The sequence below is a fragment of the Microtus pennsylvanicus genome, chromosome 7, assembly GCF_037038515.1.
Source record: "Microtus pennsylvanicus isolate mMicPen1 chromosome 7, mMicPen1.hap1, whole genome shotgun sequence".
NCBI lineage: Eukaryota > Metazoa > Chordata > Mammalia > Rodentia > Cricetidae > Microtus > Microtus pennsylvanicus.
The window spans coordinates 5,388,582-5,510,225 of record NC_134585.1 but is presented as its reverse complement, the minus strand read 5'-3'; the positions used below and the strand labels follow the sequence as shown (position 1 = coordinate 5,510,225).

The window sequence follows — 121,644 nt, the reverse complement described above, 5'->3', positions numbered from 1 at the left end:
TTGTAGACTAGGTTTAATTTTTTTTGTTTATTTGCCATGTGTATACAGTACCTACAAAGACCAGAAGAGGGTATTGAGTTGCCTGAAGGCAGAGTTACAGCTGGTTGTGGGCCACCTGGAAATGGTGCTGAGAATGAACCCAGGTCCTCCAGCAGAGTAGTATGTGCTCTTTTTTAAAAAAAAAAAAAGTAAGAAAAAAAAGAAGGGGCTGGAGAGATGGCTCAGAGGTTAAGAGCATTGCCTGCTCTTCCAAAGGTCCTGAGTTCAATTCCCAGCAACCACATGGTGGCTCACGACCGTCTGTAATGGGGTCTGGTGCCCTTTTCTGGCCTGCAGGCATACACATAGACAGAAAATTGTATAAATAATAAATAAATATTAAAAAAAGAAAATAACTATTACATTTATTTATTAGCTTATAGCTGTTCTTTTTTAAATATTTTTTATTGATATTTATTGAACTCTACATATTTCTCTGCTCCCCTCCCTGCCTCTCCCCTCCCCCTTCAATCCTCCCCCAAGGTCCCTATGCTCCCAATTTACTCAGGAGATCTTGTCTTTTTCTACTTTCTACTTCCCATGTAGATTAGATCTATGTGAGTCTCTCTTAGTGTCCGCATTGTTGTCTAAGTTCTCTGGGATTGTGGTTTGTAGGCTGGCTTTCTTTGATTTATGTCTAAAAACCACCTATGAGTGAGTACATGTGATAACTGTCTTTCTGTGTCTGGGTTACCTCACTCAAAATAATGTTTTCTAGCTCCATCCATTTTCCTGCAAAATTCAAGCTGTCATTATTTTTTTCTGCTGTGTAGTACTCCATTGTGTAAATGTACCACATTTTCCTTATCCATTCTTTGGTTGAGGGGCATTTAGGTTGTTTCCAGGTTCTAGCTATGACAGACAAAGCTGCTATGAACATAGTTGAGCACATGTCCTTGTGACACGATTGAGCATCCTTTGGATATATACCCAAAAGTGGTATTACTGGGTCTTGAGGAAGGTTGTTTCCTAATTTTCTGAGAAATCACCACACTGACATCCAAAGGGGCTGTACCAGCTTGCATTCCCACCAGCAATGCAGGAACGTTCCCTTCACCCCACAACCTCTCCAGCATAAGTTGTCATCAGTGTTTTTGATCTTGGTCATTCTTACAGGTGTTAGATGGAATCTCAGAGTTGTTTTGATTTGCATTTCTCTGATGACTAAGGATGTTGAACATTTCCTTAAGTGTCTTTCAGCCATTTTAGATTCCTCTGTTGAGAGTTCTCTGATTAGGTCTGTACTCCATTTTTTTTTATTGGATTATGTGATCTTTTGGTGTCCAATTTCTTGAGTTCTTTGTATATTTTGGAGAATCACTACACCATCACACACCAACCTCTGATCCTGGTCTGTTATGGAAGAACAGAGTCAGCTGACAGTTGCTTCTGTGGGTGGGGCACCAGCGCCATGGGCTATGGTGCTCGTCCTTATGTACTTTCAGCTGGTGAGGCAATCACTTGCCAGCCTGACGAGGAAGCTGGTGACCGCTGCGGAATGACTTGGGACCGCACAGAAAGATGAAGAAAGAGCAGGGATGAGGTTAGAAACTGAAGGAAGGGGAGATGATAAGTGGTGGCCAATGGAGATGAGGGTGAGTCCTTCTTAGGGGACGAGGGTGAGTCCTTCTTAGGGGATGAGGAATTGAGTTTAGGGCATCTTGCTTAGCAGCAGGCAACTTATTTATTTTTTGATCCATCTCGCAGGCCCTTGTTCTTGTATTATTATTACTACTACTATTATTATTATTGTTATCATTTTTGAAGGCAGGTGACCTGAGGCTGGTCCCACGAGGGTCAGTGGCAGGACACCTGAGGCCTTGGTGCGTGGGAGACTGAGACCAGGGTGGATGAGAGACAGACAGATATGCCATGCAGAGAGAACTGGGATATAGAGTTTATTTAGTGGGTTATAGAGGGGGAAGGGAAGAAGGGAGAGGGAGAAGAGAGAGAAGCAGAAGTTGCCTCTCCAAAAGAAGGGCAGAGAGAGAGAGAGAGAGAACTGGAGAGGAGGCAAAAGGGGGAGGTTGGGAGTGGGCAGGACTTGTCTCTTAAAGGGACAGGGCACCCAGATGACAGACCAGGCCAGCAGATTATAACATTCCCATCTTTTTTTTGGGGGGGGGGGTCGAGAGAGGGTTTCTCTGTAGCTTTGGAGCCTGTCCTGCAACTAGCTCTTGTAGACCAGGCTGGTCTCGAACTCACAGAGATCCGCCTGCCTCTGCCTCCCGAGTCTTTTTTTTTAAAGATATATTTATTTATTATGTACACAGTGTTCAGCCTCCATGTATGCCTGCAGGCCAGAAGAGAGCACCAGACCTCATTACAGATGGTTGTGAGCCACCATGTGGTTGCTGGGAATTGAACTCAGGACCTCTGGAAGAGCAGTCAGTGCTCTCAACCTCTGAGCCATCTCTCCAGCCCTGAAATCTTTTTCTTATAAGACAAAGGTGGGGAGTTCGGCACAGCAGATTCTCAGGACTGCTTCCTGCTTGTTTGTGGGCAGAAGTCTCTCTTGGGGGCTTGAAATAACTGGGTGTTGGTCACATCCTGGGGTAGCTGGTCACTTTACTCCTATCCAGGATTTGTGGTGTGGAGCTGTCTGATGTCTCTTGGATCTGGCAAGGTGTTGGCAGAGCAGAGAACAAAGTTAAGTTGAGGAAGGAAAATGTTTTTCACAATCAGGGAATTGAGAGGGTATATCTGACCTGTTAAGGTGAATCCTTCAATTCGGCTCCCTGGAACTCACATATAGTTTTTGAGTTTGTTAGACACATACATTGTATAAATAGCTGCATATTTATACCAGAATGACTGTGACAGATGTTTTTGCACAATGAAAAGTGTCTTTAAGAGTATGAAAGGCAGCATGAGAGAGAAGTTTGATAGCTTGCATTTGTCCTCACACATTTATAACTTGCAGGTACATGCCTTAATAACTTGTATTTGTATATCTTAAAACATCCTTTATTTAGAAAATGTTAAGAAGTTATACTGAAATTTGTTTGATGAGGCTGCCTTTTAAACCGACAAAACCTCTCAGCTGTCAAACTTCATCTTTGACAAGGATAAAATTTTGCTTGAGTTATTGATTTAAAGATGACAGAGGACTTGGTCCACTGGCTACCTAGAGCCACTCCTTAGGGTCCTCCGTGGTTGTCGATGGCAAGGGCATCAGGACGGATGTGCCTCCTGCTGTTTAGGGCAGAGCCTGCCAGGTTTCGGAAGATCCCGTGGGTTAGGAAATCTGTAGGAAGACAAGCCTGCCTTGACCTAAGCAGCTAGGCTGTCGATTCCAGCGATTCTGTCCACATCTGGAGATCTTCAGTTTAAACGAAAGGCAGTTCTGGCCAGTGGTTAGCGCTTTCATTTGATGAAGCAAATGGCGAATGGATATTGTTCTTTGCCCACATGTCTTCTGTCTTCTTTGGAAGAAATAGAGTGCTGCTGCTAGAAGCTAACCTGTTTCTCTGTTATGAAAAGGCTTTTAATAGTTAAACATTTAAATGCCATATTCCCCATATCTCTGAGCAGTTGAGGGCTGTCTATCAGGCACAGATGAGTTATAACTACAGCACAGAATCTGCCTGGAGAACTGGGTCCAAGCTTGACTGTACTAGTTTTTAACGTAAGAGGCGAGACTTATACTTGTGAAAGAAAGACAAAGAAGAAAAAAGCTGTTTGCAATAGAAGCTTAACGGTAGAACTGACAAGTGGAGAACAGCTTAGCATATTTAAAGCAGGGTTGGATCGCATATGCAGTATTTTCGTAAGAGAGTTAAAAATACATATCAATTTAAAATATGAGACTCATTTCTTTTTTAGTCTGGAATGAGACACAAAGAACAGAACATTTAACAGTAAGAACATGTACATTTGCACACACTTGAATTTAAGTTCTGCATGAAGTTAAATGGAAAATGAGTAAGAGAAAGCCGGCTTTTTTTTTTTTTTTACTAGGGAAGGTAGAGTGGTTGTGGGGAAGGAGAGGCACTGCAGGTGGGCTCTGCGTTTAATGAGCTCCTCAGGGATGGATTAAAGGCAGCTGGTGACAGGTCAGGTTGCTGGGGGCAGCCAAGCCACTGCCTGTTAGCAGGCTGCTTGTACTGTCCAGCTAGGGGCGGGACCTCATGTGGAGAACCTGCTGCCTGCACTCTTTGTTAATCTCAAAGAAGATGGCAGCAGCCATGGTTGTCCACGTGGGGTAACTCTTTACATTTTACCGTGAAGTTAGAAATGTCAGCCTGTTTCCCACAGGCAAGGCAGAAAAACAAATGACTGGCTCCAGCCATTATCCATTTGCCCACAAGACAAGGGGGCAGTCGCCTGAGAAGCACTAGGCCGAAAGCGAACAGTATCCCAAAAAGGATTCACAGATCCGAGGGGCCCTGAGCCCCAAAAAAACGAATGCACTGCTCAGCGAGTGCAGTGCTAAGGCAGAGCCCAAAACCTTGCTTGTGGGAAGTGTCAGAGGTGATCTTAACGACGGTCCCAGCGGACTGATGGAAAAGTTGGGAAGTAGGCTGGTAGAAGGTCCAGGTTCAGGGTTTTCCCCCACAGTAAAGCAGTGGCAGAAACAGGGTTCCGTGACTGGAAGAAAGAAAGATTCTGCCGCTGTGGTGGGTGACCTTTATGCTGCCAAGCCTGGAGCCAGAGCCGAACCCATGAGACGGAGTGGGGCCTGCAGCAGCAATACAGTTCAGCACGTATGTGATTATATACCTGGAATGAAAAGCAAATAGAAAAACACAGAAAAAGTAGTTTGCATTTCCAACTATCACTGGAAGAATGTAAGCTGATGATAGACAGCTATGTAGCTTGATATCTGAGGAGGGAGTTGGCACAGTCTCCATGAGTAAGGCAAGAAGATCCAGGGGAGACCAAACTTCAGCGTCCCGGAAGTTCAGCATAGACTGTGGCACAAGCTGGCTTTGGGTTGTCACTCACAAAGTCCAGGAGCCATGAGAACGGGTGGGCACAAACTGAACCCCTATGTCATCACGTGAAGTTGGGGGCCCAAGTGAGGGACTTTAAGCCTGATGGGCAAGTGGTTGACCAGTACTAGGCCTTTTTTACACCAGGAACCACTGCCAAGTGACTGCACACTCATGGAGGTATGGCCAAAATGTGTGGAGGGAACCTATCATTTGATGTTGGGTGTAGAATTCTAGTGATTTTAAGTTGTGAAAGCAAACGTATAGAAGAAGAGTTAGAAGTTTAGAGGATCCTGAGTAGTCCTCAGCTGTAAGGGATAGACATCCGAGTCATGGCATCAATGTTATCATTCATAACACTGATGACCTAAGGCTGGTCCCACAATGGGCGGCAGCTGGTCACCCAAGGCCTTGGCGGGTCCCCTGGCAGGTGGCCTGAGGCCTTGGCAGGAGGCACACAACAGATACACCATGCAGAGAGAGCTTAGGTATAGAGTTTATTTAGTGGGTTATGGAGGGGTATGGGAAGAGGGAAGAGAAGGGGAGAAAGTGGGAAGAAGAGAGAGAGAGAGAGGCAGAGGCTGCCTCTCTAAAAGAAGGGCAGAGAGAGAGATCTGGAGAGGAGGCAGGATATCTTGCCAGAAGGTGGGGAGAGGTTGGGAGTGGGCGGGGCTTGTCTCTTGAAGGGACAGGGCACCCAGGTAACAGACCAGGCCAGGACATTACAACAATTATTATTTTGGTTTTTCAAAACAGGTTTTCGCCAGGCAGTGGTGGCACATGCCTTTAATCCCAGCACTTGGGAGACAGAGGCAGGTGGATCTCTGTGAGTTCGAGACCAGCCTGGTCTACGAGAGCTAGTTCCAGGATAGGCACCAAAGATACAGAGAAACCTTGTCTCAAACAAACAAACCAAAAACCACACCAAACCAAACAAAAACCAAACCAAAAAAACCAAATAGGGCTTCTATGTGTGGTCTTGGCTAATCCTAACTTGCTCTGTAGATCAGGCTGGCCTAGTATTATTTTGAGACAAGGTCTTACTATGTAGCCTAGGCTTGCCTCAAATTTATAAAGATCTGTTGGAGGAGGCCATTTGTTGGTTCCCTGCTGCTGAGCCCCGAAATAATCACACAGAAACTGTATTAATTAAATCACTGCTTGGCCCATTAGCCCTAGTTTTTTTATTGGCTAACTCTTACATATTAATTTAACCATCTCCAGTAATCTGTGTATTACCACATGGCAGTGGTTTACTGGCAAAGTTTCAGCATGTCTGACTCTGGCAATGGCTCCATGGCTTCTCCTCTCTCTACTTTCTCCCAGCATTCAGCCTAGCTTTCCCTGCCTACCTAAGTTCTGTCTTGCTATAGGTCCAAAACAGTTCCTTTACTAATCAATGGTACAAAGAGAAATCCCACATCAGAGATCCACCAACCTCTGCCTCCCAAATGCCATTATTGAAGGGGTGAGCTGCCATGCCAGCAGTTTTATTTATTATTTATTGATCTCGTTTTTTCAAGACAGGGTTTCTCTCTAGCTTTGGAGCCTGTCCTGGAACTAGCTGTTGTAGCCCAGGTTGGCCTCGAACTCACAGAGATCCGCCTGCTTCTGCCTTCTGAGTGCTGGAATTAAAGGTGAGCGCCACCACCACCCGGCTTAGAGGTTTTATGTGTGATGTCTTGCCTGCATGTATGTCTATGTATCATGTGTGTGCCTGGTGCCCTTAGATGTCAGAAGGGTCATGGATCGGGCTGGAGAGATGGCTCAGAGGTTAAGAGCATTGGCTGCTGTTCCAGAGGTCCTGAGTTCAATCCCCAGCAACCACATGGTGGCTCACAACCATCTGTAATGAGATCTGGTGCCATCTTCTGACCTAGGCATACATGTGGACAGAACACTGTATACATAATAAATAAAAAAAAAAAGAAGGGTCATGGATCTCCCAGGGCTGAAGGTACAGAAGTCACAGACCATTGTGAGTTGCTATGTGGGTTCTGGGACTCGAACCTGGGTTTTCTGGGAAGAGCAACCTGAGCCATCCATCTCTTCTCTTCAGCCCTGTTTTTGTTTTTAGACTAAGGAAACTTGGCTTTGAAGATGACACAGTCAAGCCTTTTTCATACTATGAAGGAAACGTCTGGGCCTTCACGCTTGAAGAAAACCAAATCCTATGGTCTCATCAGTTAGGAAAGGGTGAATGGGAACACTTACCACCAAATGCTCAGGGAATGACTAACAGGAGGAACATTCTTCTCTTGCTCCCAGAGGACCCCTTGGCAGGGAGGCTGGGACCTTGGGTCACTCACAATTGTTTCCAGGAGTTTAGAACTTTCCAATCAAGATCAGTGTGCTCAATTCTCAGGGCATGAACTAGCAGCACCTGTAAGGGAAGATCCGTGCACAACGGAGAGGTCTAACGTGTGAGAGCTCACCTGATCCCAGGCCAAGCACATTCATTCTTTGCAATCATGAAAATTAGGTAGGGCCAAGGGCTCCAACAGACTATGGCTACAATGATCGGAAGTCAGGGAGGGTGGAGAAAACTCTGATTAAATTTCAGAGAACTACGGACACCCTCACATGAGTTCACGCCAACTGTTAAAATCCCAGGCAGGCTAGTTGATTGCGTTGGCTTGGTTGATAAAGAGCCAAAGTCAATTTCCGGGTGTTGAGACGGTGTCTTATGTAAGACATTTGAGGGAAGCTGGGTGGGTGCTGGCCTTTACGGAACTTCAGCATTTTCATTTTGTAACTTCTGGTGAGTCTATAATTATTTCAAAAGGAAAAAAAAAGCAAAAAACAAAACAGAGGCGAACTAGCCCAGCCCAAGCCACCTCGGAGCACGCCCCACACAGCACTCCTCCATCCTCCCTAAACCTCCTGGGCTGGGCGCAGCCGGGTGAGGGGTGAAGAGGTGGGCGGGGCGCCAGTGCGCACGCGCAGTCCCGCTGCACGGGGAACGCCGCCGGCGGATGGCGCATGCGCAGTCTCTGCCGCGGCGGCCCCTCGCCACAGACCGAGGGGTACCGGGGAGCCTCGGCCCCTTCGCGCTGCCGTTTGTTCGGGCAGTTGGGGTTCTTCCCGTGGTCCTCTACCGTCGCGGCTCGGCGGCCGCGCTCCCTCGGAGTCCCCGGCGCGTCGCCGTCGCTCTCGGGCCGCCCGCACGTCGCGTCTGCGCCGTGGCCGCCGGCCCCGCGCCCCCCTCCCCCCGGGTCTGGTGAGTGTCTGGCGGCGGTCGCCTCAGGCTCGCCGCCTCGTCCGTCCGTCAGCTTCTAGGCACTCAGGGGCTCCCCTCTCCCGCCGCGGGCCGGGTTCCCCGCGTCCTCCCGGCCTCCTCAGCCTCTTGTCAGCGTCCTCTCTGCTGTTCCCCGAGCCCCCTGGTCCGTCTTCCTCCCTTCCACTCCCGGTCCCCACTCGGCGTGCAGCCGGGACGGGCAGCCGCTCCCTCTTTCTTCCCTGGTCGCCAGCTTTGTGTGCCGGCTGCCCCCAGCCCGTTCCCTTTGGGACCTCGGTCAGCACCACTCTTCACCTTGGCCTCCTCCTGGGGTGCAAGGACCCGAAGGTGTCCGAAGTTCGAGAGTCCCCCTTGGTAGGTGTGGGACCTCGAAGGCGGTCCCCTAGTTTGCGGTTAGTTTTGGAGTACCCGTCCCCTGAAGATCACCGCATTGGCCTGAAGAACTGTGGACAGGAACCCGAGCTGGAAGACAGGAAAAAGTGGCTAAGGAATCAGAGGATAAGTGTGTCAGAAAGCGCGAAAGGCTGCCAGCGGCGCCCTGCAGGGGACCCACAGACAGGGGACCCACAGACACGGGGCAGTCTTGTTTCTTGGCGTGAATAGGAAGGTCAGGGTGAGGTGGACCCGCTGTTTCCTCCTTCAGCTCACCTTGGCCGTGAATTAGCCAGGACAAGCGGTTTCCCTAAACAGAAAACCACCAGCCAGCAGGAACAGCTCCCCGCCCCACCCCAAACATCAGATACCAGCTTCCTCATAACATTACAGGAGAGCTCCGTCCTCCACCCTGCTGATCACCACCTCGTCCTGCCACAGCCAGCTCTCCATCACACGTTCCCCACTCCCACGAGTGGCCGCCACAAACGGAGCTGCTTATGTTTTGAGACAGGGTCTCACTGTGTAGCTCTGGCTGGCCTGGGATTTGCTGGTGCAGACCAAGGTGGCCTCGAATTCACAGAGATCCACCTGCCTCTGCTTCCCTAGTGCTGAGATTAAAGGCGTGCGCCCCCACACCCTGCTCCACAGGCAAACGTTAGAAGGTTCTAGGTGCCCAGCACAGTTTGGGGGAGATATTAAACACATACACCTGTGTTTGCTTATCCACAGCAGGAGAGCTCCCACTCGTGACTCTAGGGAATAGTCTTGGCCCCTGCTTGAATTGTTCAATGAAAGATCTTTTGACCCGGCGGTGGTGTCGCACGCCTTTAATCCCATCACTCGGGAGGCAGGGGCAGGCTGATCTCTGTGAGTTCGAGGCCAGCCTGGTCTACAGAGTGAGTTCATTTGGTCACAAAGAAATAAATTATTGGTGAAATGGTGTTTGTAGAGATGACAGACCATTGTAGTCAGCCAGCTAGGCATAACTCTATAGTTCATAAAACAGTGGTTCTCATTTGACCTCATGAGTTCACAGTCCTTAATACTGCATTTTATGAGAGGAGTGTATGGTTTGTTAATTAAAAAACAATAACCTCAGACCTTCTTGTCTACTGTTCCCTTCTTTGCTGAGCTGAAGGAGAATGAACCAATAGGACAGGAACTGCTGTAGCTTGTGGGTCAGGGCAGGAGCTAGAACTATGGAAAGCAGGAGGGGAAGGAAACCCTGCCTCTTAGGAAGCTCTTGGTTGACCCAGTAAATCCATGAAGTGCCATTGGGCAATATTAATCGTATCTTTTGATTAAAGGTTATTAGAATTAGGCTACACCTTTTATGAGTGAAGGAAGAGAGAAGGGTTTGTTTGAACAAAGGTTAAAGGGACAGGGTGTGGTGGTGTCCACAATCACTGGGGAGGTAGAGGCAGGCTGAGCTCACGGCCCCCTTGGTCTACATAGTGAGCTCAAAGGGGGAAGAAGGTTAATGTAGTCCTTACCATTGCATTAGATCCTGAGTGGAAAATAGATTTTTGTTGGCCTAATGTATTTGTCATCTTTGAATGTACGTGATATCCTATTGGCCTGTTCCCTTTATTTTTTATTTTTTGAGATAGAGTCTCACTATGTACCTTTGCTGTTGTGGAACTCACTCTGCAGGCTGGCATCAAACTCAAAGATCTGCCTGCCTCAGCCTCCCAAGTGCAGGGACTAAAGGCGTGCGCCATTACACTCAGCTTCCTGTGGAACATTTTAGTCATTATTTATTTGTTAGTTGTTTTGTTTGTTTTTTGAAACAGGGTTTCTGTTTAGCAGTGACTGTCCTCGAACTCACTCTGTAGACCAGCTGCCATTGAACTCAGAGATCTGCCTGCCTCTGCCTCCTCCCCGAGTGCTTAGATTAAAGGCCTGGCCACAAGCCGGGCGGTGGTGGCTCACACCTTTAATCCCAGCACTTGGGAGGCAGAGGCAGGCGGGTCTACAAGAGCTAGTTCCAGGACAGGCACCAAAAACTACAGAGAAACACTGTCTTAAAAATCCAAAAAATAAAAAAAAATAAGCCTGGCCACTACTGTCACCGTTGACCTTGCCCAGTTCTTTATACACCAACCAATCTGTTAATGTTCTCTCCCTTCCTGCATTTGTGTTGACAACTAAAAAACGATTAGCTTACTCACCTACTAATTATTCATTGTGTGAAAGGCATTGTCTGCCTCTGCCTGCAGGTGTATCTGCTTTCTAAAACTGAGCTGTATATTTTAGTTGTTAAAATGTAACACCTGAGGGCCCAGAGGTGGTGGCCCGTGGCTTTAATCCCAAAATTTAGGAGGCAGAGGCAGGTGGATCTCTATGAGTTCTGGTCTACAGAACGAGTTCCAGGACAGCCAAGACTAACACAGAAAAACCCTGTCTGGAAAAACCAAAACTAAAATAGAAAAATGTAACTGCCTTTATGGCTGGGTGTGTAGCTCATGCTTAGAATCCTAGCACTTGAGAAGCTGAAGCAGGAGAATTGCCATGAGTTCAAGGCCAGCCTGGTTTACCAAGTGAAACTTGTCTCCTACTTCCTACATACACACACACACAGTTTGTGTAGATTTGCGCACACACACACACAGTTTGTGTAGATTTGCGCGCACACACACACACAAGCACACACAACTGTAGACTCTCCAGAAAATTTTAGACAACTCTCACTTAGCTCATTTTTAACTTTACTTTACGTGTGCACGGGATGGAGTGGATAGAGGCTTGGGGTGGTTTCCTGTGGTGAGTGTGTGGAGGTCAGAGGACAACTTGTGGGAGTGGACTCTCTCCAGTGACCATGTGGGTCCCAGGCACTGAACTCATATCTTCATGGTTGGTGGCAAGCACTTCTACCTGATGCCATTTTGCTGCCCTGGTTCTAAGTGTTCTATCCAGCTACACTTTGAGTGCATGTGGTTTTGATTGTGGGTGGAGGGTGTACAGGCTGACAAATAAGAAACCACACCCAAGCTTCATAAACCAGTTTTTTTTTTTTTTTTTTTTTTTTTTTTTTTTTTTTTTTTTTTTTGCTTTTTCGAGACAGGGTTTCTCTGTGGCTTTGGAGCCTGTCCTGGAACTAGCTCTTGTAGACCAGGCTGGCCTCGAACTCACAGAGATCCGCCTGCCTCTGCCTCCCGAGTGCTGGGATTAAAGGCGTGCGCCACCACCGCCCGGCTCTACCTCTGTTTTAAAAGCAGAATGTTTAGGTATTGGTAGGAACTTCCCTTTTTTTTTAAAAAAAAATGATATTTTCTGGAAGTAGTTTTCAGTACTTCACTGTTTTGGATTTGTGAATATATTTGCTGTCATGGATCAAAATGTTTGACACTAAAATGGTACCTTGATTTTGAATCTCTGCTCTGAATGCATTGTTGTTTATACAGTTTTTGCCTGAATATCTTTAAAAGAAACAAAAACAAAAACCTACTGCCATTAACCCAGCACTCAGAAGACTGAGGCAGGTAGGTGGATCACTATGAGGCCAACCAGATATGTATACTTAGTGAGTTCCAGGCCAGCCAGGGCTGCACAGTGAGACTCTGTCTCAAAAAAAACAAAAACAAAACACAACCAGCTACTAATGTTAAATTAAGCCTTTTTTTCCCTCTTAGTAATAACAAGTGTCTTTACATTCTTTGCAAACCTTAATTTAATACACAAAATGAACAATCTAGAGAGCTGGGAAGGATCAATGGAGGACCTCTAAATGTTGTTTTCATTAAAGATGCTGTCTTTGAAAGTGCCTTACTACTACTCGTGAGTTTTGCTCAGCTTCTGTCGGGGGTAAAGGACAGAGTCAGATCACCAGGCATGGTGGTGCACATCTGTAATCCCAGCTTCTGGGTGAAGGAGAGTGAGTTCCCGGCCAGCCTTGGTGACACAGTCATGCCCTATCAGAGAAATCCAGACGACAGAGGAAGGTGGAAGAAGGAAGTAACTTAGCTGTACAAACTCAAACGCGGCTCAGGGTAAATGGTGGAGTGCTGCCACCCGTCCTGGAGCCTTTCAGTTTGTCTGACATCTGGCCAGGTGTGGTAATAGAGGTTAGTTTGGTGGAAAGTGAGTTTTTAAATTTCAAGGGAAAAGCATTTAGACCTGAAGGGTTTCGTTTTGTTTTTAACTGTAAAATGAGGAAGTTGGGGGTCTCTGATTTTTAAGGTATCTTTGAGCACTAGAATTGTTTTTCAGTTTTCTCTGTCATCCTACCCACTCTAAGACAGGATTTCCCCTGTATAGGCCTGGCTGTCCTGGAACTCACTCTGTAGAGCAGGCTGGCCTCGAACTCAGAGTTCCATCTGCCCCTGCCTCCTCAGTGCTGGGATTAAAGATGTGTGCCACCACGGCACATCCTTTTCCTAAAGTTTTCTTCTTTGTAATAGCGTTTTTTAAAGTTGTTTAAGCTTATAAAATGAAGCAGTAAACATTTATCAAATACCTTAAGGTAAGTCAGACACATAAGTACCTATAGATGAGCGTTTCAGCCATAGAGATTCTTCTCATTGTAGAAATTGAAAATCTAAATACATTCTAGATTAAAATTATATTCTCACTGGGTGGTGGTGGTGCATATTTTTAATCCCAGCACTTGGGAGGCAGAGGCAGGCTAATCTCTGAGAGTTTGAGGCCAGCCTGGTCTACAGAGTGTGTTCCAGGACAGCCAAAGCTTCACAGAGAAACCCTGGCTCAAAAACCAAAAAAAAATTATATTCTAATTTCCCATAGTTAGAATACTAATAACACTGACACTAACCAGTGGGTGCTGGGAATGTTTGAACATGGGTCGTCTGGAAAGGCAGTCAGTGCTCTTAACCACAGAGCCATCTCGCCAGTCCCCTTGTTTTTTGTTTTTTGAGACAGAATTTCTCTTTGTAGACCTGGCTGTCCAGGAACTCACTCTGTAGACCAAGCAGCTGGCCTTCAACTCAGAGATCCCCCTGCCTCTGCCTCCCGAGTGCTGGGATTAAAGATGTGTGCGCCGCCACTATCTGGCAGGGTTGTTCATACTCTCAGTCACATGTTTATTATGGTGTTTCTAATTTTCTTTTGTCATTAGAATGTTTCTTTGGCCAGGTGACGGTGGTGGCACACATCTTTAATCCCAGCACTTGGGAGGCAGAGGCAGGCGGATCTCCGTGAGCTCGAGGCCAGCCTGTTCCAGGACAGCCAGAGGTACACAGAAAAACCTTGTTTCAAAAACCAAAATAAATAAATAAATATATATATTTCATTGAAGCTAGGTGTTGGTGTACATGCCTTAGTCCTAGAACTTGGTAGGCAGAGGTAGGTTCAGAGGTAGGTTGTTCTCTGAGTTGAGGGATGCCTAGTCTACAGAGTGAGTACCAGGACAGCCAGGGCTACACACAGATACCCTGCCTCAGAAAAGCAAAAGGAAAAGAACTTTTTATCAAACCAGCTTAGAGGAATCTTTTTTTTTCTTTTTTTAAATGTTTGAATCTTTATGAATGATTTTTTTCAAGATAGTTTCCTAGTTGGCAGAGAATGGAATGGTGTATAATTGTGTGTACTTCCACTCTTTGTTTGCTTGAGATAGGGTGTCTGCTGGTTGTTTTGTTATTTTCAACTTGATACACGCTAGAATCATCTGAGAAGAGGGAACTTGAGTTGAACATGCTCCTATTAGAATGGCCTATGGGCAAACCAGTGGGACATTCTTGAATGATAAATGATGATTGGTGGAGAACCCAGCTCGCTGTAGGCAGTGTGCCATTCCTGGGCAGTGGTTCTGGGTATATGAGAAAGCAGACTAAGTAAGCTGTAGAGAGCCAGCCAGGAAGCAGCACTCCTCCATGGTGTCTGCGTGAGGTCTTGCCGTAGCTTCCTTCAGTGGTGACTTGGGCTGTGTTAGCCAAATCATTCCTTTATTTCCAAGTTGCTTCTGTTCATGGTCTTTATCAGAGCAGCAGAAAGCTAACTCAAGACAGGGTGTCATGCCAGTGCCTCCTGAGCACTGGAATTACAGGCATGTGACACCGTACCTGGTGATTTGATTTTGTCTGCTGCTGTGAGAAAACTTCAGCTTGAAGGAGAAAGGGTGTGTTTGGCTCACAGTCCCGGTTACAGTCCATCACTGTGGACATCAAGCAGGAACTTGAAGCAGCTGTTCCTGTATACCCACAGCTGTCTGCTAGTATTCAGCTTCCATTTTTATCTTTTTTTTTTTGGTTTTTCGAGACAGGGTTTCTCTGTGGTTTTGGAGCCTGTCCTGGAACTAGCTCTTGTAGACCAGGCTGGTCTCGAACCCATTTTTATCTTTAAAAATTATGTGTTTGTATGTGGAGTGGATATGTGTATATGCACCCCAGGTATAGAGCTGAAGAGGGTGTCAGATCCCTAGAGCTGGAGCCGTGGTGGTTTTGAGTTGTCTAACGGGAGTGTTGGGCACCGAATTCTGGTCCTTTGCTAGAGCAAGTTCTCAACTGCTGAGCCATGCTCCAGCTGTCTGGTGCCACGCACAGTGGGTAGCACAATCCAGCAAACTCCCCACAGACATGTCTCAGGCTAGACAGTCTCATTGAGATTCCCTTTCCTGATGCTTCTGTATTGTCTGGGGTACTAACCACGCCTGTCTTGTTTGCCCGATGCGTTTCATATTATGTTCGTCCTCCAGAAGGATTGTGCTGGCTTATATTCTACCAGGGGACAGGGGAGTGCTTAATTGTTGAATTCCAGCTGGAAGATACATAGTAATCTCTGTTTTCTTCCAGCAGCCATGGCAATGACCGGTTCAACACCATGCTCATCCATGAGTAATCACACAAAGGAAAGGGTGACAATGACCAAAGTGACACTGGAGAACTTCTATAGCAACCTCATCGCTCAGCACGAGGAACGGGAAATGAGGTAAAGAATACTGCTTGAAAGCCTTGTGTTGGGGAGCTGGGCATGCTGCTCGTGGTAGAGTGCCTACCCATCATATATACAAGGCAAAACCAAAACAGACAAGAAAGAAGAACTTGCGGTTATGTGTTGTAGCATGTGTTGTTACACACAGGGAGAGCAGGGTAGCAGCAGCCGTGTTACAGCCCATGTGCTGCAGTGGAGCGATAGTGTGACAGATTTCCAGATCCTTTCTAGTAAAGCTGTGTCTACTGGTCAGTGATTCAGGAGTCTTGCTCTTTAAAAAGAAAGAGTTGGTCACATCACTAATGGTCATTATTAAAGCAGTGTGATCTAGTCTGGTGGCTCCTTGAGGGTTTGCATCCTGTCTCTTGAGGAGCAGCTGTTCCTGAAGGTCTTTCTGCTTGTCAGCTCCCTCATCTTGAAGGACTGCTATAACATGGAAGCACTTGCCTTAGTTAATGACAATGGTGATAACTTTTATTTTAGATAGCAAACACCTCAAAACCTATTAGGTCTTACTGTGTAGCCCTGGCTGTCCTGAAACTTGCTTTGTAGACCAGGCTGGTCTTTAACTCACAAAAATCCACCTGTCTCTGCCTTCCAAGTGCTGAGATTAAAGGCCTGTGCCACCACTGCCCGGCCCAATTTAAAATACTGTCTTGACTTTTTATTACTGAGTTTCAGGAGTTCATTTTAGTTTTTGAGACAGCATTTCTCTGAGTAGCCCTGGCTGTCCTAGAACTCACTCTGTAGACCACGCTGGCCTCCAACCCGGAGATCCACCTGCCTTTGCCTCCCAAGTGCTGGGATTAAAGGTGTGTGCCATCTCTGCCTGGACCTTGTTTTCAAGTCATAGAGACATTCTCTGTTCTGTAATTTTTGTAGGCTTAGCCTCTCAGATTTAGTTCCATGACTCTAATAAGTGAATGTGTGGCTAGGGGTGTGTGCATGCTGTGGCACATGGGTGGAGCTCAGAGGACGGCTTTCAGGACTCAGGGTTCTTTCCATCCTCCTTTCAGGCTGTCCAGCTTGTACAGCAAAGCCTCTGCCCTCTGAGCTAGCTCGTCCTCTGAGAGTGCATTTCGTTAGGTAATTTTTCCTTTTGGGGTTACAGTTATTTTCCCTCTAAGATTGATTTTGGATATTGTAAGTTATTCACAGTTTCTTATAGATTTAGTTAGCTTGTTAGCAAATATAGAAAATCCAGTAGTTATAAATTGGAATTATGTTGAATCTGTAGATCAGTTTGGAATGATTGATGCTGTAACAATGCTGAAGATTCTGATACTTTGACATCATATATTGCTTTACTTTATAAGTCTCACTTAGAGGCTACACAGATGGCCAAAGGTTTAAGAGCATGGTTGCTCTTCAGAGAACCCATGTTTGCTTCTCAGCTCCAATATGGTGGCTAATAACCATCTGTAACTTCCCTTTTAAAGGATCTAGCTCCCTCTTCAGGCCTTCATGGGCACTGCATGCACACAGTATACTGACATTCAGGTAGGCAAAACACTCCTGAGCATCACATAAATCTTTTTTTTTTTTATTTAAAAAAATTTTTTTTTTAAAGACAAGGTCTCTATGTAGTACTGGCTGTCTCTCAAGTGTTAAGATTAAAGGTGTGCACTACCACACCAAAAATAAATGTAAAAAGACTTTTTTTAAGTCTCCCTTTTTTATTTTATTTTTTATCAGTGTACAGTGTATAGTTCCCATATACTGGTTCCTTTCTATGTCTAGTCTTTTTATGCAGTTGTAAATATTTAGAATTTTTTTGTCCAGTTATTTGCTGCTGCTGTTTTTTTGTCTGTTTTGTTTTTGTTTTTTGAGACAAGGTTTCTTTGTAGCTTTGGAGCCTGTCCTGGCACTCGCTCTGTAGACCAGGCTGGCCTCAAACTCACAGAGATCCACCTGCCTCTGCCTCCCGGGTGCTGAGATTAAAGGTGTGCGCCACCACCTGGTTTATTTTATTTTTTGATTGGGTCTCACACGTAGCCTTGTCTGGCCTTTTTCCAATCCTTTGTCAGCTTCCGGAGTGCTGATGTTATAGGCATGCACCATCACATCCAGCTAAGGTTTTATTGTAAACAAGAGACTTACTGCATGGGGAGGGAGATGTGTCGAAACTCTGGAGATAAAAGAAAAAAATAAAACTCATTTAGGAATTGCTTCTTGTTTACAAAATAGGAGAAATTGTTTAGTGTGTGTAAGACTTGGAGTTCAGTCCTCAGGACTGAAAGAGAAGAAGATGAAGAAAGAAGAGGTGGAAGAAGGAAGGAGGACTAAGAGGAAAAGTGGGAGGAGAACAGCAACTGTTCTCTTAGGTCTTAGGGGTTTTGTTTAGAGACAGGGTTTGCTGTCCTAGAATTCATTCCGTAGACCAGGCTGGCCCGAACTCACAGAGATCCGCCTGCCTCTGCCTCCCTAGTGCTGGGATTAAAGGTGTGCGCCACTACCGCCTGGTAGTTTTTCTTAGTTTTTCTTAACTCTGCAGCGTTTCATATGATCAGAAATTCAGTAGAATATCGATGATGATTAGTGATCCAGGATCAATTTATTTAAGACCGAGGATAGGGAAATGCAGCCCTTCTAATGGTCTCCCCTGAGTAGGTGTTAATCAAACCAGAGGATAGGACGGAAGGACTAATATGTTGAATTTTTCAACAGTTGTGTAATATTAACTTTTAGGGTTTCTCTTCGGCATTTCTCAATGTTAATCATGGAGATACAGTCATGTTATTTCTATACTGTTTTTATTGCTTTTATCTGTCTCATCAACAGAAATTATATTATTAATGTACAAATACATTATTTGTTTAGCTCTTGTGGAGTTGACCAGCCCTCTTATATTTTGGTGACCTTTGAATGAGGCTATGCAAGGAAGGGAGCCTAGATAGCTATTAAGGGAGCAAGTTATAGGTAGTAGTCATGAATGTATCCACATACTTGTATGTTTGAGCTCTTTAAGAAGTACCCTAGAGGCCGGGTAGTGGTAGCAGTGGTGGCGCACGCCTTTAATCCCAGCATTCGGGAGGCAGAGGCAGGCAGATCTCTGATTTGAGGCCAACCTGGTCTATAGAGTGAGTGCCAGGACAGCCAGAACTGTTACACAGAGAGACCCTGTCTCGAAAAACAAAACAAAAAGAAGTACCCTAGAGGTGTTGGAGAGGTGGCACTTACTACTCTTTCAGAGGACCTGGGTTTGGTTTGGTTCTTAGCATGCACATAGTGGTTCATAGCCGTCTGTAACAACCCCAGGGGATCTGATGCTCTCCTTTGACCTCTGTAGGCACCAGGCATATATGTGGTGCACAAACCACTAACACTTATAGACATAAAATAAATCTAAAAATTTTAATAATACCTTAAAGATATTTTCTGTGTATAAAGTACTATTTATATTGGAGATGGGGCTTCAAATGTGCTCCCTCCCCTTCAAGAAGCTTCCAGTCTCCTTCAGGAGTGAGCACCCATGTAAACAGCTGGGATGCTCAGGAGGGGGCCTCTGCCTGGGAAAGTGGCCCTGTCTCTGCCTGGTTCTGATTGGAACATTTCAGTTGAGGGAAGAATGCTCACAGAAAGGGTGAGGAAATTTACTGACCTGGCACTGCTACATATTAGTCCTTGACTCAGGACTCTGGACTCTCCATTGCCTTGAGAAAAACAGCCAGCTTCTGGCGAGCAGACCTGCTTTTCGTCCTGCCTGGCTCCTGCGGTTTTACACCCGAAATAACAACACACAAATTGTATTCATTTAAACACTGCCTGGCCCATTAGCTCTAGCCTCTTGCTGGCTAACTCTTACATCTTGATTAACCCATATTTAGTAATCTGTGTATCACCACGGGGTCGTGGCTTACTGGCATGAGTCTAACCACTACCCATCTTGGGTAGGAGAAGCATGGCGTCTGCCTGACTCTGCTTTCTTCCTCACAGAATTCTGTTCTGTCTACTCCACCCACCTAAGGGCTGGCCTGTCAAAAGACCAGGCAGTTTCTTTATTAACCAATGAAAGTTACACATAGACAGATGACCCTCCTACACCACGCTTCCATGTGATGTGCCGCATCAGCTACTGTGGACTGTATGCTCACATACATTTAAAAAATATTTTTTTAAAAAATATTTATTTATTTATTATGTATACAATAGTCTTTCTGTGTGTATACCTGCTGGCCAGAAGAGGGCACTAGACCCCATTACAGATGGTTGTGAGCCACCATGTGGTTGCTGGGAATTGAACTCAGGACCTTTGGTAGAGCAGGCAATGCTCTTAACCTCTGAGCCATCTCTCCAGCCCTTAAAAAATATTTTAATTTAATGCATATGGCTCTTTTGTCTGCATGTATGTCTGTGTACCACTTATCCGTCGGGTGCCTGCAAAGGCCAGAAGAGTACATCATACCCCAGAAATTCGAGTCACAGACAGCTGTGAACTGCTGGAAATTGAACCTGGGTCTCCTACAAATAAGAGCAGTCAGTGCTCTTATTCCCTGGGCCCTATTCCAGCCATACTCTCTGCTTTCCTTATCTATGCACGTGGTCTGCTTGTTTGGATTGTTGGGTTGATGGGGAGATTCCAGCCAGTGTACTTCCCTTCCTCTTGCTGATGAATGGAGGTTCTGTAGAGTTGGTTATAAGGAATTTTTACTTGGTTATTTCAGTTTTGTCAAATCACCATGAGGCTGTAATTACCCTCTCTCTTTTTTGTTTTTTAAATTTGAGATTTAAGTCTCTAAGATCAGGCTTCTCTTGAACTTACTGTGAGTAAGTCTGAACTCTTGATCCTTTTGCTCTCACCTCCTAAGTGCTGGTGTTACAGGTGTGTACTACCCTGCCTGGCTTCTTTGTTACTTTACTATCTTATGCAGTCTTTATTTATTCATTCTTATGCAGTCTTTTTAAAATGTAGTTTTACAGGGCAGTGGTGGCGCACACCTTTAATCCCAGCACTCAGGAAGCAGAGGCAGGCAGACATCTGTGAGTTTGAGACCAGCCTGGCCCACAGATCGAGTTTCAGGATAGCCAGGGCTGTTACACAGAGAAACCCTGCCTTGAAAAATCAACCTCCCCCCACAAAAAAAAAAAAAACCCAAAAAGGTAAAATATGTCTCATGATTTTTTACTTAACTGAAGACTTTCTTTTCCTAAATGAATACTTGCAAGTGGCTAGCAATCATGTTCATATAGGCTTGTCAGAATAGAATGCTATTTATATATATATATATAATTTTTTTTTGTTTATTTTAGACAAAAGAAGTTAGAAAAGGTGATGGAAGAAGAAGGCCTAAAAGATGAAGAGGTGATTGATGTGGTTATTTTTTCCTTGGGCCCTGGTATGAAAGGTTGTGTTTTCTCTATCAAGTTAGCTTTGGTGCCAGAGAAGTGTTTGGCTCAGTGACAGGAGTATGAGAGCTGACATTGCTTTGCGGCTCAGTTACTCATGCAGAGGAAGAAATTAATGAAATACTCAGGAGAGAGAGGTATCCCTAGTCACAGTTAGGATAATTAATTAATGTTATAATTCTAAGAAAAGAAAAGATGAAAAAGGCTCCATAGCCGTAAGGAACATCTCTGATGTCATTATCAAAGAAAGTATTGTTTCAAATCAGCCTTTCTGTACACTGCCCACATATGTGTGGTGAAAAAACAACCAACACGGGATGGTGCGGCTTACCAGACAGCCCCGGACAGAGGAGAAAGGGAGTTCAGGCTTGGTGATGAAAGGTCGTGTGTGCTGGTCCTGGAGTTCAAGAAAAACACACTTAACCTAAGAAGGAGCTCAGGGAAAACAGACTGTCTCTCTTCGTTAGACATGTCTGAACAGTGGATTGTTAAGGCTGTTCAGTCGGGGCTCTCACATCTCCTCCAGTGGGGCTTGTTTGTTGTATCTGATGGCCAGGGCAGGAAGAAGGGACCGCTGAAGGATGCTTGTGTGACACGCCGTGTGTGAGAAGATTATGTGTAGACTCGTGTGGCCCTGCTCCCAGCTGCACAAGGCAGATAGGACTTGGTTTCAGAGTTTCAATTTTTCTCCTCTTCCTTTCTTTGAATATTAGAAACGACTCAGGAGGTCAGCCCACGCTCGGAAGGAAACAGAGTTTCTTCGATTAAAGAGAACAAGGCTTGGACTGGAAGATTTTGAGTCTTTAAAGGTTATAGGTCGAGGAGCATTTGGGGAGGTAAAAAATATCCCAGAATACCATAGCTTCTAACGTACCAGGAGCTCCCAATTGTGTTATACAGCTTGAAATGTACAAGACATGGGGTTCCGTGGCATGCGCAGTTACCCCTCACCTCATTGTTTCCTCTTGTTTCCCCAATCATCGTCTCAAATCATGTCTCTGTCCTGTCAGAGATGACGGTGGTTAGCTCTTTCTTATTTTTAGGATTTGTAATTTTTTTTTTTTTAATTTTTAGGATTTTTTTTTTGAGGCAGGGTTTCTCTGGCCTTGAGCTCAGCTCACCGAGATCCACCTGTTTCTGCCTCCTGAGAAGGCAAGTGCCACCAATATCCAGCTGGAACTTCCTTTTTTGGGACAGTCACACTATGTAGCCCAAGTTTGCATCAACCATATGATCCCCTGCCTCAGCCCTCAGAATGTTGGAGTTTCAGGCATGTACCATTGTGCTTAGACACTGGTGTCAGGATACTTTGCAGCTATCAGTGCATCAACAGGTCTCATGTAATCAAGACAGGGACCCACTTTAGAGGTGGTGTCTACAAATTAAGACTCTGAAGATGTGCACTGTCACACAGCTGTTGACCTCTGACACCAGGGCTGGACCGGAGTCTTCCATTTTAAAGCTCTTGTTCTCCCAGTACCACGGTGCTATCACATAGAGACCCTGTCTCTTTTTTTGTCATGGTTTTTGTTTTTCTTTGAGTCAGGGTTTACCTGTGTAGCCCTTGCTGTTCTGGAACTCGCTCTGTAGACCAGGCTGGCCTCGGACTCACAAATACTTGCCTGCCTCTGCCTCCTGTGCTGGGATTAAAGGCGTGGGCTACCACCACCAGGCAGGTTTTTGTTGTTGTTGTTTGTTTTTTAACCTTTCGACATTTTTTTCCATGGAAAAGCTTTTGCTTTCATGGTTTGTTGTTGTTTTTTGACAAAGGATCACACCATAGTCCAGGCTAGCTTCACACTGGTAGCATCTCTGCCTCAGCCTCTTGAATACTGAGATTACTGTACTCAAGTACAAGTAGACCTGATGTGTTATTTTCATTTTATATGCTGTGATTATTACTTCAGCTTTCCAAGCTGACTGACTAATTTTTGTCATGGGTTTAACTAGACCTTAAATTTGAAACTGAAGGCTTTTAAGTTAGTTTGGTCAACTGGGAGCCAAAGTGTTCGGATGCAAAGATGGTTGAAGATCTTCCCAGCATTGATATGGCTCCAAAATACATTCAAATATAACATTAAAAAGTATTGTCTGTTTCTTTGCTAGTTATTGCTTATGTTTGAATTATAATGCTTTTCTAGTGTAAATAGTGTTTGTGAAGTCCCAGGTTTGATCCCCAGAGCTGGAAATGCAAATCCTCAGCTTGGCAGTGTGGACTCGACCCAGCATTGCTTTTGTAACCTGCAGGTGCGGCTCGTGCAGAAGAAGGACACGGGGCATGTGTATGCGATGAAAATCCTGCGCAAAGCAGACATGCTCGAGAAGGAGCAGGTAACGTGAACAGTGCTTTACTGTGGAGGCTGTGAAGGAAGCGCTGGGTCTACAGCTACACTACCAGGAGTGACCTCTCTTGAGGTCACACTTGGTGTGATGGGAGTTTCTTACCTATTCTGAGAAATAACAAGTGTTTTGTTCTTGGGTGGGGAGGTAGAGCTCAGATTTGTTGGAGCACATTGTGCTCCTTGTACCTAGACCAAAGATGGGGTCTTCTGTTAGGTGTCTCGTCAGTGCCTGAAGAGGCCACTTGCCAATGCTGGATTAAATTGGAGAAATGCAAACGGCAGCGCAATGGCGTTTCCTTTAATGGTTAGGAACACTTTCTAGTGGTGCGTGCTTGCCTGTGATGTGCACAGCCCTGGGTTCCATCCCTAGTAACATCCCACCCTACCAAATAAGGATTGGAGCTCACGTTGAAAAGAGGTCTGAGATGGATACTTAGTGCAGATTCCATAAGATTTAAATGTTTGGTAGCTTTCTGTTTTAAAAGGAAGAATATAGACCTTATGTGGATCTGGTTTAGTTTTGCTGGTTGCCCAGAAACGAGTAGCAGTGGGTGATGCTGTTGAATTCCAGTATAAGGTCAGAGATCTTGTGCCAGGCAGAGCCCTCTGGAGCCCAACAGCAAGGATAGAGACCGTAACCTGAGAGGAGTATAGTTATAGAGTCATTTCTGCCTACGTTCAAGTGCCACCTCAAAATTTAGTAGTTTGGGGGTTGGAGAGGTGACTCAGTGGTTAAAAGCAGTGACTCCTCTTTCAGAGGATCTGGATTTAATTCCTAGCACCCTCATGGTTGTTCACAGTCTAAGTCTAGTCCCAGGGAATCTGACACCCTCCACTGGCCGCTTGGGGCACTGCATGCACATTATACTCAGACTAAATATGTAGGCATGACAGCCATATACATGATTATTTAGTCCTTTTCTTTTAAAAGGATTTATTTATATATTTATTTATTTACATGTTAATTTATTTATTTATGCACCATTCTACCTGCATGTTAGAAGAGGGCACCAGATTTCATTGCAGATGGTTGTGAGTCACCATGTGGGTGCTGGGAATTGAACTCATGACCTCTGGAAGAGCAGCCAGTGCTCTTATCTTCTGAGCCTTTTATTTTTGTTTCCATGTTTTACTCAGAAGCCTTAGAATCTTGATTCCGGTTGGAAGCAGGTGTTAGCAGCTCTTCAGGTATTACTGCAGTCTGAGCAAACACCAACTTGATGCAGAGTACTGTGTAGCTCTGCTTGTTACCCAGAGGACAGTGTGCTATAGCTGTGCCGCACTCACAGGAGCACCAGTTAATCTCATGAAGGACACAGTGTCAGTGTTGGCTAGTCAGGATAGTTGTAGATCACGAGCACGTTTTCCAGTATGCATTTCCCATCATTTTAACCACACCCAGAACCGGTGTCAGCTCGTCAGCAGTCACAAGAGTTACAGAGTGGGGCTGGCTAGAGGCCCGGAGCCGTCAGGTGCTGCCAGTGAGCCTGATGGCCTGCGCTTGTGACTGGGACCCGCAGAGTGCGAGGGGAGAAGCAGCTCCTGGAGCTGTCCTCTGACCTCTAGACATGTGGACACACGTGCATACAAAAGAAAACACTTCAAATGTTAGAAAAAAGGAGCATGCTGGCACATGCCTTTACTTTCAGCTTTGAGGAGGCAGAGGCAGGAGGATCTCTATGAGTTCAAGGCCAGCCTGGTCTGGTCTACATAATGGGTTCTAGGATAGCTGAGACTGTGTAGAGAGACTTTGTCTTGAGAAAGGAAAAGGCCCATCATGACAGGAATCTCCACATAGCAGGTGATGTACACAGAAGTTATAAGCTCTTTTCTTTCTTCACGGTTAATAGCTACGATTTTCTAAATGAAAGTAAATATCAATTAGAATTAGAATTTTTAAATACTGCATTAACATAGGCATTAAATGGAACACTAAATTATTCAGGTCACCTTAGTTGGTGGACTCAGTTCTGCTCTTTGATCTCAGTACATGGCCAGCTAAGTCCTGAGAGAGCGTTGGGTGCTTACGCTAGGTGAGTGAGAAGTGGGCCAGCACAGCTCCGCCCTGTTCTTGGGTAGAGACTGAGAATCTGAGTTGTCGTGTTGTTGGTGCTGTTCACATTTCCGGACTGAGCAGGGTTTATAGCTGTCTTTGAAGAGCTCAGGTTGTTACTCTGCCCACAAAGGGGATGCCTCTGGTACCAGGAAACACGTAAAAGACAAGACGAGCATCAGCTGGTGCCAGATGGTTCTCTTTCAGTGTGGGCAGTGCGATGGCACCGCTGTAAGAACGAGGCTGGCTGGTGTGCCAGCTTCCTCAGTGCCTTGGGTGTACGGGCAGGAAGAGAACCTGCTGTGAGGTGCACCTCTGGTTCTGTGTCTGCTGACTCCACTTACAGATCTTAAGGCTTCTGGCTGCCATGTCAGCCTCCGGAGAGAAGGCTAAGGTGGTTAGCTTTCCTCTCGACAAACAGGAATGTTACAGTCACCATCCTGTCCTCCAAGATGAGTGACAAGTGGTAATACTAGTGCCTTCTTTTTCCCTTGGGTCTTTGTAGTAGGTGGGGGCCCAGGAGAGCAGAGGTCATAGTCTCCTGGCCTCTGTACAGCTGCAGGTCAGCAAGCAGCAGTAAATTTTCGCAAGCTTTTTCTGTTCAAGGAAAATCAAGGTAGATGTTGGACTGGTTCTGTGGTTTCATAGCACCGTTCTTATCCCGTTAACAAAACCTAGGAGTTTTCATATTGAAGCTACTAAAGAGTTCCCCAAGGAACCATGTTAATGGAGACTGAAAACTCATATGTAAATTATTATGCCCTCAACCCCACACGGCTTGGGCTGAATAGGCAGGTTAGATCTAAGTCAGGAGATGAGAGGGTGTGTCACCAGTGAGTCCTGGAAGAGCATGTGGTCCTACTGAAGACATCTCAACAAAAGAAGCAGTGCGTAGACGCTGTTTATGTAGAGCCACAGAAGTGTCAGTTCATGACTCTTCATATAACCGTGACCTCGGAACCTACTGTCAAAACTTAAGATCAAACTTTTATTACAAGCTTGAACTGACTGTGATGAACTTAGACTTGATTCAACCCATCTTTGGATCTTGTGACACTTAAAAAAAGAAAGGAGTAGTGTAATTTGAGAATATGCAGTAATGTTTTTGTTTACTATTACATATTTTAAATAATGTGAATTTGATATAGTCAGCATTTTTGAGACAGAATTTCATGTAGCTATGACTGTCCTCAAATTTGCTATGTAGTGGAGGATGATCACCTTGAACTCCTAATCCTCCTGCCTCTCTCTCAAGTGCTAGATTTGAAGGTATGCATCCCCTGCCCACCAGCTTCACATGGGCTGGGGATCAAACCCAGGGCTTCATGCATGCTATACAAGCTGTTTACCAGCTGAGCCATACCCCTTCTCATAAAGTATTACATTTAACAAAGTGATTTTACCATTTCCCCTAAACTGCCTGTAGCTTGGTCTCTTTTTAGCTAGATTTTGCAGCAAATGTAGAAAACTAGAAATGCCATGATTTTTGAATCTGTAACCCAATAAAAACTTTTTATTTTTTTCATATTTCAGTGTAGTTTACATCAGTAGACTAAGTGCTATGGCATCATAGCATCCTAGAATTGTCTTCCAGAGCTCTGCTACTTTGAGGTCACGGAGGGTGTGTAGCTCAGTACTTCAGGAGCACGAGCACTTTGTAGAGGGCTTCTGTAGCTTGAGCAACGTGAGCACTTGTGTAGAGTGCGTTTGTAGCTTGAGCAAGGCCCTGGGTCCATCTCAGGCAAAATGAAACCAGAACCAGACAAAACAGCCTCAGACAAAATAACTTCTCCTGGATAGTTCAGACTGAGGTGGGGCTGTTTATGCTATGGAATTTTTAGAACTGTGGGTTGGGGACGCTGGTAGAGTACTTGCTTATCTCTGGTTGAGTGTTCTCACTACACAAACGGTGTACATGCCTATAATCTTCAGTTGTCAAGATGGAGGTGAGAGGGTCTGAGTCCATGGGAAACCTTGGCTACATAGTTCAAAGGCAGATATATTTTTATCTGCCTTAAAAAAATTAATAAAGATTAGGACAAATATATAAAAGAATGGTAATTTTAATTAATCATAGGTTTACTGCTACGGTTGCTGTTGCATTGAAGCCATTCATTCATTTTGGCAGGGTTAAAGCCTTTCTTACCAGGTTTCTATTACTGGCTTCCTTCAAGTCAAATGTTAGTTTCAAGTTGGTCAGTTTGTGATAGCAGAACTTTCGCTTGTCACAAGTAAATACTCAGAACAGTATTTAAATTGTTTATACAGATATACAGTTTACAGCAGAGCAAGGCTTGTCATTAATCAAATGCGTATACCTCCAGGTTGGCCACATTCGTGCGGAGCGTGACATTCTAGTGGAGGCAGACAGTTTGTGGGTTGTGAAAATGTTCTATAGTTTTCAGGATAAGCTAAACCTCTACCTAATCATGGAGTTCCTGCCTGGAGGTAATTACTTCACGATGAAGCTCGATTCCCCTTTGTTCTGTGGTTTTCTCTCACATCAACAATTAACCCTCCCTTCTACCTGTACCTCTCACAGAGTTGCTTTCTGGGTCTGCTCTAGGTCTGGAAAAGGAGGTCAGTGCCCGCCCTGGTCAGTGCCTCTCTGAGGTCTTAGCCTGTCATCCACTCCCCATGTCAGATGGACAGGCCTTCCTGTCATTTTCCTCTAAACACATAGAGACAAAGTGGAGAGCTCTGCCTGCTTTCCCCCTTAGGCATTGTTGCCCAGCTGATTGCATTGAAGCCATGGAATTGTTTGCTTCAACCTTTTGGCTTCTTTCTCAGTGATTTATTAGTAAAGAGTGAGTTTTTTCTTCACCTAGATTAATATCTAGAGACCACTTCTCTTTCTGAGATGTCAGGCTTAGACAGCTACAAAATAACGTGGAGCAGAGTGTCCCATCTCTTTGGGGACAGTTTCTTCTGGTGAACCAGTGAATTCTGAACAAACAGAAGACAAATTTTCTCTCTTTTTACATTTATTTGTTTTTACATCCCAACCACAGTTTCCTCTCTCTCCTCCCAGTTCCCATATCTCTTTTTGTTTTTTAACAAAGCAAATGTTATTTATTAGGACATAGTATATTGATTTCGTGACACTCCTTAATTTATTCCCAGGGTCACCAATAATTTTTACAATAGATGCTGGGCGGTGGTGGCAGGTGTCCATTCGTGCCCCCCCCATGCCTTTTTGCCTTAAGCAAACATATATAAATAGTATATATATACTGATTATATTAAATAGTAAGAAACAGCCTGGCCAACAGCTCCTTACCATGTGTCTTTCTAGCCATTACTACACCTCTTCCTTAGCTTTTCATGTCCCTTGGACCCTACCTTTGTACTTGGTGATGCTGGCCAGCATAGCTGTAGACCAGCTGGCCTGAGCTCTCCCACCACGTGGGCAAACGGCACACAAGTGAGGCCATCAACCACTCTCCTTGGTCCTGAGTGACAGCTGCATAGTGACCTCAGAGTTGGCTTCACCCACTGTCCCTGGTCTCTGGGTGTTACCAGGAATGCTGAGGACTCACAATTTTCAAGTCTTGGGTTTTTATTTAATTAATTAATTTTTGTCCAAGGGAAAATTCTTGCTGAGAATACAAAAAAAAGAGTTATTAATGAAGGCAGCATGAGACTCTTAAGGTCAGAGGTTCCTCTTGTCCTTGTTTCCTACTGGAAGTAGCTTTACATGAGATAGAAACTGAACCTTCCTGTTTTTCTTAGCTTTTTATCTACTTTACATATTTTATGTGCTTTTAAGTTTAATTGCTGAATTTTTAGGATATGAATTTTTTTTCTTGCTTTATGATGATGCTATTAAGATTTAAATTCTCACCTTGCAGGAAACTAAGGAGTTTATCATTAGATTAAAGATTTTTTTAAATGTTTATTTATTATGTATACAATATTCTGTCTGTGTGTATGCCTGCGGGCCAGAAGAGGGGGTCCCATTACAGATGGCTGTGAGCCACCATGTGGTTGCTGGGAATTGAACTCAGGACCTTTGGAAGAGCAGGCAATGCTCTTAACCTCTGAGCCATCTCTCCAGCCCCCTAGATTGAAAGTTCTAACGGATAGTGGTGTCCATTTAAATACCTCTAATAAGATGTTAGGTGAAGGCCCTGGTGGTCTTGAATTGCCGATGTGCTCGCCTGTCAGGGACTTAGAGCCCAGTGCAGAGCCGGCTCAGTGTCTGTTGACTGATGCTTGGCTGCCCACAGGCCACTTTCCTGTTAGTTTGCCTCGCTGTGTTTTTAGTCCCCTAAATATCTACGTTTTATTTGGCATTTCATTCCAATGACAGCAACTCAACCTGTGTGGAATTGACATCTGCTCTAGATGCAGACAGCTTTACAGATACTGGAGCAAACATAAAAGTAAAGTAGTCCCAGCACTCAAGAGGCAGAGGCAGAGAGATCTCTGTGAGTTCAAGGCCAGCCTGGTCTACATAGTAAGTTCCAGGACAGCTAAGGCTACACAGAGAAACCCTGTCTCAATAAAAATAAAAAAATACAAAAAAGAAAATGTAAAGTAGGTTTTCCCCCAGTCCAAAATACTGTTGTAAGTAATACACTGTAATCGTGGGAGAAATCTCAGTTCTCTGAAGAGGAAAATTATAGTGTAGTAGTCATCATTACCTGGCGTAGGTGCAAGAAGTGTTTTTCTCTGTGACTGATTTTTACCCTTTAAGTATTAGAAACCTCTTGCTGTTTTCTCCCATGTCAGCACTATGGGTCAGCCTCTGGGACACAGCATAGCTGGGTTTAGTTGGCTTGTATCTGAAATCTGGTTCTTACTCACAGTGTGTGTGTGTGTGTGTGTGCGCGCGCGCGCGCGTGTGTGTGTGCTGTGCATGTGCGCGCGCGTGTGTGTGTACGTGCATTGTGTGTGTATGCTGGTGGCTTTGTATCTTTGTGCTTCCAGGGGACATGATGACCTTATTGATGAAAAAAGATACTCTGACAGAAGAGGAGACTCAGTTTTACATAGCAGAAACAGTGTTAGCCATAGACTCCATTCACCAGCTGGGCTTCATCCATAGAGACATCAAACCAGACAACCTTCTCTTGGACAGCAAGGTATGTGGGGAGCGGGGGCAATGGCACCCTGACCAGTGTGTCCGCTGAGCTAGGCAGCCCTGTAACATTCAGTGATGATATGGCAACTGTGATCCACCTCGTATGTTCTTTTTACAGGTAACTTTGCCTTCACAGCATCACATCCTGTCTCAGCTATGATTTTGTAATTTAATTGAATGTTCATCTCTCTCTCTTTTTTTTTAAAGATTTATTTATTATGTATACAATGTTCTATCTGCATGTGTGCCTGCATGCCAGAAGAGGGCACCGGAATCTCATTACAGTGGTTGTAAACCACCTGTGTTCTTGCTGGGAATTGAACTCAGGACCTCTGGAAGAGCAGCAAGTGCTCTTTACCTCTGAGCCATCTCTACATCCTTTTTTTTTTTTTTTGGGATTTTGAGATGGAGTTTTCTCTGTATAGCCCTGGCCATACTGGAACTTGCTCTGTAGACCAGGCTGGCCTCAAACTTAAAGCTCACCTGCCTCCCAAATGCTGGGATTAAAGGTGTGCGCTGCCACACCCAGCTGGAGTGGTTTTAGTATTTTTTGTTATGTGGATTTCATTGTAGTATGATGGGTGGGGAGCGCTGTGTTACTAGAGAGGTGATGCTTGCTGGAAGGAGCGGAGCGCTTGTACATCCGTCATCGTTCTTTTTCCCCCTCACAGGGCCATGTGAAACTTTCTGACTTTGGCCTTTGCACAGGCCTGAAAAAAGCGCACAGGACAGAATTTTATAGGAACCTGAACCACAGCCTCCCTAGTGATTTCAGTAAGTGTCACAGTGACGTTAATTTTGCCCTGTTCCTTAACCCAGTATGTAAGGGTAATTTCCCTGGGAACTGAATTATGCAGGAATGCCACAAGCCAGGTCTGAATGAGTGTGAAAACTGAACATAAAAAGTGAGGAGGGAGATGAGAAGAAGAATCTGAGTGCATTCCGTGCACGTGGGAGGGGGTGATCACAGAACAGTGACTAGAAAGAGCATGTGGTTGCAGCCCGCTAGGACTGCTTGCCTAGCATGTAGAAGGCCCCGCATGCCTTCAGCAGTACCACAACCAAGACCCCAAAAAGCACATATATGTACAGTTGATACACATTAGAGCTTCTTTCTCCTCAGTTCTGATAAGGCCTGTCTGTCCTCTGGCTACGTGAGCCCCATGAAACTGTTGACAGCTCCCACTGAGACTCTTGGAGCTGCTGTGTCTAGAGCTTCATATTGGGTGATAGAAATGGAGGAAAAACGAGTCACCAGAGCTAATTTCCTTTTGTCTATTTGCTTATTTTGTTTTGTTGCTTTGAGGAAGGAGTCTCCATGTATCCCCGACTAGCCCGGGGCTCACAGAGCTCTGTTTTCCTCTACTCTGCCTGGCTTCACCCAGAGAGTTTAGTGGGTGTATGGTGTGATTAGTAACAGATCCCTGAAAGTACTAAATATTCCCATCTGAAATTTGATTAGAACTTGATTTCTTTACTTTTAGCTTTCCAGAACATGAATTCCAAAAGGAAAGCAGAGACCTGGAAAAGAAACAGACGCCAGTTAGTAAGTACTGAACAGTCTGAGCAAGTTTTAAAATGAATACAAATGGGCTGGGGATGGAGCTCAGTAATAGAGTGTTTGCCTGGCACGTGCAAGGCCCTGGTCCTGTCCCCAGTACCAGCCATCACCAGCAACAACAACAAACCAAACACCCAGGAAAGCTCACATATGCCCAGGTGGTGAGCATTTGAGCATCTCCCTTGTGTTGAGTACTTCAGCAGCAGCGCTGTCCCTGGGCTGATAGCCCCAAGTACCCAAGTAGTTCTCTGAGGGAGGGTAGGTTATTTGGGCAACAGCTGGTAAATTTTTGGGAGGTGACTTCATGCTGGCCTTCCAGTGGGTGACAATACTTTTCTTCCTGTCCTCCTTTCTAAGGTATAAAGGGTTTAATTAGCCAGGCGGTGGTCAGTGGTGGCGCACACTTTTAATCCCAGCACTTGGGAGGCAGAAGCAGGTGGATCTCTGTGAGTTCAAGGCCAATCTGGTCTACAAGAGCTAGTTCCAGGACAGGATCCAAAGCTACAGAGAAACCCTGTCTTGAAAAACCAATTAAACTGGGGATCTCAGGGTGAGACTAAGTGTAAATGTCTGCTTTGAGTATTTAAGGAATTTAAAAATTTTATAAGTGTTTGACTATGCCCACAATTAAAATTGTACCCCAGTAGGGTTGAGAGATGGCTCTCTGGTTAAGAGTACTGGTTGCTCTTCCAGAGGTTCTGAGTTCAGTTTCCAGTACCCACATGACTGCTCACCACCATCTATAATGATCTGATGCTGTCTTCTGGTGTGCAGACATGCATACAGACAAAGCCCTAAATACATACGTAAATAAAATTGTGCCCCATAAGTTTTAGAGTGATCTTACTGCTTTTACCATGATAGTATGTTGTAGATTCACCACTGAAATGTTGCTGTCTAGGGAAACTTCAGTCTTACTTATTTCATGTATGTGTGCATGCATCTGTGTAGGAGCCAGAGGACAGCTTGTAGGACTCTCCTTCCACCATGTGATCCTGGGACACAAACTCAGGTCATTAGTCTTGGTGGCAGGTGCTTTAACCAACTGAGCTACCTTGCTAGGCCAGAACTCATGTGTGTATTTGTGTGTGTGTTTTAACTTTTCATTTTTATTTTATGTATATGGGTGTTTTGCCTGTATATATGTCTGCATATCATGTGTGTATCTCTGGTATTTCAAAGGCCAGAAGAGAGCATAGGACCCTCTGGAAGGAGTTACAGATGGTTGTGAGCCACTATGTGGGTTCTAGAAATTAAACCTGTGTTGTCTGCAAGAACAGCCAGTGCTTTTAGCCACTAGGACATCTCTCCAGCCACACCAACACTTATTCTTTTTGTTGTTGTTTTTGTTTTTCAAGGCAGGGTTTCTCTGTGTATCTTTGGCTGTCCAGGAACTCTCTTTGTAGACCAGACTGGCCTCGAACTCACAGAGATCCACAGGTCTCTGGCTCCTGGGTGCTAGAATTAAAGGTGTGTGATACCATTGACTGACCACCAACCTTTAATCCTTTTTTTTTTTTTAAAATTATTTTTCAAGACAGGGTTTCTCTGTAGCTTTGGAACCTGTCCTATAATTTGCTCTTGTAGACAAGGCTGGCTTCAGACTCGCAGATATCTGCCTGCCTCTGCCTCCCTAATACTGGGATTAAAGGCATGCGCCACTACTGCCCGGCCCCAACATTTATTCTTTTTTTTTTTTTTTTAAAGATTATGGATTTATTATGTTTACAATATTCTGCCTGCATGTATACCTGCACCCCAGAAGAGGGCACCAGATTTCATTATAGATGGTTGTGAGCCACCATGTGGTTGCTGGGAATTGAACTCAGGACCTCTAGAAGAAGGGTCAGTGCTCTTAACCGCTGAGCCAACTCTCCGGCCCCCAACATTTATTCTTAATAGATGATTGATTGATTGTTCCTATCTGAAAGTGAGGTATGTGCTATACTTTGTAACGGCAGTGGTCACGTGTGTATATGTAGAAAGAGCAGCACTTTGCTTGTTACATACTCACTAGTAACTTGGCAGGGTTGTGTTTAAAGCAGATCTCTGAGTAAATGCTGGCTTAGACTTTCTTGCAGTGCTTTACTGACTTGCCTCAACAGGAAGTAGATGTCAGTAGACAGGTAGGCCGGTGGAATAGAGTAGAGGACTCACATAAGATCACAAAACTATACCCACTTAATATTTTGACAAATGAGGCAAAAGCATACATTGAGAAAAAAATAGCCTGGGGCTGGAAATGGCTCAGCAGTGAAGAGCACTGTCTGCTTTTCCAGAGGACCCGGGTTCAGTCTCCAGCACCCACGTGTTACCTTACAACTGTCTGTAGTTACAGTTCCAGGGGACCTGACACCCTTGCACAGGCATACGTACAGACAGAACATCAGTGCACATACAGATAAGTGTTAGAAAGCCTGTTCAACAAATGGTGCAGGATTTTTACCTGCAGTATTATGCTGTACTTTGAAATGAAATTAGATTCTTATTTCCACCCTGTACAAAAATCAATTCAAAATAGACCAAAGGCCTTCGTTTATAACCCAAACGGGCTGGAGAGATGGCTCAGTGGTTAAGAGGACAAACTGCTCTTCCCAGGTTCACTTCCCAGCCCCACATGGCAGCTCACACCTGTCAGTAACGCTAGGTCCAGGACTTCTGGCAAAACACCGTTGAACAAAAACAAAAGCCTGCAACAAGACTGGGCATGTTTGTGGATGTATTTAATCCCAGCACTCAAAAGGCAGAGGCAGGTGGATCTCTTTGAGTTCGAGGCCAGTGTGATCTACATAGCAAGTTCTGAGATATCCAGGAATACGTAGAGAAACCCTTCTCAAACAACAATAAAAATCCCTTGGAGCTTCTAGAAGAAAATACAGGGGAAAATACCCTTCGAGATATTGGGGTAGGCTGGGACTTTTTGAGTAGAGCCTCAGTAGTAGCACAGGGACTAATCCATGTGTCAAGAGGTGGAACCACACGAAAATAAGTTTCTACAGCAAAGGAAGCAATCAGCAGTGAAGGCAGCCCAGAGTGGAGAAAAGTTTTGCCAGATATATTTCAGATAAAGGACTACTATCTAGAACTTGCAAAGAATTACAGGAATTAAATACCAAGAGAGTAAAACTATCAGTCAACAATGGGCAAGTGACCAGAATAGATAGTTTTTAAAGAAACACGAATGGTCAATAACTATTTTTAAACACGGTCAGCTGGGCTTGCTAGTGCACACCTTTAATCCCAGCTCTTGGGAGACAGAGAAAGAAAATCTTTGAGTTCAAGGCCATCCTGCTCTACTTCAGGAGTCCCCGGCCAGCCAAAGCTGTATATGAGACCTGTCACAAAAACAAGCCCCAAAACAAATGTCCAGTCTACCTCCCCATCAGGGAAATGCACATTTAAACTACTTTGGGTATACCTCAGCCCAGTCAGAATGGCGACCATCAGCAGATGTGACAAGGAGTGTGGAGAAGAGGGGCCTGTCCTCATTGTTACTGTTGCGCAAATCTTATAGCTGCTGAGCCATCCCCAGCCCAAATAGCACAGATTATTAAGGCTATCAGTGTCCACTACAGGCCAGCAGATGAGAGTGGAGCTCCTTTTTATTTCAGAGGCTGCCTCACACATGACAGACCCCAAATGGAAGGCTTTGGCTGCACATCCTCCTAGGTTTTGTAGCCTAGTATATATGGGAGTCAAGTACTGGCATTGGGGACTGTTCTTGCTCATCCCAGAGAGAGCCTACATTGTAGGAGACATCTGTAAGCTTCTGGTCACTAACGGGGCTTCCCTTTGTGGCTCTCAGGTTACTTAGTATAATTTGGAAAGTGGGATGATTTGGAGCAGACATTTCATCTCCAAACTGGGCTGTCCCTTCACGGGTTCTTAGACCCTGAGTAATGAGTTTGGATCAGGTTTTATCTGCATCATTGGGCTGGCTCGTTCTTTCTTGCATACATCTCGGCAGAATTAGAAAGGCTCATTCAGGTATAGAGCCTGGTTCTTAGTGGGTGTTTATGGTATGGGCAGTGGGTGTGCTTAGGAGGGGTCTTTTGCCTTATTAACAAAGCTTATTGTTCAATTTGGACAGTGCTGTAGCAGATGAGTTTGTAGTAGGCAGGGGCTGTCCTACTTATGTAATTTGGGTGCCCCTAGTGGGGCTTGAGGCCTGTGGTCTCTGGAATAGCATTCTTAGCTTAGGCACTCACTCCTGGCCTGGCCTCTCTAATGTGTGTGTGTTTCAGGCCTTCTCTACAGTGGGCACTCCTGATTACATTGCTCCTGAGGTGTTCATGCAGACCGGGTACAACAAGCTCTGTGATTGGTGGTCACTCGGGGTGATCATGTATGAGATGCTCATCGGTAAGTTGCATGCAGAAGGGCTTTTCTGTGCACCAGGAAAGACTCCACTGCTGTTACTGTCTCACTTGGGGGAACGAGGTGCTGATGTTCCCTTGATAGACAACTCTGTTGTATTACAGGTTCCCTGACCTCTTGTGCTGCCTGTGCTGGTCATTTATTTACATTTCTTCTGTTCCTTCATTCTCTCCATCTGGCCCGTTGGCCACTCTCACTTATCAAGCACCTATTGTGTACAAAGAGCTTAACTAAGGCTGTGTCTCTCCCTTGGTTTGTGAATTGTGGATTGCTTCCTCTCTCGAGGCTTGTTTGCAGCATGGAACCTTTCTTTCTCCTTGTCTTTGGATGGTGTGTCTCTTTATTTAGGGAACACATCTACAGCATGGCCATATTGCCATGGAGCCCTAGATGAGACTGGATACCAGGGTGGGTTTGGAATCACTTTATCTTGGGGAACATTGGATATGGATGTCCTCCTTGTGGTGGACAGGCTAGCAATACAGGCTAGCAGCAATAGGAAGTGCAAATGTTTGTCCTTTTTGTTTTGTTTTTTCAAAACAGGGTTTCTCTATGTAGCTTTGGAGCATCTCCTGGAACTCTTTGTAGATCAGGCTGGCTTTAAACTCAGAGTTCCACCTGCCTCTGCCTCCCAAGTGCTGGGATTAAAGGTGCACGCCACTGCCCGGAGTGTTTGTCCTCTTGCTTAGACTTCCAGAAAACAACAAATAGGCCATGGTGGTCTCTTTAAAACCCATGCTTTCCCCTTAGCTTGCTGACACTGTCCCCTTATGAGGCGCTCCCTAGAGAGGGCCCTTTTTGTGGTGTTCATCCTGTTACTTCTGGCATGCTAATTCCACACTGCAACTCTGCCTGTCATTTCTTTTCTCACCTTCAACTGTTAGCTGGCTTTCTAGTGTTATCAGAGGTATAACTCCTCACCTCGAGTTGGCAAAAAAATGAAAAATGGGTGTAGATAGCCGGGCAGTGGTGGCGCACGCCTTTAATCCCAGCACTCGGCAGGCAGGGGCAGGTGGAGCTCTGTGAGTTTGAGGCCAGTCTGCTCTTCAGAGTTCCAGGACAGACAGGGCTACACAGAGAAACCCTGTCCAAAAAAACCAAAACAAAAAGGGGGTTTTGACATTTCCTGGGGAGAATGAAAATTGGCGAGTGGTGGAGGAACAAGCATGCAGAGGTGGTAAGTTGATATGGAACCGTGCTGAGAACTAATTGCCTCGGAGTCTGGGTTCTGAGCTGGAAAGCTCACACTTCTGCTTGTTACAGGCTACCCACCTTTCTGCTCCGAGACCCCACAAGAGACTTATAAGAAGGTGATGAACTGGAAGGAAACTTTGACTTTTCCCCCAGAAGTTCCCGTCTCCGAGAAAGCCAAGGGCCTGATTCTGAGGTAGTAGAGCATCTCATCTCCCACACTCAGCCCTGTGACAGGAATGAATCCTGGGTGCTCCTGCTTCCTCCCTCTAGGGATGGGGCTGGGAAAGAGCATGCAGGAGCCTGGCTATTTATGTCCCTGAAGAAACTGTTGGAGTGTGCTGAAAAGCCCATTTTTCCAGGTTCTGCTGTGAATGGGAACATAGAATCGGAGCTTCTGGAGTTGAGGAAATAAAAAGTAATCCTTTTTTTGAAGGCGTTGACTGGGAACATATCAGGTATACACCATATTACAGTTTGCAGTTTACATAACTTCTTATTGGAGGGAAGGATATACATCCCATGGTGTGTGAGTAAAGTTCAGAGGACAGCTTGTGGAGTTTGTTCTTTCCTTTACCTTTGGCATGGACTCTGGGATCAAATCAGGTCACCAGGCTTGTGGAGCAAGCACCTTTACCCATGAGCCATCTCCCTGGCCACAGACTGGGTCCCCTGCAGCCCAGCGTGACCTCCTAGAAGGTATGTAGCAGGTGGTCATGAACTCGATTCTCCTGTCTCTTCCTCCAAGTGCTTGGGGATGATGTACCACCACCCGTAGATTGTGATTTCCTTAGTTCTAGTTTGGGAGGATCATCACTGACTTTCATTTGTGGTAAAAATTGGGAGTCACAGTGCAGTAGACGCAGCAGTGACCATCAGTGAGGGCAGTCTGGGAAGCTGCTGTCTGTGCTCACAGCTAACCTCTGGCTGTTTCTGGGAGCTAGAAGACCATGAGTAGAAGGCAGAAGGGGTGCAGTCCACAGGGCAGGAGCAGGGAGGTGTAGCCTGGGCAGCTAGACTACCTGCTGAAGCGCCTGCTCTGGTTAGCGCCCCAGGATTACTAAGCAGAAAGTGTCTTGCCATTTTATATTATAATTGTGTTCTGATTTCCATCCTTGAATTTTGTTTTTCGAGACAGCACTTCTCTGTGTAACAGCTCTGGTTGTCCTGGAATTCCCTTTGTGGACCAGGCTGGACTCATGAAGCTAGCCTGGGACTCACAGTCTGCTTTCCTTGGCTCTACTGTGGCCAGCCTCATGATGATTTTTATCTTTCCCTTGTTATCAGGGTAGAGCCCAATTCAGGCTGCTTGCTTAGAGGCTTTTTCCTTTCTAGGAGTCCTCCATTAGGGTACAGGGCGTTAACGGCTCTGTCCTTCTGCCTTTCTGATGGAATGTTCTTTTTTTTTCATTTGTTTGGTTTTGTTGTTTTCTGAGACAGCATCTCAGCCAGGTGGTGGTGGTGGCACATACCTTTAATTAAATCCAGCACTTAGGAGGCAGAGGCAGGCAAATCTTTGTGAGTTTGAGGACAGCCTGGTCTACAGAGTGAGTTCCCAGGACAGCCAGGGCTACACAGGGAAATCCTGTCTCAAAAAAACCAACAAAAAGGAGACAGTCTCTGTATAACCCTGGGTATCCTGAAATTAGGCACACCAGGCTGACCTTGAACTCATAAGAGATTCACCTCCCAGGTGCTAGGATTAAAGGCATGTGTTATCAGGCCCAGCTGAATTACCAGTTTTTAATAATTTTGCTTGAATGCCGTCAGTTGGCTTATTTAGCATTCAGAGAAAAAAATGCTGCCTACCAGTGAAAATAGACCTCACATGCCGGGCAGGGGGGTCTTCTCAGAAGGACGTTGCCAGCATCTTCCATGTGAATACTGACTGGTGACTTGTTTGTCTGTTCTTGGCAGGGAGAGACCAGCTGCCATCTCTATCGAAATCAAGAGCATTGATGACACCTCGAACTTTGATGAATTTCCAGACTCTGATATTCTTAAACCCACAGGTAATCCCCAGGCTGTCATCCCCCTCCCTGCGGTTGGGGTGGAGGAACTTCTGATCCTGTGGGAGTATTTACCCATGCTGTCAGGCAGTGGTGTGAGTTCAAATCCTTGTTCAGATTTGAAGCTGGCTAAACAGCTGCAAAACTGCTCCTTTGCTACGTATAGGTTAAAGGTTAGGTAAACAGAAATGACAGGAGCAAGAAAATAAGACTTAAAATAGGAAGTTTAGAGAACACAGGTGAGCAAAATAGAAAATTTGCACAACAAAAAAATACTCCCTTTCCGAATGGGAACTGTGCCTTGTTCTTCAGGGTGTCCTGTCTCTGGGACTGCGCTGTTCCTGAGGTGGAGCAGTGACTCAATCTCACCTGTTTCTTTGCCAGTGACCACAAGTAATCACCCTGAGAGCGACTACAAGAACAAAGACTGGGTCTTCATCAATTACACATACAAGCGCTTCGAGGGCCTGACAGCCAGGGGGGCCATACCTTCCTACATGAAGGCAGCAAAATAAGGCCTGTGCTGGGACCCTACACTAGGCAGAGATCTCTGTACAGCATTGTGGTTTTCCTCACGCTCTTGAAAGAACTTCCAAGAAGTTTATAGAACCCATTAACACACATAGTCAAGTCTCTGAGATGTGATTTTAAGTGGCTGTTCCTCCATAGTGCACCAGGAAACTGAAAGGACAAAGAAAAGCATTTCTCCACTGGCTATAAGCAGCTGTCTTGCTTCTCTAGAAGCCCCTTGAGCCAGTTCATCGTGCGTTTCAAAGAGAATTTGAATTTCCTAAGTTCATCAGAACAAAGGGGAAAAGAGCCATTATCCACCATTACTGGGAGTATGTACACTTGAGTACCAGCCAATGCCTGCATTGTGGTGATAAGCCACCTGCCAAGCCCACCAAGTATTTTTCTCTTTATAGCTGAAAATTAAATAACGCAATAATGGAAGTCTGTGTGAACAGCCAACAGTATGGCTGAAGGAATGAGCTCTGTCCTGCGGGTGTGGGTGTTTTCTCTCCATACCTCGGCCTGGACGAGTGGCTTCCCACAGCCTTCATTCATGGTGCACTTTACTTATGGTACTAGGGCAAAGGCCCTGACCCACTGACCTAGCTCCCCATCCAAAAGACTCATGCTGCTCTTCTGAGTGTTGGTAGGGGAGGCACTAGTGTGATCCTTTGTGGCTGTTAGAAAGCCCACAAAGCCACTGGGCACTGCCAAGGAGTTAAGGACCATGTGGACAACCCTCACTCTCTTTTACGGCCATATGAGAAGATCTGGAGACACATGCTGCCTACCAGCAATGCCCGAAAGTGCTACAAGGACTGACTTGTTCCTGAGGACACAGCAGAGAACTTGGAGGCTCAGGTGCTGCCATGCAAGATTCCACAGCCTCCTTGGAAGTCAAGGCGGAACCAGCCTACTGATGAGTCCTCAAGCTCATTCCTCAACTCATGGTGCAACCGTGTTTGTCTTGGTATTTCCCTATCCCAACTTTAAGTAGCCATTTTGCCTTGGAATCATGATTACAAATTTTCCCTTTGCAGATGCCTTCCTGGGGGGCACTTGCCCCTGCACCCAAAAGTGTTGCCTGCAGCTTGGGCTGACCTGGCCTCTCCGCTGTGGCATTCTCTAATGAGAAACACTGAATTTAGCACAAAGTGCCTTCTGTCACAGCTGCTGCCACCTTTAGAAGATTTTTTTGCTGCGTCAGAAAAATGTGGAGGTTCCATATTAATGCATTATTAGTTTGGTGTCATGTGTTGGTAACTGTTAAAGCATTATTTGCACCTGTGTGGTAACTTGCAGTGTCATAGCCAAACTACAACTGGGACTCATGCTCTGCCAGTCTTGAAGTTGTGAAGGTCAGCTGTCCTAGCTCAGCCATTCAGAGAACAGAAGACTTCAAATTGTAAGCAAAACTTTTTTGGTGTCTATGTCTTAGATGAAGAAAAAGGAATGTTAGGGAAGTCTTGACTCTGGGAAAGGGTGCTGGATGTGTTAGCTCCTTAATTTTTCATTTAGAGCTTGCTAGTGCAAAGGAGATAAAAGGTCCTGTGTGGCTTTGAGCTCTGTATTACCAAACCCTGTGTGTTTGCAGGAATGTGTGAGCATGGGTGAAAAAGTAATATTGGTAGAGCCTGTGTGGTGGGGGAAGCTTTGTTTTGGGGAAAACGCCCACATTTTATCTGTTAAACTTCTGAGTAAACTGTGAAAACAGTAATGAAACTTGGTAGTGGTTGTATTTCATGTGATGCATTAAGCAAGTATCTGTGGTTTGTATCCAGCCTGGTCTACAAAAACTATGACAGCTAGGGCTGTTAGAAACACTGTCTCAAAAAACAAACAGATACCTGATTTGAAATACAAGCAAGCAGAGCACTGGTGGCCCCTTTCTATCTCTGTCCAGAGAGAGGTATTGGATCATTGCACTGTTAATACAAGATGCTGTCTTGGAGCTGATATGAGTTGGTATTCAGAGAGACTATGGAGGGCCCTCCTACCTTCAGCTTTTGTTGGACAGGTGCATGCCTTTAATCCCTGCATTAGAGAGAGGGTGGGATATAGCCTCAAGATTTCATAGAGGAAAGAGCTTTCTAGTGGCTTGGCTGCTTTGCTTTTCTGATTTTCAGGTTAAACCCCAGCATCTGTCTCTGGGTTTTTATTCATGCTACACAAAGTTCAAAGTCCTTTGACTCAACTGAACCCAGTCCTCAGAGCCAGCCAGTGCTGCTAGATCTGGGAGGGCTTCGTCGATACTCTCCAAAGCTCTGACTACCATTCTGCCAGTGCCTGCCTCTTAATCCCCCGGACCACTGTAGGAATATTGGAAGACCTTGTCTCCCTTGCTGCCAAATTCTAAGTTGGAGTGTCGGGTCTCCAATGGCAACTAACTGTGAACTCAAGACGGCAGCCTAGGACAGCAGAGAGGAAGAGCAAGGCAGGCTTCAGGCAAGCCTGTGTCCTAAGGTAAGGAACCCATTGTCCTGGGCAGTGGACACCACCCATTAGTTTAGAAGTTTGTTCTGTCATTTTCTTTTCTATTAATAACAACACAAATAAAAATACTTTATTATAGAAAAAGCATCCCATATACAGGATTCCGTAAACACTGGTAGGTGAACAAGTGCAACTTCAAAAGTAAATACAAAGTAAGAGGCAAAACCTACAAGCATTTTGCCATTAGGAGAAAATAATTTTCCAGAAATGATCCCATCCAGACACAAAAGTGGCTCTGCCTCCTGGGGAGGTGGCAGCGCTCTGCTGTGCTCCCTGCACCCACCTCAGAAGCTGCAGTTTGTTTTGACTCAAAAAACAAACTCAAGCACACAGTTTGAGCTGAAGTCTGATGCTCTGGACATTCATTCTCCCGAAGACACACATCCTGACTCTGAGGATGCCCCTCTTCCTGTGCTGCCCTCACAGCCTGTTCTCTGTCCCAAGGGGCTGAGTACTGTACCCAGTCACTTCAATCTTCAACTTTTGCTGTCACCTTTCTCCACCATGGAGAGCCATGTAATTTTCAAATTAATGCTATGTCTCTGTTTTCCAGGGCCTTATTGGCAGGTGTTTCTCATCAATTACACAGCATACAAGGACACTGAACAGTCAAGCCTCGAGTGTAGGTAATCTTGCTAAGATGCTCTGAGACTCTAGGTAAAGTCACTTTTTCATGAGGCTGTTTCTGTACACACAACACGACTTACTTATTCAGGCACTTGCAAGAGACACATGAGCCCAAAATCCATTTTTTTTATTGGCACAGTCCTCTCACTCATAAAGCCAATAACCAACTCCAAAGACTGTAACCCAGTCCTTAGTCCTGCAGGGAGCACTAAAGAATATCCCAACTTTGGAACAGCAGGCAAGGCTGACCGGAGGCACCAAACTACAAATGACACTGAAATTTAGGGAAGGGTGGGGCTAAGGGTGCAAAAGGAGCCTCCTCTTCCCAAGGCCTCTGTCCCAGGCTTTCCTTTAGTCACCAGCATCCCATGGCACTGGCCAGCCTTCAGACTGCCTGCTACTCAAACCCCATGGTCTGCAGCCACAGCACGGTAACTTATTTGGGGCTGAAGGCAGTGAACCAACTCTAAAGGACAAAGAAAGGACTGCTCAACACCACACAAGCACACAGTCATACTCCAGTGGCCATCAATTAGCACATAGGAAGCACCACTGAACAAGGGCCTGGGCTGGTCACTGAGTGGACAAACATGTAGCACCAACAAAGTCAAGGCCAGACCTGACCTCAAATACAAGCCCATCAGCCTCCCAGAAGTAACTTTTGGACAGATAACCTTAACCTGTATTCTGGATGCTGGCCTTGAGCCTCACCAAGACACCACCAGTCACCACAAAAACCAGGGCTGCTTAGTTACCCTTCAGTTCTTTTCTGAGCAAGAAAGATTTCACACCAACTCCAACTGTGATGCTGCCACGAAACGAACACACCCTTTTAAGAACATTCTTGTTCTTCAATTCTGGAGAGAGGGGTTTCCCAAACCTGAATTTTCTGCCATCAAGTAGTATACTATACAGTACTTAATGGAAGCAGACTTTAAGAAACCAACCATGTTCTTTAAGGAACTTGAAGCAAACAGCTTACATGCACCACCTATGAAGGGAAAGTGTCCAGGGTGGAGGACCGACTCAAAGGTCAACTTCTACCACAAAGTAAGGTAATCTCAGATACTGCTGTCTGGCTTGACTCTGCAAACAGCCAAGGAAATGTCAGAGGAAGGGGGCTGAGGAGTGATCTGGACTGCCATATACCACACATGTAAGAGTGAACAAGAGACAAGGCCTGGACCTGACCCTGGGGAAGACAGTGGTATCATTTTCTTACCATGTCTGAGCAGCTAATGGGCAAAGAAAAAGGGGAGGGAGGGAGGGAGAGAGAGAGAAAAAGAAAATGTGTTGGTATGAGGACACAAGCAGGGCCTGCACAGTTGATTCCATTGAGCTCACCATAGTCCTTCCTGCTGCCCACAGGAAGGTACCAAGCAAAAATCTCATCTTCAGACACCAGGTCTCCTGCCATACCCACAGCACCACGCTGTCCCTGGGTGCAGTCTGCAGGCCTGACCTGGAGCCATGGCTCTGACTCCCTGAGGCCAAAGGCTGCACTAACACTGCTGGCCACCGCTCTCCTGCTGCAGACCTGTCTCCTGTGTCAGACTGTTCCTGTGTTAATGAAGAGCAGTGCTGAGCCTGAGCTCCTGGGAATTCCTTTCAGACATTCTAGCCAGATGGCACCTGGGTGCAGTACCCAGGAACTACCTTTCAATCCACCCTGGCACACCTCCGCGGCAGAGGACACCTGCCCCAGCACACAGACTGTCTCTGACATTTGGTCCTTTTGCTATTAAGCAATTTGTCTGAGGCAAAAACCCACCCATTGGGTGTAAAGGATGTGGGCTTCTGTGTCAACCGTGAGACAACAGGAGTCCACTTCCTCTCCTGCAGCTGTACAAGACTCAACCAACAGCAACAGACCCAGCGTCTGTTTACCAGGCCGGCTAAGCTGGTCATCTGATTACCAGAGACAGACTGAGAAAGGGGCACAATAGTGATGGAGAGGGGATGGAAACAGACAGGAGGAAGCATCTCCTTGGGGTGAGAAACCAGGAGGCCAGATTGGGGGCACCCACAGAGAAGCGCTCTGGTGAGGGGCAGACCTTATTTGTCCCTAATCTTGGAAGTCATTAGAAGCCATCTGAGAGAGTGGAGCATTTAGCCGGTCAAGTTCGTCCACCTGTGGCGGGTGATGCATTATTATCTCCTGGTCTTCCAAGACGTCCTCTCCAGCAGCCACCAGATTAGTGAGGGACTTGCTGCGAACACACTGGAAATCCACATGGCGACTCTTCCCTTCCTCCTTTTCCCAGGACATCTGGATAAAGGGGCGCTGCACATAATTGTAGATAACCTCAGACCTCCCACCAGGTCTCCTCTTAATCTTTTCTTTACAGGTAGGGTACCCTGCAATGGGAAAAGACTATAGTCACAATCATGGTAGACTGTGCTTGCTCTGACATCTACTTCCAAATTCAAAGACAGCAAGAAAAGCTCTATGACAAGTGACCAGTGTCTCCCTGAGGCTCCTCTGCCCCTAGAAGGTACTGGTCTGCGGGAAGTAACAGGGATTTCCTGCCCCCTTTTTTTATTTTTAAGTTTTTCGAGACAGGGTTTCTCTGTAGCTTTGGAGCCTGTCCTGGAGCTCACTCTGTAGACCAAGCTGGTCTTGAACTCACAGAGATCCTCCTGCCTCTGCCTCCCAAGTGCTGGATTAAAGGTGTGCGCCACCACTGTCCTGCTATTCTCCCCCTTTTATTGGAAAGGGAAGAGAAGCCACTCACTAACTCCAAGAGCCTTTAGCTGTTGGAAACAATACCACAGGACAAAGCCTCACCAGGGCACAGATATTCTGTCATCTTAGTAAGGTTCTTGTGTAGAAAGCATGGTTAAATAAAAAAGGAAATGTGAAATGCTTACCTAAGGGAAAACAAACGCTGTCAGATACCCAGAAGGGGCTACAGCAGCAGAGAGGCACAGCCAGGCATTTGGAGTGCCTTCAGCCACAATGGCTAGGCAGATCACAGGGACAAGGGGTTCCCTATCACCCTGTCCTCAGGTCTTCTCAGAAACCAGGCAAAGACAATGTGCAATGGAGAGGCTGAGGAATTATCTCAAAAGTTTCTTTTAATTTAAACTTCCTGAGTCAGAAACATGCAGTGCTGAGAGCCAAAGGCAGAGTGCGGCAGTGAGATAAACGGTACAGGAGCCCAGGCGGCAACCACACCTGCCCCAAGACAAGGCAGCTGCCTGGACACCCTCAGTGGACCAGGCTGGCCTCAAATTGGAGATCCGCCTGCTTCTGCCTCCCAAGTGCTGTAGTAAACACGTGAGCCACCACTGCCCAGTTAAATCTTAAATTTAAGCTGTTTTTCAAAAGGATAATTGTAGATCCCAGAAACATGTTCTTGCTCAGATGTGCCCAAGGCGCCTTCTGAATTCACCCAGGTCCTAGTTTCCTGAGGCGCACTGAGGACTAGAGGAAAGGCAAATGCAAGCCCAGGACAAAGGGCACTAAGGCAGGACCCTCTAGTGCATGCAGTGTAAGTGTGCGTGTCCTCAAGCTCCTGTGAGCCACGTCAGAGGCACAGCAGCACCCAGAGACCCAACCTATCGCTGGCTGACACTTCTGAGACAGGGCTTTTCTCTATGTAGTTCTGTCCTGGAACTCCCAGAGATCCACCTGCCCCTACCTCCTGAGTGCTGGGAGACTTTAAATACCTTCAATTCCAATGCGAATGTTCTTCAGGCCCCGCTCCTTTAGCACTGTTTTAGCAACATCTCGGTTCTCAATGTACTTGAAGAATCTGTAGAGCTTGGAGCTGTAAAGAACTGAAAACAAAGTCCACAAAAGCTGGCGTTAGTCACAGAGGGAATGAGTGAGGTGACAATCAACAGGAGCTATGTAACCCATGATGGCATTCGATGTGGAACACCTGCCCCCACCCCAGCAGCCCGAATACTGGGATTCCTGGACTGCTGCAGTCTGCTGGGGGAAGCTTCAGAGTGCTGCTTTTGAAAGGGAAGCAGCAAACCAGCTTACACTCGGCCTTTTGTTTTTGTTGTTTTTCCTCTCACTACGTAGCCCTGGCTGTCCTGGAACGTATGTTATAAACCAGGCTGGCCCTAGAGATCCAACTGCCCCTGCCAGGCTAAAAACCAGGCCTAAGGAAACTGAGGTAGAGCAGGGTTAACACACCTTTAAGTGCTCATCCTTCTATGAAGTGTGTGTGTGCACCATGAACGTGGGTTAGTGCATCTGCCTCTGCGTGCGTGCGGGAGGCCAGAGGATAACCTGGGCCGTCAGTCTGCCCGCCACCTTGTTTGAGGCAGGGTCTCTGCTTTGCTGTTTGCTGCTGCGCACTGTAGGGTGAGCTGGCCCATGAGGTTCTGGGGATTTTCTCTCCTCCCATCTCACCACAACAGCTCTGGATCACAGACGTGCGTGCTACTACATCCAGCTTTGCTGTTGGGTTCTGGGGTCTGAACTCGGTCCTCACACTTGCATGCCAAGTGCTTTTCTCATGAGTAAACTTCTCAGCCCACTACTTAAGTTGTGAATTATTACCAGGTCAACAATATTTAAGTGAGAATTTAACCCCCAACTTCGGCATCTGACGAAAGAGAGTGGTCCCAGCAGAGGACAGACCTGTATAGGTGCCGGTTGCCCTCTAGATGCTCTGCCCATCACTTGCTATCAGTGGTGTCTGCCCTCAGGTCTGGATACTACTACTCTAGGCAGTGTTTCTCTAGCTGAAAACATCCACACCCTGCAGGGGCTCCTACTTTGGGAATACTCTTCCCCCATGGGTGGGGGGTGGTCTTCATCCCAGTCCACAGAATCCTCATCTGTCAGCACGACAATGTGGCACTCCCGCTCCCCTTTCTTGGCACAGCCCACCATGATGGGCAGAATCAGTTCCTCGAGGTAGTGATCAAACTGCTTGTGAGCACCATCGTTGGACAGCTCATGAAGTAAAGCACCTGGGAAGAGAACAGGTAGATGAACCCACTTCCTGTCTACACCCATGCTGCTGGGTTGGAGACTACCACTGCCACCATCACAGAGGACATACAGAGATGAGGCACTCACTGTATGACAGAGCTCCTGCCCCAAGGTGATAATTAGATTTATATACTTAATGCTGTTCAGTGTAACCATGCTCCTTTCCTCACTGACACTCAGTACTCCTGCTTGTCACAGATGATGCCATGGTCCTACTCAAGAGGGAAGCAGTAGCCCAGTGACTAGATGGTCAGATTAGATTCATAACTTTCATTCCCGGCCTCCACTTCCTGAATGCTGAAATCACAGATCTGACTCATCATGCCTAGTATTTGGTGCTGAGCACGCAGCAACCCAGGGTCTCAATGCTAGGTGAGCACTCTATCAACTGAGAGACATCTCCAGCCTTTTAAGACAGTATCACTCTGTAGACCATGTTGGCCCTGAACTTATGGTCATCCTCTTGCCTCAGTCTTCTGAGTGCTGGAATGATGGTTGTGAGCCACATTCCCCAGCTGATTTCTTTCGCTTACTCTACTTCCCCACTACCCCTTAATGTAAAAGCAGCAATGGCTAGTTAGCAGGATGTCCACCTCTGTGCTGGTTCTCAACCCACGCTCCACACGCCTACACTGCTAAGCACAGTGACCGTGCACTGGCTGAGAGGCAAACAGCTGCTCCATACTCACTCAGATCTTGACAGCGGATAGTGTTGAAGTCAAAGTTAATGCAGAGATAGTCACACGTGTCTCTCAGATCTGGGATAGAGATACCATCCGGACAGTTGATGATGCCAGTTTTGTAATAATCCTATGAACAGATTGCAAAGTAGAAATGTAGGCAAAGAAATGCATGAGAGAGACTGGAGAGATGGCTCAGAGGTTAAGAGCATTGTCTGCTCTTCCAAAGGTCCTGAGTTCAATTCCCAGCAACCACATGGTGGCTCACAACCATCTGTAATGAGGTCTGGTGCCCTCTTCTGGCCTGCAGGCATACACACAGACAGAATATTGTATACATAATAAATATTTAAAAAAAACTGCATGGGAATGACTCCTCTAACCCTACACACTTCTAATGCTACCGAGACGGTAAGATCTTGGAGTCAACTGCTCAGTGCATTAGGCTCCCATCTACCCAAGTTTAAGCAGATCCTGACAACTGAATGCAACTGAGCAAGGACTTAGAAGTTATAGACAGGAAAAATAAAGAAGGAAATGATGTGGGATATCCTTCTGTACATGATGCTGTTGCTTTTATTAATTGATGAATAAAGCTGCTTTGGCCAGTATTTCTACTCTTGTTGAATGTATTATGTTTAGACAGCTCATTAAAAATGTATGTTTAATTTAAAATTATAGAGTAATAGTTATTTATAATAATCAAACTTTTAGTCATGTTAGGGTTTCTAGATACAGAGATATATTTCAGATAATCTTCAACACTTCAAAGACTACAGAATATGGCATTTAAAAGGTTTTAAGAACTTAGACTTCTCTTGACAGTGAGATAGGTCTGCTTCTGGCAGCACCAATTACTTCACAGGGGATGATGGGGATCAAAGAGGCTCCTTATGGAGTTAGCCATTAGGGCAAGAAACTGCTTTTGCCTGGCTGCCTGATGATATGCTGTATAAACTGGACATGCAGGATCCATAGAAAAATGACTGCTGAACTTGCCAAAAGGAGGTCAGACAGTCCTTCAGGGTTCCTGCTTCATGGAAGAGTCTGCCAGACATTCTGAAGGACACTGAAGAAAGTGACTGACAAACTGCCAATATAGGCAGAACAGTCTTTCAAATTTCCTGCTTCATGGAAAAGTCTGCCAGATACTATGGGCCTTCAGAATATAGACACCACAGGTCCCAACATTACAGAAGAATTTTGGGTGACTGTCCAGGTAGTGAGATGTCTTTGTCAATTCTAGAGTTTTGGATGTTTCTTACAATGTACTTCCTGTTTAACTTAGGTAATGTATCTTTCTGGGGTCTTTGATGGAGTTGAACATAGATAGTTTTCCTTAGTTATGGTAAGAGATAAATTAGGTATAAAATTTTAGGCTCACAAAGATAGGATAGATAAGAGTATTTTCCTTAATTTGCCAAATGTAAATACACTAAATATTATAAGTATAATTTTTGCTTGATAACTGTTTTGCATATGTAATTTTACTAAGTCCTTCTGTATATATGTGTTTACTGGTTGATAAAGATGTTTCGGCCAATGGCTTAGAGTAAAGCCAGGTGGGAAATTTGAAAAGAGTAGACAGAGTCAAGGAGATGCCATGTAGCCACTCCAGAAGTAAGATGTAGGTAACAAACCATGAGCCTCGTGGTAAAATATAAACTAGAAATGGGTTAATTTAGGATGTAAGAGCTACCCAGAAACACACCTGAGTGGCCAAACAGTGTAATTAATGTAGTTTCTGTGTGATTATTCAGGTCTGGGCAGCTGGGAAATGCAAAAGCAGTCTCCAATTACAAGGGAAAACAACTGGATACCAGAGACCAAGAGTCAGTCATACAACTGTGGAGCACACAAGGGTGCAACATGCAGCATGAATGCCACGGTGGGGGACGGAAAAAGAAAGAACTGCATACCAGCACTGTGCGGAACACAGTGGCACTGATCCCTTCTGCAATCTCGTACTCCCCCTTTTCATTGGGCCTCGTGAAGTTATATTCTCTTCCTGGTCCAAACATCCTGAAAGACACAGCAACAGGACTCTGCAGAGGCAGCTTTTCTCCCTTTCCTACACATGGCCCTACTCTTGCAGCATAATTCAAAAGCATAGCACTAGGACCTGACACCTCACAGATGAATACATACCTCAGGAAACTCCCTCAGGCAAAAGGAAAAGAAGGAAGCATCTGTCTGTGGCAGCAGGCACAGTGTAGTGGCAACTGCAGAGGAAGCTGTAGAGGCCTCTGCAGTGTAAACCAACTGAGGGAGCAGCTCCTAGTGCATCCCTTCCTGGCTCATCTTCTCTTTTGAAAAGGCCAACTCCAACAGCCATGAATTTCAGACCAGTGTGAGGCTCTTCTACACCTGACATTTTCATGAGGAGGCCTGCACTCACCATAAACTCAGGATCCGGGTTAGATTCCCAACACCCATAGAGCAGCTCACAACCATAGGAACAAGTCCCAGGGATCTGACACCCTCTCCAAGCCCCTGCAGACACTGAATAAATGTACTGCACACACATGCCTGCAGGCAAAACACACGTTAAGAAATAAAGTGGCAACAGGCCAGGGCTTTGGCTCAATAGTGCTCGCTTCCCATGCCTGACGGGCTGGGTTCCTAGTTCAATCTCCAGCACTGCTAACCCACCCCCTCACCCCACGAAAAAACAAGACCCCAAGTAGAAATGGGTGGAATGCAAATGTTTTTTCTAAAATGGCATCCTTGTTCTTGTGCCATGTGGATCATTTCTAATGTTTCTCACAGAAGGAAAACAACATGACTTCGGACTCAACTTAGCATCTCCGACCTGTGCAACATTTAAAGAGGGGTGGGGTGGCCAGGCAGTGGCGGTGCACAGCTTTAATCCCAGCACTCAAGAGGCAGAGGCAGGCAGATCTCTGTGAGTTGGAGGCCAGCCTTGAACTAGAGCTAGTTCCAGGACAGGGTCCAAAGCTACAGAGAGACACCCTCTCTGGGAAAAAAAAAAAAAAGAGGTGTGGGGTGAGGCTCGGCAGTTCCTGAGATTCCTCCCCATCCAGCTGTGCAAACACTACCTTCCCAGCATCCAGGCTCCCACCAGCTGTCCTAGCCTTCCCCACTGAAGCATGAAGGGAGGAAAGCCAGCCCTGTGCCGAGTTCTGTGCAGCGTGGCATCTGATGTGAGGCCAAACACCTCTCCTCACAGGAAACGGAGTGCACACAGAAGGAAGCCGTCATTACCTTCCCAACATGGTGTCCGGATGAGCGGTGAAAATCTGAGGGTTCACCACAAAGCGTGTGCCATCTACAAGAAGCGTCACTTTTTCTGGGGCTGGGGAGTGAGAGCTACCTCCGAAGCCTACGCCGCTGTTCCCAAATCTCTCTGAAACAATGAAGGGCTCATGGCTCCGCTTGCTTCCAGTTTGGAAGCACGAGCCCTTGCTGCTGTCTTCAGGAAGTGGCATTATGTGAGGATACTGAAGGCTTGCTGGCTGAGGGGCATAGTCAAGTGCCAAGTCTGAAAGAGCAGAAAAATAACAAAGTAACTAAAGCGCAAACTTCTGGAGAGAAAAATGAAGCCATGTCAGTTCTAGGGAAAATTAAAAACAAAACTAGATACTCTAAAACAAGGGGCAGGCAGATCTCTGAATTTGAGGCTAGCCTGGTCTACAAAGCAAATCCAGGGCAGCAGACAGGGTTACAGAAAAACCTGTCTTGAAAAACCCAAACCAGTAAAACAAACCACCACCACTGCTCACAAAACTAGAGCCTTACACTTACTGCATGTGTGTGATATGCAGTTGACAGAGATTAAAGGCAGAAATGCCCACACTTTAAAGTGATTGAAATTCCAGAGTAAACTAAGTGCAGTCAGCAGTGAAAGACTGGACCAAAGAGCAGGGCTTATGTGGTGTCCTAGCAGTCTCCTGCCAATCCCCAAAAGCTGGTGTTCAGAAGCAACCACTTCCTACTTCTGCAGAATATCACTTTAAAGAGGCAAAGATGTGCTACATTTGTTTGTGCGGCATTTGTTTAATTACATGAAGATGTGCTGCTGTCTCACCTTGCCCGCCTAAGGAACCTGATTGGTCTAATAAAAAGTTAAACAGCCAATAGGTAAGCATGAGAGGGATAGGTGGGTCTGGTGGGCAGAGAAGTGAGAGAAAAGAGAACAAGGTAGAAAAGACATATCCAGGGCCAGAAGCCAGGCAGCTGCCAGCCAGATCTGAGCAGCAGTGAAAGGTATACAGAAGGAAAGGTAAAAAGCCGGAGGCAAAACAGAGAAACAGACTCAAATAAGAGCTAAAATAAGGCCAAGCATTCACAATATCAAGTACTGGTGTATTAAGTGTTGATTTAGAAGCTGGTAGGTACCCCTAAGAAGTCTGGTACATACTTCTGTTTCATTTCCACCTCTAAGTAATATTTACATCCCCTTGCTCTCTTATTTGAGATTTTGTTTGTGGATTGAGTGTGAATGTGTTCAAGTGCCCAAGGAGGCCAGATGATGAAGTCAGATCCCCGAGCTCGAGTTTCAGGTGCTTATGAGCCACCCAACCTGAGTGCTGGGAACACAACTCAAGTCGTCTGAAAGAGCAGGATGCATTCTTAGCCCAGTACTGTCTTTGAGACAGGATCTCGTGTAATCTAAGCTAGCCTTAAACCCTCTGTAGCTGAAGATAGCCTTTGATTTCCAGTCCTCCTCCCTCTACCTCTGTGTGCTGGGGTCAGGGCAAGTGCCATCACACTCGGTCACACAGGGCTGGGTCTGTGTGCCAGTGCCTCGTGCCTGCCAGGTTCCTGTGCTGTTTACTCTAGACTCGGCTACAGCCCGAGCACTGGTATCTGCATTCTAGGAACTAGTGTGCTAAAACTCAATTTTCAGACGTCAGGACTGCTTTTTTGTTTTTTAATTTGCCAGAAAGAATGAAAGTCTTAGCCGGGCGGTAGTGGCGAACGCCTTTAATCCCAGCACTTGGGAGGCAGAGGCAGGCGGATCTCTGTGAGTTCGAGGCGCCTGGTCTACAAGAGCTAGTTCCAAGACAGGCTCCAAAGCTACAGAGAAACCCTGTCTCAGGGGAAAAAAAAAGAAAAGAAAAAGAATGAAAGTCTTTTTCTTCCCAGAACAGAGCATTCTCACTGCGTGAGAATCCTCGTGGCCCCACCCGTATCAGCATTCGGTCTCCCAGACCTTGCTGTCAGCTGCAAAGCCCCACTGCGAACTGGCATTAGGATTTACTCTTTATTTTTTTAATTTTATGTGCACTGGTGTTTTGCCATGGGTGTCAGGTCCTCTGGAACTGGAACTACAGATAGTTGTGAGCTACCATGTGGTTGCTGGGAATTGAACCCGGGTCCTCTGAAAGAGCAGTCAGTGCTCTTAAGCCACTGAGCCATCTCTCCAGGCCAGGATTTACTCTTGGAATCTCATTTTTTTGTCCTATCACCAAAAAGCTATTTTTCTTTCAATTATTTATTTAAAAATCTCCTCTACTTTTGAGACAGGGTCTTGTAAAGCCTAGGCTGCCCTTGAACTAAAGCTACAAGCTGAGGATGACAATGAACTTCTGATCCCTGCTGTTCCTTCCCCAGTGCTGCCATGTGACACAAGTGGTTTACATGGTCCTGAGGACCAGCATGTAAACACCAAGAGTACCGTGACAGAGCAGGACAGGCCGTCTCTGGTGGGCCCCCAAACAGTACATCTTCAAACTTCAAACTCAGAACCTACGTAAAGGTGGGAAGAGAGAACTCCATAAAGTTGCCCTCCAATTGCCTGTGCATGCCACAACACACATAAAGCTTTATTAACAAGGAGCTCTTCCCCACTCAGTGGAGTATTTGCTTAACATGCTTAAAGCCCCATGTGTGACCACAGCACTACTTCAGCACTGGCAAATTGGGTCCAGGCAGGGGAATCTAAAGTTCAAGGTCAGCTACGTAACAAGTCTGAGGCCAGCCTGGGCTACCGGAGACCCTGTCACAAAAAACAAAAGCACAACAGTCACCCCCCAGAACAAAAACAAAACCCTAAAATCTTAACGAAAATGGCTCTAGCCAAATTGGACCATTTTGTAACCTCTGCTCTAACGAATATACTATGAGCTGGATAGATGGCTCAGTAGTGACTAAGAGCATTGCCTACTCTCCCAGGAGACCTGGGTTTAATTTCCAGAACCCACAAGGTAGTTCCAATCATCTGAAACTTCAGTTCTAGGTGATCTGATGCCCTTTTCTGGCCTCCATGAGCACCCGATATGCATGTGGTTCCAGACATGCATATAGGCAAAGCATCCATACAAAATAATGAAAAAAATTAATATATATGTAAAAATTTGTATGAATTTGTACTCAGTAAATGGTGGTTACCTTTTTAAAGTTATAGGCTGAAAAATAAGATAAAAAGTCCAGCCAGTTAAAAATTAGCCAATTGGGGCTGGAGAGATGGCTCAGTGGTTAAGAGCGTTGCCTGCTCTTCCAAAGGTTTTGAGTTCAATTCCCAACAACCACATGGTGGCTCACAACCATCTGTAATGAGGTCTGGTGCCCTCTTCTGGCCTGCAGGCATACATACAGATAGACTATTGTATACATAAAAAATAAATATTAAAAAAAAATTAGCCAATTGAACCAGGTGTGGTGGCACATGTTTTTAATCCTAGCACTCAGTAGACAGAGATAGGCGGATCTCTGAGTTCAAGACCAGCCTAGTCCACAGAGCGAGTTCCAGGACAGCCAGGGCTACACAGCAAAAAACCCATCTGGTTGTGCAGGAGGAGGAGGAGACTACCAACAACAAAAGAAACAGAACCCCACCAAAACAAAAACACCAACAATGCAAATAAACCAAGTTCCAGCTTAAGAAAGAAACAAAAAGTTATCAAGGTTACCTGAGAGTGAGGTATGATAGCATATGCCCGTCACTGGAGTCCTCAGGAGGCAGAGGCAGGAAGGCTGCTCTGAGTTCAAGAGCACAGTCTACAGTGACACAGGCCTGTCAGCCACAGTTAAAGACTCCACGGAAGCCCACCCACAACAGCTTATCAGGAACTGTCCCGCCATCCACACTGATCCAGAGCCCTCTAAGGGAGGACGACCATGGACAACTCTGTTCACTCCTTTACAAGCAGAGCTCTCAGGGAGTGAGGATCTCATATTACAGCTGACATGGACCACAGCAAGGTCAATGCGCCTCCTGACTCCAAACTCCCAGCTGTTTGTCTTACACACTTATGCAGGTGGATGGGCCAGGCTGAATGTCAGCTGAATCCACTGTGAAATGCAAGCCAAACCAATGAACTGACTATAGATATGCTCAGGTTAAGAATCTGCACTCCTCCTGAGCAGATGTTTGGGTGCGAGAAAACCCCCATCGCTGTACCTTCACTCCTGGTAGCTAGGGGATAAGTGACAATATGAAGTCCAGAGGACACCAAGCTGCTGCTTTCTTTCTCTTGAGGGGCAGCTAAGGTCTCATCTCCTAGGCAGCTGAACTCTGGCTGCAATAACCTGTCGCCATCACTGCCCTGGTGAACATTCATTCTTAGAGAGGAAGCCTGGAAGACAAGGAATGTGTATGATTTAGAAATCATGAAACGGGCTGGAGAGATGGCTCAGAGGTTAAGAGCACTGACTGCTCTTCCGGAGGTCCTAAGTTCAATTCCCAGCAACCACATGGTGGCTCACAACCATCTGTAATGAGGTCTGGTGCCCTCTTCTGGCCTGCAGGCACAAATGGAGGCTGAACACTGTGTATATAATAAATAAATAAATCTTAAAAAAAAATCATGAGACTGGCTCCCAGGGACTTCTGGGGTTTGTAATGGTTGGTTAAAGACATCTATGACATCAGTGGATCTAGATGGCTTTGACCAACCACTACAAATTGGTGAAGCTGCTACAGTAAACATTTTTGTTTTGTTTTGAGACAAGGCGCCACTACAAAGGTCTCTCTTGCTAGCACTGGCTGTTCTTGAGCTCAGATCTGAGAGCTGAGATTAAAATCGTGTGCCACCTGGCTATGCACTATGATCTCTACATACTAAGTGGTGGAACATAATTTGGTGTCACTCGTGCCATGAACGATGAGGTGGCAAAAGGGATTCAACAGCTCAAAGTCTGCCTCTGGTTATTATTTGGGTTTTTCTGTGTGGCCCTGGCTATCCTGGAATTCACTTATGTAGACCCAGCCACCTGACTCTGCATCCCAAGTGCTGGGATTAATCCACCCAGCTCTGCCAATATTTTTTTTAAAAAACGGCATATGCATGCCTGCAACAATTAAACATCCAAAAATCACAACCTAAAGCCATACTAAAGTGAGTGGTGGCCAGCACAGATGCTCAGAACCACTCAAAGTGCAGAACACACAGCAGCTAATGCTTGGCTGGAGAGAAGACCTCTATATCAACCGCCACCCTAAGGATGAGGAAACATCTCAGAAGAATAGGAGAACTGGAAGGTAAGGGTCATTATGAAACACACATGTCCTCAGCCAGACAAGACTGCTGCACACATGAACCCTAGCAGATATGGTCACCTACACAAGATCAAGTAAGTTGAGAATTCTAGCATGAAGTAGGAGGTGATCACAGGCAGGATGCCCATGCCCAGTGGATGGTCCCATGGGCAGCATATCTAAACTCGAAGGCATGAAGTTGGAAGGGACCGGGGGAGTGGGAGGGAAAGAACGAGAGTGAATGTGACCAAGAGACATCACATACACAAATGAATTTTTCAGACTATATAAAAATAACAGCAAATCAACGGCGCTGAAGAGACGCACAGTTAAGAACGCACACCAGTCCTACAGAGGCTCTGAGTTTGGTTCTCAGCATCCACACGGAGTGGCTCACTTCTTAACCCTAGCTATAGGGATCTAATGCCCTCTTCTGGCACCCATAGGCCCCTGCACTTACATGTACATAGCCACACAAACAAGTATACATAATTTAAATATGTTAATAAAACAAGTAAATTTTGACTTGAGCTACTTAAGTTCTCATTTTTACCTTCCCTTTCTCCAATTATTTTTTAATATCTACTTTTTATTTTATGTGTACTGGTGTTTTGCCTGTATATACTTTGTATGAGAAGGTGGTTGGAGCCCCTGGAACTGGAATTACAGACAGTTGTGAGCTACCGTGTGGGTGCTATGAATTGAACCAGAGTCCTCTGGAAGAGCAGCCAGTGCTCTTAACTGCTAAGCCATCTCTCCAGTCCCCTCACCTTCTAATTCTTACACCCACCCTTAAAGCATACTGGCTATAAAGCTTACCATGTCACTTCTCCCCACAAGCAGCCCACAATCCCTTACACACACACACACACACACACACAGACACACAGACAGACAGACAGACAGACAGACAGACAGACACACACAGACACACACACACACACACACACACACACACACACACACACACACACACACACACTCAGTCCTCCAGGCTGATGAGGAAAACTGAAGCAAGCTTGATTCTTACCATTTTCCTCTTCAGAAAGCAGACACTTTAGAAACAATTGCCAAGAGGCTGTATATAAAGCCAAGCAGAAAACAGCAGCTAGGAAGTGGCGACATCAAGCAAACATGTCAGCCTCACGGTGCTGTGGGAGACTGGAAAGGGCTCACTGATGGGTAGGACCCTGTAAATATTTATAGGGTCCTTTCCTGGCAGGCAAAGTTTTCAGCAGGGAGCCTGAAGTAAGAATTCCAACAGGAATGGTAAGCTCTTCTGGTAAGGAATGAGACAGTAAACATTCTAGGTTTTGCAGGCCACACTACTACAGTGCAAAGAGCCATCAGCAATCACAAATGAGTAAACATGGCTGTGTTCTACTAAAGCCACTGATAAACAGGCACAAGTCAACAACATCCTGCTGCTCTGGGTACAGAAAGTCTGACAACTGCACCCAGGACTGCAGAGCATCATTTCCAAGCATTCTTGGAGACTTGGCTAGAGCTGAACATGATTAGGCAACATGGCCTCATACATTTAAATGGGCTGACACTACAGCTATGCTCTCCAAGTACAGGGTCACAGTAATCAGCAACACAAACCGAGATCTGCAAGTGTTAGAAAAAAAAAGCGACACACTTCGGAGTTATCCGGGTTAAAAGGGAAAGGAAATCCCAACAAGACACAGGAGTGGCTCATGCCTTTAATCCCAGGCTGGGGAGGCTGAGGCAGGCAGATGTCTTGAGTTCGAGGCCAGCCTGGTCTACAGAGGGAGTTCCAGGACAGCCAGGGCTACACAGAGAAACCCTACCACAAGAGGAAAAAACAGGAGAACTATTTTCAACTGAATGACAAAACACAACACAGGCAACCTTAAGTCAAGTTAAAGGTCAACAGTTTTAATAAGCATACTTGAAAAGAACCAAAACGACAAAATGTTCTTAACAAATACTTCCTCAATCCCAAAGAATATATAGAAAAGAAGGGGAGAAATTAGAGAAAGAAAACGTGCCAGGGTGTTGTCCTAAACTGTGTCCCAGGCTGTCTCAGAGAATAAAGCCTAAGGGGGGGTGGGGGTGGGGGTGGATGAGGCGGTGCTGTCAATGATAGAGAACTGGCCCAACATTAACAGGCCCAAAGCCTGGGTTCTATAAACTGATAGTTTACCAAATTACGGAGTCAGCAGGTAAAGGCACTTGCCCAAGCTAACAACCTGAGTTTGGTCCCAGAACCCCAGAGAGGAAGGAAAGAACTGACTCTTGCAAGTTGTTCTCCCAGCCGGGCAGTGGTGGCGCAGGCCTTTAATCCCAGCACTCGGGAGGCAGAGGCAGATGGATCTCTGTGAGTTCAAGGCCAGCCTGGTCTACAGAGTGAGTTCCAGGACAGGCTCCAAAGATACACAGAGAAACCCTGTCCCAAAAAAAAAAACAAAAACAAATAAAAACAGATGAAGAAAATCTATAGGAGTTCTAAAATTCATCGAGGAAAAAATGGTGATAATGGTTACACAATCTATGATTGCAGTAAAAACCACAAGACTGTACTTCCTAAGGATGGAGTGAGATACGTAAATTCCCTCAATGAGAAATCTTCTAAAGGCGCACTAAGTAAAGGGCTCGTCCTGACTACCACCCAAGGCTGTCTTACGGCCTACACATGCATGTGCACACATGAACATACACCTGTGCCTGCACATACAGACATGTGCACAGAAATAAAACTCAAACTACTAATAAATTACATGTCTGGGAAATATGGTAAATTCTAAAACTCTGAAATCTGAAATGCTTTAAAACCCCCAAACTTTCATCTTAGATATGAAACCACTAATAGAAAATTATACACTATAAAGTTGTTTCATACACAAAAGTATTAAAAATATCACAAAATACCTTTAGACCATGTGTATATAAAACAAATGACTTTCGGGCTGGAGAGATGGCTCAGAGGTTAAGAGCATTGCCTGCTCTTCCAAAGGTCCTGAGTTCAATTCCCAGCAACCACATGGTGGCTCACAACCATCTGTAATGAGGTCTGGTGCCCTCTTCTGGCCTGCAGGCATACATGCAGACAGAATATTGTATACATAAAAAATAAATATTAAAAAAAAAGAAAAAAGAAAAACGAATGACTTTCATGACATAAGTCCTACCTCCAAATATGCAAACACTTCCAAATTCAAAACCATCTGGATTTTGCTACACAGTATTCTGTATATGGGACACCCAAGCTGTATCTTTGTGTGTGCATGGGTATACATATCCATGTATGTTTGTGGGGGCCAGAGGTTGACATCTGGTGTCTTGCTCTAACACACTCCACCTTATCTTTGAAGACAGGCTCTCACTAAACCGCAGCTCACAGCTGACGAGCCTGGCTGGTTAGCCTGCCTTGGTCTTGCTGTCTCCACCTCTCAGTGCCGCATTTGGCTTTCCATGGTCCCAGGGATCTGAACTCAGCCCTCATGCTTGCACAACAGGCACTTTACTGAGACATGTCCCCAGCCCCCCAACCTGTCTTGGGAACACAAATATGACCAGCATCACAAACTTGGAAGATTAGTAGTTATGGCAAAAATTAAATTTTTGGATGAACATACAATTCAAAATAAAACAGAAAAATAAAACAGAAAATAGTCTTAAAAATCCTAGGGCTTTTTTTTTTGAGGCAGGGTTTCTCTCTGTAGCCCTGGCTGTCCTGGAACTCACCACTAAGGTGGCCTCTGCCTCCTGAGTACTAAGATGGTATTTGCCACCCTGCCCAGCTTAAGTCCTAGTAACTTAATCACAAATATAATAAAGAAAATTCCAACACCAAATGTCCAATTGGCAAAATTCTCCACCACCACCACCATCCCTTTCTTTAAGTCTCTTGATACAGGGTTTCTCTGTGTAACTGCCCTGGCTGTCCTGGAACTCACTCTGTAGACCAGTCTGGCCTTCAACTTCGGAGATGCTCCTGCCTTACCTCCTGACAACTGGGATTAAAGGCCACCACTGCCCGGTCTCCATCTTCTTTTTTTTTTTTTTTAAGTGTGAACTACACATGATTCTTTCTCAGAAAACAAAATGGGCTGAAGAGATAGCTCAGTAATCAAGAGCCTCTTGTAGACTTGGATTCCGTTCCCAGCACCTACATCCTCATCTCGAGGGCACAGCATGAGTTAAAGGCAGACATGCACGCGAACCCCAACCTACTACCTGACGGTGGCAACAGCAGCCCAGCACAGCTGCAGACGCTCTGGACACTGCCGTGCTCGCAACTGCTCAACGCCCCTCTCTATTAATTCTTTCAAACAGTGAGCTGGCTTTGCCTGCGTGCTCTCCCTCGCCCTTTGGCTACTCATCTCCAGCTCCCGACCTAGTGACTGAGCGCTCTTGGCACTTTCATCCCTCCCGAACAGTCAGAACACATTCCCCAGGGTCCCGGATTAACACTGGCTTTGTGGTCATGGGAAAGTCTCTCCACTGTCTTCACTTTTTTCTTCTTTGCACCCTTTCCCTTTCGAAGCCGCTAAAAAGATAATTAAGAGGGAAGAACAGCAGGCTAGGAACCGTCTCATCTCTCAGCCTTTCGTGTTGCAGACCAAACCTAGGGCCTCACACGCAAGCGGAGCAGGCACTCTACCTCATCTCGGGTTACTTCCCTGAGAGATGAGGACGATATGAGGTCCATTATTTATAACAGGGTCCCTCAGTCCTTTACGTTTCACATTCCAGTGACTGAGCTTCCCACTTTCATCACTGAACACTCCAACAGTTCGCTTCCATTTCCCACTCCAATTAGCTACAGAAGCTTGGGAGGTCAGATCTGGGACGGATGCGAGAAGATGATCAGTACTACAGCACGACATTTGCATGTCGTCGTTGTCATCATCAACAACAACAACAACAACCCATCAGTAAGTGAAGCCAGACATCCAAAAAGACACCAAAGCCAAGAAAAATGCCAAAAAACTACGGCTACTTTATTTTAAGGCCACCTGTGGAGCCTATCAGAAGAGGCAATAAGAAGTAGAAAACACCTTTCAGCAGATGTGGAGGTAATCCAACCCTCATTTCTGCCAGAGGGCAAGGGAAATCTGGGCCATATTTGGGATCCTGCTCAGAAAATGGCCTCAGTGTTTTGCATAAGATAGGCATTACTCAGACATTCAGAAAGTGAAGAACCAAACGCCCATCTGCTGGTGTACATCCCAGAGAACTCAAGACCAACAGGCAATGGGAACTTTGCGGAGCTGGTACAGTGGGGTGAAGACAGCTGGGGAGGGAGACTCGACCTAAGGGCACAGCTCCCGCTCTGATGCTCCTAGCTCCTAGCGACGGGCTCCGGAAAGAAACAGGGCAAGTTAGCCAGATACAAATGATCTTTCTCCTACCAAGGCAATAACAGGATATGTATGAAAGCCATTTCCTACCCTGATGTCAGGGTTCCAGAAAATACTATCCCTTCTCACACTGCCTTCCGGTGTCAGGGCTTCTCGACTCCTGTCTGGTTACAAGCACCGAGACAAGTAAGTCAACAAAAAGGGAAAGGCACTGGACGGTTTTTTTACTATTCTCAGGCCAAGCTAATTCTGGTTTCCCAAGGTCTGGTCCCGGCTTACCAGTGCCGCCCAAGTGAGGGGGTGGGTGCCTGCTCACACTGCCGACTCAGGGGCCCACCCAGATGTCTCGAATCAGTTTCTGAGAGCCGTGTAGAGCCCTGCAACCTTTAACGGGGGCAAGCACGTTTGAGACCTGCTACTTAGGGTTTGTTTTTCTTTAGGAGTGGGGTTGACGTTCTAATTCAAGAGTCACCACAACTAGGAAGGGGAGCAGAGAAAAATGTAGAGCTCAATAAAAATCAATTAAAAAAGAGATTCACCACAACTAGTATTATTCCAACACTTTGGGAGACCATTAAAAAGATAAAAATATATCAAACTTCCTGGTAACTAATGACTTAGCAGCCGGGCACCGTGAAATGCATCTTCTTAAGCCGGCCAAAGAGCTCCTTATTTGTCTTGTTCGTTTGCTGAATTCTCATTTATAGAATAAGATTTAATTCCAAATAGTAAATCGGCGCCCAACCCAGGAATGTTCAGAAAGAATGACAAATGCCCACGAAGGGAACTTTTTTTTGACGGCACAAGCCTGAGACTCTGTCTGCTCTAAAAAAATAAAAGTTCTTGTTGCTGGCAAGAAAACTACCGGTTCTGCACTCGGCCTGCGATGACGACAGAGGGGCCACAGGCCCCGACGGAAGGGTCCAGAGTCCCGTGGGAAGCGTGACCAACCTTCCCCAGCCCGGGCTCCCCTCGAGGCCGCGCCGTTCGCTCGCCCCGGGGCCTTTCTCCTCGGGCCGGGGAGGAGCCCGCGCAGGGCCCCAAGGCCGCCGCTCCGCGCCCGCCGCCATCCTCAGCCCGCCCGCCAGGCCCGGCCCGCCACTCACCGGTCCCCCGACGCCGCGCTCTCGGCCCCGGAGCCCCGAAGCCGCTCGGGACGCGAGCAGCCGCCGCCGCCGGTTCCCGCTGAGCTCCGGCCACAGCGCGTCCCCGCCCCCCGCCCGGGCCACGCGGCTGAGTCACCCGGTCCTTCAAGATAAGAGTCCCCCACCCCCGCGCGGGGCACGCCGGGAAGGCCGCGCGGGACGCCCCGCCCCCCGCCGCGTTCTAGGCCGTAGGCCGGGGCTTCGCCTGCTGCGTCCGCCGAGGCCGCCTGCCTCCGCCCCGGCTGTCCGCAGTGCGCGCAACCCACGCTAGCGTCATCCTATGGAACGGAAGAGCAAGCCCCGTCTAGGCCAAGAGAAGCTCGGCCGCCCCAGGACTGCTCACGCTCCCTGAATTAACGAGCCTCGCCTCCCCAAACGTTTGTGTGGTGGAGGGATAGGAATTGTAGCCCAAAGGAAGAAAAAGAACAAAAGAGAAATGAAAAGGAAAAAGTTTTTTCTTTTCAACCTTTGTGTTTCACGGATCAACCCGCTATAGCAAACCAAGTTCCATAGGCTTCACATCGCCTGGAAGCAAATTATTAGAAAGCTGGTTGTGTTACCTGTAAATGTGTCCGTCGTGGGGAAAACCTGGAAGGAGGAAAGTGGCTTCATCACTCACTGCCACCGGATCGGTGGGCTTTTGTACTTCAAAAAGTTATCAGACCGGTTGATTATACAATCACAAAGATTGCACAAACTTCATTAATTAAAAAAAGTCTCAGTTATACACACAGTTCACGGATGGAGGCAATGCCTCAATTGATGGCCCTCTTCCCAGGTGACTCTAGTTTGTGTCAAGTTGACCAAAACAACAACAACAAAAACAAAACCAACCAACATAGCCATCTCACAAGTTGGAAGCCAGCTTGGGGTACTCGAGACCCTGTCTCAGACAACACTAGACTTAATGACCTAAAACAGTGAACTTCGAAGGCGCTGAAAAACTCCCACCTCGGCATTTCTGATAAAAAACACCTGCTGGGTGGTGGTGTTGGCGCACACCTTTAGATCCCAGCACTCAGGAGGCAGAGACAGTGGATCTCTGAGTTGAAGGCCAGCCTGGTCTACAGAACTAGTTCCAGGACAGCCAGGAACAGAGAAACCTTTAAAAACATACAGAAACCACCTGCCTACCAAGAAAGCCAACATAGTAATGAGAATATCCACTGTGATCACTAGGCCTTGGCACCACCAGAAACACACCCACCAATAAAACTTTTCTCCCAAAAGTTCCCTCTTCTGCCCCTGAGCCCCAGGGCACCGACTCTACATGGATGGAGAGACAGCTGCCTCCCTTGTTCTGAATAAGGGACAATTGGCCTCCTCTTTTATTTCTACATCCCCTTTAGCAATCCTGACCTAACACATAATACCTGTTACCTTGAGGTCACACTCAATAACATACATTTTAATTAATAGTTAAGATTAAAAGGGTTGCTTTTTAAATTAAATTTCATATGTCAGCATATCAGACATGGCACTGATTTTGAATAAACATCAAATTATAGGTAGCATATGAGAAATGTATTCAAGCTGACTTTTATAACTTTATTTTTTATTTAATGTATCCCCAAATATCAAGCCTCGGAGCTATCATTCTCACCTGAGACTCTTTCGAAAGCCAAACTGGCAGGCCGGGAACTTTCATCATTTATCATGGCCGATTCGGAAGGCAATATAGGTTCGCTCGATTACAGGATTAATTTCATTCCCTAAAAACATGGCCTCTGCTGCCAGTACCGTAGAACGTCGTGATGTTGTACAACCTTTAAAACTTCTAAACCACCAAAAGGGGATCTTTTAGCATCCAGATTTTCATAAGAAAACCAATACAGCAACAAACAATGCTCAAGAATGTTAAACTATTGCTGCGTTTATGGGATAAGAAAGCAGGTCAGCTGACCCCAGTCCTGGAATTGGTCTTATTTTACTCTTTGGGGACCCGCTCTCAGCCCGGCCTTAGCTTGGTTTATTTCTAGTCAGTTTTGTTTTTTTAACTTAAATTATCCTGTTTACCTTTTGCCTCTGGGCTTTTATCTTTCTCTATTTCTATATTCCTTTTTTTCTTCTTACTCCGTGATTTGCAGTATAGCTGAGTGGCTGACCTTCAGAATTCTCCTTCTTCTCTCTCTCTCTCCTAGATCTCTCCCAGAGTTCTCTTCCTCTTTATTCCCTCTGCCTGCCAGTCCCACGTATCCTTTCTCCTGCCTAGCTACCTGCCGGTCAGCTTTTTATTGGACCAATCAGGTGTTTTAGACAGGCAAAGTAACACAGCTTCACAGAGTTAAACAAATGCAGCATAAACAAAAGCAACACATCTTTGCATCATTAAAGCAAATGTCCCACAGCCCAAAATAATGTAACACAGGCTGGAGAGAAGGCTCAGAGGTTAAGAGCACTGACTGCTCTTCCAGAGGTCCTGAGTTCAATCCCCAGCAACCACATGGTGGCTCCAAACCATCTGTACTGAGATCTGGCACCCTCCTCTGGTGTGCGGGCATACATCGAGGCAGAATGTTGTATACATAATAAATAAATAAATCTTAAAAAAAATAATGTAACACGTATTAACTGAAATTCAACAGCACCATCCTTACTGGCCATACAGAGAGACAATTCCATCTCACTGCTTCCTGGGATACTCCTCCACACTCCTAATCGATACTTTGCTTTGCTTGTTATTTATGTATGGATTTATTGTATTTATTTAGAGACAGAGTCCCACTGGCCTGGAACTTACTTTGTAGCTTAGGCTGGACTCATACTTGTGGCAATCCTCCTGCCTCAACCCTCTAACTACTACAATTACAACTCTTTACCACCATGCTCTGCTGGGAAGTATGGTCTGCGCAACCATGACGACCTCAATTTGGATCTGTAAAAAGCCAGGTGTGGAGGCAACATATGCTTGTATCCTGCCTCTGAGGACAGGAAGAGCCCTGGGGCTTGCCGGCCAGGCAGTCTAGTTAGGTTATTTAAAGAGAAAAATAAATACATTAAGAAAAAGCAAGCTAGGCAGTAGTGGTGCACTCCTTTAGTCCCAGCACTTAGGAGGCAGAAGCAGGCAGATCTCAGTGAGTTCGAGGTCAGCATGGTCTACAAAGCAAGTTCCAGGACAGCCAGAACTGTTAACACAGAAACAAAAACAAAACCATCCAAACAAACAAACAACAGAAAAGAGAAGCAAGCTGAGCTAGCAAGAGCGCCACCCTCTAGTCCTTCAGGTTAATACCTGTTGGTATGGACCCTGGCACTAAACCATTTTTAGATGATCTACTTCTGAGTCAGGGTTTCTTTTCTTTTCTTTTCTTGTTTTGTTTGTTTGTTTGAAACAGGGTTTCTCTGCAGCTTTGGAGCCTGTCCTGGAACTCACTTTATAGACCAGGCTGGTCTTGAACTTATGGAAATCTGTTCGCTTCTGCCTCCCCAGTGCTGGAATTAAAGATGTACACCACTACCTCCGGCTTTGGGTCAGGGTTTCTTACACAGCAGAGCAGCTCCCTTGCTGCGATCTATTGAAAGTTGGCTCTTGACACAGGGTTTCTCTAAAAAAGAAAGAAAACCAGTCGGTCAGTGGTGGCTTTAATCCCAGCACTCAGGAGGCGAGGCAGGCGGATCTCTGTGAGTTGGAGCCCAGCCTGGTCTACAGAGTGAGTTCCAGGACAGCCAGGACTATTACACAGAGAAACCTGGTCTCAAAAACAAAACAAAACAAACAAACAAACAAAAAAGAAAGAAAGAACAAAGAAAAGCTAAATGAAGCCAGCTGTGGTAGTGTATAACTTTAACCCTAGCACTCAGGGATCCGAGGCAGGCGGATCTCTGTGAATCCAAGGCTATCTTGGTCTATATGGCAATTCCCAAGACAGCCATGGCTACACAGTGACACCCTGTCCAAAAAAAAAAAAAAATGGTGCTGGAGAGATGGTTCATAAGGACCGGCTGCTCTTGCAGAAGACCCAGGTTCAATTCCCAGCACCCAGCTCACAACCACTTGTAACTCCAGGTCCAGGGTGTCTGATGGCTCTGCTGTCCTTCATGGCTCCTGAGTATACAGAGGCCAAACAAACACATAAAATTAAACAAATAAATATATAATAAGTAAACAAAAGATGAGTCACTAGTAATGAACGGTAGCCCAGAGAGCTGTCTATAAACACTGCAAGTTATACTTTTGAAGAGGGCAGAAGCTCATCTCAGAGCCTTGACTGTTTACAAACCCAGAGTGCTCAGTTTGAGCATCCAGATGCAAGCTAAACTCTCCTGTAGGGAGCTGAAAGGGGTACCAAGAAATAGGGAATAGGATATCGCAGGCTTCAGTGTTGGCTGTAAGATGGTATTTGTCTCACCTCACTCTGGCTGCTGGTTCACAAACGGGCCGTGAGTCAGTTATGATGGCTGTGTTTGTGATATTCTTCTTTCTTTTTTTTTTTTTTTTGGTTTTTCGAGACAGGGTTTCTCTGTGGCTTTGGAGCCTGTCCTGGAACTAGCTCTGTAGACCAGGCTGGTCTCGAACTCACAGAGATCTGGCTGTCTCTGCCTCCTGAGTGCTGAGATTAAAGGTGTGTGTACCACCACCATCTGGCAAGCTTTTGTTTTTTGATGTAGCCCAGTCAAATTGTATTTTTATATGATTTTTAAAAGATTGATTTATTTTTTAAAAAGTTTTTTTTTTCATTTTATGCGTATGGGTGTTTTGCCTACACCTGCCATGTCTCTAGAGGTCATAAGGGGGCACTGGATTCCCTGGAACTGGGGTTACAAAGGCTGTGAGCCACCATGTGGTTGCTGTGAACTGAACTCGGGTCCTCTGGAAGAGCAGCACATGCTCTTAACCTCTGAGCCCTCTCTCCGGCCCCTACCTCATAGGAGTTTTAAATAACTTCATTTGAAAAGAAAAACCAGTTTGCAAACCTTAAAATATACATTCTAACCGAGGATTAGAAGCCGTGAACTTCAGGCTTTCAATGCTTCAAAGCCACTGTGGGAGGCTGGCCGTAAGGTTCTTGGCTATATACTGAGTTTGAGGCCGCCCTGTCCCTAAACATATTCTCAGTCCTGGAACAACAGACTGTCTTAACCAACAGACAGTCATGTGGACTTGAAGAAGCTAGAAGTGTGCTCAAGGAGGCTGCAGCTGAGTCTTGACAGCCATGCTCGTCTGCCATCAAATGTCCTCTAGGCCATAGGTCAGTTGCTCCACTCTGTCAAAACCTAAGGTGTCAAGACATTTCCCCACAGGTGTGCTATAGAAAGAATCTGTTCCCCAAGAGAGCTTGGCTCACTGTGGTACCATTTACACTGTGGTTTTAAAGCCCTCCCCTTGTCACTATGGAGGATCATGGGAAAAACAGACAAAAGATCTGGTCTACCATTCCTAAATGTTAGATGCGTCTAAAACCAGGCACGCAGGCACGTGCGAGCCGGGCGTTGGTGGTGCACGCCTTTAATCCCAGCACTCGGGGGGCAGAGGCAGGCAGATCTCTGTGAGTTCGAGGCCAGCCTGGTCTACAAGAGCTAGTTCCAGGACAGGCTCCAAAGCTACAGAGAAACCCTGTCTCGGGAAAACAAACAAACAAACCCGTAGGCACATGTCATGACTAGTATACCAAGGCGTCTGATGCCTTTGGCTTCCTCAAGCACCGCACTCACCCGCACACAGTTAAAAACAATATAAATCTTAATGTTTTTGAAGTCAAGAATGTAGGTATAGGGCTGAAGATATGGCTCAGAGGTTAAGAGCACTGACTGTTCTTCCAGAGGTCCTGAGTTCAATTCCCAACAACCACATGGTGGCTCACAACCATCTGTAATGAGGTCTGGTGCCCTCTTCTGGCCAGCAGGCATACACACAGACAGAACATTGTATACATAAGAAATAAATAAATAAATATTTTTAAAAAAAAGAATGTAGGTATAAAAGGAACAGGGGCTGAGGATGTGCTCAGTTGGCAGAGTGCTAGCTTTTTTTTCCCCAGATAGTAAGTTTCCCCACTGGCGCAGAAAGTTGAATCAGGCCAGAGAAGTTGCTCCCTCCCACCACACACTAAAGCAGGGAAGGTTTATAGATCTTAGGTGAGGGGTGGTGACATGCCAGCCAGGAGCTAGGACTGTCCTCAAGAATGACCAGAGGGTAAACCCAGAACAGGCACTTGGGTGGGCTGGTCTGGTTGGGAAGGCAGGTTGTACCGGCTGCCAGCAACGTGAAACTGGGCTTTGGGTGCCATGCCTTGATCAGAGATTTTTAGCGCTGTCTGGGCTGGGGTGAGGGGGTTTCCCAGCTTCTATAGGGGTGATCTGGAAGCTCCAGTGGAAAATTAGCAAGCACACATGAATCCTGGGTTTGACCCCTGGCCCTGCATATACCAGGTGGGATGGTCCACGCCTCAAATCCCAGCACTTGGGAGGCAGAGGTGGTTACACCTATAATCCCAGGACTAAGGAGGTGGAGGGCAGGCGTATCAGGAGTTCAAGACCAGATCCTACAACACAGCAAGTTCAAGACCCGCCTAGGCTACTTGAGACCCTATCTCAAAAACTCCACCACCACCGAAGGCTTTTTTCCCCATTGCTAAGTCTGCCTAACTTTTTAACTCAAAAGGGTAACTTTCCCAGCCCATCCTTTTTTCCTGTTGTTGCTGTTTGTTTTGTGTCCCGCCCCCCAAGACAGGATTTATCTGTGTACTGACAGCGCTGGAACTTGCTATGTAGACCAGGCTGGCCTCGAACTCACAGAGATCCATCTGCCTCTACCTCCCGAGTGCTGGAATTAAAGGTGTGCACCACCACACCTGGCTCCCAACCTATGTTTTTAATCCCAGCATTTGGAAGGCCTAGGCATGTGAGTTCCAAGTCAGCCTGGTTTAGGCTTCTAGGACAGCCAGAGCAGCATAGTGAGACCTTGTAGTAGGGAGAGAAGGCGGAGAGGAGGTGGAGAAGAAGGAGGATGGAAGAAGGGGAGGAGGAGAAGGAGGGTGGCGGAAGGGGGAGAGAGGAGGAACAACAGGTGGTGTAACTTTGCTCTCCCCTCTTCCCACTCCTTGAGCATCCATCCAAACCACAAGCGTGCCTGCTTGCCCTGACACTGCCATGGCGAAGACACCTGTTTGCTCCTTTCTGCAGCTGCCTCTAGACCGCCACTGCTGACCCTAACTCAAAAGGCATGATTTCCTTCCTCTTCTGCAACCCCCCTCTCCCCGCAGCTGCTAAGATTTATAGTTTGCCCGCCCTGTTATTTTTTCTCTCCAGCGCTAATAAAATTGTCCTGGAGCCACTTTCTGGAGACTTAAGACCGCACCAAAAAAAAAAAAAAAATCGTGATTTCCTAATAACGTGCTCACTCTCACTAAATTGTGCAGAAAGCCACTCGGGGCCATGGTGTTCCCTGCTACACACAGCGCTAGAAAGTCCCCAGAGAGAAACAGGAACTGCCATTTCAAGGTCTGCAGATCTTATGGGGCCCGGTGCGCTCCTCCAGCTATTCTCAGACGCCGTGGTCTTGACCAAGCCCTTGTCCCGGTCCCGCAGCCTGCGGTATCCGGACAGGGCCAATTACCCGCCAGGCCACCCGAAGTCCGACTTCACAGACGTGAGCCACGCACAGACCGTGAGCCCCGACAGCGCCGCAGCTCGCTCCGGACGGCCCTGCAGGGTTACCACAACCACAGTCAGCAGGGGCTCACACCCTGCAGTGGCTGATCCGTTGTGGCGTCGCGCTAGAGGCAAGGAGAGCGCCTCCTAGCGAGGACCAAGATTACATCTCCCTGAAGGAGGATCCGAACCATTGCAGGCAAGGCGGATCAGCTCTTCCTGCGCATTGGGGGCGATGGCTGGCGTTGCTGGGGCTGCAGGGCCTTCTCGCGGGGCAAGCGCATCAAGTGGCTTTTCAAGAGGAGACACTGCTGTGTGTAGATTCCTCCGAAACAAGTATGACCCGACACTCTGACCGGGAGCAGAAGTCACCCTGAGGTGCTACCCCTTGAAGATTACCCTGACCTCCCAGAGGGATGGGGAGGACAGAACTCAGGACATGGAGCTTGCTGGGAATGGAACCTACCAGAAGTGGGCAGCTATGGCGATGCCTTCTGGAGAAGAGCAGAGATATACATGTCATTTGCGGCACGAGGGGCTGTCCGAACGAACCCCTCACCCCGAGGTGCGATCCCCGCCTCCTTCAGCTCCCATCCCCACCCTGGGACTCACACTGTTGGCTGGGTTCTCTCCACTGGAGCCGTGACTGCGGTCACGAGCAAGAACACAGGGGTCTCTCCGCGGCCTCCCGGGCTGGCTTAGAACTCACTACAGAATTTCTGAAGGTTAAGCTTTGTTACCACACTGGGCTCAGACCCTTCCTGGAGCCTGGGTACACGTGTGAGGGCCGTCCACAAACTGGAAAAGAAGACCTACCTTGAATTTGGGTGGAACCATTCCATAGGATGGGGACCCAGACTGAATAAAATGGCGGGAGAAGAGAAAACCTGATGAGTTCCAGCATTCCTTTTTATTATTGTTTTTACTGAGCTTATATTTTTCTCCGCTCCCCTCCTTTCCTCCCCCCTCCCTTCTACCTTCTCCTATGATCCCCACGCTCCCAATTTACTCAGAGATCTTGTCTTTTTTCTACTTCTCATGTAGATTAGATACATGTATGTCTCCCTTAGGGTCCTCTTTGTTGTCTAGGTTCTCTGGGATTGTGAGCTGTAGGCTGGTTTTTATTTGCTTTATGTTTAAAAACTACTTATGAGTGAGTACTTATTATATTTACCTTTCTGGTTCTGGGTTACCTCACTCAATATGGTGTTTTCTAGACCCGTCCATTTGCCTCAGATTTCAAGATGTCGTTATGTTTCTCTGCTGTGTAGTGCTCCGTTGTGCAATTGAGTTCCAGCATCCTTTACCCGCTTGTGGTGGTGGTGACATAGAGAGCTATCACCACGTGCCACGAACTCCTCCAGATCCTCTGTGCCTTCTGAAGTCACAAACCAAAACAAATTCCCACTGAGAAAAAAAGGGACTGGAGAGATGGCTCAGCAGTTAAGAGCACGGGCTGCTTTTCCAGAGGACCCAGGTTCAATTCCCAGCACCCACATGGTGGGTCACAACTGTCTCTCACTCCAGTTTCAGGGAACCTGACATCCTCACACAGACATATATGCAGGCCAAACACCAATGCACATAAAATAAAAATAAATTTATTTTAAAAAGGGGGCAGGTGGTGGTGGCGCACACCTTTAATCCCAGTATTTGGGAGACAAAAGCAGGAGGAACTCTGTGAGTTCGAGGCCAGCCTGGTCTACAGAGCGAGTTCCAGGACAGGCTCCAAAGCTACAGAGAAACCCTGCTTCTCCCTCCCCCACAAAAAGGAGCCTGGTGGTTGTGGCATACCCCTTTAATCCCAGCCCTCAGGAGGCAGAGGCAGGTGGATCTCTGTGAGTTGAAGGGCAGCCTGGCTTACAGATCAGATCAACTAACAGCCAAGGAAACACACAGAGAAACCCTGTCTCGAAAAACCAAAACAAGACTGGGCAATGGTGGCACATGCCTTTAATCCCAGCACTCAGGAGGCAGAGGCAGGCAGATCTCTGTGAGTTCAAGGCCAGTCTGTTCTACAGAACTAGTGCCAGGATAGGCTCCAAAGCTACAGTGAAACCCTGTCTCGAAAAACAAAACAAAAAAATCAAAACAAACATATAAAAACACCTTAGAGGGCTGGAGAGATGGCTCAGTGGTTAAGAGCATTGCCTGCTCTTCCAAAGGTCCTGAGTTCAATTCCCAGCAACCACATGGTGGCTCACAACCACCTGTAAAGAGGTCTGGCGCCCTCTTCTGGCCTTCAGGCATACAGACAGACTATTGTATACATAATAAATAAATATTAAAAAAACATAAAACCAAGAAAATAAAAACACCTTAGAGTGACTGGAGAGATGGTTCAGCAGTTCTGATCCTAGCATCTAAATGATATCTCAGAAACATCTGTAACTCCTCTAGTCCTAGGAAGGCCGCCGAATGCACCCGGTGCACATTTATATACCTGCAGGCTAAGCATCTCTATGTATAAAATAAAATTGAAAAGAAAAGAAAAATATTAAAGAGCACCTTCTTCCTCTAACCACACATGAACCCATGTTTGTGGAAAAATCAAAGCATTGCTATTCATTATAACACATCAAAATATTTACTGGGAACACTGTCTAAGAATGTATTTTTTTTGTTGTTTTGCTTTTGTTTTCTGAGACAGGGTTTCCCTGTAGTCCTAGCTGTCCTGGAACTAGCTCTTGTAGACCAGGCTGGCCTCGAACTCACAGAGATTTGCCTGCTTCTTGAGTGCTAGGATTAAAGGTGTACACCAATGCTGCCACCACCACCCGGCTTTTTTTTTTATTTTTCGAGACAGGATTTCTCTGTGTAGCCCTGGCAGTTCTGGAACTCAGACCAGGCAGACGTCGAATTTACAGAGATCAGCCTGCCTCAGCCTCCTGAGACCTGAGGTTAAAGGCGTGTCCCACGCCTTCCCCCGGGAGTATATATTTCAACAGGGAAAACAACAAACATCCCAGGACAGCACTGTTTATAAACCCAAAGAAGTTCAGAATCCAACTCTCAAAGTAACATTGTTACAGATCACCGTGGGCAAAACAAGCTTCTTTCTTCTGAGAAGTACAAGACCCAGCTTGCCGGCAGACGGCCAGTTCCAGCTATGCCAAGAAACACAGGTAAGGGTCAGCATCAAGCTAAGATAAATATTTCTCTTAGAATGTGCTTTTTATCACTATTGGGAACATAAACTTGAACATTAAGTGTATTGTTTAAAAGTTAAGGTGCTGGAGAGGTGGCTTTGTGGGTGAGAGCACTGGCTGCTTGCAGACGACCTGGGTTTGGTCCCAGCACCCACATGTTGGTCTCACAGCTGTCTAAGGCTCCAGGGAATGTGATACCCTTTCATCTGACCTCCAAGGGTATCCCACCCCATGTACACATAAATTAATCAAATTCTTTAAAAAAAAATGAACTGCAAGAAGACAGTGGGAAACTCATTTATCTCTCCTTAAAAATCTCTAACTGCCTCACGTAATGGTCTGCTTTGTCCCGTTAAGAGACAAGCCACGCCCACTCCCTCCCCAGTCTGCAGAAGCAAGCTGATCTTCTCCCCCAAGACTGCCTCGCTCCAGCTCCATGCTCCCCACTTCTCCCCTCTCCACTGTTTTTCTCTGCTCTTCCTCCTTTTCCCTTTACCTCCTCCCGTTCCCTTCCATAGCTGTCCAACCTCACTCTGCATGGCGTACCTACCCGGCTGACTGCCCATCGAGGTCTCACCCACCAGCGGCTCCCTGCCTGGGACTCGCTGCCCGCTGCAGCCCCTCGGGGACCTGCCGCGTGGTCTCATAGCTCGCTGCCCGCTGCAGCCACTTGGGGATCCGCTACGTTTTACTTTTACCATTACACCTCACAATACTATAGCTCGAAGTTCCTATTAGCGCCAAGCCACTGGTGAGAGAAACTAATTAAGAACTTCAAATCAACTAAAATAGGTCACATTTATTTTAAGATATTCATTATTTTAATTGTTTTCATCATCGTTGTTGTTGTTATTATTATTATGATTTTTCAAGGTAGGGTTTCTCTGTGTAGCCCTGGCTTTCCTGGAACTTTCTCTGTAGACCAGGCTGGCCTCAAACTTAGAGATCCATCTGCCTCTCCTCAGTGCTGAGATGAAAGGCGTATGCCGCCACCACCCACTTTTTTTTAAAAATTATTGTCTTCTTTTCCTTTTTCCTTCCTTCCTTCCTTTCTTTTTTCATTTTTTTGACAGGGTCTCATTGTGTAGCCCTGGTCAGCCATTGAGTAGATCAAGTTGGCCCCGAATTCGTAGATTCTTCTGCCTGCGCCTCCTGAGCACTGGGATTAAAGGCGTGTGCTACCTCGCCCGGCCATGTTCATTTTTCCATAAAACTGTCTGTCTTCAAGGGGTCCTGAGCGATGGCTCAGTGGGTAAAGTCGCTTGTAAATTCTAGGGGTTAGAGAGAGGGCTCCGTGGACTGGATGGAGATGGTTCCCAGCATCCAACCGGATGACTCACACCCACCTCCAACTCACGCACATAATTGAAAAGAAAATAAATCTTGGAAAGAAACAAGAAAGAGAAAGTTAAAAAAATGAGAAGGAAAAAGAGGAAGACAGAAAAATTAAGAGGATGGAGATAGAAAAAATAAAAAGGGAGGGAGAATGGGGAGGGGGAGAGAATGGGAGGGGAGAGGAAGGGAGGGAGGATGAGCTGATTGCTATTCAGGAGCTCCACCTCGGTGCTTCCCTTTGGTTGGGGGAGGGCACATGACCTCTTCCTACAGCCTGTTGGAGCTGGTCCCCCTGAGCTTTTAGGGTTGGAGTGAGGAAGCTTTGAGAGCCAGGCAGAGCAGTGTAAAAACCTAAGTGCTTCTCAGAGGAGTCCTGGTCTTGGGGACCTGAATCCGAGGTCCCCCTCTAATCCACAGCCATTTTTACAACAAAATTTATGTATGTGAGTGTTTTAGCTGCATGTCTGTCTGTGCGTTACTGTGTGCGCGTGCCTGGTTCCTGTGGAAGCCAGAAGAGGGCGTTGGATCCCCTGGAACTGTGAGCCGCATCTGGGTGCTGGGAATTGAACCCAGGTCCCCTAAAGAGCAGCCAGTGCTCTTAGCCGCTGAGCCATCTCTCCAACCCCTACAACCATCGTTTATATCCCTTTCTTCTCTATTCCTGCAGTGTCTGGGAGTTCTTTATCGACATTGATTCTTTACAAGGTCCCCAAAGCACCTACAAGTGGTGGACCAGAGGCAGTCTAAACACATGGCTTGACCCTCACTCTATTTCATAGGAAGGAAAGAGGAAATATCATTCACACACACACACTCCACACATTCACTCACACACACACTCACACACACCCTGACACACACACATACTCTCACACACACATTCACACACACATTTACACACACTCACACACACACTCACACACACTCACACACACACTCCACACATTCACTCACACACACTCACACACACTCTGACACTCACACACACTCACACACACTCTGACACTCACACACACTCACACACACTCTGACACTCACACACTCACACACACACTCACACACACACTCCACACATTCACTCACACACACACTCCACACATTCACTCACACACACTCACACACTCACACACACTCACTCACACACACACTCCACACATTCACTCACACTCACACACACTCTGACACTCACACACACACTCACACACACACACACACTCCACACATTCACTCACACACACTCACACACACACTCACACACACACTCACACACACACTCCACACATTCACTCACACACACACACACACACTCTGACACACACACTCACACACACTCACTTACACACACACACTCCACACATTCACTCACACTCACACACATACACTAGACACACACACACTCACACACACTCACAAACACTCTGACACACACACAATCACACACACACAACTTTACAAACTCAATGACTGTCTCTTGAACACTTCTGTTCTTGCAGGTCACAGTCGGCTTTCTCGGCCTGAGGAGAACAACCCTGGCCAGGGCCAGCAGGAAGAAATCCAGGCAGTGATTATGCAGCTTATGCAAATTGGGGACAGTGTCCATCACAGGATGACTCTAGAGGTGAGGCCACAGTGTGTCCAACGGAGGCCTGCCAGGTTGGGGAAGGAGGGAAGGATGGAACAGTGACTGCCCAGTGCCCAGGGTGCCCAGGAAGGATCAGAACTCATGGATTAGTGGTGTTTAGGTCACCGAACGTGATACCTACAAGCTAGTACCCTGGGGCAGAGCCAGCATTTGGTCTCGTACCTGTTCCTCACTGTGGTCCAAGAATAAGGTGGCCACAGCATCTCCGGGCAGCTGATGTGCACTGACTCAGGCCATGGCCCGCACCACCAACGGACCCTTCTCTTTCTAGTATGCTGGGGGGAATCGGCATGGCATTAGCATGAGAGAACAGCATGCAGCCCAATTTTACAGAGGCGTTTTTGTCAACCGAGACCCCCTCTTCTCCAGGGACTCTAGCTGGTGCCAGTGAGAAGGGAAATGAGCACGGGCTGTGCTCTCTGCAACCCCGGGGGTGATAAAGCCCTCAGCAAGCCTAGTGTTCTTCTAGAAGCTCCTGCAGAAGGGAGTGGTCATGGAGGTTCTGTGGCAGGGTGCTGGAGGCTGCTGTCCCTTGGAGCCAGCTTCTCACTCTTCAGCCCGTCTAAGCGAATCAGTACAGTTGCACAAAAGCTTCCTGTACCCATCAAGTCGGGTCTATGTATTGCTGTTATTTTTGCTATCATGGTGAAGAAACAATGGCCTGATCCAGCCTCATGAGGATTTATTCTGTTCCTGCAGAAGTGGTATGGTTTTAGTGGCTGAATTTGGGTCTGTGATCCTTTGGGAGTTAATCATTTTTGTGCACTTTGAGTCAGAGAGCCATCTTTGCCAGCCCCTTCCCCTCCCCCCCCCACCGCGTGAGTCTCTGGCCGCCCCCGCACCAGCTATTCCAGCACCAGCTGCTGAAAATCCTGCTTGCCCTGTTGAGTTGTTCAGAATAAATTGGCTGAGGATTCGGAGGTTTGCTCTTGAACGTTCGGCCCTGTTCTATCCATCTACGTCGCTGTCCTTGGCTTTGACTTGCGGGGCTGTCCGCCCTGTACGACAGACAGGTCCCAAAGCTGTTTTGTTTCTTGGTGTGCGGTTTGGTCTTTTGAGACAAGGCTTCACTCTGCGCCTGAGACTAGGACTCACTTTGTAGACCGGTCCTGCTTCTGAAGCCCACGCACCGGGGCTACAGGGATATGTCACCATGTCTGGCTCTGCAGAATAAGCTCCATTTAAAATTAATGGAAAGGCCAGGTGTGACGGTGCACGGCTTTAATCCCAGCATTTGAGAAGCAGAGGCAGGCGGATTTCTGTGAGTTTGAGGCCAGCCTGGTCTACAGAGAGAGTTCCAGGACAGCTAGGGCTACACAGAGAAACCCTGTCTCAAAACAACGAACCTCCTAGGTTTGGCTTTAAAATGTTGAAGTCTCTGCCACCTCAAGGCTTATGCGTCTGCAAAGGTTTCAGATCTGGCTCAGTGGCCGTCTATTTGCCTCTGCCGTTATAAATCAGGTGGCCATGTTGGCTAGGGAGCTGTTTAGAGAACAGGTCAAGGCAACTGCCCAGGAAGGACTCACAAACCGCTTTTTTTTTTTTTTGTCTGTCAAAATGATTGAACCGGGCTGCGGTAGTACAGCCTTTAATCCCAGCAGTTGAGAGGCAGCAACAGGTAGATCTCTGCTTTCAAGGCCAGCCTGGTCTACTGAGTGAGCTCCAGCTACACAAGAGAAAACCTATCTTGAAAAAAAAAAGAAAGAAAGAAAAGAAAAAAAAAAGAAAAAGCTGATTGTTCTTGAGCTGTTTTTCCTCTTTGTTTTTACTTAATTGAGCATATTCAAGTGTTTTGTGCTTCTTTTTTTTTTTTAATGTGTAGCCCAGGCTGGCCTTGAACTCGTGATCCTCCTGCCTCTGCCTCCTTCAGCAAATCCTCCCGGCGTGCGCCACCACAACTGGCTGTTTTGTGCTTCTTAAAATGTGTTGATTTTGCCGTTTCGTTATGTGGGGTTTTTGTTTCACCTGTTGGTTTTATACAGTTATATAGTTTTTGTTGCTGCGTCCCCCACCCCCACCCCAAATCTAGGCCATGTGATTTCTCCACACACAAAGTTTTAGGATACCACACATAGAAGTCAGGTGTGGTGGCTCTGACCTGTCATCCCAGCACTCAGAGGCAGGGGCAGGAAGAGCAGAAGTTCAAGGCCATCCTCAGCAACACGAGGAGTTTGAGGCTAGCCTTAAATACGGAGTTACAGCCTTGATCAAATGAGACACAGTGTGACCTCAAATAGTAAATGAAGTGTGTCATTATCAGATAGACAGAAGGGTCTGGGAGCAAAAGACAGAAGGAAAGGGAGACAGAGCTTTCGGAGTGACACCCGCTGGGGGCTGGAGAGATGGCCCAGTGGTTAAGAACACTCTTCCAGAGGACCCAGGTCAATTCCCGGCAACCCCGGGTCAGCTCGCTGCTCTAAGTACAGTTTCAAGTAGTCTGCCGCCCTCTTCTGGCCTCAGTGGGAATTGCATACAAGAGCTGCCCATGCGGACAAAATACCCACACAGGCTCTGAAGAGGTGACAATTAAGAGAATGGACTGCTCTTCCAGAGGACCTACATGAGGTGGCTCACAACCCCCTGTAATTTCAGCTCTAGGGGCATTCAGTAACCTTTGACCCCTGTGGTATCTGCACTCACATGCACACCCCCTCATATATGGACGTAATAACAAAACCACACCAGGCGGCAGTGGTGCACGCCCTTAATCCCGGCACTCAGGAGGCAGAGGCAGGGGATCTCTGTGAGTTCCAGGCCCGCCTGCTCTTCAGAGCGAGTTCTGAGAGTTGGCGGTGGCTGCGCAGACCACTGAGCCCCTGAGGCAGGAGCGGTCCACCTCCTCTGAAGAATGGCCAGGAGGCCAGCAAGTCTGGCCTTGGAGGAAGACATAGTAGAAGCTGGTGAAGCACCCGGGCAGCCACAGTGCTCCGGAGGCTGCGGCAGGAAGATCACCTATGACCTAGTGGGGAGAGTGGGTTCTTCCAGGGCAGCCGTGGAGACAGAGTGATACCCTGTCTCAAAGGACAAAGACAAACCCCAAATAAAACCTTGTGATCAAGGAGAGGTGGTGACAGCAGATCAGGAGGAGCTCTGATGTCACCTGAAAGACTTGTCCCCTCCCCCATACATCCTGGGATTGAAACCAGGGTCTCACAAATGCCAGGCAGGTGCTCTATGACCAAGCCATATTCCTCCTTTTTTTTTTCCCTTTTGATCTTTCAAGACATGGTTTCCTGGTGTAGCCCTGGCTGTCCTTGAACTTGATATGCAGACCAGGCTGGCCTCAAACTCAGAGATCCACCTGCCTGTGTCTCCCCAGTCTGGCACCATGCTCGGCTGGTTCTTAGCTTTTCTTCTGGGGGACTGTCTGAGTTAGGGTTTCTATTGCCATGAGGAGATACCATGACTGCAGCCATGCTTATAAAGAAAACCCCACACTTGGGTGGCTTACATTTCCAGAGCCTCGTCCACTCTCAGCATGGTGTGACAAGGTGCTGGAGGAGGAGCCAAGTGCTATATCTTAACCTGCAGACAACAGGAAGTGGTCTGAGACACTGGGTGTGGCTTGAGCATCTGAGACTTCAAAGCCCACCCCCATAGTGACACACTTCCTCCAGCAAGGTTGTACCCACTCCAAAGCCACACCTCCTAACAGTGCCACTCCCTGTGAGCTTGTAGGGGTCAGTTACATTCACACTACCCTAGGGATGGAGCATCTAGCCCAGGATTCCCTGAAACTTCCTGTCCTCTGGCTCCAGCCTCCCCTGGAGGGGACAGCTGGGCAGGATTTTTCTCGAGTGAGACAAAACGATGAGGCCTCTGGTTCCACGTTGCTGTTTGAAGCTTTCCCTCATGTTCTCCCACAAACGAGGTGCTGGGGCCTTTTGTCCCTCCCGGCTTTGCCTGGATTTGCTCCTCCTCCTCACGCATTTATGTCTTTCTGGGCCCTGGTGCCCCAGAGGGGGCGAACTTGCTTCTCTGAGACCACCAGGAAGGGTTTAGGGTTTTGGGATGCCACCGGAAGGCAGAGGAGTGGGGTCTCATGTCTGAAGAGTGGCCCCAAGTGTGGTGTATGCAAACACGTGGGAGCCATCACCCCAGTCACACGCTTGTGTCTGGGCTGCAATGAGTTACAAAAATGGGGGCGTGGCTCTCCTACCACCCTATGCTCCCAGGTTGTTGGGATTGATGGCAAAAGCAACAGGAAACACAGAGCAACTGTCTGTTTCTTCCCCAGGACCCCGGGGATGCGCTGCCTCCATTGGTGGAGGAGATGGTTTTCATGAGAGGATGGGTGCTGCTGCGATTTTTCTGGAACAACCATTGGCTGTAGAGGACAGACGGACGGACAAGCCCCGCCCTCTGGCTGCAGGGCCTGCAGGGGGCCTGCTGCGTGCCTGACCCTCTCCAACCCTCCGTGTCTTTGCTGGTTTCCTGAACTGCAGGCTTGATGCCCAGAGCCCACAGATGGTGGGGACAGCCTCCAGAGCCTCCTGGTGAAGCCGAGAAGTCAGGAGCCTGAGAAGCCTGACCGCACAGAGGATTCATGAGGGAATCCTTGTGAACTTTCCCACAAATCCCTGGGGCCTCCCCCAGGGCTCGGCCTGTGGGATTCATTTCCTCCTTCTCTATTTCTTTCATCTTTGTTTGTTCTTTTGAGATTTTGTCTGTCTCAGCCCTTCCCACCTTTTAAAAGAATTTCTCATCCTAAGATGGTTTGTTAGTAATCACAAGTTCTATGTATGTACATTTTGAGTTCTTAGTAGGAGGTATTTAAAAAAAGTGAAATAAACATCATTTTATTGCACAGAGAACCTCTGTGTGTCTCCTTTGTAGAGGAGGGATTCCAGGTGTTTCTCCTTAGAATGGTAGACATATACTCATCCCCGTCCTTCCGAAGGGCAGTGTTCCCATCTTGCTGATCTTTTGGGTTGACTAGATGGTTTAGCCAGTGAAGGGGCTTGCCAGCAAGTCTGATGGCCTGAGTTCAATCCCAGGGACCCACATGAGAAGGAGGGACTGACTCCAGAAAGCCGTCCTCTTACCCACACGTGAGCCCACACTGTGCGCACGCATAGGCACACAGAATAAATTATAGTTAAAATATATTTTGAAATTCTTTGAGTAGGTATTCATGTGGTTTCAAAATCAAAATAACAGGAAAAGAACAATAATGAAAACCCTTCTTATTTTTTGAGTCCCCTTAATATACATAGGGATGTACATATTTATGTATATGTTATATACATACATACACGTGTGCACACACACTACACACCATATATTCCTCCCTTTGTAGCTGAGAGGAATTGGCTGCTTTAATGCCCTTCTCAAGTCCATAATTCTCCTCTCAAAACAGAGTATAGGTTACATGGACCGTCTGTGCGTCCTCCTGTCTACTTTAAGTCTCTGAATTACGTAAGTACCTACCACAGCTGAGATGCTGCACCTAGCTGTTACATTGTGTGCTTTAGGGAACAGTGGCAGGACACAGTCACTAAACAAGCAGTTTCTCTTTCTGAATAGTTTCCTTCTGGTTTTTAATTTGTGTGTGTGTGTGTGTGTGCATGTATGTGTGTGTGTGTGTGTGTGTGCTGGCTCCCCGTGCCTATAGAAGGGTGGAGGAGTTAGACAAGCCCCAGGCCTTGGGTTTGCTTGCCTGGGGAACAGCACCAGCTACAGTGGGAGCCAGCTCGAGATGTTAGCCAGCTCCAGTCCCCACACTGCAGTCAGGGCTTGCGGAGTTGGCGCTGCTGACTCAGGTCACCAAGACGCTGCTCTCGGACTCCGAGTGAAGCCTGCACTGCCTGGAACTGCTGTCCCTACAGCTGCTTTCATACTGGAAGCAGTGAGCTGGTGAGAACCCAAGGGCTCCACAGAGGAACCCTGTCTTGGAAACCCTCTCTCTTTCTCTCTTGTCCCTTGTCCTGTCTTTGTCTCTTATTCCGTCCTTTGTCCCTCTGGTGCAAATAAATCTCCTTCCTACTGAGAACTTGGCTTTGGGTGTCTTGAGCCAATACTTTTCAGGCCGCAGTTCCAGAGGACCCAGGTTCAGTTCCCAGCACCCACACAACAGGTCACAACTGTAACTCCAGTTTCTGTGGGTCCAATGCCCTCTTCTGGCCTCCTATGACACCTGCACACACTCTGCACAGATACACACTCAGGTACAAAATAAAATTAATGAATTTTAAAAGCATGTAAACAGCCAGGCAGTGGTGGCACACGCCTTTAATTCCAGCACTCGGGAGGCAGAGGCAAGCAGATCTCTGTGAGTTCGAGACCAGTCTGGTCTAAAAGAGCTAGTTCCAGGACAGCCAGGGCTACACAGAGAAACCTTGTCTTGGAAAACCAAAAAATGAGAGTTGTGACTCAGAGGCCTTGGGGAGAGACTAGAGCACCCACAGGCCCAGGCTGTCCCGTGTGCCTCTGCTAAGGGACAGAATGGTGTCTTTCCACGGCTGGAGGGAGGATGGGACCTACAGTGGTCTTGTGTAAGAGGCTTTCTTTTGGGCCACCAACCAGCTCCCAGATCATGGCATGGAGCCGTCTTTTTAGTTGCGAAGGCCCGGCCTTGTCTATTGCTTGTCCCATGTTCATAACTTCCTTTAACTTGTTTCTCGTCATCTACATCTTACCTCGGGGCGTTTTGCTTTTCTTTCATTCTGTTTGGCTTACTTCGTGTCTGACTGGCTGACAGCCACCTGGCCAGGTGTCTCCCTCGTTCTCACCTCGCTTCTTCCCTCTACCCATTCTCTTTGTGCCCTACCTGTCTCTCCTCTGCCTAGCTGTTGGCCGTTCAGCTTTCTATTAGATCAACCAGGTACCTTCAGCAGGCAAGGTAAAACAGCGACGCACCTTTAGATAAACAAAAGCAGCACAAACAAATACAACACACCTTTGAATCACGAAAGTGGTAGTCCACGCCAGCCTCGCTTGGAGCAGGTCCCGGGGAAGGCAAGGAAGGAGCAGCGCGAAGGGGAGCCGCAAGGAGGCCACAGGGCACAGGGGCTCCAGAGCCACCCACGAGGCCCACGCTGGTGGAAGCCCTCGATGTCATCTTGGTGACCCTCTCGTATTCCAGAACAAGAAATCCAAGACCAAGTTTCCAGCTACGGTCTCCTCTCTGCAGTCCCTTCTTTCTGGAAAGAGGCACGGGGACAGGTGAAGAAGGTTCAGAATGATCAATCACCTTAGCAAACACAAACACGGAGCCTTCTGATGTTTTGAAGTTCAAGAGCTTGTCTTGGGACCAGCTGTGTGGGGTGGGGGTAGGGAGGCGGGAGGCGACCTGAGGCAGGGGTCGGGCAGGGCTTGGTAAGATTGTACAAGTTGCTAGCTGCCCTTTCCACCTTGATTCCCCCCTTTCAGATGCCCTCAGCAAATACCTCCGAAATTCTCACCTTTTCTGAACCTTGGTTAAAACAACAGACTGGGCATGGTGGTTCATGGCTTTAATCCCCGCACTTGGGAGGCAGAGACCTGATCTCTGAGTCTGAGGCCAGCCTGGTTCCCAGGGCAGCCAGAGCTATGTAGTATAACAACAGAAAACCGCCACCACCAGATTTGCTTTATTTTATTTTATTTTGGTGTTTTGAGACACAGTTTCTCTGTAGCTTTGGAACCTGTTCTGGAACTCTCTCTGTAGACCAGGCTGGCCTCAAACTCACAGAGATCCACCTGCCTCTGCCTCCTAAGTGCTGGGATTAAAGGCGTACACCACCACCATCTGGCATACAAATATTGTTTAAAGACTAAAGACATAAGGATCGAATATTTTCTTTTTTTTAAGATTCCATCTTTGAGGGCCGGAGAGATAGCTCAGTGGTTAAGAGCACTGGCTGCTCTTCCAGAGGTCCTGAGTTCAATTCCCAGCAACCACATGGTGGCTCACAACCATCTGTAATGAGATCTGGCGCCCGCCTCTGGCGTGCGGGCATACATGGAGGCAGAATGTTGTATACATAATAAATAAATCTTTAAAAAAAATTTTCATCTTTGGGCTCAGAGATTAAGAGCACTGACTTGCTCTTCCAGAGGTCCTGATTTAATTCCTGGGAACCACCGTTGACTCACAGCCACCTATAATGAGATCTGGCGCCCTCTTGTGGCCAGCAGGCATACATGCAGACAGAACATTATACATAATAATGAATAAATCTTTTTTAAAAAAGATTTGTATTTTAATTATATGTCTGTATGTATGTTCGTGTGCACGCGTGAGTGCAGGGCCCGTAGAGGCCCATTGGGTGTCCCAGAGCCGTGAGGCACCTCCAGAGTGCTGGGAACTGAACCGGGTCCTCTGCAAGACCAGCAAGCACTCTTAACTGCTGAGCTGCCTCTCCAGCACCACAGGAGATTTAACATGACTTCTAAGAAGCATAGTGGTCAAATTCAAGTTGAAGACCTATATGTCTCCCAGGAGTCCAGGACACCGTATTTGTGTGAGACCAAACTTCCCAGGCTTAGAGGCTCGTTAAGCATGGGTTGAAGGAATGAATGAGAAGCCTGAGGCCTTCTGGAATTCGCCAGAAGCAGCAAGCCCTTGGGAGATGTTCACCAGGCCTCCTGCATCTCTCTGGAGACATGGATTTTGTCTCTTGGGTGGCCTGGAATGGATGTCCTAGGAGAAGGCCTGGAATCACTGCTAAGGACGGGGCAAGAAAGCTGGGGCACAGATCAGGATCAGGAAACTGTCCTCGGGTCATCAGGGACTGGGCAACTGGTGTTCCAGCTCGGTGTGGGCCGCTGAGAGCACACTCTGGGCGTCAATGCTCTGTCAGCACGGTCCAGGAACGGAGCGTGCCAAGACAAGTCTGAGGGCTGTGAGGGCATGCGAGAGAACAAGACAAGAGTCTTATGGCCTCGGTTTCTTTAAAGCCCAGAATTGTTCTTGCTTTGTGTTTCTGCGCTCCCCCCAAGTGTAGCGGAGGAGAGCGAGTCTACTTCCGGCTGCTCACTGCTGCTTGCGGCTGTTATTCAGTTAAATGCCCTTTATACACGTCTGTGGAGAAACAAGTTTTTGCTGCGTGTGGCCTGTTCTTGTGAGGGTATGCAGGGGGACTCATGAGAACTTTCCTCCCGTGATTCCTGTATCCTCTGGTGTGAATTGTCCGAGGTTCTGAACGAAGCCGGCTGCCGCATGAGACTCTGGTCCGCTCGTTTATCTGCTCCACTCTCCCAGGTCCCACCTCCTTGGGGCTGTCTACACTCATGGGTCATCTCTGCATGATGTGGCCAAGAATATGTGTGTGTGTGTGTGTCCTTGTCACCTCGTACCCGGTGAGGGAGCTACTGCAGCCGAAACAGATCCTCACAGCATCTAGAAGCAAGGACCTAGTCTGTACTCCGGGCTTCAGTGGAAGCTGAACCAATGGCCTCGGATTGTATGACTCATGTTTATTGAAACTGCTGAGAACATTCAGGCCCTGCTTGTGACCCTTTGTAAACAGGTTTTAGAACTAGGTCATACTGACTGACTCATTCTCCCATCCCCATCTAAATAAGCACATGGCTAGCCCCGGACGGAGGCTGGACATTCTGCATATGACTGGGGTGGTCCCCTCAGCTTTCTCCACTCCCCAAGCTTGTGGCCTTGACACCAGGCCACCCTTCCCTCTCCTGCACCACCAGCTCCCCTTGTGTGGATTTGTCCATTTGAGCGCAGGAGCACGCACAGGCCAGAAGAGGGCGTCTGATCCCTGGAGCTGGGGTTGCCGCTGCCCAGCGTGGCTGCTGGGAACCAAACTAGGTCCTCAGCAAGAGCAGAATGGGCTCCTAAGCTGAGCCATCTCTTCAGTGCCCAGTCCAAGAATTCTTGTACTTTTGTGTTGCCTTTGACATCTTGGAAATAGAAATACTCGTATCAGGAATGCATGGGGCTCTATCAGTCCTTACAGACGGACAAAGGATGGAAGTGTCTGTTAGTGAAAGAGTGTGTCTCGGGAATACTAATATTTTATGGCCTGTGTATGCTTGGTGGGTGTGGGTGTGTAGGGGGTTCCAAACCTCTCACTGGAGCACCATCTTCACAGAAACATCACGAACACCCCACTTCCCACACAGGGGACATCTTTGTGCAATGTCTGTAAAGCTGAATATGACCGAGAAGAAAAGGATCATCAACAAAACCCATGGGGACCAAGCCATCAGGGTCTCAGAGCACATAACATACAAGAAACAAAGGACTCCTGGATGGTGGTGGCGCACGCCTTTAATCCCAGCACTCGGGAGGCAGAGGCAGGTGGATTTCTGTGAGTTCGAGGCCAGCCTGGTCTATGGAGCAAGTGCCAGGATAGCTAGGACTGTTACACAGAGAAACCCTGTCTCAAAAAATAAAAATAAATAAAAATAAAAAAGAAAGAAAGAAACGAAGGAGTGTGGCAACTGATAAGCAAGGGTCCCCAGAGCACAGGACAGCAGCGGTGGAGGGTGGTGGAGCAGGGAAGAAGGAAGTAGCCCCTCATCCAGCCCTAGCATCCAGTCAGGTGCTAGGCCAAGGGACTCCTTGGGGACAAGCCTGAGCTCTCCAACCCTCCTGATTTTACTAGCTCTGGCCTCTGCCCAGACAAATCTCAAGAGCTGGAAAGCAGCCAACTGGAAATCCCCAACTAGCAGGCCACCAGGAACCCTTGAGACAGACAGCAAAGAGGGGGCTTAGGCATGTGGCTCAGGTGGTAGGGGGCCCGCCTGGCGCTCAGGAGGTGGAGGTGGGACGAGTTCCTGGTCCTCTTGGGCTGCAGGTCACCCTCGGGGTTTTGCCTTGCCCAGGGTGACTCCATTTCACAAGCAGCATCTGATTCCCCTCGGAATGTAAACAGAGGCAGAGTGACACAGCATCTTGGCAGCCGCGTAAACAGCCCCACATGCCCGGTACCACCCACAGGGAACAACCAATAGCTTAATCCTAAAAATAGAAAGGTCCCGCCCTCTACATTTATCAAAGCACATGGGACTACAGAAACATGGGCGTGTCATAGACATATCAGAGATACCAGGGCTGGAGACTGCCCCTGAACGGCACGGGGGAGGGCAGCTAACACTGTACACTGGTGTGCGTGTGTGTGTGTGTGTGTGTGTGTGTGTGTGTGTGCATGTGCGTATGTGTGTGTGTCTGTGTCTGTGTGAAGGGACCCCAGCCGGCAGAGAATTCCCCAGTGTCCCAGTTGCCACCCTCTGCCTGTCTAATGAAGCTTGTTCAGCCCCTTGCCTCCTCAGCCTGAGCCTCCTTTGGAACTTGACTGGGGTGCCCCCACCCCCAGCAGCCTCTCCAGGGAGCACTTCTCTGATCCTCCCTCCCCTGACACTTCTTAGGGAGTAGGCAGAGCTATCTTAGTTTTCCTAAGATTTACTTATTTCTCTCTCTCTCTCTCTCTCTCTCTCTCTCTCTCTCTCTCTCTCTCTCTCTCCCTCCCTCCCTCTCTCTCTCTCTCTCTCTCTGTGCCTTGTATGTGCACTAGAAGAGAGAGCATTGCCCCCCTGGAGCTGGAGTGGCAGGCGAGTGTGAGCCACCTTGTGGTGCTGGGAACCGAACTCACGTCCTCTGCTCTGTGAGAGCAGCAAGCTCCCTCCCTGCTCAGCAGCTCTCCAGCCCTGGGCACCTGTCAGTGTGTCAGCTCCCTGCTTTGGCTTACTCTGCCACGACCTTCTTAACCCTTTGTATTCCTTCTGTAGCCCCCCACAACACACAGCTATGTTTTGTACGATGTGTAATGTGTGGCCTGAGACTTAATATTAGCTGGTAAGATCAGCGTAAGGGTCGGGAGGTGGTGGCACAGGCCTTGAATCCTAGAATTTAGGAGGCAGAGGCAGATGGATCTTTGTGAGGTCAAGGCCAACCTGGTCTACATAGTTTCGGGCCAGCCAGTGCTACGTGGTGAGTTCTAGCACTATCTTTAAAAATAAATAAATAATAATAATCAGGGTGAAGATGGCTCTGGGGTAAAGGTGATTATGTGCTTACCGCCAAAGCTGAAGATCTGAGTTCAGTCCCAGGAACACACAGGCTAGAGGAGAGGAAGAGGACGTACACACGTCTTCTTCTGAACCCCAGACACTGTGGCACACGCACAGGAGTGTGCACACACCTAAACAACCGTAAAAGCAGTTTGGGTTTAAGATCGGAACGAAGCAACCATGTTTGCTTTGGCCCAGGCTATCAAGGAAAGCGAGATCACCTGGCAAAGGAACGCTGACAGACTGCCAACCTCGTGGGTTTGTTGCTATGCGATAGGTTCTGGGTGGAAAGACACAATGGTGTTTGTTCATCTATGTCTCAGACACATGCTCTTGGCAGCAAGTTCAAGGTTAACCTGGGCTACACGAGATCCTGTCTCAAAAAGAAAAAAGGGGACTGGAGAGATGTGGAATAAATACATCACTTTAGAGGACCCGAGTCCCAGCCTCCCACACTGGGGGGCTCAGACTGCCTGTAACTCCAACTGTGGGGATCCATCATCCCTGGCCTCCAAAGGCACCTGCACTTGTGAGCACTCACACATGTGCACATGCCCATGTAAAATTAAAATGGCAATAAAAATATGTATTTGGTTTTTCCAGACAGGATTTCCCTGTCTAGCCCTGACTATCCTGGAATACTGTAGACCGATTGGCCTTGCATTCACAGAGATCCACCTGCCTCTGCCTCCCAAGTGCTGGGACTAAAGGTGTGCGCCATCTCCACCAGGCTGAAATTACCATTTAAAAGGAAAAGTGAAAAGGTAACGAGAAGGGACGGGAAACACAGTAGAGAAGAGGTTTGTCACCAGTGCAGTGTGGGGTGAACCCCGGGGAGGGCTAACCACGGGAAAGGGGAGCCTGGGCTTGACTTCTGCTGTAACTCCCTCGGCGAGGTTCTGGGGAGTAGACACCTGCCACACCGCTGGTCACCATTGGCTCTGTCCTTGGCGCACTGGGCCCATGCCAGATGTTCACAAGCACTGACTGGTCTGTTTATCTCGGAAAGTACCTTGATGCCGGACACTGATCTTTAAATTGATGATGTCACTGCAGCTCGTGACAACCCTATGTGACCTCGGATACGCGGTTGTTGTTATCATCCTCGTTTTACAGATGGGGCAACCAAGGCACGATTAATTAATCCATATCACTGACAGATGGCCAGGCACCTTCCTGACCGCTGTGTGATTCTATTTCATGTTTTAACTTTAATTTCTTTTTGTTTTGTATTTTTTTTACATTTTATTTATTTGTATATTTTGTGTGTGTGTACGTACGTGCGTGTCTGTGCACGTGCGTGGCGCGCGTGTATGTGTGTAGTGACACAGGAAAAGACACAGAACTTTTTGGGTTCTGGAAATCTTTCCAGTGCTCCCTGGGTTGGCTCCACAGGTATACACAGAGATGTGCGCGAAGGAGCCGCCCACTGGCCTGTGCTCCAAATGTGCCTTAAAAGCAACTCACAGTAGAGCTGGGTGTGGCTCCTCTGGTCTGGAATCCCAGCCTGCAGGCCAAGGCTAGCCTGACTTATGGAGCAAGAACTTACCTCAGAAAAGGTGGTGATGGGGTGGCCGGCGAGATGGCTCGGAAAACAAAGGCGCTGCTGGCAAGCTCGGTAACCTGAGTTCAATCCTCAGGACCCACGAGATAGGAGGTGACGGCTGAGCTAGTCAGCTTTTGAAGCCATGTGGGTGACCCGAGGTAACGGACAGGAGGAAGAAAGGCTTCGCCAGGCTCACTGTTTTGGAGTTTCGGTCTGTGGTTGGGCAGAGCTGTTGCTGCCATGCCTCTGCTGTGGGGAAGAGAAGGGTACTGACCCAGCAATCCCCCTGAGAGCACACTGCCCATGACCGCTGACGCCCCCACGAGGCCCCGCCCCTTAAAGTTTCCACAGCTTCCTAGCAATGCTAAGGTGGGAACCAAGGCTTTAGTCAAATGTTCTCTGAGATCCTAGAGAGGAGTGCCTAGGGACTAGCGTGGCAGCCTGGGCTCTGCACACAACTCTTCCAAAAGTGCAGTTGGCAGCAGCCTGAGACCTTTGCCTGCAGATACTGTGCCCCCGCCCCACCCCCACTCCCAGCCTCTAACATGCTGGTTAGATTTTGTCACCAAGTCCAGGGCACCTTGGAAGAGGGAGCCTCAGTTGAGAAAATCCTCCATCAGATCAGTCGATAGGCACGTCTGCAGGGAAGAGGCCCTTTTTGGATTAATGATTGGTGGGGGAGGGTCCAGCCCACTGTGGGTGATACTACCCTGTGCAGGTGGCCCTAGGTTGTATAAGAAAGCAGGTTGATAGGTGGTGGTAGCTCACACCTTTAGTCCCAGCACTTGGGAAGCAGAGGCAGGTGGATCTCTGTGAGTTCGAGGCCAGCCTGGTCTACAAGAACTAGTTCCAGGACAGGCTCTAAAGTTACAGAGAAACCCTGTCTTGAAACCCCCCCCAAAAAAAAAGCTTTTCCACCTCTCTCCCAAAGAGGTAGCTACTGTGGCTCCTCTCCTCTCCCCTCTCTGTCTCTCTCTCTGCCTCTCTGCTCTTCTCCCTTCCCCCTCCCCCCCTCCATAACCCACTTAATAAATATCCAACCTCAAAAAAAAAGACAGTAGGTTGAGCTGGGCAGTGGTGACACATACCTTTAATCCCAGCACTTGAGAGGCAGAAGCAGGCAGATCTCTGTGAATTTGAGGGCTAGCTTGGTCTACAGAGCGAGTTCTAGGACAGGCTCCAAAGCTACAGAGAGAAGCCATCTGTCTCAAAAAAAAAATCAGCAGGTTGAGCCAAGCACAGAGTGCAGGTCAGGAACCACACTCCTCCATGACCTTTGCTCCAGCTCCTGCCTTGGCTTCCCTCAACAGGGTGGCCTGGAATATGACAGTCAAATAAGCTCTTTCCTCCCCCAAGTCACTTTCGGTCATGGTTTTTATCACAGCAACAGAAAGCTGACTAGAACATCTCACTCCAACACCACACCTAGCAATCCCTTAGCAACCTAGGACCCCACCTGCACTGGCTGCATGCACACCCTCGCCGAGCCATGGAGTTTCTCCTGCCTTCCACTTTCACAGGTCACACACTCCCTTTTGTGCGGCTACAGAAGGTAGGGGCTGCTCCAGCCTGGATACTGCACAATATGACAAACTGTGTCCTCAAACTGAACTTTGTGGGGGGATCCCATATTTGCCTTCTTATTCCTCTGCTTAACTGGTGTGCTGGCTAGTTTTATGACATCTTGACACAAACTGGAGTTATCTAGAAGGAGAGAACCTCAATTGAGAAAACGCCTTCATAAGATCCAGTTGTAAGGTATTTTCTCAGTTAGTGATCAATTGGGAAGGCCCAGCCCCTTGTGAGTGGTGTCATCCCTGGGCTGGTGGTCCTGGACTCTATAAGAAAGTGGGGTGAGCAAGCCAGTAAGCAGCCCCTCCATGTCCTCTGTATCAGCTCCTGCCTCCAGGTTCCTGCCCTGCTTGAGTTCCTGTGCTGACCTCCTCCAGTGATGGATTACAAGGTGGAAGTGTAAGGAGAATAAACACTTTCCTCCACAAGTTGCTTTGGTCATGGCGTTTCATTGCAGCAATAGAGACTCTCACTGAGACACTGGGTATTTGCATTAAAACAGCACACAGTGAGGAGAGAAGTGAACATAAAATGTTCATATAACCTGACCTGTCAATCAAAACAGAGAACCACTCAAACTATTCCCCTGGTAACAAACTACATCTTGTTCCCCTACAAGGCAGCCTCAAAGGGTCCTTTCTCTTGGGTACCATCACTCTGTGGCCGTCGTCACTCTTGGGCTCCATCACTCTGTGGCCGCCGTCACTCTTGGGCTCCATCACTCTGTGGCCGCCGTCACTCTTGGGCTCCATCACTCTGTGGCTGCCGTCACTCTTGGGTACCATCACTCTGTGGCCGCCGTCACTCTTGGGTACCATCACTCTGTGGCCACCGTCACTCTTGGGTACCATCACTCTGTGGCCGCCGTCACTCTTGGGCTCCATCACTCTGTGGCCGCCGTCACTCTTGGGCTCCATCACTCTGTGGCCGCCGTCACTCTTGGGTACCATCACTCTGTGGCCGCTGTCACTCTTGGGTACCATCACTCTTGGGCTCCATCACTCTGTGGCCGCCGTCACTCTTGGGCACCATCACTCTGTGGCCGCCGTCACTCTTGGGCTCCATCACTCTGTGGCCGCCGTCACTCTTGGGCTCCATCACTCTGTGGCCGCCGTCACTCTTGGGCTCCATCACTCTGTGGCCGCCGTCACTCTTGGGCTCCATCACTCTGTGGCCGCCGTCACTCTTGGGTTCCATCACTCTGTGGCCGCCGTCACTCTTGGCAGCGTTATTTCTGGTTGGTACTGCCACTGTGAAGTTTTCTAGCTGTCTTGCAATCTCGTGTGAATTTATTTCAATGCTTTGAATGAGATGCCGGAACCTGGCAACACCCAGCCTGTAGATAAGCAGAAAGAGCACACCAAACCTCTGGTGGTGGACAGGAGGGGACTCGCTTCTTAAGTACAGGTGTCCGGTTCCCTCTCCTCTGCTCAGTCACTCTGTGAGATCTTGGGGGCAGCGGGAAGGGGACACAAATTTAGATGTGGGATGTGGTGGTGTATTGTGGGAGGCCGCTCATTTGTTCCCAGCTTCCCAGACTCCCGAAATAATCACACAAACATATTATTTAAATCACTGCTTGGCCTATTAGCTCTAGCATCTTATTGGCTAGCTCTTACATCTTAATTTAACCCATTTCTATTAATCTGTGTATCACCACGTGGTTGTGGCTTACCAGCAAGGCCCTGTTCTGCATCTGTCTCTGGCGGGGCTCCATGGCTTCTCCCTGACTCTGCCTTATTTCTCCCAGCATTGAGTTTAGTTTTCCCTGCCTACCTATGCTCTGCCCTGCTATAGGCCCAAAGCAGTTTCTTTATTCATTAACCATTAAGAGCAACACATAGACAGAAGGACTTCCCACACCAGAGGTGATTCGAGGTGTGTCCTGAAATCAAGTATTAGCATTTAAGAAATATCTTTTAGATTTAGTTTATCTATTTACTTATGTGCGTGTGTATGCGTATGTGCGCATGTACCCATCCATTCATGCATGTGTGTGCACTTATGCAGGTGCCTCATGAAGCCTGAAGAAGGTTCTGGATCCCTGGAGCTGGAGTTAGAGGCAATGGGTGCTGGGAACTGAACTCAAGTCCACTGTAAGAGCAATGAGTGCTCTGAAAAGCTGAGCCGTCTCTTCAGGCCTTAAGAAATATTTTAATCATGATCTTTGTGTTTTAAATTCCCTGAGCTTGTAAGTTAATTGCTCATACATTGGGGTGTGTAGACCCATCCCCTGGCTTGGGCAGCACTCACAAAAGTAGGAAAAATAATGCATTTGTCATTGACCCAGGAAGAGGTCCAGGGCTCACTGATACAGGGAATGACCAGGTGGTGCCGTGCAGGGAATTCTGCTTGGGAGGTGCAAGGAGCGCATCACTAGGGAGGTGCCGTAGGAGAGTCATAGGACTCCAATAACTGGGGGACGGGGACACAGGGTGGGGGAGGGGAGACGGCTGACACTGGATGGGACACAAGACTTTCAGTTCCCAAGCTCCTCTTCAAGGAAAGGCCTGCAGTTTAAAGCCGTGTCCACCAGGAGGCGCAGAGCCCCCTTTGTGTCGGTGTGGCATCCCACGGTTCTCTTCAATCCAGGCACACTTTGCAGTACTGGCCCTGGAGGGACCTCTTGATTGAAAGTGCGGAGCATACGGTGAGAGAGAGACACCTGCATACCAAAGACTTCCCTGCCCTCTGTCGGCAGGCATCGGGAGAATTGAGGCCTTTCCTGCTGGCTGTGGTGAAGCCAGCCTTTTGGCCTCTGTGAAGTGAGTGCACCCTCCTCCCTGCTGTCATGGGAAGCTGAAGAGAAACTTCAAGAGAAACAATGTGTCCATTGATTCAAGGAGTAGTTCTTATGCATCTATTATATACCAGGCATTGTCCTAGACAGTGTGGTCATAGTGGGCATGGCAAGATAGACCTGCGATCCCAGCACTGGGAGGCTGAGGCAGGAGGATCAAAAGTTTCAGGCTTGCCTGGGCTACATATGGAGTCCTCAAAATAACAACAACAACAAAAACAATAGCAGCAAAGAGAAGCAAAAGGAGAAAGTGTGGGCCATAGAGGCGACCAAGAAGGAACAGATAACCAAGTCTGGACTGTTATGTGAGCAGTAGTAAGCACTGAGCAGGAAGTGCCATGGGGCTGCGTTAGAGCTGGTGATGCTCCCTCCAAGACGCAGAGGTAACAGCAGTGGGTTTCCACCAGGACCTCTCCCTGCAGCCACTGTCCCCTTCCGCTTGGCCTGTGGTTCCCCAACAAGTGACAGACGCTATTGTTCATCTCCATAGCAAGCAGTCAACTGTGGTCCTACTGAGTGTGCACCATGGTCAGAAAGGCGGGGGAGGGGGAGACCACTGTCCACCTTCGGCTGGGATCTCCAGCTAGGGCCCATTCCAAACCCCGCCCTCTCAGAAAGACCACCATAAGTCCAGGCTCCTCCCCCAAGCTGCTAGCTGTTCAAGACTGGCCTACAGGGTATTTAAGCTCCCATCTCAAGGCCAGCCATGTGATTCTTCTTCTACTCCTTTTGCTCACCTCATCTCTGGGGACTGGAAAGGCCCACCCGAGAGTGCTTGGCCCAATAAACCCGGTCTTTTTAAATTCGGCTTGATCTGGCTTACTGTGTCAGGGGAGAAACTTGTTATTGGGTACAGAAACATATTACTCCACAGCCATGTCTCCCCTAACATTTGAGAGCCTGACGTAGGGGGATTGCAAATTTGAAGCTAGCCTAGGCTACATACAGAGCCGGTGCCAAAGGAAACCTCGGGCAGGGGGTGTGACCCACAGAGCCTTGCTCTGTCTTCTGCACAGCAGATGAACAGACGAGTAAACAAAGAGAATTTCCCAGTTCCATAAGCTGACTGATGCTCCAATTGAGGAAACACAGAGCCTGGGGAAACAGAGCATCTGGAAAGTCCCCCGCCTCTGTTGTGACCCTTGAAATCCCAGCAGTTCTGAGAAAGAAGCCATTCCCCCTCAGTCACGGGGCACGTGCTCCTGGTAAGGTCAAGTTCAGGTTCTCAGCCTGGGACTGGGCATGGGGCTGCCCGTTGGAGCCCTGGGGTGGAGGACTGGGGCTGCGCAAGGCGTGTGAATCACCAGAAACCTTCTGAGCATCAGGGACTCACCAGGGAGGAGGAAGAACAGAGACACCACGGAAGCTCAAGGGTCCAGCATCTGTCGTCACCCAGAACCCTTCAGAACGCGCCATCCTACCCAGCTGAAGTTGAAAGTGATTGCAGTAAGGGCTATGTTTTCGCGGCAGGCAGTGACTCACCAACTCAGGTCTTATCAGTCACAAATGAAAGAAAGGACTTTGACAGCAGGTCCTGTCCTGAGCCAGGCCAGAAGGTCCCCAGTGAAACAGGGCTGGATATGCGGCCCAGTTGGTAGAGTTCTCGTCTAGCGCTCAGGAGACCCTGGGTTCAGGCCACACAAACCGGGCACTGAAGCACAGATCTGCCAGCCCAGCACTCCAGGGGTGGAGGCGGAAGGACCAGAAGTTCAAGGTCATTCTCAGTTAAAAGGCAAGTTATAGGCCAGCCTGGGCTACTGTGCCTTCTTTTGGGCAGGGAGGAATCTCAGATATGCTTGTTCGTCCATTCCACCCTGCAGACAGGGCAACGTGCCCACACCAGAATCCCGCTTCCACGTCGTCTCCTCAGGACCAGCCAGCCGAGGTCAGGCACATTGCTTATTTCTCAACCTTGTAAAGTTCATCCAGGGCCGCCATGAGCCAGCAGGTGGGGAGAGAACCTGTGAGGACGGATGGCTTGAGGGCCTCTGGCTTCTGGTAGGTTCTGAAAGGCACTACCATGGCCAAAGTGTCTGTTGTCCCCAGATCCCCTCGTTGGCTCCCACAGGCTGACCACATGCCTTTCATTAAGACTTTCTTACCCAAGCAATGGTGGCACACGCCTTTAATCCCAACACTCGGGAGGCAGTGCAGGCAGATCTCTCTGAGTTTGAGGCCAACCTGGTCTACAGAGCGAGTTCCAGGACAGTCTGTCTACACAGAGAAATCCTGTCTCAAACAACAAGCAAAGACTCAGTTTCTCCTGCCCACGGCCCCATCCTCACAGTCTTTCCAAGTTTCTCCTATCCTAGGACCATCTAGGGCTTGTGATAACCAAGGACAGGAACGTCACTGGCTACGTCTGCACACTCACACCTCTTCCTTGTAAATGTTAGTGGAGTCGCTCAACGGCCTGCATAAAGGGCCTGTTTAACTGGCAATCAGTGGCAAATGGTGTCTGCCCAGAGATTTCTGGCTATCCATCTGTTGGCTCAAAAGTGGACTAATTCTTCCTTCAGGCCCAGGAGAGAACTGCTCTGCAGTCCGCCATCTGAAATACACTTCTCAATTTCCCACCCAACTGTCTTCATCCTGGGCTCCACCCTTTAGACTTCTTTGTGAAGATGGCAATGAGTGAATTCCCTTAAGATTCCCCAGCACGGCCAGGCTGTGGTGGCGCATGCCTATAATCCCAGTCACTCGGGAGGCAGAGGCAGGTGGATCTCTGAGACCGAGGCCAGCCTGGTCTACAGAGTGAGTTCCAGGATAGCCAGGGCTTCCCTAGCCCCAGTTCCGGGGGATTTTTCTAAGAGGAGCTGATGATGGCTGTCCTCTGCAGGGAGAGGGGGTACAGGGTTGAGGGGCCTGCTCTCCTTTTCCAGTCTGTGAGCCAATCCCTGCGGCATTTCCCGCAATTCCAGCTGACACATCTTCTCATGTAAGTCGGCTGGAGTTGGCGTTTCTCTCCTACAGATGGAGAGGGGCAGGTAATACGTGTAGCCCTGTTGTTGTTTGGTGCCCTTCAAGTTTCCTCCTGAGCCATTTCTCCCCGTTGGTCCTGTGACTAGAAGTTCCCAGAAGGAGAGGAGGTGCCCTTTGCCTGGGATGAGACAGAGGGATTGATGCCTTGAAGCCCAGGTTTGAGTGGGAGGAGTCAGGCTGCCCAGGAATAATTGAAGTTTCTTCCTGGTTGAGGTTAAAGACCTGGCATTCACATGAGGGTCTAGTCTTAGTTTTAATCCATAGATCAAGAGTTTAAGAGTTGGGTGTGGTGGCTTATACCTGTAATCCCAGCACTTGTGAGGCTGAGGATTGCTGCCAGTTTGAGGTTCTGTCTCAAAACAGCAGGAATTGATGGTTATCTGTGTACCGTTGTACCACTGAGAAACTAAGCTCAGATGAATGACCTCAATAGACGTCGTGTCCCCTTTAGTTCATCCTTTTTCTTCTGTATGTGTGTTCGTCTGTGTCAGCGCATGCCACAGTGGAGGAGCAGAGACTCCATCTGCAGCCTGCCACGTTAGCCGTTAGCCGCAGGGGATGCTGGGACTCGGTTGCAGGAAGCCCTGGGTTCCACCAGAGCACCGAATCACATCAGGTGCAATAGTGACCTCTAATCCCAGCACTCACAGGGTGGACGCGGGGTGAAGAGACCGCCAGTGAAGGGTTTTACTGTGGCTATGATAGAGAGAGAACAGCCAGAGGCGTCTGGAAGAGCCCAGAGAAGAAAGTCGGCTGAACATGACCAGCAGAGTGGACCTGGCCAAGGCAAGAGAAGAGTGGAGCTATGGAGACAGCGGGAGAATAAGAGGGAATAGGCAGGACTAGCAGGGAACAAAGGAGGGCGAGCAGCTGGGGCGGGATGGAAGGAGCCCAGGAGAAGACTAGGAGAGGGGTCTTCGAACTGTCTAACAAGTGCTTGTGAGTAGGGACTGGGGAGCCCAGAGGCAGCATGGGCTTTGGCAGGAGAGTCGTAAGTCCCTTCTGCCAGAGGTGAGGGAAGTGACTTCCCGCAGATGGGAGCAGTGTTCACAGGTACCCGGGGAATGCTGGCTTTTATCCAACCACCAGAAATCCTCCTATAATTCAGACTGAAGTCTTTTCCAAGAATTTCAAGAAGTTCAAGGTCATCCTCTGCTATACTCTGAGTTTGAGGCCAACCTAGGCTATTAGAGACCTTGTTTCAAAAAAAGGTGAGCCTCAAGTCAGCCAGGTACCCCACCAGCGGAGTCCCCTTTCTGCTCTGTAAGCTTGGCTGGCCTGGCACGGGTGAGCCAGGTTTATTCTTTGTGTACTTTCCAGAGGTGAGGCATGTGATTAAAATATTATTAGAAATTCACAACAAGCTGAGTCACAGCTGAGCTGCCCTCAGTGGCTTTGCTTTCCCTTATCTCAGGGGGAGACACGTGACCTTGGTGGACTGACCAGCCAGCCGCAGTTGCTGGAAGTCCGCTGGGCTCAATCTAATCCCGCCGCCTGGAGGAGTCAGGGTGAGAGGAACTGGAGGCAGCTTCAGATAGATAGGGTTCCAGAAAGAGGCAGACTGGCTCCCCATAGCTGTGACGCAGACAGTGCGGAGCCACTGGGACCCGTGTCCTGGCTGAGAATAAAGGGTTTCTCCTTAACCGTGCCGTTCCAGCAGGAAACTGTTCCTGTCTCATCTCTTCCCTAGAAAACAGGGTCCCCCTTCCCCCAACCGCCAGAGCCCCAGTCACATCTGAAACTCCAGCTGCAAAGGATTTGGGAAATGGACTCCCGGATCCCCAGGTCCTGAGGCGGAGCAAGGAAGCTCCACAGAGGCGGCGTGGGCTTGATGGAAGCTACAGCGGAATTGACAGGGTGTGCTTACCACTCACAGAGCCCTGGGTTCCAGGATCCGAAGCCCCTAAACTGGGCGTGGTGTCCTCACCTGTAATCCCAGCACTCTAGGCTTGGAGGCTGGGGATCAGGAATGCAAGGTCATCCTCAGCAGTTTAGCGAGTCTGGGCAAGCCTGGGCTAGTAAAGACTCTGTCCGAACAACAAAACAAACAACAAAATTTACCTTTGACAGCATTTCTGTAAGCGTGGTTTTAGGATTTGTGCTAGTTAAACCTGCCATTCCTTCCTTGCATGAGGCATCCAAGTGCTCTACCCACTGAGCCATCTCACCTGCTGTCAGTGCAGAAAGAAGGCAGCAGAGACAAACCTGGGAAGCCTTGTGATGGAAGAACAGATGGTTTGCTTGTTTATTTGGGGCTGTCTCCTGTAGCCCAGGCTAGCCTTGAGCTTCCTATAGCTGAGTCTGACCCTGAATTCTGATCTTCTCTGGGATTACACACGTGTGCTCCCTGTTCACGTCATTGGAGCATTTTATGTTTTCGATCCTCGATTTCTTGATGTGTGTTCTAGCAAGGAGCGCTTCGTGCCTTTTACAGTAAGCTTTAAGAGAGCTCACTGTTGGGAACCAGGTATTCCCCCAGGAGGCCTTCAGCGGCTCAGCACCAACAGCTGTGTCATCACTAGCCACCAAACGCAACACTTGTCCCCTTAAAAAAGTCCCCACCGGGCCGGAGGGGTGGCTCAGTTGTTAAATGCCAGGCTCACGATATAAATATATATATACACATATATATGTATATAAAGTCCCCACCATCACGGCCTGTCTCTCTCTGTCTCTCTCTTGTCCCAGATTGAGATGGACTTTCATAACCGCCCACTCACCCACCCACAGTAAATCTTTTGTGTGGTGTGATTTGATTCACCAAGGTACTCTTCCTCAGAAACCCACACCCTATTTATTTATTTATTTATTTATTTATTTATTTATATTTATTTATTTATTTGGTTTTTCGAGACAGTCCTGGAACTAGCTCTTGTAGACCAGGGTGGTCTCAAACTCACAGAGATCTGCCTGCCTCTGCTTCCTGAGCGCTGGGATTAAAGGCATGCGCCACCACCGCCCGGCTCTTTTATTTTTTTTTAACAATTGATTTATTTGTACTTTATGAGCATTGGTGTTTTGCCTGCATGCGTGTCTGTATGAGAGTGTCGGATTCCCTGGGACAGGAATGACGGACAGTTGTGAGCTGCCTTGTGGGTGCTGGGTCTTCTGGAAGAGCAGTCTGCCATTTTAACGGCTGAGCCATGTCTTCAGCCTCCAGGGTCAAACCTTTTAAACCCAGCAGTTGGAGACGGAGACAGGAGGGTCTCTGTGAATTCAAAGCCAGCCTTGTCTATATAGCAAGTTCCAGGCCAGCCAGGGATGTTACACAGAGAAACCCTGTCTCAATAAAATAAAACCCCAAATCCAAAACAAAACAGTCCTGGATGGACAGACTGAAGGCACAGGTTTGACTGACGAACTCGAGCATTTGGCAAACGCCTCTTGTCACAGTGTGGCTCTGCCCAGCTTGCCAAAGGCCAGACACCCACAGCAGCTGAGGGAAGAACATTCTGGAAGCCCCTGAAGGGGAGGGGGAGGCTGGGAGAGAGGGAAACCTGGCAGGGAACTGGGAGGCTGTGCATTTCCTGCGGGGAAGGAACATTCACTCTGGGACACCTCTGGGCAGGAGTGTACGGTCACTGTCCTCAGGTCCTCTTGCTAGGGACGAGGGGGGCACTGGTTGCTGAAGGTAGGTGGCTTAGACAACCCAGCGAGAGCTAGACCTTGAGTCTGAGAAGTTCAGGAAAAGGGTGTGGCCCTGGGAGGAGGAAGCGTTGTCAGGTAGCTCTTTGCTCTGAGGTCATGGAGGGGCCCAGCCTCATTTCTATATGCAAATTCCTCTGCCAGGATGGGGACAGACATTTGGCCAGCCACGCCGCACACACACAGCACCATTTGGGGACAGTTTCTTCTTAGCTTTGTTCCTCAGCACTGACCCGAGACAAGCCTCTTCATTTCACTCAGGACCAAGTTTACTGGGTGCCCTGTGCCCAGGGCTGCACAGCCATGCCACACAGAGGGTACATGTCCACAGGGAGAAAAGAATTCTCTTTATTTGTGAATGAATACACTGTTGCTTGTTCACTTTCCTGACTGGGTATTTCAATAACTGCAAGTGTTTTACTATTACAAATTGTGCTAATGAGACATCCTTGTGGGTGTCGCTTGAGGCCCTTTTTGTGGGCGCTGGTGGCATTCAAGGATACCTGGTTTCTGAGGTGATATGGTTCCTGCTCCTGGTAGCATCAGCATCGGGCTGGGACTGGTCCCCATCTGTGTCCGTCCATGTGGTGGGCTTCAGGATGAGAGGCCAGGGCTATAGTTTGCAGAGTAAGACAAGCTAGACCCCCACCCAGGCACCCATGTCCTGTTTACACCAAGCTTGGAAACAGCCAGGACCACCTAAGCTGCTGTAGTCATGCGGGGAGCAGAGGAAGAGTTCTGGGGACTTTGTCTCCTCCATCCCTCTGTCCGTCCCCCACTTTTATCCCTTTCTTTCCCCATTCTTCCCTCTCCACTTCCTTCTGATCAGGGTGAAATTCTGGCTGTTAGATAAACGCCAGCATTCCTCAGGAACTCGGGAAGCCGGTTCCCTCTACCAAAGGAGTCATTTCTCTTACCCCTGGCAGAAGGGACAAATGGCTTCTGAGGTGCCTATTAGCCAACCAAAGTGCATGTGGATCCCAGGCTCCCTCAGCATCACAGGTACCTGCTACACATTTCAGAGTTCATGCCGCGTCTGTCTCTTCTTACCTCCTCCCTTACTCCAGACTCCCCTGGTTCAGGAGCTCCCCTCCCCCCTCCCCACAGGCTACTCATCCTCCTTATAACCCTGCTAGCCCAGCCAGGTTCCTTCTTTCATCTCAGTCCCCTCTTGATGCGCTCTCCTATTCCTCACTGTTCCTCTCTGTCCTCCTCTCTCACCCCCCGCCCCCCGGTCTCTCATGACAAGTCCAGTCTGCTGACCATGGTTGTCCACTGCTTCCTCCCTCTGCTCTGGACTCTTCCAGAGACCCCTGACTGTTCTCTTCCTCATATCTACGATTAAAAACCTTCCGCTTAGCCATATCTTGGGTCAGTCATGTTGTCAATTTATACACTTCCTATTTCTTTTCTCTGTCGTAGGGTGCCGGGCTCATTGTTGTTGTTTATTTGTTCGTTTGAGACAAGAGCTCACCTTGTAGCCCTGGCTGACCTGGAGCTCACTGTGAAGCTCTGGCTGGCCTGGAGCTCACTGTGAAGCTCTGGCTGACCTGGAGCTCACTGTGAAGCTCTGGCTGGCCTGGAACTCACTGTGAAGCCCTGGCTGACCTGGAACTCACTGTGAAGCCAGACACCTGGAGCTCACAGTGAAGCCCTGGCTGGCCTGGAGCTCACTGTGAAGCTCTGGCTGACCTGGAGCTCACTGTGAAGCCCTGGCTGACCTGGATCTCACCGTGTAGCCCTGGCTGACCTGGATCTCACCATGTAGCCCTGGCTGACCTGGAGCTCACTGTGAAGCTCTGGCTGGCCTGGAGCTCACTGTGAAACTCTGGCTGACCTGGAGCTCACTGCGAAGCTCTGGCTGGCCTGGAGCTCACTGTGAAGCTCTGGCTGACCTGGAGCTCACTGTGAGGCCCTGGCTGACCTGGATCTCACTGTGAAGCTCTGGCTGGCCTGGAGCTCACTGTGAAGCCCTGGCTGACCTGGAGCTCACTGTGAAGCTCTGGCTGGCCTGGAACTCACTGTGAAGCCCTGGCTGACCTGGAACTCACTGTGAAGCCAGATACCTGGAGCTCACTGTGAAGCCCTGGCTGGCCTGGAGCTCACTGTGAAGCCCTGGCTGACCTGGAGCTCACTGTGAAGCCCTGGCTGGCCTGGAGCTCACTGTGAAGCCCTGGCTGGCCTGGAGCTCACTGTGAAGCCAGACACCTGGAGCTCACTGTGAAGCCCTGGCTGACCTGGATCTCACTGTGAAGCCCTGGCTGGCCTGGAGCTCACTGTGAAGCTCTGGCTGGCCTGGAGCTCACTGTGAAACTCTGGCTGACCTGGAGCTCACTGTGAAGCTCTGGCTGGCCTGGAGCTCACTGTGAAGCTCTGGCTGACCTGGAGCTCACTGTGAGGCCCTGGCTGACCTGGATCTCACTGTGAAGCTCTGGCTGGCCTGGAGCTCACTGTGAAGCTCTGGCTGACCTGGAGCTCACTGTGAAGCCCTGGCTGGCCTGGAGCTCACTGTGAAGCCCTGGCTGGCCTGGAGCTCACTGTGAAGCCAGACACCTGGAGCTCACTGTGAAGCCCTGGCTGACCTGGATCTCACTGTGAAGCCCTGGCTGGCCTGGAGCTCACTGTGAAGCTCTGGCTGGCCTGGAGCTCACTGTGAAGCTCTGGCTGACCTGGATCTCACTGTGAAGCTCTGGCTGGCCTGGATCTCACTGTGAAGCTCTGGCTGACCTGGATCTCACTGTGAAGCTCTGGCTGGCCTGGAGCTCACTGTGAAGCCCTGGCTGGCCTGGATCTCACTGTGAAGCCAGACACCTGGACCTCTAAAATTAAAGGCACCTTTGATCCTGTTGTTGGATTTTGAGGCAGGTTCTCACTACTACAGCCCAGGTTAGTTTTGAGCTCTTGATCTTGTATTAACCTCTTACATATGAGATTATAGGGGTACGCCACCTGGGCTGTTCTATTCTGTACACAGGTTAGCAAGCTGTGTTCTTATTTGTGCATGTTGAGCTTTGTTTTTTAGATTTGTATATATACATGCTTGCCTGCAGGTGTATCTGCACACCACATGCCTGTGTGATGCCCATGAAGGTCAGAAGACAGCGTCAGATCCCCTGGAGCCTGGGTTACAGATGGTTGTGAGCCACTCATGTGGGTGCTGGTAATTGAACCTGGGTCCTCCGGAAGAGCAGCCGGTGCCTCTATCTCCGGCATGCTGGGCTTGAGGGTGTGCACGCCTTTTAAACAAGGGGTCCTTGGTGCTTATTTGTATTGTGCCCAGACACGCCCTGTGGCTGGCCCTGCTCCTCAGACTCCCAACTCTGTTTCTAGGGCTGTAGAGTAGGACTTGGTCTTGGGGGGCCTTGGACTCTGATGGGGTGGTACAGTCCCACTGCAGCCTCTCGTGGGCACTGACGATCAGGCGCGTCTGCGGCAGCATCGCTGAGCTGCAGAAGACCCCAGCCCTGCCCCTCCATTGGCCTCTTTAGGATGGGATACGATACACACCAGAAAGTTTATCATCGTAACCACTTTCTGGTTTTTGTGTTTTGGTTTTTCAAGACAGGGTTTCTCTGTGGAGTCCTGGCTGGCCTGGAGCTCGCTCTGTAGACTTGGCTGCACTTGTAAAGGTGTGCACCATTAAACATGGCCAAAGCTAGTGCGTGTGTCTAAAGCACGTTTATGCATATAAGTGTTTTGCTTACATATGTGTGTGTGTTTATACACGTGTATGTGTATATGCACGTGTGTGTGTGTGTATGCATGGTGCCAACGAGGTCAGAAGAGGGCATTAGATCCCTCGAATTGGAATTATGGGTGACTTGTAAGTCACCACATGGGTGCTAGGAACGAAACCCAAGTTCTCTGCAAGAGCAGCCAAATCTCCAGTCCCCAGAGCTTTTTTTTCCCCCTTTGTTTTGTTTTAATTTTTAAGGTAAGATAAAAATGACAAGAAAGAGCCAGGTATAGTCGGGCAAGCCTTTCTCTCCCAAAAAACCTCAAACGGTAACAAATCCCTACTGAGGAACTATTTGAGTTCAGTGATGGCTGCCAGGGTGGGGGGATCACTTTATGGGGGGTTGTGCTGGTGGACTGATGGCCCTTGGACACAAAGGCAGCACTAATCACAGTGGGAGGGGCACACGTTGGTGGGGTCCGGAGGGGAGTGGAAGGGTGGAAGGGGAGATTCGGGCAGGAATGTGGTCAAGATACAGTGTATGTATGTACATATGTATGTCAAAGTATTAAATACAAATATTAGAAACAAAAACAAACAGAAAAACCCATGGTGAGCCCATTCTCTGTAGAAGGGTCTGGACACACGGCTTCCACCGTCAGGGCCGTGTCCAGGGACGCACGGCACACATCCCTCCATGTTCTTCTAACTCCTTCCATCTCCACGGATCCTCAGCCATGACCAAGGGGGGCTGTGGAGGTGATACCACCTCCCACAATCCAGTGTTTTCCCGCCAGGGTTTGCTTTCAGTTTCACGTACTGGTAAGACATGTGGCTCGGGGACTCAGGTATAATAAGGAAGTTGTCAACTGAAACTGCGCTTGTTTCTCCTCCTCGCTCCGGTAGCTGAACCAAGCTTCCTATCTCCTGCACAGCCCAGAGGAGCGGGAAGCAGCCTGGGCGGGCAGCGACAGGTGGGGCAGTTGGGCCAGCCCTGCCCTCTGGTTGGCTACCTGTGAGCTCAGCTCTGGGAAGCAATGACATATATAACTCAGAAGCTCTGAGCCCCTCTGAACATTTCCAGCCGCCTGTAGCAGCTGCTTCTTCTCCCTGGAGACATCAGACCCAAGCCTCAAAGGACTTCTACTTAACAGGGCAATGCCCCGCTCCAGGAATCCCAGCCCGGGGAAGTCCCGGGACAGTGGCGACTTCCGTGGTTTGAGGTGGGTTGAATCCTCTCCTTGTGAACCTGGGCAATGGGTGGATATTTCAGGGTCCTGAAGGAAGCTAGACATAAGAGTAATAGACCCTAAGTCCAGACCTGGCTCTGCTTCTAGCTTGCTGATCCTCCTAGAATCTTTTCTTTCTTTCTTTCTTTCTTTCTTTCTTTCTTTCTTTCTTTCTTTCTTTCTTTCCTTTCTTTCTTTCTTTCTTTCTTTCTTTCTTCTTTTTGTTTTTTGTTTTGTTTTTTCAAGACAGGATTTCTCTATGTAACAGTTTTGGCTGTCCTGGAACTCGCTCTGTAGACCAGGCTGGTCTTGAACTCACAGAGATCCACCTGCCTCTGCCTCCCATGTGCTGGGGTTAAAGGTGTGTACCATCACCACTGGGCTCTTTTTTCTTATTTTTAAAAAGATGGAAAAGGGGCCAGCTGGATGGCTCAGCAGGTACAGGCGTTTGCTGCCTGACAGACAGCCTGAGTCCAGTCCCTGGAACCACAGAAAGGAGAAAGGAAGGATAACCCCTCTGACCGCCACATACGTGTCCCACGTGCCGTGGCACCCCCCCACATACCCGCACCCCTTCACCCCACACATACAGTGCCCACCTCACATCACACTCCGCACACACAGACACACACACACACATACATGTACACACATGAGCACATACATACACATGGAAGAGACAATTCAGGCCAGTCTAGCTGACCTACCCCAGTGCTCTGTGACTGCTGAAGGGTCTCCTGGGACCCAGGTCAGTGGGACCCAGGTCAGTGGGACTCAGGCCAGTCTAGCTGACCCACCGCAGTGCTCTGGGTTTTCTGAGGGATCTCCTGGGATCTTTGTGTGTTCAGGAAAGCACCGTGTGCTGATCTCTCTGGAACTGCAGAGTTCGAAGCCCTGGCAGGAGCCCTGCCCACCCGCCTCCCCCGGCCCCCACAATGTACTAGGACCAGCTGGGGGCATCAGAAAAGGATGCTCCGATGTGAGGGACTCAGGGATCTCCAATAGATCTGGGGTAATTGGGGAACAGGCCCGATCAGTAAGGGGTTTGGGGACTTTCTTTCAGTTATGTAAAGGAAGGGAGTGGAACCCTCACAACTCTGGTTGAGTTCCCTCAGACTCCGCCCCTGTGCAGGAAGGTTTCAGGAAAACCTGCCAGGGTGGGCCTGGAGGATTCCCACACTACAGTGGGTGGACTTGGCACTTTGCAGGGCCTGTGTGTTTAGGAACCCAAGAAAGACCCCACAGAAAAGATGGAGACCTTGAACTGTCACATTTGACAAGCGGGGCCAGGCGTGGCGCAGGACAGGCCCGGTGTTTCAGGAGAACGAGACCACCACCATGTGTCCCGTTCCGGGCATGGCAGTGGAGGCTCAGGGGTCTCTGAGGAATGTGGAAGGCAGGAGCTGTGAGAGGAGCCACACCGTGGCAGGAGTCTGAGTGATGGATGCGTAGTTAAGGCTCAGAGCCTGATCGAGAGCTGCGGGTCGCAGGGACCCATGAGAGACAGCGTGAGCGCAGCCTAGCCACTGGCCGTTGGGTTGTGAGGCCTGCTCTGGGTTCACAGTCTTGTGGCTGAGGTGCATGTTTCCATTGCACACACATGCGTGTTTAGAAGATGTTGCATGGTATCAGAGTGAGAAGACAGGGTTTGGAATGGGATGGTGGCTGGGGGTGGGGAGGGGTGGGGATGGGGAATATTCAGGCCTAGCTCTCTGCTCCCAGCACGGGGACTTTGGCTGTGTGTCAGTGGCCCAGGACCTCAGTCCCCCATGTCAGACCGTCTGATTCATGGGGCACTGAGGTCACAGAGGTGAAAGAGCTCACAGTTTGTTTGTGTATTTGTTCTGTAAATCCCCAGGACCTGCCTGGCCAGGGGTGGGAACAGCAGGGAAGCCGCTGGCCAGGCATCCCTATGGATCTTAGCTGTAGGCCAGCAGCAAGCTTGGCCGTGCGATTTTAGCCTCTTACACTTGAAACAGACGGTATCGGACATTCTGAGTCAGGGCAGGCTGACAATGTGCACACTGTGTTCCTCAAGGCCTTCCGTGGCTTCTGTGAGGTGACCTGTGTTGAATGCCTACAGGGGCAGAGGAGGGAGCACTTTGTGGCATGAGAGAAACAGGCCAGGCAAATATAACGATGAGGTCAGAGTTCAGATTAGAAAATATGCCAAACACAGCCTCGTGCTGGGGACAACCATGCCAGCTTGGTGTGACTTCTCTGGTCCTTTGCAGCTGTGAAATGAGTCACGGGAGCCATTTTCCTACTGTAAACTCTGGGATCTGTGTATCACCAGGCATTTCTGGCTAGAGTGGACTTTGTTCTGAAGGCTCCTCTCAGCCATGCCAATAAATGTGTTTACACCAACGGTTAGGTTTCTATGCAATATAGCTGGGTTGTTATGGGTTCCTGGTCTGGGCCAGGGCAGGATTCCCCTACAGTCAGGCCAGACTTGGGTGCAAAACTAAGAAACAGGGAAGGAGAGACTCAGTTGTCTGTGATGACTCTAGATAGCAACACCTAGAAAGATGAGTGGCTGTGTAACATGGGAGGTAGGTCACTGTCTTCTTAAGGAAACAGACTATCCCCAGAAGAAGGCCTCTCTGGGCAAACAGGCTCACCCATTCTGTCCCTGACCTGGATCTGGAAGAGTGTTTCTAGAACATTCCAAAGAAGGAGCAGGCAGAGGGGCTAGGAGAGAGTAGAGACCAGTTCAGTCAGTTGAAAGCACCTGAAAAAAGCTGCTGGGAGGTGGTCATGGCGCCAAAGGCCAGGGCACCTTGGGCAGGAGGCTGGCAAGTAAGAAGAGAGCCTGGGCTTGAAGGTCAGGAGGTCTTGGGACCCTGGAGGGTCCTTCACTGGGAAACTTGGGAAGAGTTGTGGGACTGTGTGGATGCAGTGAAGTCAGGCAGCAGGAAGAGGCTGGGCTCATCTCCACCGCTGGGGAAAACTGTTTCCATAGCAACCATACCTTCTTTCAGCTGAGTGGGGATGCTCTCCTACCTGCTGTGGGATGGAGCCCTGGGCCAGCCACCTCAGAGAAGAAGAGGGGCCTGAGCCGAATAGGGTGTCCTATCAGTGACTGCTTCCATGGTTTGGTCGACCAGCTGTCCTGGCTGACAGAAACCCTGACCACTGTTTGGTCAGGCTCGGCTTCCTTCAATCTCATTAACATAATCAAGTCCACTGGTCTAAATTTGACTTCTCCTGCGTCCGCATACCCTCTAGCCCAGCTTTATCAGTTTAAACACCAGAATATCCTGTTTTAGATGTACGTCAAGTCCCGCTCAAACATATGTGCTAAAAACACAAATGTGACTTATAGAAACATGAACAGCTTGCTGCCCTGAGTATGAAACAGGCCGGGTCATGGTGTGACCATGTACCTCAGGAGACCGAGGCACGGCCGAGAGATCGAGGCTAACCTGGGCTACATGAGAACTTGTCTCTAAATCAACAATGAAGAAAAGGGAGAAAGGAAGGCAGGAGGGAGGCAGCAGTACCCAGAGCCCCACTTGCTCCCCTCACGGCTGCAGCAGCTTGGGTCCTAGCTGTTCCTGAACCTTCGGGTGTAAAGGAGACTCAGGGGCCACCCAGGCGCTTGTGCTCGGTTTTTCTCTGTGGGCTGCAGTTCTGGCCTTTGATTCTCAGATCAACCACAGTTGGGGTTGCGCGCAATGTGGGCAAGGAGGAACGCGGGGGGTGGGAGGGTCCAGTTTCTGCTGCGGCAAAGTCTCCTGACCAGTTAGCTATTGTAGAGACGCAAACCTAAAATCTTCTGGGGATGTGTTCCTCTGGGCCGCTCCGGCCGTGCTACAAGCCAGCTGGAGAATCTGGTTCCATTTCCTTCTCTGAAAAATGGGGATGGTGACCCCCTTCCCTGTGGGGTTGTCGTTAAACAAGATGGAAGTTTTAAATCGTCACCAGGGGAGGGTGGCCACACAGCATGGGAGGTGCGTGAGTGCAGGGGGGCACGGGGCAGTCTTCGGCTGAACTCTCCTGAGCAAGCTGTTTGCTTTGGTTTTAGCCCAATGGAGACCCGGAGGGGCCCGAAGAAGCCTCCCACAGATAAGAGAACCCAATCCTTGGACCGGCAGGTTCTCAAGGACTCTGAGTCCGCGAACTCCAAGTACTCCTCTGGGCCCACCCACAGGAAGGTGCTTCGCAGGACAGCCAGCGATGAGACCAGAGGTTCTAGGAGCCCCTATCACGTTGCAGAGGCCCAGGAAGCTGTGGTCGCAGCGCCCCCTCTAGGAGAAGGGAGCGAATTTCTCCCCTGTGAGCAGGGGCCCCTAGAAAGCACTAAGAAAGAGAGGCTCCCAAAGCAAGCCCAGCAGAGCTGGATTAGCATGTTCCTGAATATCCTATTCCTGAGGTTTGATCTAGAGGAGCCCAGAGAAAAGGGCAGCAAGAAATCAAAGGGGAAAGGTGAGACCAAGCTCCCAGAGGCAACGGAGGAGCCAGCCGCCAGGAAGAAATCCCAGGAGAAGAGGACCAGCCGCAAGAAACCCACTCACAAGAAGCCTGCTCCTGAAGAGTCTACAGGGCCCCAGAATTCAGAGGCAGGAGGCCACGAGAACTTACTGCCCAGCTTAGCTGCCTCCCACGCCGCCGAGGAGGCTAACCTGGGGCTGATCTGCAGGGGTGAGCAGACTAGGGTAACCCTATTGTCCCACCCTCAAGGACCAGGGCGCCCCAAGTCTGTCTACTAAATGTCCTCCACTGAGGTCAGATGTGGACAGTGGGGGACATTTCTATGAGGTTGAACAGTTGGGACCAACCCCTCGGGGTGCCACCCTTCCATATACTGCATGGCTTAGGGCTGGTGACACCCCTCTGGGCCTTAATGTGCCCTCCGTCCCTTCTACAAAAACAGATAAAATGGTCGCTGCCTCATGGGTCGACGCAGCTCATACAAAAGCAAGTGCAATGAGATTTGGGGAGGAGTGGAAGTAGCTGATCTCTTGCCCCACAGGTCTATGGGTGCCAGCCAGGTGCTCTGTCTAGACCCTGCCCCTGAAGAACAAATCTGCTATGGTGGTTTTTGCAATGGCCGTCCCTGGAGCCTTTGAGTCCTCCGTGGTGAAGGAGAGAGCAGGCGTCCCTGCCCCAGGCGCCTCTGCTGCTGGGGATGGGGAGTGACGTCTCCTCCACTCCCAGAGGCCTCAGCTGTGTGCTGGAGGCTTCTGTGTAGCCACAGACTCTGATGGGAAGGAAGGAGGCTCCAGGGAGAGCTGGAGGGAGGGGATCCTGGCCTGAGACACCCCCCCTTCACTGGGAAATCCTAGCCAGTGTCTGATTGGGATAAGGCTTGGGTCTTAACTGTTACTCGGTGGAATCCACGCCACCTGTGGGTTAACGAGGTCTGGAGAATGTCATTAATCCAGGCCTCTGCTCATTTGACTTCCAGAGAGACCAGAGTCTGAGATCCTCCAGGCCTTGCCTACCGAGGGAGGCCATGCTGAATCCTCAGAGAGTTCTGCCCAAGCCGCAGGTCCCCCGTCAGAAGAGGACCCTCAGCAGCCTGACCGTGAGTTGCAAGTGTCTAGGGTGCTTCTTTCCTTATGGGTAGGAGACTGCACCAAACTAGAGGGGCCACTCAGGGTGAGACCTAACGGGGTGAGTCTACACACACACACACACACACACACACACACACACACCCCTTTCATGTCTATCTTGCTGCTTCTGGCACTGGGTGTGTATTTTTGAGTCTGAGAGGAAGGCAGAGGTTCCAGAAAGGCAGCTGGCAAGTACTCCTGCCTCTGAGTCAACGGGAATATATGCCTTTGTTTTCAATCTCTCAAATGTACTTAAAAATATAGAGGAGGGGGCTGGAGAGATGGCTCAGAGGTTAAGAGCACTGACTGTTCTTCCAGAGGTCCTGAGTTCAATTCCCAGCACCCACATGGTGGCTCACAACCATCTGTAATGAGATCTGGTGCCCTCTTCTGGCATCCAAGAGTACACGTAGACAGAACACTGTGTACATAATAAATAGATAAATAAAGATTTTAAAAAAATATAGAGGAGAGGGGCTCAGTTGGTAGAGAGTTTGCAGGCACACACAAGGCTGGCATTAGGTCCCCAGCAGTGCATAAATGGGGTGTGGGGGTGTACGCCTGTAAGACTAGCACTGGGGAGGTGGAGGCAGGAAGGTTACAGATTCAAACCCATCCGGCAGTGGTGGCGCAGGCATTTAATCCCAGCACTTGGGAAGCAGAGGCAGGTGGATCTCTGTGAGTTTGAGGCCAGCCTGGTCTACAGAGCAAGTTCTAGGATAGCCAGGGCTAAGCAGAGAAACCTTGTGTAAAGCAAAACAAAACAAAAAAATAAGTTCAAGGTCACTTGTTACTTAGTGCCTGCAGGAGACCAGTTTGCGCTACAGGAGATCCTTCTCACCTATCACCTGTCTGTCTATCATCTATCTGCCATCTATCAATCATCTATCTAATCTATTTTATCTATTGTCTATTTACCTACACCTCTACCTACCTATCAAGTGGGCACTGAAGGTGTAGCTAGGCAGGGACTCTGCTTAGCACGTAAGAGGCCTTGGGCTTAAATAAATAAAACAGATGTACGTAATAACGGAAAGAATCGTCCAGTGGCCACAGCTAGGAGCTGTCACAATCTCAAAACCATAGGGAATAAAAAGACATTTCATCTCTACGGACTTAAACAGTGCACAATCCAGACATCTTCACCGCCCCTAACCGATCCTAACACACTCTCCTCATCTAATCCTCTAAAAAGCCGGACCGTGCAGAAGTAGAAAGACTTTTCTGTGCCCAGTTTGTAAGGCATTCAGTTTATAGTTGCCTCATAGGCTGCGTCAGGAAACCGGAAGCCAGGGGGACTGAGGGGCAGAGACTCTGCAGCTAGCCCAGGCACAGAGGCTCTCTTGTGCTTGACTTTTTGTGCAAGCAGACCTTTGGCACATGGCTAGTGGAGCAGGCACACCCCCCGGGGAATGTTCTCCGGCTTGACGTGCAGCGGAGGTGATTATGCGGCAGGGCCACTGTGACCTGATGAGCCAGCCAGTGTCTTCTCTGAGCCTAGGCTGCAGATCTGCCACTTCTACAGACCCCTGGGAATGGCGTAGGCTGGAAGACTTGGGGTCAGCCTGGGAAATGTTTCTGAGTCCTGTTTCTTATTTGATGTCTGGACAACCTCTGAGAGAGACGGGGTGAAATTGTGACCCACATTTCACAGGGACAGTTCTAATGACCCAGAGAGAGTAAAGAAACGCAGCCATCACTAACCACAACACTGACATTCACAGGTCTCTGAAGCTCAGTTAGCAGGGCAGACTGAATTCCCTACGTAAAATGTCATGCTTTGGGCTGTTCCACCAAGGCTGACGACCTGAGTTCAATTCCCGGAACCCACATAATAGAAGGGGAGAACAGACTTCCCAAAATTGTGCCCTGATCCACATGTGAACTGTTTCTCTTTTCCTTAAAAGAGAAATTTAAAAATTAATTTAAAAAACTTAAAAAGTCATACTTTGGCTTCCCTGTGACTAGGGGTGGTTAGTTGGGGGACATGGGGCTTTTCCTTTAATGAGTGGCTGTGGATGCTCGAGAGAACCAGACTGGCCTCTTTCACACTGGGGGTCCAGATCCCAACGCTGCGGGTGTACTTAGGAGTGGTGGGACCCGTGCTCTCTTGCAGAGGAGGAGCTCATCTGGAAGATTGTGGAGTTGCTCAAGAGAGCAGGGGACCGTCTGGAGGAAGAGGTGAGGCGCTGGCATCAGAGACCACCTGCAGGGCTCCTGCAGCTTCCGGTTCGTGCCCCGCCTGCCCTTCCCTGTTAGCCCCAGTCCCACTCCCTGTCTGGGGTTGCCTTGACCCTCTCCCCAAGGTCAGGCTCCTAATTCCCCTTCTCTCTCTCTCTTCTCCTCCACAGCCAGCGCAAGTCCCTCAGCCGGAAGTGGCTCCACAGAAGCCAACACCGCCCCCCAGGAAGAAATCCCAGGAAAAAAAGCCCACTCTGAAGAAAGCCTTGTCCCTCAAGAAGCCCGCCTCCGAGGAACCCAAGAGAGCGGCTGTAGCCACTGCCCTTGGCCCAGAAACCCGACCCAAGAGGCCCAGCTTCCTACCCCTGTGTCTTAGTGGCCAGCGACTTTCCGCCTCCAGCAACCTTGGTGAGCAGGCTCGGGCAGTTGTCATAGCAACTGTGGCCTCCTTCCAGCTCCGAAATCTTCCCAGAGCTGGGATTGGCCAGTTTCATTCTGATGTCCACACTAGGCCTTGAGCAGTGTGGAGAGGGTTGGGGATGGAGAAGGGACGGAAGCTGGTCACCTCCACACGGCCTCACTCGGGGGCAGACAGCACACCTGAGCCCTTGATGGGACTGTATGCCAAGACCTCAGCCACTGCCATCTCTGAGCGGGGCTGGGGATGTTTTCGTGACAGCACTGGAGACAGAGGGCCTGGGCTCCCAGCTACCTTTTCTTTTTCCCTCTTACTATGTGTGGATGTTTTGCCTACACAGATGCCAGAGGTGGCATCGGACACCCTGGAGCTGGGGTTACAGATGTTTGTGTCTCCGATTGCCCTCTGTCTGTGTCTCAGTTTGTCTTAGGCAGTGAGGAAGCTGGGTACAGGGGTGAGGAAGTCGGGTGCAGGGGTGAGGCGATGTGGTCATAGTCACGTGACTCATCAAAGCTGGAGCCAGATTTACAGGGACAAGGACAGATCACATTGGTTCTTCCTCCCCTGGGGGGCGAGGGGGAAGGAACCAGTCTCCCAGACTCGTGACTAGGAGAGTTTCTGGCTCAGAGAGCGTCTGGAGTCATAAGAGGATAGATTTTCCTGCAAGACTGTTTAGGTCATGGACCTTCATTAACGTCACGGAGTCAGGCATCTTTTGTCCCCTAGTGAACCACCATGCCACAAACAGGAGCTCAGTAGAGAGACCTGTGGAAAGGGGAAAAAGCAGAGAAACAGGGGGAACACAGCTCTGGGGGCCGCAGAAAGCCAAGCAGAGCCCCTGACCTGGCACAGCCCAGAAGTTAACTGAGCCCAACAGAACCCGAGGGCAAAGTACACTGGCACCTGCCTGGGCTCAGCGCCAGCCGCTGGACATGGCCACACACTTAACTGCTCTTTCCCCTTCCCAGACTCAGAGGAGCCCGGATTCCATGAGGTCCAGTCTCTAGACCGCGGATGCTCACATCCCCCTGAGTACCACACCCCAGCTGCGTGTCAAGGACCAGCAGAGAGGTCGAGGGACAGAGCCTATGAATCTAGTTAGTACCCTGCCCGCCCCTCAGAGACCCCCTCAGAGACCTCCTCAGAGACCCTGTCGTGAGTCTGCCATCTGAAGAAGAGAAACTGAGGCAGAGAGGGGGAGGCTGAGGCCTGTTTCAACCTCCCCTTGGGAAAGCGGCAAGCTGTGGGGACAGCATGGACCCTGAGCACCCTTCCTCGGCTGGCCTCGGTTTCCTAATTTGGCAAGGGTGGGCTTTGCGAGTTGCTGGGGTTCCTGAGCCATGGTCTGTGAGGAATGGGAGGTGGTGTGGACAGGTTGCATCAGCTACTGTGTGCTGTCATTCCCATTAGGGTGGCCAGCAGCTTGAGAGTTGGGCTGAGGACAGAAAGGGGAAGTATTTTTATCGCTTTATTGTTGGCGGAGCCAGGCCTGGATGTGAAATACTGTCAGGTCCACACACTTGGAGACCTCTGGGGGGGCTGGGGGAGCTGGGGAGATAGTAGGCAGTGTTAGTGCCTCAGAAGCATGAGAGCTTACGTTTGCACGCTAGAGTGTACGTGCAAAGAGGAGCAACGGAAGGGCTGGGGTGTGCAGACCTGCACCGAGGACGTGAGTGCGGGTCACGGAGGCTTTTGTAAGAAACCTGGTACTTAGCCGGGTGGTGGTGGCGCACGCCTTTAATCCCAGCACTCGGGAGGCAGAGGCAGGCCGATCTCTGGGAGTTTGAGGCCAGCCTGGTCCACTAGAGCTAGTTCCAGAACAGGCACCAAAGCTACAGAGAAACCCTGTCTCGAAAAACCGAAAAAAAAAAAAAAAGAAAGAAACCTTGTCCTTTTCTTAGGAGAATTCAGGCGGAAGATCCTGGTCCTATTTAAAAACGCAGAGGAACAGAAGGGAGAGCAGGTGAGACTCCTTCCCCCGCTATCCTGATCTTCGGGGGACCCCCACACCTCTTTGCTTCATTCTAAGCCCTGTACTGGCCTCCCCCAGACCTCACTCCCCAGTTCCAAATGCCATCACCCCCCTACTGGGTTACACTGTTTACCTTTGACCTTCTCGAAGTCAGGGACCCTGCCTCAGTTTCTCTCTTCCTCCCCATAGCAAGCTCAAGTCCAGGAGGCAGAGGAGGCTGGAGAAAACTCCACTCCCAAGGTGAAGTCACACAGGAAGAAGTCGAATCTCCGGCGGGCCTTTTCCCTCAAGAAACATGGCTCCAAGGATTCCAAGAGAACAGAGGCTTTGGGGACTCCCGGTGCTGCTAGCCCGGAGACCCGGCCACCCAAGAAACACGGCTTTCTGCCCACGTGTGTTAGTGGCCACAGAGCTTCCATCTCTGGGGAACCAGGTGAGCAGGCTTCCTGCTGTGGGAAGAGTGGGGGCGGGCCATTTTCAGCAGGACACCCACCAAAAAACTCAGAGTTCCCTCTTCTTAAAAACAAAGGCGTTGCTAGATCTGTGATTGTCTTTAGATGTCTCCAGGGAACACTGACAGAAACAGACCGGGGGACTGTTGGGTGGGACGCACTAAAGCGTGAGGCCCGTTGCTGTGCCCTGATAGCCTGGTATTAGTCCAGTGCTGCTGTATATACACTAACACAGTACCCTCTCATTTGACCCAGGAGGTCTGTCGAGTTCAGACTGACCGGGCTGTGATTTTGCTAGGTGGGAGCCGTGGCCTTGTCCCTGTGCTTTTTCAACTGTAGACTGAGGAAGGCAGAGGCCAGAGAGGGAACACAGATTCCCCTGAGGAGGGCGGGGTCAGGGCCTCCCCAGGACTGGGATAGACGTCAAGTTCATCTACTTTCTCTGTGCAGAAGACCCCGAGTTCCAGAAGCTGGAAGCTGCAGGAGGGGAACCAGCCGGGTCCCCAGAAGCTCCTTTCCGGTCTAGAAGAGTCACACCAGATGAGCAGCCTCTACCTGTACCAGAGGGAGCCTCGGAATCTAGTCAGTATATCCTGCGCACACAGAGATAGCTTCTGCCAGCTCCTCTCGCACATGATAGCCCAGGCTAAGTAGGGATTGCTCCTAGGGGTAGAGAAAGCAGCTGAACCCTGCCTCCAGAGACCTTACAGTGGGGACAGGGACCATCCGTGTGCTCTTTAAACTGGGACTCCTGGGTGAAGGTCCAGACGAGGCTTTGGGGGCATTAGTCCATTTCACTGCTGGACGCGGTTCCGCCTTGGTCTGACTTGAGCTCCCAACGGCTTGTAATGACCTCCCCGTGGGTTTCCTACATACCTCAGCCCAAACCCGGCAACGAGGGGCTGATGACTCCAGTGGCTCTCCGGTTGTGGCAGCCAGTAGCTGGCCACCCCGAGTGCAGGTCTCCATTCCCGACGTAAGGAGCCCTCAGTTTCCCCAAGTGTCAGGTTGGAGCCGAGTGCGGTCACAGGTGGAGGGAACATGGATCTTTATTTGGTCAGCTATACTGCTGTGGCAGGCAGTCTGTCGTGGGCACCGGGTGCCGCAGGGACAGCTTCTCATCCTTCTTCTCTTCCCTCAGAGGAGTCCATCATCCAGAAGTTGGTGGAAGGTCTCCAAGAGGTGGACGACGAGCTAGGAAGGCAGGTGAGTGCCCCTCAAATTCTCTAGGAGGATGCTGGGGCTCATGCACCCTCCTCTGATACCCGAGTCCTCCTTCTCAGTGACCTTGGTTATGTCCCTGAACCTCGCAGAGCCTCAGCTGCCTCTTCTGCAAAACAGGGATAATTCCTGCTTACCCAGTGCCTGTGTAGAGAATGCCTAAGGCACGCACGCCCGGCAGGTGAAGAGAATGTTGATTTAAGATAACAGGACACAGGCAGGCTAGGGCGTTGGCTCAGTAGTAAGAGCCTGAGTTCAAAGCCCGAGCACACCTGTAAAAAAGCGAGACGTGGCCTCGTGCCCCTGTAAGCCCAGAGCTGTATGGGGGTGACGACACACACACCAGAATGTCAGAATGTTCAGTGGCTCCCCAAGCCAAATCCCCAGCACCCCAAGACCTGGCACCGACCAACCCTTCAGATCCTGCTGCAAGGACACTTTCCGCCATGGCAGCCATGCTGGTGAGCAGCTTAGCTGGATCCAGTTCTTACAAGCTTGTAGCTTACCTGCCAGTGACCAGCAGTCTCCCCGAGAGTGACAGGCAGGTCCTGTGTGAGAGAGTGAAGGTGCCTCAGCTTTCCAGCCCCAGGACACCTGCATCTCACCACCTAGTGACCCAGAGACCCTGCAACCATGTGCAGCAGGGAGAAATCAACACCGAGCAGCCTCCACCATGGTTGCTGGGAGTGAGGGTCTGAAGACCCCAGCCCTCCCTAAGATGCATCCACACACCCACGGTCTGGGCCTCCTGTCCCAGGTTCTTATACCCCGTCAGTGTGCCCCCAAATCTCAAACCACAGGGGACCCAAGTCTTTGTTTTGGGGGGTTCCCTGTCCCCCAGGAGACCCCAGCTGCCATATCCAGATATGAAGAGAAGGAAACTGACCAAAGGGCCTTAGAGTGGCGCTAAACAGCCATTAAATGTTCTGCATGAACTGTCTTGCTTCTACCCCTAATCATTTTGGAGAGGGGGATCTGGTCTCCCCCATTTTTATAGCCAAACAGAGGCTCAGAGGAACACGTTCTGCAAGGAGTGATATGCATGTGACTTCAGTTTTTGCTGTGCCCTGCAGCTGTGGGCCATTCCTGTACAGTGAGAGTGGGCGGTGAAGGGATTTAATGAAGGGGTGCTCACAACGGATACTAGGGAGCAGGCTGGGGTGGCAGGGACTCTGCCAGCAGCACTGACAAACTCCACTCTTGTTCCAGATCCGGCAGTACCCCAGCTTCAGGGACTTTTTCAATCAGTTCTCGGAAACCTCCCTTAGGAAGCTGGTGGCCACCTTAGAGAGACAGAAGGCCCGCCTCTCAGAGGAAGACGGGAGCCTCGTCAACAGACCCCCACTGTGCGCCTTTGGCTCACTGAACAAGTTTGCTGCCAACCACAGCTGTGCCATCTGCACCCTCATGCAATCCAGAGGCCAATACCAGGGCCACAGTTACGCCCACTTCCTGTCCAGGAAGGCCCAGCAGGTGAGAGTCAGGGGAGGGGCATCACTGGGACACAAGGGACAAGTGGGGTCTTCTGACTTTTCTGATATAGTCAGACTCTAAAGTCTTCTCTCAAAATAACCTTTATTTGTTGTGTGTGGGCACATACACACGCACCATGTGTGTGAGTGCCACAGCACACGTGTGGAGGTCAGGGGTCAACTTGTAGGAGTTGGCTGGCCCTCTCCTGCCGTGTGGGTCCAGCCTTAGTGGCAAGCACCTTTACCTGCCGAGCCATCTTTCTGGCCCCTCAGTCAGACTGTTTAGGCTTCAGTCAAACGCCACCTCCTTGCCGCAAACTCCTGAGACAGTTCTAAACCTCAAGCACAGAATTAAGCGGTAGTCAAAGGTCAAAGGACTGGCAGCCAAGGCAGGTGAAGCCAGCAGGTGGCGGATGCAGTGTGGATGATCAGACTTGAGATTGTAGCTGAGGTGGAGGGACTGGGGACAATGGGGATGGTGGGGGAGGGCTGCAAAGGCTAGTGGACCCAGCGTGGGTGTGATAGCGGTATAGGAAACTTGCTGTTTGCAGAGTGGGACCTGCTGACTGGCTGTGGCTCTCCCCCTCCCAGGACATCATGAGTCTGGATGGTCAGAGTCCAGACTGAAGGCCGCATCTCATACCCAAGTCCTTCCGGACTAGCCAGAGTCAGCAGCTTTGGCTAGAGACCCCGAGGACACTGCAGAATGGCCCAGTTCTGTGCTTCCCCAACACACCCGGAGACGAGCGTGGACAACGACCCTCTGTGCAGTTGACACTGCCTGAGACTGCTTTTCTTCCGGGAAACTGGCCCCAGAGGCCATGTTGGGGGTGGGCAATGGGTTGGGGTTAGGGAAGCGGGTTCCATCCACGGCACCTCTGCATCTCTGCAATCCACCATCATGAAGGAGGCTGACTGCGGGTGGTGGTGGCGCACGCCTTTAATCCCAGCTCTCGGGAGGCAGAGGCAGGCGGATCTCTGTGAGTTCGAGGCCAGCCTGGTCTACAAGAGCTAGTTCCAGGACAGGTTCCAAAGCCGCAGAGAAACCCTGTCTCGAAAACAAACAACAAACAAAAACCAAAACTGCCATCTGCCAGATCCTGCCAGATCCAGCTTTCAGTGAGTCTTAGCTGGGGCATGTGTGTGTTGTCTATGTGTATGTTGTCTGTGTGTGTGTGTCTGCCTGCGTGTCTGTATGTCTCTGTGTGTCTGTCTGTCTGCCTGTGTGGGAGAGAGCTCAGGTGGAAAGGGTTTTTACTGGTGGAAAGTGAATGGGAAAAGGGGGAGGTGAGAGGGGCCTCTGGGTACAGGAGAGGCAGAAGAGGAGAGGCGGAGAGAGAGGAAAGAGAGAAAGAGAGAGAGAAGGAGGGGGGAGGGAAGGAGGGAGAAAGGAAGGAAGGGAAGGAGGGGGGGAGGAAGGGAGGGGGAGGGGGAGAGAGAGAGAGAGAGGGGGAGAGAGAGAGAGAGAGAGAGAGAGAGAGAGGAAGAGAGAGAGAGAGAGAGAGAGAGAGAGAGGAAGAGAGAGAGAGAGAGAGAGAGAGAGAGAGAGAGAGAGAGAGAGAGAGAGAGAGAGAGAGAGGAAGAGAGCAGAGATGGGAGGTGGGCAAGGCCCACCTTTTAAA

General features: G+C 48.6%; 3 protein-coding genes across 10 annotated transcripts; 2 read left to right on the top strand and 1 right to left on the bottom strand.

Moving 5' to 3' along the window:
* Positions 1 to 7,935: 7,935 nt before the first annotated feature.
* Positions 7,936 to 41,671, top strand: Stk38 (serine/threonine kinase 38). Of its 4 annotated transcripts, none has more exons than XM_075979714.1 (15): positions 8,106 to 8,193; positions 13,661 to 13,776; positions 15,336 to 15,468; positions 20,722 to 20,773; positions 21,531 to 21,653; positions 23,065 to 23,148; positions 27,537 to 27,660; positions 30,145 to 30,299; positions 30,970 to 31,072; positions 31,783 to 31,844; positions 36,104 to 36,221; positions 37,500 to 37,623; positions 37,790 to 37,885; positions 39,345 to 39,439; positions 39,821 to 41,671. In XM_075979714.1, exons 3-15 carry the CDS (start codon positions 15,338 to 15,340, stop codon positions 39,949 to 39,951), a joined length of 1,398 nt encoding a protein of 465 aa, XP_075835829.1. In that variant the 5' UTR covers positions 8,106 to 8,193; positions 13,661 to 13,776; positions 15,336 to 15,337; the 3' UTR covers positions 39,952 to 41,671. The 4 variants fall into 4 exon arrangements, with proteins under 4 accessions (XP_075835828.1, XP_075835827.1, XP_075835829.1 ...); XM_075979715.1 differs by having other exon boundaries at positions 15,333 to 15,468; XM_075979713.1 differs by lacking the exon at positions 13,661 to 13,776 and having other exon boundaries at positions 7,936 to 8,193.
* An 819-nt stretch (positions 41,672 to 42,490) lies between these two features.
* Positions 42,491 to 63,717, bottom strand: Kctd20 (potassium channel tetramerization domain containing 20). Of its 3 annotated transcripts, XM_075979716.1 has the most exons (8): positions 63,586 to 63,709; positions 56,073 to 56,247; positions 51,932 to 52,208; positions 50,626 to 50,728; positions 48,716 to 48,836; positions 47,807 to 48,004; positions 46,742 to 46,852; positions 42,491 to 45,427 (listed from the first exon to the last, which is right to left on the bottom strand). In XM_075979716.1, exons 2-8 carry the CDS (start codon positions 56,230 to 56,232, stop codon positions 45,135 to 45,137), a joined length of 1,263 nt encoding a protein of 420 aa, XP_075835831.1. In that variant the 5' UTR covers positions 56,233 to 56,247; positions 63,586 to 63,709; the 3' UTR covers positions 42,491 to 45,134. The 3 variants fall into 3 exon arrangements, with proteins under 3 accessions (XP_075835831.1, XP_075835832.1, XP_075835833.1); XM_075979717.1 differs by lacking the exon at positions 56,073 to 56,247 and having other exon boundaries at positions 63,586 to 63,717; XM_075979718.1 differs by lacking the exons at positions 56,073 to 56,247; positions 63,586 to 63,709 and adding an exon at positions 58,180 to 58,300.
* Positions 63,718 to 106,521: 42,804 nt separating this feature from the next.
* On the top strand, positions 106,522 to 121,357 carry Bnip5 (BCL2 interacting protein 5). Of its 3 annotated transcripts, none has more exons than XM_075978790.1 (12): positions 106,522 to 106,739; positions 110,773 to 111,389; positions 112,156 to 112,275; positions 114,423 to 114,487; positions 114,658 to 114,895; positions 115,874 to 116,002; positions 116,807 to 116,868; positions 117,067 to 117,310; positions 117,780 to 117,911; positions 118,471 to 118,535; positions 119,760 to 120,023; positions 120,614 to 121,357. In XM_075978790.1, the coding sequence occupies exons 1-12, from the start codon at positions 106,675 to 106,677 to the stop codon at positions 120,647 to 120,649; spliced, it is 2,037 nt and encodes a 678-aa protein (XP_075834905.1). In that variant the 5' UTR covers positions 106,522 to 106,674; the 3' UTR covers positions 120,650 to 121,357. The 3 variants fall into 3 exon arrangements, with proteins under 3 accessions (XP_075834905.1, XP_075834904.1, XP_075834903.1); XM_075978789.1 differs by having other exon boundaries at positions 114,423 to 114,535; positions 117,783 to 117,911; XM_075978788.1 differs by having other exon boundaries at positions 114,423 to 114,535.
* The last annotated feature ends 287 nt before the right edge of the window (positions 121,358 to 121,644 follow it).

Excerpts from the sequence above, each read along its gene's own strand:
- Stk38 (XM_075979712.1), top strand. The coding sequence starts at position 7,956 with ATGCGCAGTCTCTGCCGCGGCGGCCCCTCGCCACAGACCGAGGGGTAC. Across the intron at positions 37,886-39,344 it reads GTTGACTGGGAACATATCAG|GGAGAGACCAGCTGCCATCT; the intron begins GTATACACCATA and ends TGTTCTTGGCAG. Across the intron at positions 39,440-39,820 it reads TGATATTCTTAAACCCACAG|TGACCACAAGTAATCACCCT; the intron begins GTAATCCCCAGG and ends TTTCTTTGCCAG.
- Kctd20 (XM_075979716.1), bottom strand. The coding sequence starts at position 56,232 with ATGAATGTTCACCAGGGCAGTGATGGCGACAGGTTATTGCAGCCAGAG. Across the intron at positions 52,209-56,072 it reads CCTAGCTACCAGGAGTGAAG|ACTTGGCACTTGACTATGCC; the intron begins GTACAGCGATGG and ends CTGCTCTTTCAG. Across the intron at positions 48,005-48,715 it reads TATCCGCTGTCAAGATCTGA|GTGCTTTACTTCATGAGCTG; the intron begins GTGAGTATGGAG and ends TTCTCTTCCCAG.
- Bnip5 (XM_075978788.1), top strand. The coding sequence starts at position 106,675 with ATGCCCCGCTCCAGGAATCCCAGCCCGGGGAAGTCCCGGGACAGTGGC. Across the intron at positions 116,869-117,066 it reads AGGAACAGAAGGGAGAGCAG|CAAGCTCAAGTCCAGGAGGC; the intron begins GTGAGACTCCTT and ends TCCTCCCCATAG. Across the intron at positions 117,311-117,779 it reads TTCCATCTCTGGGGAACCAG|AAGACCCCGAGTTCCAGAAG; the intron begins GTGAGCAGGCTT and ends TTCTCTGTGCAG.